Raw genomic sequence first — 144,179 nt, 5'->3', positions numbered from 1 at the left:
AAAAAAGATTCACATGAACATCTCAATACTTCTGGGTGTTCATTCTATCTCTTGCTTAGAATATTCTCTTAAGTACTTTCCACATTGTGCTTGGCATTTTAGATAAACATAAATGAATTCACAAATAAAAACGCAATTGAAACCACACTAACGAAAATGGTCTTCCTGGTGATGGGTGAAGAATCATAATGTGGTTCTTGGGATTCAATTAAAACCCACAGACATTGTCCTTCCTGGAGACATCAACACTTAGCAGTATTGTTTGGAGCTGAGGGTTTCTTGGCTGCTCATTTTTTTTTTCCCAGTTAGTTGGTTTCGGTTCCCTAATGTGCATTTTCTTTGAAATTCTTGCTAAGGGAGGGGGCAAAACATTCTGAAAATTGTGAAATGGCCGATGAGAAGGCATTGTCGCACCTGATGTTGGGTGATGGGTCTGTGGCCATGCTTTGCTTATGTGACTTTCTTGTCTGTGTCCTTTTGTTATGGAGTGCAACAGCCTCCAACCTGGCACAGAGTAGGTGCTCCACAAGTGCTTGTTGGACGAAAGTGCTGGATTCTGGATGATCCAGATAAACTACAGACAGGTGCCTTGTTGACCTGTCCCTCAATTCCTTTCTTGCCATTAATAGTGGCACAAGTTGTACATTTTGCCTAAAATTCCAAGCCAAGGACCCTCAGCTTGAGGGTTATGCGAGGGCACCAAAGAATGTGTGACACTCCTGAAATTATATGTGTGTGTGTGTGTGTGTGTGTGTGTGTGTGTGATTTTTCTGGGCATGGAGACCATAGTTTTCATTACCTTCTTAAAGTGGTCTGTGGCCCAAGAAGGCAAGGGAAGCACCACTAGAGTATGAGAAGGTGCTGGCTGGCTGTCCATTCTGGGCACTTCCAGAGAAGTGAGGCAAAGCAAGAAGATGGCATCCTCTGCACCACCTACTTGACCCCTGCCTGCATTTCCAGTCTACTTGGTTGAAGATTCTTCAGTGAATGATGTGAGCCACTCTCTCTAATAAGTGGCAGGAGAATGAGCAGTTAGAATGAGACCCCATGTCCGGATTTGTTGGGCAGCTTACCCGGAGGCAAAGGGTTCCCAGGTCTCATCAGCAGTCTTTTTGAACACTTTCACGGCCACATTGACAGCAGGGCTGCCTCGGACAGCGTCTAGGACTTTGACCATCAGAGGACACTTGGGTCCACTAGTGCCCTGGGCATAGAGAAGGCCATAAAGAAGTCAACAAAAGTGATAAGAGGGAAAGGATCTATTCTTTTCATTTTTAAAAAATTTTCAGATTTCATTTATTTATTTGACAGAAGGAGGGAGAGCACAACCTGGGGGAGTGACAGGCAGAGGGAGAGGGAGAAACAGGCTTCCCGTGGAGCAGGGAGCCCGATGTGGGACTTGATCTCAAGACCTCAGGACCATGACCCGAGCCGAAGGCAGATGCTTAACCAACTGAGCTATCCAGGTGCCCCTAAAAGGATCTGTTCTTTATGGTGCTAGAAATCTGGAACAAGGTAAAAAGTACATGCCAATTCCATTTCCAGCAATGCAAGAGTTGATAGTTAATGAGCTCCCCTTCTCAGTGTGACCAGACATGATTGCTTCCACAGCAAAGCTGATTTCTGTCTCCAGACACGCTACAATTGACCAGGGACGTGTATAATGAATTTTAAGGGAGAAAGTAGGCCCTTTGAGAAGAGTTGCTTTGTTAAGCCTCACTATTTGAGTGGAATTACTGAAAAGGTATAATGTGCCATAGGACCAAATAGTTAGTTTTTCCCCGAGAGCATTGTAGTCGGCTGTTGCTGTAGTAATTCCCTCTCACTGGCTGCAAAATAATGTCAGGCTGTTTCATGGGCCATTTTATAGTATGAGTTAATTCTTTTAGAGGACTTAAGAATTAGGTATTTGATTAGAACAGTGTCTGCCAAGCCTTGCAAAAATCAATCAATCAATACCTTTAGATTAGCTGAAAAGAAACAAGCTTTATGAAAGGATGCATTTCTGAAAACATAATATCGGTGGCTTCATGAATATCACACCTTTAGTTCTACCATCTCGCTGAGGGAATGGAGTGGAGGAGCCAGGCACTGTAAAGCCAGGGCACCAAAGCAAGAGCAGGGAGCACCCAGGGTCCAAGCCTCAGTTCAGTGAGCTCTGCAGAACTTGATTCAGTCTGAGGTTTGCATCAATGAGATTTAAGAGTTGATGCTGGGTACCCTTGTCCTAGCAACAAAAGCCAGCTGGCAGAGCCAAAAGAAGTCACTTCCACTTCAACTAGTGTACATAAGGATCATACAAAAGGACTTCACAGAATCAAACACTCACCGCAGGGCCGGCCTCAGACACAAGTACCAGTCCAGCGAGGCAGAGGAGGAGCAGACGATGAGAAGCCATCCTGCCAAGAACACCAGGGCCTCTGTGGCAGCCGCCCCCTCTGTGGGGCTTTTATACTCCCTTCTCCCAAGCCATGGGGCTGATCCCTGCCAAGCTAACTCCAAACCTGCTGATTCTGATTATTGACTTAGTCAACAAAGAGAGAATAAGTAACTCACACAAATATGAACCTTGCCTAGAGAGATTAGAGTGTAGGAACATTAGCTCTATGAAATATTCTTATTCTTAACAGGTCATCGACCCGCTAGATTGCCAAGACAAAACAAGACCAAACACAAATATTCTTCTCCCTGCGTGGCTGGAGGCAGCAGCATTCTTGGGGTATATCTCTATGTATTTTCTCCCTTACTGAGTTCTCTGCGTGTTTTTTTCCATTTTCTGTACATTTTGTCTTTCATTTTAGATGCTAGATGCAAGTTGTAATAGTTTATTTCACACAGAATGACATTTGGCCTCACGTGGCTAAATACAGGGCATTAGAGAACATCACTGCACTTGATGTATGTCCAGGAGTCCACAAGAGAAACACTTGACAGTGCTTTATATTTTAAAAAGCCTATGTTTTAGCCAAACTAAGTCATCTGGAAGCCTTGCTTACACAGCAATTTCTCCACCATTTTTGTGTTCTTCCCAGACAAGGCTCATCTCAACCCATGAAATAATGATGTATTTCAAGCTGGCATTAAAGAACCTGAAATACAGAGGACCAGATATTCTTTTTTTGGAAAAAAAAATTATCTGTTTATTTTGGAGAGAGAGACAGTGCAAGCAAAAGGGGCACAGGGAGAGGGAGAGAGAATCTCAAGGAGACTCTGCGCTGAGCGTGGAGCCCAACACCGGCCTCGATCCCATGACCCTGAAATCATGACCCGAGCTAAAACCAAGAGTCAGTTACATAACCTACTGAGCTACCCAGGCACCAAGAGAACTAGATATTATTTACTGCTTCTCTTGCATTGATGTGCAGAAACAAGCCTGCTCACCTGGCTTTTATTTATTTTTTTATTTTTTATTTATTTATTTTTTAATTTATGATAGTCACAGAGAGAGAGAGGCAGAGACATAGGCAGAGGGAGAAGCAGGCCCCATGCACCGGGAGCCCGATGTGGGATTCGATCCTGGGTCTCCAGGATCGCGCCCTGGGCCAAAGGCAGGCGCCAAACCGCTGCGCCACCCAGGGATCCCTCTCACCTGGCTTTTAAATCTCATGAATCATAATCCAGGGCACCTGGCTGACTCAATAGAGCTTGCAACTGTTGGTCTTGAGGTTGTGAGTTTGGGCCACATGTTAGGCTTAGAGCTTTTTTTTTTTTTTTAAAGAATCATAATCCAAATTTCTAGAAGTAGAGATGACTGCGAGAACTAGAAGTTATGATTGACAGTGGATTCCCTCCCTCTTCCCAACATGCATGCCCAGAAATGATCACTCTTTGATGATTCACTGATCAAGCATCAAGTCGGCTGTATGAGAGCGTGCGTATATGTAGCTTTGTTCATAGATTAATCAAAACAGGTTTGTCCTTACAGAGACATGCAGAAGATAGACAAAAATTTGGGACAAGTACATGTCAAGGATAAGACCAGATTGGAGCAGTAAGGGCTAGGAGAGCATTCCTGTCGCTGACAGAATCAGGCTGAAAGAAAGCCGACAAGTGATTGTGAAGGACAAAGGCTTTCAGGGAGCAGTGGAAGGACAGGGAGGCATCTCAGAAATATGGAAATGTGCAGAAGACTTGGGGAGGGTGAGGGACTCACAGGAAACAATGAGCAAATCCATTTCTGATCATAGCTAGAATTGGAATCTTAGAGCTTTAGGGTCTGCCTCTGAAGTGGCATTGGAAAGAATTTTGAGTTTGGAGATAGATAGCTGCAATCACCCAATTCCCACTTCTGCTGTTCCGTTTCCAGGATGACCTCCTCTGAGTTATTTAATACCTCAGATAGTCAGTTTAAGCATTTGTAAAATAGAAATATCTAATATTTTGCTTCAAAGGACCTTCCTAGTTACTTTTTTCAAAAAAATTTTATTTATTTATTCATGAGACACAGAGAGAGGCAGAGACATAGGCAGAGGGAGAAGCAGGCTTTCTGTGGGGAGGCTGATACGGAACTCAATCCCAGAACCCCAGGATCAAAGCCTGAGCCAAAGGCAGACACTCAACCACTGAGGCACCCAGGCGTCCCTCTACTTACTTCTAATATGAGATGATATAAAGGCTCTTTGTAAACTGTAAACCACTGCTCTGGTGTCAAGGATAGTTATAATAATTTGGCTCAACATCTCTGTTATGGAGAAAACCATTTCTCTAACATTTCTTATAATTGTCATCCAATTTTTTCTTGACTTGTTCCCATTGCTCAGAACTTCGATGGGAAGCCTGTGTTCTGACTATGTAAATATTTGAAAATTCTCTCATATCCCAAGTCAATCTTCCATCTTAGCAGTACATTCTGTTGAAACCTAGAAATGTCTTCTGCGGACATTATGAACTGGCACTCCCAGGCTGCCACCAGCTCATAGATATGGAATGTATGGGCTGTGGAATGTTTCTTTAAATATTCTGAAATAGTTGCTAAAAATAAAAGTTGAGACACGTTGCATAAAAATTTGGGTTTCTGGCTTCTCTTGAAAAATCAGAAAAGATGGCAGTTCTAGGCCTACATTCACACATGACAGTCGGCTCTCACTCTCAGATGTCACAACTCACTAGGAATCCCTCCAGCTCTGAAGCTAGGTGACATTTCTAGTGGCACTATGAGGCTCAAGCTTGTTTCCTTATACATGCCCTCCTTTGTCTTATCTATGTTCTTGCCTGGCCTCCTAGAAACTTAGATTAGCCATTGCTGGTCTCCCAATAGCCATTTAGATAGTGAATGACAGCTGGATTTTTTTGTTTTTGTTTCTGTCTTTTATTTTGCCAAACAGACATTCATTTCTTCGAATAATTCGTCTTCAGACACAGTTTCTGGAAACTTATCACCCAGAACTTCTCCTCTGACATATTCCCATGGGACACTGTTTCTCTTCAAATGGGATGCTCTGATGGGAACACATGACCCAGATGGGATCAGGCCAACACACAGGACATTGAGACCATTATTTCCCTTGGCAAAGGCATTACACTGTCAATGGTGCACCCTGAGAGCATTTATACCTTAGTAGCTATGACTGCCCCCCCTTATCATAACACTATACATTGTGACTTGTTGGTCCCTGTGATCTTAAATAATCATATATTATTCATTGCCCTATGCTTTTATCATTTATAAATGCTATTTTATTTGTTTCTTTCAGTTTTATGGAGGTATACTTGAAAAATTTAAGGTATTTAAAATGTATACTGTGGTGATTTGATACATACATCATTGTGGAAGCATTTCCCACCATCTAGTTAATTCATACATCCATCTCCTCACATATTTATCATTTTTAAAAAAAAGATTTTATTTATTTATTTGAGGGAGAGAGAGGGTGCACGGGGGAGGGGTAAAAGGAGAGGGAGAAACAGATTCCCTGCTGAGCATGGAGTGGGATGTGGGGCTTGACATGGGGATTGATGTGGGGGTTGACCGCAAGACCCAGAGATCATGACCTGAGCCAAAGTCAGATGCTTAACTGACTGAGTCACCCAGGTGCCCTTTATCCTTTTTATGTGTGAGAACATTTAAGTTCCACTATTGTATCAAATTTCAGTTCTGTATATACTGTTACCAACAAAAGTCCCATGTTTTACATTAAGTCCTTATACTTTATTCATCTTATAGCTGAAATTTGTACTTTTATCAACATCTTACGTCTCCCACCTCCCAGCCCTGGCAACCACTTTTCTACATTCTGTTTCTGAGTTTGACTTTTTTTTCTTTCCTTTTTTATTTAGATTCTACATATAGGTGATATAACTTAGTGTTTGTCTTTCTCTGTCTGGCTTATTTCACTTGGCATAATGCCCTCAAGTTCAATCTATGTTGTCATAAATGGCAGGATCTCCTTTCTCATGGCTGAATAATAATCCAATGTATTTACATATCAACCTTGCAATGAACATGGGAATGCAGATACTTCTTTGATATCCTATTTTCATATCCTTCAGCTATGTATGCAGAAATGGAATTGCTGGATCATATGGTAATTCTATTTTTAAATTTTTGCGAAACCTCCATACTATTTCCTATAGTACTGAACCAATTTACATTCCACCAACAGTGAACAAGGGTTCTCTTTTCTCCACATTCTGACTAACACTATGTCTTTTCTTTTTGATGATCATCATTCTAACAGGTATGAGAGGCTATCTCAGGTGGTTATCATTTATAAATTTTAACCTAAATATGGGAACCTATATTTATGTCTTATCATTATCATCTCATCCCCCCTCCATCCTATTGAGTTGATCCTTTAATTCACTGCATTAGTGTGCCCTCCAAGCCTTGTTCTTGGCCACTTTGACTTGCTTGCCTTCCAAGCAGTCATTGATCTGGAAATCATTAATAAAATTTGAATATGAACAAGACAAGGAGGTGGACGGAAAGTGGAGTCATTCAGAGTACAAGGAACATCCTGCACTTGATTGTTGAATCTTCGATAAATTTACAGAGATAGAGGTTATTTTTAACAGAAAAAAGAAGAAAATTTTTTGCCGACACCTAAAGATCAAATGCAGATAGTCTAAAGTTAACTTAAGAGAGTTCAAGGGAAGAAACTTACAGCACTCTTTAGGTGAGAGAAGATCAAGTAGGAAGAAGAGAAAAGGAGTGGAAAGGCATTCTTGGTCAAAGGGACACTTGTACAGAACAATGACAAAGGGGATCCCTGGGTGGCGCAGCGGTTTAGCGCCTGCCTTTGGCCCAGGGCGCGATCCTGGAGACCCGGGATCGAATCCCACGTCGGGCTCCCAGTGCATGGAGTCTGCTTCTCCCTCTGCCTGTGTCTCTGCCTCTCTCTCTCTCTCTCTCTGTGACTATCATAAATAAATAAATTAACTTAAAAAAAAAGAACAATGACAAAGGCAAGAAAGGTCCAATATTTCCTGCCTGAGAGGCAATCTATGCTGATGACTGAGAGTCACATGGATAAACACAGACGCTGTAAGATAAGAAGGCCTGCCTTTCCCAGGTTTATATGAGTGTGTAAAGCTCTTCTAGAAAGATGGGGCATGGGATCCATCAAGTGCAATGAATTAAGGTCAAAGGTCACCACATTCCTGGAGTCCTAAGAAACCAGGCTCTAGGGCAAATATTAGCAGCAATAAGGATCCATTGCCAGAAAACAGAAGGTGCGTTATTGAAACATTTATGCTGCAGATCTGTCTTTTCTTAGCCAAATATTGTTTTTCCTCACATTCTGACTATGGGACCATAGCATAGATGTTTAATTGAGGTAAAATACACTAATTTGATGATAACATTCTTCCTCTTCCTACAGAATATGCAGTGGCGGGCACCTGGGTGACTCAGTGGTTGAGTGTCTACCTTCGGCTCAGGGTGTGATCCCAGGGTCCTAGGATCGAGTTCAGCATCAGGATCCCCGTGGGGAACCTGTGCTTCTCCTTCTGCCTATCTCTCTGTCTCTCTGTGTCTCTTATGAATAAATAAATAAAATCTTAAAAAAAAAAGAATATGCAGTGGTTATTAAGCAACTCAGGCCTGTTCTTAATTTAAGAATCTTCTGCTCTCTCCCTTATAATGAACAAACTTATTTATTAATATTTTGAAGTACAATAGGTTAACTCTTTTTTTTCTTCTTTAGTTTCTGAAGGTGCATGTGAACAGCTAGCCAGTGATCTGTTAATCCTGAAATGCTTATTAATATTATTGCAAGTAAGCTGATTAGGTCTAGTGGAGAGTTGGCTGGCCAAGTACTTGGACTGGGTCTCAGGGGAAGGGGTGGGGGTGGGCGGCCCTGGATCTTTGCAGCGTGGAGAATTCAATTCTGTTAGCTCCTCTCAAGATGAATAAGCCCTGTGGGTTTGATTAAAGGTAAACAAATCATAAAAGACTCATTTTAAAACCATAATACCAATTTAATTAATAGTCAGAAGGTTGCTGAGTAAGCAAGGAATTACTGCAAAGGAACTTGACTAATTTTTTGAAAACATTTTTTCTAAACTACTGACAAGCCTGGAAAACTTTCCTTTCTTCGCCATTGAGTATGTTTTTCTTGTGCTCATAATGCTTGTGTCCACCTCATCTGGCATGTCTTTCCTCAGGGATTTGCTGAACAAACACTAAAAAGCCTTTTCCTCTGTCTTCCCTTCTTTCATTGTTTATGTGGACAGTCATGCAGGTAAAGGCAAACTGTAGCTGGGATATGTTCATTAGACCACATTTTATTTTTTATGAATTGTAATTTTAGTTTCATGGTAGAATCTTACTGCCTAGCCTAGTTAGGAAAAATGATTGGGAAGTCTCCAGTATGACTCTTCCACAGCTCTCATCCTGCAGGCTGCCATCTTTGGGGACTACATCAGCAAACATAGCAGCCGTGGCCCCACACCAAGACCCCATCTCTATCTGGGGAATTTTAATTTACATGTTGTTAGTAGCTCAGATGATTCAAAGTCAAGACACCCATGCTTGGATCCACGTCCACATCTGTCTCAGCAATCACACATTTGTTAAGCATTTTATCCATAAGTAGTTATTAGATGGAGCTAGAGTTTTGGTTTCTAGAGCCACTCAGAGTTCACCCAAGCTCCACCTATGATGGGGAGAGGTATAGATAGGAGAGGAGATTCCAGGTCCTTATCTAGCTGGCAGGTTTTCTTTGTGTTTGTCTGTTTTCCTCTGTAGCTTTCATGAAGCTGGTATGGCAAAACAGACCTGAGGTTACATGCCACCTGGACGGGCCTATGTGGCCATATCCTGTGAAAGATAAGCAAAAACTGGGGCATGGCCTGCTGGAAAGGTAGTAGGGAACAGATTACTTTCTTCTCCAAACATGTCTTTGTGATTGCCTGATGGCATAGCTCAGTTCACCAAGAGACTGCCCTGGGGTTTGAGTCAATTGTACCAGGTGGAATTAAAAAAGACTTAGTCAATTGATTTTATATCTTTGCCCATCTCAGCTTAGAATCAGCTTAAAGTCATCATCCAGGATCCATGGGTCAGGATCCATATTTTGGTGACTTGTATATATCTTTCAATTTTGGAAATATGACTAATATAGGGATATTTTGTGTTCATCAACTGAATAAAAAACAAGCAACTGTTGGGCATCTTTTGCATGTGTGCCATGTGCTAGCCATCACCATGAGAAATATCAAGAAGCACATGTTTCAAAGTTGCTTGTAATTCAATTATTTTTATTTTTAAATTTTTTACAAGATTTTATTTATTTATTAATTTGAGAGAGACAGAGAGAGATAGTCGGTGGAGGGGGAGGGGCTGAGAAACAGACTCCCCGCTGAGTGGGGAGCTGGATGTAATCCAGGGCTGGATCCCAGAACCCTGAGATCACGACCTGAGCTGAAGTCAGATGCTTAACTGAACCACCTAGGCACTCCCTCAAAGTTGCTTATAATTTAATTATTAAGAAAATATATTTGTCATTCAATGGGAAATGGCTGATGAAGTAGGTAATTATTCAGAGAAGGAGGAAGTCATTTTCAGGCTCACGGAAAGCTTCTGTAAGAAGTGAGATTTAAGCTTATCATCTAAGATAAATACAATCTAAGTCGGAGAAAAGGAGCAGTATGTGTGATTCCTGGCCCCTACAAGTAAGGAAGCATTTGAGAACCTCAACTGGACGGGGCAGAAGGAGAAGTTAGTAATACATGGAATAGAGGAAAATCTGAAATCCAGGGTTAGGAACCAAGCATAGAGTTTGTTGGAAGCATCAGTTTTAAAGGGCTAGACAGAGACACTAAGAGCAGGAATGAGGCAATGGAACAGTAATGGAGGCAACAGAGCAAGCAGGTTAGGAGGGGTTAGGAGGAATTTCGGAGCCTGGAATCTGATAAAGTCTGGACTGAAGAGGATTCTGGATGCTGTGCTTCACCCAATTTTCCACTCCTGCAAGAACAGCATTTAGGGTAAATGGAAAAGTCTGCTCCATTTGGAGGTGATGAGCCTAGTGAACCCAGCTCCCCAAGCCCTATCTGCCAACTCCAAGGGTAGAGGGGACCATTCCTATGTATCCTGTGTACTCCACCTGTTACACATGGGTTGGGAGTTTCAGCCATGACATATTGATACGTGGCTATAAGTGTTTGGTTATATTTCTTATTGCTATTTCTGATTTTATTGGGCCCTTGGAGCCTAATTTGTGAAGGATAAAGGAGCTGGTCTGAGCACTGAATTGTTAGGACAGAGGGACGTGGAAACCAGGGTGAGCAAAAGTGCACAAGTGGAAGAGTATCAGGTACGGCCTGAGAATGAAGAGGAAGAAGACAGTGTCTACTGTATGGATTGTGGATTATGTAAGCCTAAGGAGATGAGCCAGAAATGCAATTCAGAGTTAGATTGTGCAAGCTCTTCAATGCTTTCTTGAGAAGTTTGAGTTTTACTTATAAGCAAGAACATAAACCTACCTCATAATTTTTGAAAATCTTTATAATGATGCTGTTTCTCATCAAAAGGGCAAATATATTTTCTTAATAACTAAATTATAAGCAACTTTAAAGGCCACCCAGGTCCCCCAAGATGTTCGATTATAGTGAGCCTGGAGCCCTCTGCCTCATGATGTTAGGGAGCTCACGGCCCCTAGGAGGGCTGTTTGAAAGCTCACTGGCCACTGGTCAGGAGTATCATTTCAATGCCATTGACTTCCTTTGTAATCCTCTAATTTTTTATTTTAACTTTTATGCACAATGTGGTTAAGAACCCAGGCAAAGAGACAGAATGAGCCCCAGCTTAGCAACCCTGGGCTGCAATCTAATGGAGTTTACTAGCTTACATAGAGAAAGAGAATGGCAGTCATTCCCAGGATTGGTTAGTAGTGGAAGGAAACTATTGTTGGTTGTTTGGATCGAAGATTTGTAGTTTTATGGACAGGACTCTCCCTGAGGTAAAGAAGAGTGCTATGAAGACCTCCCAAACTGGGTGACTGTTGGGTTTGTTATGGAATATTACTACACTGAAATGTTTATTTATGCTTCAGCGTTTGTGAGTTTGGTCACCAAAAGTCCATCTCTGAGATTTTAGATGAAACAGTGGTTTGGAATGTCCAGAGTTGACTTTGGACATTGGTTGGCCCATGTGAATTGACAGATTCACCCAGGTAATGCCCCTGACGGAGAAGGCCAGCTGGGTTTCACGTGGAAAACTGACCTTCTCCAATGTTACCATAGTAATCGGGCTGTGTGGTGTCACTGGTTTAGAAGGAAGGGACAGTGTTCAACAGAGTGAAGCAGGGGGATGCCAGAGTGACAGGGAGTTGAGGAAGATGGAGAGATAACTTAAGATTAGAGAGTGTCTCTCTGACGGAAAGACAAAAGGCAGTGAATAAGAATACCAGTGTAGTAAACTGAAGGTCTTATTTCTGGACTGAGAGCCTTTGCACATCTAAAGGCAGAGGGCAGAGACAGTTCAAGGTCAACCCTGTTCAGATGGCTCTGCAGCAACATCACTGCTCATCCATTTTCCATAGAATCTTTTCTATAAGCTCCTGCCAAACTAATTTTCTTAATGCATCCCTCTGATTACATCACATTTCTCTTCAAAAGCTTTCTCTCACCCCCCATGGCCAGCCAAATAGAGTTGAATATCCTTTGTGTGGCATTCAGAGATAGCCAAGGCTTAGTTCTTCTCCACCTTTATGTATTGCTGTGGTTCTTCAAGCATCAGCTGAACACTGCAGTTCCTGTGACCTGTCAACCTGTGCCCTTCTACTCCCTCTTTGACCATTCTCCTTCAGACAGCTAACTGCCTGATGGGACAAACAAAGCTCCCAGAGGGTTTTTAGTATATGAAAGAAACCCTGTGTGGAGGGTGAGGCTTGAGGCAGAAGTTTTCTGAGAAGAGGGAGCTTTGGGAGCCTAGCGAAGTGCTGATGAAGGCCACTGTCACAGAGAGAAAAGCCAAAATGAAAGACAGTCATGAAGGTAAAATTAAGAGATTCTGGTGCCATCAGGAGTGGAAAGTGAGTGAGAAGGAAGAGCCAAGGACGACTGGAGGACTTAAGCTTGGGAGGTTATTTAGATGATCAAATTATCCACTGTTACAGCTAGAAATATGAAAGAAGGTGAATCTAGTTGGGGGCACATCAAGTTTAAAGGGTTGGGAGCCAGGCGCCCTTGTCCAGTTAGTAGTTGGGAATAGCCCGGGAGACGGAGCTTGTGCGGAGAGTGGAGGCAGGAATCAGCCTGGTGCTGGAGATTCAGAATCATGAGCATTCGGGTTGGATTCCAGCATTTGGAGGTCACGGATCACCATTAACAACAGTGAGAGGTTCGAGGCTGGAACTCCACAGTCAACTAACATTTGTCAGTGATAAAAGCAACAAAAGCCTGAAACAGAGGTTTTTCCCAGGCAGAAGTTTACTCCTCTCCTTGAAGTGCTTTCTACCTCTCTTAAACATTTACACATTTGTCAGACTTGTTGGTACTTAGTTTCTCTTGCCGGGAACAATAATGCCTTGAAAGAAGAGGCAATGCCCCCTTACTTTTTGCATCTGCAGGCCCTCATGCAGGCCCTGGCTCACAGGAAATACCCAATAAACACTTGTCGAATGATTCCATAAATGGACGAGAGCACTTCCAATTGCAGCTAGGTTTTGCTTCTTTTCTCAGTGAATCAACACTTGCTTGTCTTCTATAGCTGACATTTGGCATTTCTGATCTTGGCTAAACAATCTAACTGCCATTTGTCCATGATCTTGGTTCCAAGGGCCAGCCTGAGCTGGGCTGTCTGAGCTCCTGAATTCCTTCTTGCACCTTTTTTTCCCAGCCTGCTCACCTGGGCATCTCCACCCCAGTGATTTTCCACGGACCTCTATCTGGCTTCTGTATTTGCCTGAGGATTCATTTCTGCATCGTTGATGACAGACTCAACTCCAAAACTCCTTTGCTGTGGTTCAGTCTGATGGGCTGCTCCCCTGACATTGGATTGCTTCGAGAGCATGCACTCTAGAAGATGGTTTCACTTCACTTTTTACTTAGCTCAGAGCAGATTTGGAAACTGGAATAAACTCCTTTATTCTGAGTTGTTAGATAAATCTTTTGTGTCTTTGGGGTCAGAGGAACAACTTCTTCCCTACCACACACCCTAGATCTTTTTTTCTTTTTCTTTTTAATTTTATTTATTTATTTGATGGAGGGCAAAAGTGAGAGAAATCACAGAGAGGGAGAAGCAGACTCGTCGCTAAGCAGAAAGTCCGACTCAAGGCTGGATCCCAACACCCTGAGATCAGACACTTAACCAACTGAGCCACCCAGGCACCCAGTATTTCCTAAAATCGTGTGGCCCCAGACCAAGAGTGGCAACATTCCCTGGGAACTTACTAAAATGTAAATTTTAGGGAATTACCCCGAACATTCTGAATATGAAATTCTGGGGGTGTGGGTGCCCAACCATCTGGTTTCACAAGATCTCCAGGTAGTTATGATGTGCCCTGAAGTTGGTTATAACTCACGTTCAGGAGTGAGGTTGGGCCTTGGAGTCCAGAGTCTGGTTCCTTTAGCAGATCTGCCACCCTCTAGGTGGGTAGACTTGGTGAAGTTACTTAACTTTTCTAGACTTCAGGGTTTTTTCTTTATAAGATACATTTTTTTTTGAGTCAGTTGATCACAAATTGGAGATGTAGTACTCTACGGCTCTTTGCACACCCACAAAGACAACAACACAAATTCTCATGGTGTCAGCTAATGGGGCAGAGCTTCAGGGCTAGCTGGGTATATTAAAAGGGCACGGCTGGCCAGTGACCAGGTGCCTCCTACCTTTAATGACCTCCAACCTTGTTCAGAAACAAATGCATTTGGCCAGGTGTTCATGGGGGCAAATAAGAACCTCTTAGCCAAAGTTCTGTGTTGAGAGAGGTTAAGCAAAGAATCTGGAACATATGGGTTCTATTGAGTCAGAGTCTCTCTCTCTCTCTCTCTCTCTCTCTTTTTTTTTTATTTTTTTAGATTTTATTTAGATTTTTTTTTTTAGATTTTATTTATTTATCCACAAGAGACACACAGAGAGAGGCAGAGACATAGGCAGATGTCAGAGGGAGGAGAAGCAGGCTCCATGCATGGAAGCAGGCTCCATGCAGGGATCCCGATGTGGGACTTGATCTTGGGACTCCAGAATCACGCCCTGAGCCAAAGGCAGACGCTCAACTGCTGAGCCACTCAGGCGTCCCTGAGTCAGAGTCTCTTAACCTATTTAGAAGGAGCTATTTGCAGATATTAGTAACTTAGGGAGACTGGTGCATGAACAATGATCAACCCAGATTCCAACAGGCAAACGAATTTCCCAGATGGTGGCTTAGTGCTGCTTGTCTTTGTGTTTTAGTTACTTATGAATTCAGCAGAGGAGCTTGTCCATTGTGTTCTCAATTTAAAGAGTTTAAACTACAAGGTCACTCTGAAAATGAGTGCTGATTCTTCTAGAGAAGTAAACCATGTCATTAGCTGCCTGTATAGTCAATACAATTCCCTTGGAACACAACTCAACTTCTATTCTTTTAATGCATATTCATGCCAACACTATAATTCTTCCGTTGAGACAAATGTCTGCATAAAAAAACAAAATGAATCTATCCATAGCTTTATCTGAGTCACGGATAACTCCAGTTGGCCTTCTTCCTACTGTTTAGTACTGAGACCTGCCCCAAAGTCCTGATGAAGATAAGTCAGCTGTGGCTGATGAAGGAACCACTATAAGACAACTCTTTTAAACCTGTCTCATTTTTACCCTGAATGCAATCACTGCCATCATAAATTATAGAAGTCCGTCAGAACTTGGAAGGTTAATTAACTTGGTAGTTGCTTCTTGGATTACAACACATGTAGACATGTAAGTAGTTATCAGGGCATTCAAGTAGTGTCCACTTAGTTCAGTGGGGCTCGTTATGCTGGATGGCTGTCACTCCAGATAGTTTGTGGACATAGTGAATCAAGGAAGCCTAGGAGCCCCACTGTTCCTGTTAACGCTGGGAAATATGATGAGGTTTGATGGTCTCCTCCTCCCAGCCATGCAAGGATGGGACTCTGAATAATCATCATTGTGGAGGGACAGAGATTGGAACTGGGCCTTGTTGTTTATTGTAAGCTAAAATAGAACTGTTAAATCGTATTGCTTCAGATTGCAGCTCCCAGCAAATAGGTCAAGGGTGACAATTGCATCAGTAGCATTTAGACTTTGTCCTAGGCTTTGAGCTTCTGTGATTTCAGAAGCTTCTCTTTGGCAGGCTCAAAAAATATCCATTCAAAGGAACTGACTCTGCAGCAGGTTGAGCTCATAAATGGGGAATCTGGACCCTGGGCTCCAGTTAGCAGAATGTTTGCCTGACTAATTGGGGAGCAATCTCAGCATTTGGCATGTGGTTCAGTGATTATAACCTTTTCTTATATGACATAGAAATTCTTTTTTTTTTTCTTTTAGAGTAAAAAAACTTTTCTTGGACTTGAACCTCTCTTTAGGGGGGAAAAGGTCTATGATAAAAAGCTAATAAAAAGGCAGCATTGCGTTGAAAGGGCTTTGTATTCAGTAAATCAAATGTGCATGCATGTGTTTGACAAATGGTAACCTATTTTCTGGATGACATAACAACTTCAGTCACCTTTAGTAGTTTGTGCCAAGGATTGGCAGGTCCTTTGCCCTATCTATGAGACCCATGTTGGTGGTCCTACAGGAGAGAATTCTTGAGGTTTCTTCTGCTAATGCCCCCATCTATGACAGCGCACAGACAGAGGAAGTTCAGTGAACAATGCAGGTCTTGTGGCGAAGCTGCAAAGGAAGTTTCAAGCATAACTTTGCTCTTGAGCATCTAAAACCTCTTTCCAGGAGAGTCTGTTAGGAGCCCGGTCCACACATCTGAAACCAGAAGCAGGTATAAAGAACTCTGCTGGTAGTTCAGACTAAAATTGCCCAATGTGCTTGGGAAAAGGAGAGGAGCTGATGTTGGCTTGCAGCATTGAAGAAGGCTCTGTGGAGGGAGATTTTTGGTGGAGGCGAGAGTAAAAGAGAACATTTGAAGATCCGGAAAAGAAAGAGAATTGAGAGGGAGCTTTCCATGAATCTTTGTTTCTCTAGACCACACCTTCACCTCCTCAATGTTCCCCTCCTACCTCTCCCTTATTATGCCCCCATTTCGTCCATCCTATGAGTTTGGTGTCTCTGTTTTGTGGCTTGCTAGTACTTCTGGCAGAGAATGAGGAGGGTCACTCTTCCACAAAAAGGTATATTGAGTCAAGCCCAATATGCTCCACCCTTAGCAGGGAGGCCAGTTAAGAGGGGATCCTGGGAAGAAGGACCCTGTGGACCATCCAAAGCCTAACGTCCCCAGGCTCACTGTGCAGGATTTAGGAGGGTGCACAGTTGCTCTGAACCCACTCTGGCTTTTCTTGCTGCTTGCTTCCTGGTTTTGCTCTGCAGTTGTGCTAGATGCTTTTCCTGTGCAGCTCTTAGAGCCACATCAGAGATTAAGGTCCAAACCTCTGAGGTAGCCAATCTGCTCTGAGCTGGGCTCACAGGAGGGGGCTGTGTGGTGCTGGCTACTCTTGCCTGAAAGTGGCCTCCTTCCTTCTTCTGAGGCTGTCTGCATACGCTCATGACTTTTTAAAAAAATTAATTTATTTTTAAAGATTTTATTTGAGAGAGATACACACACAGAGAGATAGCAACAGAGAGCATGAGTAGGGAGGAGAGGAGAAGCAGGCTGCCACTGAGTAGGGAGCCCAAGATCCCAGGACCCCGGGATCACCACCTGAGCTGAAGGCAGATGTTTAACCAACTGAGCCCCCCAGGTGCCCCGGTCAGTGACTTTCTGAAGAAGAATGGGCTTGGCAGCTGGGAGCAGCTGGGAGCTGGGGAACAGGGGACATCATTGGAGCCCTGGTACCTCGCGTGGTTGGATTCTTGGCTGAGATTTGATATTCAAAGCCATCAACTTGACTTTGCTTGTTCTTTCAATTTAGAGCTTGAACTTTCTGGGAAAGCAGTATTTTAAAAAAAGGTTTATCCGGGGATTTCCACAACGGTTGATTTCCTTTGAGAAGGATAATCTGGACATGAATGTGTAAGGGTTGCAATTTCAAGTCTACAGGGGGCCAACCTAGGTGAGTGAAAGCGGGAGGGTGGGGGCTACAAGGAAAAATGAGATGTATGCACAAAATGAGGCATGTCTCAGCATAAGAATTCGGGAAAACTATTCTCATCCCAGCTTCCTCCTACCTCTAGGGCTGGAGCTGCTGAATCAGCACGGAATGAGGAGAGAGAGGTGCTTGGCAAAGACCCTCATTTACTCCTATCTTGCTGGGGTGTCATTGTGGCTGTGAACTTGGGGATATTTGTATATTTATTTACTGTAGGGATTTCTCTTATTCATTAGTAGGATTCATTATGTTCTGTTCTTATAGAGAACATCTCCATAGTCAGTCTCATGCTATTGTGAGTTGGTCTTAGAATCTCCATGCCTCCTCCTGCCCCACATGGAAGACAAGCTGAGGTCTCCCAGATGTAGATAAGGATAGCATGGTGTAGAGGAAAGAACTTGAGCTTTGGGTCAGACAGCTCTGTGTTCAAACTCCGCCTTGATTATCTGCTGGGTGAGTGGAGAATTTTCCAGAGAGGGAGAGATAAGAGTGAGGATTAGAGGAAACAAGATGTAGGAAGCACTCATTTAACAAAGAACCAGCTCTTAGGAAGTATCTATCTCTTCCTTTTCTCCCCCACTCACCCACCTTAAATGGCTGCTCATTACACCTAGTTTCAGTTTGTTGCCTTCATTCAGCCAGGTCCTGTTCTTTAGCTGCCCCATTTAGAAACCTAGGATGTCCGGCCTGGAAGGTACCTCAGTAGCCCCTGGTACAACTTTCCACTTTACAGATTAGAAGACTGAGGTCCAGAGAAGTGCAGCAGCTTGCACAGAGTAGTACCCAACAAGCATCAGTGGAGAGCTTGCTATGTACTAAGCAACACACATTTCACCCTTATAATAGTCTTATGATATACTTTTTAATCTGCATTTTATAGGTGACAAATGGAGAAAGATTTGAGGAATTAACCTACACTCTACCAGTTTAGGCCACACAAACCTTCAGCGAGGAAACCACAGTTGTGACTGAAATAGATTCTCTGGGCTCCACTTTCTTCTACTCAAGGATGCCTTTCCAACATCTGAATGGGACAAACTATCTCAAGGTTTTTATGTCTTCTCTGAGATCAAGAAAAGTCCTTAGTTAAAGCTCTGAGAGGATCATCCAGAAAAAAAAAACCTAGAAATTTTTTAAATGTGTTTTTTTAAATGAATAGACTTTATTTTTTTTTAGAGCAGTTTCAGGTTTATAAAAAAAATGAGTGAAGAGTGTAGAGAATTTCCATACACCCCCTCAAATGGCCCACCCCACAATTCATGAGTACGTATACTTGTTCCAATTGATAAGCCAACACTGATATCTTATTATTAACAAAACCCCATAGTTTACATTAGGGTTTATTCTTTGTGATGTATATTCTATGGTTTTGACAAATATCTAATGACATGTGTCACATAGAATGGATTTACTGCCTTAAAAATCGTCCATGCTCCTCCTATTCATGCTGCCCTAGCAACATTGATCTTTTATAGTCTCCATAGTTTCATCTTTTCTAGAATGGCATATAGCGAGAATGATACAATATGTAGCCTTTTCTTCAGATTGCCTTCTTTCATTTAGCAATAGGCATTTAAAGTTCTTCCATGTCATTTTGTGACTTGATAGCTCATTTCCCTTTCTGGCTAAATGATGTTCCATTGTCTGGATGTGTTACACTTTGTTTATCCATTTACCTACTGAAGGACATCTTGGTTCCTTCCAAGTTGTGTGCAGATTTTTGTATAACAGAAATCGGTTCTCAATTGACAGCTAGAATTACTGGCCCAGCTTCAACTTCTCCAATTACATTTACTTATTTCAATCTGATCTGCTTCCCTCATCACACGCAAGGATTCCTCATTTCTTCGAGCACGTGCTCCTTTATTGAGAGAGGAACAATCTATATCATATAACTAACAGACCTCTGGGGCTTGGGAACCTCTCAGGGCCTGAGTTCACACAATGTCCCTTTGGGGCCCTCAGAATTTATTAGATTTGGGGGAACTTACACTCAGAAATAGTTGGCAACCATGGAGTCTTAACCCAGAGAAAAATCTCACATGGAAGATGTTTTTGTTTTTGTTTTTGTTTTTTAAGATTTATTTGTTTGTTTGTTTATTTATTTATTTATTTATTTATTTATTTATTTATTTATGATAGACATAGAGAGAGAGGCAGAGACACAGGCAGAGGGAGCAGCAGGCTCCATGCCGGGAGCCTGACGTGGGACTCGATCCTGGGACTCCAGGATCGCGCCCTGGGCCAAAGGCAGGCGCTAAACCGCTGAGCCACCCAGGGATCCCCACATGGAAGATTTTGACACACTGTGGCCATTTAGGGCACTTTGGGCATAGGCAAGATTCATCATAACTTTCAATCCCATTGTTCCTACTCCTAAAGTTGGCTCAGGAAAGAACAATTTCTCAACAGCTACTGCTCTCCAGAGCTCAGTGCGGAGTGAATGAAGAATGTGAGGTAATGGGGTATGTGGATAAGTATGTGGAGTGATGCAGGTGGAGGGAGGGGGGGGCAGAGGGACATATTCTACATGTAGACCAAGTGGGAAATACCTGAATTTTAATGCTTTGTCACTATTTTGGCAATGGGGCTGTGGAGACTGTCATGTTTCCCAATCACTCTGGAGACTCAGTCCTTCCCTTTCTTTTACTGAGGAGCTGAGACTAGCAGGCTTCTCATGTTCTATTTCCTCCTATTTTTACATGGCCATTTCTCTTCTCACCAAAGATTTAACATTCCTTTGCCTCTGTAAGACAGAACCCTGCTAGGAAAAGCTGCCCTGGCTGGTTGTGCTAGTGATGGCAGTATATTGTGTTTCAGATATTTGTTTTACTAGGCTTCTCATTTTATTATGATTTTATAATCTTCCCAATAAACTTAGTCAACTTTCAATAAAAATAACAATATATTCCTGTGACCTTTTAGGAAGGGTTTTCTTGAGTGATCTAATCAAAATACCCCTTTCTTTAGTTGCTAATATTGGAAACAAGGGAAGAAATTGAGAGAAGACAGAAATGAAAAGAGGCAGACATTTTTTTCTAGTGTCAATGAAAGAGCCCTGGAGACACACAATTTTTAATAAGTCATGTGTAAAAATACACTTATATATGTGTCTACATTGATACGCCTGGGTGGTTTACCATACTTGGAAATGACTACATAAAGGGAGCCCATCAGAGATGGGGTTGTGGGTGGGTCCAAGGGCTCTGGAAGGGGTGGGGGTGGGCCTGGGTGATGGAGCCACACTTACAGCAGCTTAATGTGGATCTCTGGGTGGAACTGTACACCTTGGCAGACCTACCTGTCAAGGCTACCACTGTTCATGAGGGCCAAGTTCAAGAGCCTAGGTAAGGGTGTTGGGATAATTTGCTAGCAAGTGCATCTGATGCCAGGTGGTAGCCAGGACTGAAATCCTCAACCAAGAAGGATGGATGATTTACAAAATTCATGCACCAGGATCCTGCTTACTTCTTATGGTGAAGTATGTGTATGTATAACTCAAAGCCAATTGGATACCTTAATTATAACTCATAAATATTTTTAAATATAATGACTGAATTAGTATTTATCTTTGAAAAAGACAGTGGTAAAATTCCCACCTGTGCCCACAGTGGAAATTCAATCATAATCTCCATATTGATTGATAATGACAGCCTCTAGAGTAGTGGGATAAAAATTATTTGTTGGATGCACTATCCACTGACGGAAGTAGCGCTATAATAATTACCGCAAAAGACCTCCGTACAAACAAATATATAACTAGAATTGATACAGAAGAATGTCCAGGACTCTGAAGAGTTTGATATTATTTCTTCTCTGACAAGTGATTTCTTCTTAGTACACTGTCTGATTTTCAAAGTTCCCCCTTCTAAGGTGTATATACATTCAACTCTAAGGAATTACTTAGGGAAAAGTATATTGTCAATCCAGAAAAAAAAAATCCCATGAGGCTTTACCACATACAATCATATGAAGGAAACTCCATCTGTGTCCATTTTATCCCTTTTTCTGCCCAGAGAAGGAGTGAGTGAGCTGGGTCTGGAGATCCTGAAGTAGGCCCAGCCTGGCAGTTATCTGGGGTATAGGCTAAACTGAGTAGGAAAAGGAAATTCTATTCTGAAGGACAACAAAGGTCAAAATTGTGTTAACACATCCAAGGCCTGATGATCGAGGTAAAAGACCAGGTGGCTGGCACAAGCCAAGTCTTCGGCAAGGTCAAGCAGCCAACAGGAGTGGGGACTCTGACAGGGAGAAGGAGAGTGGCTTGAGCAATCCTGGAGGTCCAGTGCAGACCGGGGTTCTTGTGTGTGGCCACTGAGTAGGTTTGCTCAGATAAGGGACTGTGAAGAGGCAGTGAGTTCCTTGCAAACTTGAGAATATTAATATTGGGTTCAGTGGTTGAGCATATACTTTTGGCTCGGGCGTGATTCTGGGGTCCTGGTATAAAGTCCCACATCAGGCTCCCTTTGGGGAGCCTGATTCTCCTTGTTTCTGTGTCTCTGCCTCTCTCTCTGTGTGTCTCTCATGAATAAGTAAGTAAAATCTTTAAAAAAAAAAAAGATTATTAATATTGTACCAAGCTTAAGTGTGAGTCTCTGTATAATGGAACACCTAGGCCAGACTGGCTTGGGCAACAGGTGCTTAATGAGTATCAGAGCTGTGGGTCCAGCTTCTCTGTGATTCTCCCGGTGTTTCCCACAGGCTTGCAAGGCAGCCACAACAGCTCTCCCCATGTGCCTTTCTCCAGAAGCAGCCTGAGGCCCACGGGCTGCTCTGCTTCCCAAGGAGAAAAATCTTTGCTAGACTTTTCCTCCTGAACCTGTTAGCCAGGATCCAGCCACAGGCCCACATCCTGGCTCCAAGGGAGGGGAATATGAAGCCAGTGCCTGGTATTTTTGACCTTTTAATGTCCTGGGGTCATTAAGGTCTTATTCAGACGATATAAACTTCAACTTCACTGCTGTTTCATATCTCAGCCCACCTTTTGGGTTGTTCTTTATCCTGGTGGGAAGAACAGTTGCAGATGCATCAGAACTAGTCTTGAAAACCCTAAATGTGAGACAGACAGGAAACTGATATTCCCTGTCCCTCTGTTGCCCATATCCTGTCCCTGTTGGTGACGCAACTGGAGATGGCAGGTCACGATGGGGAACTCTGGGCTAAGGAGGAAGGAAGCTTTGGGGGGAAATGTTGGTATCAGTAATGGAATGTGTAGGTCATAAATTGTATTGCTCAACAAAGAATCTGTCCCATGCCTGCTACCGTCTGACAAATATACAAGCTATGAAATGCGTTTTAATATCAGGTCCCACTCTCAGAGTCAACTTCTCCCATGGCTTTCTCTGAATTCAGCTGACTTTGTTTGGCACTGCAATGTGTGCATGTGTCTAATAATAATCCTGTAGCAGAATCAAAATTCATATACAATGTGCTGGATTGTTCCATGTCCAGCTTTGTTACTTGAAAAACTACATGTTCCAAAATGATAACGGTGGTAGTGGGATGGGCAGCCCCCAGCGGGTTCCAGCCTGTCCTCACTGCTGTACCCCTCCATGGTCCAGCTCTTCCTTCTTTTCCTTCCTTCCTTCCTCCCTTCCTTCCTTCCTTTCTTGGAGAGAAAGTGTGAGTGCATGAGCAGGGGGAGGGGTAAAGGGAGAGGAAGAGAGAGAGTCTCCAGCAGACTCCCCACTGAGCTTGGAGTCCAACTCTGGGCTGGATCTCACAACCCTGAGATCATGTTCAACAGTCAGCTGCTTAGCCGACTGAGCCACCCAGTCACCCCTGTCCAGCTCTTCTTTCTGATTGTCGGCCCAGTGGACAGTCCACCAGCAGCCACACGGTTGTGGATCTGCGGTGGCTATAACACCCCATCCTCTTCTCGCCTCCCTCACTAATTAGAGAGTCATTGGCCTCAGTTACTGAATAGCACCTGGCTTTCCTGTTTCCCAGCCAGTTTTAACTGGTTCATGTGGCTAGTGCTTCGGGACGACTAGACGGTGAGTTTTCTCTGATTCTCTTACTTCATCTTCCAGATTTTTCCTTTCCAGACACCTCCCACCATTGTGTCAGGTCTAAGCCCATACAAATCTCATCCCACAGTACTCATGGCAGCTCTCCTTTCCTGAGCACAACATGACTGAGATATACTGTTGCTCAAACATATGGAAAGTTAGCCTTCCAGGAACACCTTCCTGGCTCAGTCAGTTAAGCATCTGCCTTCTGCTCAGGTCATGATTCCAGGGTCCTGGGATCGAGCCCCACATCAGGCTCCCTGCTCAGGGGGAGTCTGCTTCTTCCTCTCCCTTTGCACCACCCCTGCACATGCTTGCTCACATGCTCTCTCTTTCAAATAAATACAATCTTAAAAAAAAGTAAGCCTTCAGTATTTTCTCTAACTCCTATTTTTACCCATGATAAGAAGGGGTGGGATACTATTTAAACTTGACAAAGTAAGGAAATTCTGTCCCTTATACTTTAAAGTCATCATTTCTGGTATAACTGAAAAGGTTTGGCATTCCTCCCCCCCTTCCTCATAGGTGCAGTCTTGGGGGTGTAAGGGAATGTCAGGGGAGATACACCCATGCTGCTGGCAGGACAGCCCTCTCCTGGCATGCCACGCTCTGCTGTGGTGTGGCTGGGCTACCCCGGATGCCCTGTGTTGCTCTCTCTCGAGATGTGGTGACTTCCATGTGGTCCTTTGAGCCCCTATGCTGTGACCTGCTGCTGAATTCCAAGACCCCTGACATTTGCCTCCACTGACCAGGCGACCACTGTCTCTGGCCTCACCTCCCGACCCCACAGTCTCCACTGGCTCACCTGTCTTCCCAGCATCTCCACATCCCTCCACTGGGGCATTCCTGGTTTCCCAAATTCCACCCCAAGGCTCCAGGGGTGGGTTGGGGGGAAAGCAGGGTGCTATGTCAGATTCACTTTGGAGGCTTTTGCAAGATTAGGGGGATCCACAAGCAGGGAGGGAAAGGTTCCTAGAAGTCTCCCGGGTGGTTGAAGAGTAGATGTAGTGGGAATGGAGATGTGCCTTGGAAAGCAGGGAATGGAGGTAGAGGTTAGGGAGGTGGAACAGTCAGTTCCAGGAACTGCCAGGCTCTGGGGCATTCCTGGGGCGTGGGAACATCACAGGGCAGAAAGGGAGTGCAGAGGAGTGTGCTTGGGGGAGGGGTCAAGGACAGCAGCCTGGAATCCCTATGGTTTGGGGAAGAGCAAAAGAAAAACAGAAGAATAAAGTAAATGTGGATTTTTTTTTTTTTTTTTTTTTTTTTTTGGTTGTTGTTAGCCAACCTCTTGAGTTTAAACCTGCATACCTCGGCTCGAAGGTCGATCCTTTCTTGAGCCTTGCTTTCCTCAGGTGCTACTGGGGATGGTGACAGCCCTTCTGCCAGATGATTGCGAAATATTCAGCGTACAGCAGGCACTTGGTGCACGGTGTTCCCTCATGAGGCACATTTGTCATTAGCTGTCAGTTGCTAGAAAGTAAAATAGTTAAAAACGCATCACTGTATTTCCTCAAGATGCCCTGCACTTCCTCTTGGATTTCTAGAATCTGTATATCTCCCATTTTTTTGGCCTTTTTGTTCTCTTACTGAAGCAATGGTGCACCCTATAATTTATGGATGACTCCAATATATTGACTCCAGGAAATCTATTATTTGCTTCCAAGGGGATGAGATACAAGCTTCGTGTTCTTTTTTCATCTCGTTTTGCCACTAGATGGCATGTTTATTCTCCTATTGCTCCCCCTCCCCCCTTGACACTTGAGTGACAAAAATAGAACACTTTGAAATGGAACAATTAGGGTAGTTTTGAACAGGCAATCATCAAACCACCAAGTTTCAAAAATAGAGAAGTCCTGAACTTCACACATCGCACTCTGCTGCCATTATTTCTTTATATATCTGCTTTGCCCCCTGAGACCGTAGGCTCCTTGCAAGGAATGTGTCATGATGATCTTTGTATGGCCAAGGGCCTAGTCTGTCTTGTGTCGGGCCCAGTAAATATCTATCATTCTAGTGAGTGATTTAAAAATTGAACCCAGAGAAGAGAAAGGTCCACAAGAATTCCTGACACATATCAAGTTAATGAAAGATTAAGAAAAAATCTGAAGAAAGATAGATGCCTCTGTCATGAAGAGTACAAGAGGAGGTTAGCTTGAAACCCATAGCTTGAGGTATTAGGGTGAGACTCAAGGAAGAATTTTCTGGCACAGAAGCTGTGAATGGGAGTGGATCACAAAGAACCATAGTGGCCTCCCTCCTTTCATTGGTCAGTAGATGCCCCTGAATGGGAGGCTTGAGCTAGCTTGATACAGCTCTCTCTGAGACTGTCTTTTTTTAGTTGTTTTTTCACCTATTGCAAATCATTGCTGTTTTCTCTACTAGTGAAAGCTAGCCTTGACAATACTTTTTGTAGTCTTCAGAGCATTTCACAGCTGATCTTCGTTATCATGGGTTGATGTGGATGAGAGCAGGAATTCAGAGACTGAGTGACCGGCCTCATCCTAAACTCCAGAATCTGGTCATCTGGTCTCTTTGAAAGACATATATGAGTTTTAGAAACCAAACAATGAAAACTTGTTTTGCGCTAAAGGAAAACCCCAAACCAAAGCAACAGCAACTTTGCCTGGCCTTTAAAATCCCTGTAAGCCTGAGGGCAGTTGGCTGTACCTTGTAAAAACTCTAATCTTTTGACTAAAAAAGAATGCTAATCAGCCTGGCTTTGCCAACCTCCATTTGTTAGTGGTTGCTAAGTGATAGCTAAAGAAGATTAGTGATCATAGATCATAGGTGAATGGAAATTTCTGCCCTGTGCTTTTGTTTGAAGTGATGAAAAATAGTTTAGGGTATTTGAGGGGAAAAAAAATCCTCTTTTGTGTCGTTGGCTCTTGAATTGTTTTTAAAGAGTCCCTCTCTCCCTCAACAAACTCAAAGACTGGAAGAGGCAATATATGATTTTCTGCCTTCCTGAGGCACCTCTCACTCTTGGCTTTTGTCCTGCTTGTTATCATTTCTCTAGCTAGGGCTACGTGTTTGATGGTGTAGAAGACATGAGGTAGATTGTCCAGCTGTGCCTATCACATCCTGCTCTCTCCCTTAGCTTCCTCCTTCATAAAATGGGAGAAAATAATATGATGTATCTCTAAGTTTGCTGTGATAATAGTATGAGAAATGCTTCGTTAGCATAGTGCCTGCCAACAGAAAGTCCCCAGTAAATAACTTGAACCACTATTATTGCCACTACTGTTGTCATATGTCAGTATCTCTGTGTGGCTCCAGAGTATTATTATTCTAAAGTGAAAAGCACACTTAGTTTCCTCTCTTAAAGACTGCCTGCAGTTACAAGTCTAGACCCAAGTGAGAACCACTGAAGAGTGAAGGGCAGTCATCTGAAAGCTTCCTTTGCTGGGTGTGCACATGAGTCTCATGCCTGTGAGTTCCACCTTTGCTTGCTCATCTGAAAAGTGGGTCCGTAAGCCTCCTGTACTGACAACACATGGTTAGAAAGGGCTGTGTAATGGCCAGAAGGTCTGTGCCAGGTTCCCTTGTATCCTTGCAATTTCTGAAAGTAATTTAGAAACAGCTCTGTCTTGTAACTGTAAAATGCCTTCTTAATCCACATGTAGCACTGCATGGGATAGCCTTTTATTTATTTATTTTAATTTTTAAAATTCTTGAACTTTTTTTTTTTACATAGAATTGATTTTTAATGAACTCTGTCAGTCACCTACTGTTTACAATTTTTACACGACAAACAGCACTATGATGAGCATCCTTATACATGCGTCTTGTCATGATTGTAAGATGATGTCTTGAGGTAAAATTTTAGAAGCTGAGCTGCAGAAGCTGATTATCTTTTGATGGGTTATTGGAATTATCATAGGATGCATCTGGTAGCAGATGTTCTTCATCTCCCATTACCAGGGCCATATGAGAGTCGGGGAAAGATCGGGAGAATTTGTTTGCCTCTATGCTCAGAAAGAAAACTTGTTTTAACTTCCTGATTTTTACTAATAGCCAAATATTATTGGAGAGAGAGACTCTATTTCTTTTTATCATTATCTATCTTCATTTTTATTTCATCCTTGCTTTTGACTCTGAACTGGATAGGTAGATCGTTAAGCCATCTTTCTAATTTTTAAGACTAGATCCTGTACTAGTAGCAACATTGTGGATTACACTACTCCTCCTGAGAATGTTCCAGGTTAGGTGAGACTTTTATTTCTCCTCATTTGCAAGGAAAACTCCTGGATGGACAAGCTCATCCCTTGGGAAAGCAAGAATCTCCACCTATCTCTCTTTAACCACCAATTTAGCAGTTCTCAAAGAAATCTGAAGAATGCTTTGTTTGCGTGTCTTGTTCCTTTTGCATTCACCTCTAACTAAATGCCTCTTTCCAGTGTCTCCATTTCAATTATCAGAGAAAGGAATGAACCAGACCAGGTATTCACCATCATTATGTTGTGGGCAGATCTTTGAATATGTCTATTTTTTAGGCCTCTAGGCAGCCTGTAGTAGGCTATTCTTGGGCCAAGCACCCCTCTCTCTAATCCGTTGTGTGTGTGTGTTGTCCTAGTCCATTTGGGCTGCTATAACACAATACCATAGACTAGGTGACTTATAAACAACAGAAATGTATTTCTCAGGGTTCTGGAGGCTATTCTTGAACTTCTGTCCAAGACCAAAGAGCTGGCAGATTCAATGTCTGGTCAGGACTTGCTTCCTGCTTGACAAGGCACTGAGTCTTCACATGGTGTAGAGATGAAGAGCTCTCTAGGGTCTCTTTTGTAAGAGCACCAATCCCATTTTTGAGTGCTTCATCCTCATAACCTAATCACCTCCCAAAAGCTCCCACTTCCTAACATTATCATATTGAAAGCTACGTTTCAGCATGTAGATTTTGTGATGACACATTTAGTCTATAGCAGGTATGCATTGCTTGGAGTGGAAATACCCCACTGATGCTCTGGAATTTTGAGGGTGCTATATAGCATTTAATGGACCTGATGGATACTCTTACTCAAAGATTTCTCTTAGACTATCAAACAGTGCAAGATAAAGCATGGCAAGAACTGCCAAGCATCTGGTAAAAAGAAACTCCTGATAAAATCTAAGCATTTACCCTATGATGAAAGAATTACAATCCTAGTTATTTGCCCAAAGGGGAATGGAAACACATGGTCACAAAGACTTGAATAAGAATATTCATGTAGTTTTCTTCTTGGTAACACAGAATTATAAAACAGTCGAGGTGTTCATCAAAATAAAAGTGGATAAGCAACTATGACATAATTATTCTCTGGAACACTAATGCCAATGAAAAGAAATGCATTACTGATACAACACAGGTGAATCTCAAAAACATTACACTGAGTGAAAGAAGCCTTGTTCCAAAGGGCACATACTATATGACTCCATTTATATGAAGTTCTAGAAGAGGCAAAAACAAAATAGTACAAATATAATAAAAAATTTGTTGCTTCTGTGGGGTGGAAGTGGAGACTGAGCAAAAAAGGCATTAGTATTTTTGGGTGTGATAGTAATATCACCAATACATCTTGAAAGGGATTTGGGTTAGACAGGTATATGCACTTGTCAAAACTTAGCAAACATCCACTTAAAATTGGTGCATTTCATTGTATGCAATTTTTTCTCAGAGAAAAAAATGTAGACAAATCTTGAGCTCTAGTTAAAGATATGGACATGCCATATTTAGAGCAAAGTGTAATTATGGCTATTATGTAATTTGAAATTCATAAAAAATAAGATGAATTGATAGATGAATAGAGAAATGGATAGGTGGATAGATATGTGATAAAGCAAGAATAGTAAAGTGTTTAATGGTGGAATCTAGGTGATGGAATGTGGGTATTCATTAAAATTCGTTCAAATTTTCTGTGAGTGTGAAAAATTTCCTGATAGTATTTTGGGGAAAATGTGGGCCCCCTACATGTCATCTTCCAGATGACATGGTGTGAGATGTGCCTCTGATCCACCTGATTCCTGTTGATTTATCTTCACTTTTCATGAACAGCCCATCTCTCTAAGAAAGCCTCTTAGATATTCCCACCCCAACCTCATAGAGCTACTAATCTCTCCACGCAGTCTTGGAATTATCTCTCTGTCTTTGATGGCTTATTTATTACAAGTTGTCTTGGTTTTCAGAATAAGGAGTGTGTAACCACCACGTCCACTACTGCGTGGGCCCTTGGAGGGCAAGGGCTGAGCCTTACTCATCTTTGGATGAATTTAAAGCCACTAAACAGTGCTCAGCATATAGTGAGAATTCAACAAGTATTGTTAAATTGAGTATCAACATTTATTCTTAAAATTATCCCACACCAGGCTGAGTATATTGTTTATAAATGCACTGGCCAGCATAGTAATTTCCTCCAAAGTGCAATCTTTCTTTCTTTCTTTCTTTCTTTCTTTCTTTCTTTCTTTTTCTTTCTTTCTTTCTTTCTTTCTTTCTTTCTTTCTTTCTTTCTTTCTTTCTTTCTTTCTTTCTTTCTTTTTCTTTCTTTCTTTCTTTCTTTCTTTTCTTTCTTTCTTTCTCTTTCTTTCTTTCTTTCTTCTTCTTCTTCTTCTTCTTCTTCTTCTTCTTCTTCTTCTTCTTCTTCTTTTTTTTATTTTTGATTGATTGATTGATTTTAGAAAGGTGAGGAGGGGCAGATGGAGAGGCAGAGAGAATCCCAAGTGGACTCCTTGCTGAGTGTGCAGCCAGCCCATGGGGGGCTGAATCTCATTACCCCTCAGATCCTGACCTAAGCCAAAACCAAGAGTCCAATGCTTCACCCGCACAGCCACCCAGACACCCCTAAAGTAGCCTTTCTAATAGAACCAAAGGCTCATGACTGACCTTCAGAGAGACGTTTGTATTTTACCACCAAAGGAACCATGTGAGTTCTATTGGGTTCTGTAAGTCTGGGCCTAGTTTCCCAGGCAATCCTGAAGCATATCACACTCTATCTGGGAAGAGCACTGTTAGGAAAGGCATGTATGGGCCTTTGTGAGTTTACAATGCTTATCAACTTATTAAATTGCTCAATTCTTTTTCTTCCAAGTTTTGACGCTGATAAATTTTGCTTCTTTTGCTGCGTGCAGCGTGCCATCTTGTGGCCAAGAAGCATAAACACTCATTTACTCCAAAAGTTCGTGAAGCAATGGCTTTTGGGTGTGCCTAGGCTTAGATGATTGTGTTTCTGTTATTCCATTTGTTTCCGTAGTCCAGAGGGCCTCCAGGTGGAGAAACATGTAAATTATTACTAGGCGAATGTACTCATAGTTTACGGTGAAGCCAACTCAACTTGGGCTTTACCTAGCAGAAATATATTTAGAAGAATTTGGGAAGTTTGTATTTTGTGCACTTCCTCACTTCCTTCATAGTTTTCCTCAAGGGTCATTTTCCCCTCCTCAACCTAGTGTTTTTCCTTTGAGAGAGAGCCATGTAAGACTGGGGCTACAGCACCAGTGGTTCTTGGAGGGGTAGGGAATGACAGATCTCCAGCAGGGTTCACCTTAAGAGGATTGTAAAACCAAACTTTCTGCTAGAAGGAGCAGTAGATGGGGTGAGACAGGATATGTGGGTTTCATCCTAATGTCAGCCTTGGGTGAAAGGGAAGAATAGTAAAACAAATAATACACGGAGTAAAATCTCTGACAGTTCAAGGAATCAGTGCACAGAAAGACACTCTGGAAGAAATATGAGTGTTTGAGCCACTGCAGTTCCATCTGTGTGCTAAAATCTACACACCAAAACCCCTCAAACCCTTCTGAGTCCACCAATTAAGACTTTACAATGAGAGCAAACTTGGGTCTGGGATGCAGCCAATTAAAAGCTTACAAATTAAATGAAGGATGGACTGATGGGACACACATCACTCATCACACACAGGCTCAGGAAATCCATTTTGAAAATTTCGTTGGCTTTTCAAAATTTACTGTTGTCCTGTTTGGGTGTATCATGAGGAGACAAAGACCAAAAGGGCCCATGCCTGCCTTCAGCGATCTCAGTTTCTAGTAGGCAGGGTGATACAAGTAAGGATGAAGCAATTAGAGAAACAGAGAAAATCATTTGTTTTTTCTTCTTTCATCAATATTTTGCTGTTTTCCAAAAAAGTACATGCAATTTGGCAAAATATTTTGATAAAATAGCACTTTAAAAAAATTGGAGCAAAATGAAAAAGGGGTTGAGCCCAGGCAGTACATCTTCCAAGAAAAATAAATAGCCTCATTGCTAATTTTCCTTAGCTATCTTACCATTAAGCAAAAAACAATTTGAAAAAATTTAAATATTGATCATTTCTGTTAGTTAGGGACAGGTAGGGGGTCATACTAGTGGTTTCTTACAAAGCAAGCCAATTCCACAAAATATATAAATATTTATGAGCAGACAGGCACAAAAAGTCAGTTAAGCAGATTTTGTAACTCAGGGCACTTCTAGTCTCTGCCCTAGTCCCTTCTGACCAGTGGTCGATGAAAGGTATGTTCTGAGTTAGATGGAATTGTGTTCAGATGACACCAGCATTGTTGGTTGATCAGATAGCAGCATTCTCCAGGAGGTGGAAGGACTCAGGATGAGACTCTAGACCACAAGTACTTCACAGAAGCTAGTAGCCACATTCTCGTGCCTCATTCATGGAAGTGCAAGGGGAGCTGTACCCAATGCCTCAACAATAGCCAGTTGCAAAACCACTAATTTCACCAAGGAAAAATCACTTCTATCCCTTCTGTTAATTAGCGAACCCTCTGATGGTTGATTTTTTAAGATTTTATTTATTTATTCATGAGAGACAGAGAGAGAGAGAGAGGCAGAGAAACAGGCAGAGGGAGAAGCAGGCTCCATGCAGGGAGCCCAACATGGGACTTGATCCTGGGTCTCCAAGGATCACGCCCTGGGCTAAAGGCAGCGCTAAACCGCTAAGCCACCGGGCTGCCCTGATGGTTGATTTTAGCAATATTTGAAGGACTAAGTAACCACCCCTGGAATTTCAATTTCCGATCAGGATTCTTCAAATCCCACTAGTGTTAAGTGAGAATAAATTAGAATTAATTGGTATAAATGTTTATCACATACCTGATCCTGAAGTATTTTGAAATGAATTACTTCATGGACATGGTAACAGAAGTCATAATGAAGAAGCAGATCAATATATTTTATTTTAAGGTCTTTGTATCAAAATTTTTAAAAAAATTTTTTTAACGATCTATTTTTGTTTATTTATGATAGACATATATTTATAGAGAGAGGCAGAGACAAGGCAGAGGGAGAAGCAGGCTCCATGCAAGGAGCCCGACACGGGACTCGATCCCGGGACCTCAGGATCACTCCCTGGGCCAAAGGCAGGCGCAAAACCGCTGAGCCACCCAGGGATCCCCAACATTTTTTTTTTTTTTAACTAGGAGGAAAGACAGAGAAAGAATAATTTGTACTGACTTAAATTTAGAATATAAGAGAAAACCAGGGAAGGCCACTGTGCTATGTATAGAAGCCTCAGAAGCAAGTAAGAAAAAAAAAATCCTTAGAATGAGTTCCAAGGGAGAGGATCACTATGCTTCCTCTAGCTTACTGAAGAGTCATTGGTGGTACTTATACTACAAATATCTGAGGAAACTGAAAAGCAATGCAAAACACGTGGCCATTGCCACCAAGCTGGGAATGTTAGCTGCTGTCAACAATATTTAGGTCCATGGCTTAGAACAACCGGATTTGCTTTTGCTTTGATTACCTTTGAAGTATCTCTGAAGGCTCAGTAGAGACTCTGCAATCTCCTCATTCAGGCTGCTTTCAACCCAGGTGTAAAACTTTATTACTGTGACAAGCAACTTTTATTAATAATTAACCAAATCGTGGGATGAAGAAATTTGTGCCTTTCATGGGAAAAAATAGTACAGCTTTTCAAGTTAAGCCTGTTTACCAGATCTTACCATCTGAGTTGCATTCCCTCAAAATACATATGTAACACAATACATCCTAAGCACCAATACCTCAGGATGTGACTATTTTTGTAGATAAGGTCTTTACTGAGGTAATTAAGTTAAAAAGAAGTCATCAGGATGGGCCCTAGATCAAGAAGAAGTTAGGACATAGATGTGCTCAGAGGGAAGACCATGTGAAAACACAGGAAGAAGACTGCCATCTACAGGCCAAGGAGTGAGGCCTTGGAAGAAACAGACCCTGCTGACATTTTGATCCGGGACTCCTGGCCTCTAGCATTGTGAGAAAATAAATGTGGTTTAAATCCCTCGGTCTTTGGGGACTTCGTTATGGTAGTCCAAGCAGACTGATACAACAGGATTTTTACTATGTCATTGTGTGTCCCAGGGGGAAGCAGATGGAAGTGAGGAGAGTTTAATGGATTCTATGCAGGTGAGGAAAGCCTCAAGGGATAGTCCAGGGTCCTGAGTCTGACATAGTTGAGGAGGGAGCCATCACCACTAACAGGCCTTGAGGAACAAGGAGAAGGAGTGGGTCCTAGAATCCAGGAAAGGAGTTTCTGTACAGAGAGAGATGCCTGGCAGGTGTTGGCAGAGGAAAAGAAGGGAAGACATGCTCTGACCTTGTATTTTTCTTACTGGCATTTCCAGACATTGCTTCCCACTGACCACGATCAACTTGTAGCCAGAGGGCAAGGATACCCCTTGAAGCATCTAGAAAGGAGAGCTCCTGGGTCTCAGAACAAGGTGAAAATGAAGGATAGAGAGTGGGCATAAAGATGCAAATGGAAAATGTTCAGCCAGGGGCTAAATTTTGGATTTTATCTGAGGCACAACTTCCTCATCTCATTTTCTCTACTTGGTGCATGGGTTGGTGGAAGTTCTGTAATCTGTGTAATCTGTAATAAGAAGTCTATTTCCCATCACTCATGGACTTGATTTCAGAATATTCGTGCCAATAATGCACTATAGCCAATGGGGCAGGTGTATGGGGGAAAGTGTGGGAGACAGGAGACAATGAATGAAGGCCTCTTCATTAGCGTTGAATGTGAAGGTCAGAGATCTAGTGACAAAAAGATCCACAAAGTGAAATTTCAAGGTTTATGTACATTGTGAAGTAGTAGAAGAGTTGAAGGTAGCCTATGATAAATTAAAGATACACACTAAGGGTGCCTGGGTGACTCAGCAGTTGAGCATCTGCCTTCAGCTCAGGGCGTGATCCCAGTGTACTAGGATCGAGTCCCACATCGGGCTCCCCTCTAGGAGCCTGCTTCTCCCTCTTGCCTATGTCTCTTCCTCTCTCTCTGTGTCTCTCATTAGCAAATAAATAAAATCTTTTAAAAAAAGATACATACTCTAAGTTCTAGAGCTGTGCTGCCCCCCCAAAAAAACCTTTCCACAGCTATAGAAATGGTCTAAATTTGTGCTATCCAATTGGTAACCAACCACTTGCCACAAGGAACAGAGCCCTAAGGTGTGGGTAAGGACAAATCTAAGTGAGAAAAATTAAATTTTTCTGGGTACAAAAGGGGACAGACTGTCCCTCCTCTCTCCTCTTTCTCAGAGCATTTACTTTAGAAAACTTATAATTACAAATTCTTTCTCTGCCCTTTTCACGCACTATAGAAATTTTTAAACTAAATGAGCTTTTTGTCAGCTTCACAAGCAGCAATGTCTTTCTCTCGGACTTTAGAGTCATCTCTTTGAACATCAAAGATGAGAACATCAAGGAAGATAACACCTCTACCTCCCCTTCTCCTTGGGTGTCTGCCTCCAGATTGTAACTAGCTCCCTATCATAGATACTACAAGTCTTATTATTTCTTTGGATAAAGGCAATCATCAACACAATGGCTACCTAATTGCCAGGTGAATTTAAGATGATTTGTGTATGACCAATGGTACTGGCAAGTCTTGCTTCAGGATGTTCTCATTATGTTGTGAGCATGCATGTAATGGGTTGTGTTTGCCTGGCTTTATAATAGTGAGATTTCTGTCTTTACAATTCTTTATGAGTTGCTTATAATGCACATGGCATCCTGGTATAGTGCTTATTCAGTAATAAAACTGCTTTCTTTCTCTTCTGCTCTCTTGGAAAGTTTTTTTGGGTTAGCAGATTTTTAAAATTGGATTTCCAAAAGAGCAACCAGTTAAAAGGTCAGTAAAGGAGCTACAGTGGAATCCTAGAACATTTAACACACAAAGGAAGGCAGGAAAGGAACAAAGATGAAAAAACAGATGGGACCAAGAGAAAACAAATACCAAGATGGCAGGTTTACACTCATCAATATAAATTGTGGCATGTAGACTAAAACCATTCATTCAAAGTCAGAAAGTGTTGAAATGGATAAGAGAGCAAGACCTATCTCAATATGTATAAGAAACACATTAGAACTATAAAGTTGAGAGTAAAAAGCACTAAGCATAATAAGCCAGTGTGGAAATATTTATGTCAGGCAGAGCAGATTTCAAGACAAAGAATATAATCACAGACAGAGATTCCATAATGATAAAAGGGTCAATTCTTTGAGGAGGCACAATAATGCTTATGTATTTGTACTCATTAACACAAGTATAACAAGTTTAAAGATAAGGTAGCAAAACTAGAAAACACTAAACAAGTAGGCAGAGCCATAATCAGATGGAGATTTGATTTGAAGATTTTATTTATTCATGAGAGACACAGAGAGGCAGAGACCTAGGCAGAGGGAGAAGCAGGGTCCTTGTGGGGAGCCAGATGCGGGACTTGATTCCAGGACCCCGGGATCATGCCCTGAGCTGAAGGCAGACTCTCAACCACTGAGCCACCCAGGTGGCTCAGCCGGAGATTTTCATATCCCTCTCTCAGCAATTCATAGAAACAGTAGACCAAAAAAAAAAAAAAAAAAAAAAAATCCATAATGATATAGAGGACTTGAACTCCACTATGATTGGGAAGCCAAGAAATTTGGGGAGGTTAAGGAAGTAATTATCTTAACACTGTCTTTTGAAATGCCTCATTTCTAGGTGTTAATTGATAAGCAACATCTTTACTGTATACATTTTGATGTGGTGGTGATTGGAACATGGTCTGTAGAGACCAACCAAAAATTGCTCCCATCTGCCACTTGGGGTGGGAACCCTGAAGTCACACAATACTACATGGTCTTTATGCTTTGGGACGTCTTGATGTGCCAGTGTTGTGAAATATTTACTAACGTGACATTATACTGTAGGCAGAAACTCTGATCTTTTCTCTCGTAAATGTAACAAGTAACTAAAACAGCTTTTTGACACTGATTGAGTGATTTCATCTCTCTGGGCTAGATGTGCAAGCTTTCTTTAGCTGAACCCAACAGCTTCCTCTAATGTGGGCAGAGAGCAAATTCCAGTCCTTTAGGAACAGGGTTGCTAGTTTGGCAAAGTATGGAGTGCCCAGCTAAATTTGAATTTCAGATAAACAACAGATAATTTTTTACTATGGAACATATTTACCCTAAAATATATCTGAAATTAAAATTTAACCAGGACTTTGGGAAAATGAGGCTCTTCCAAGGAGTCTGGCTGAGCCCGATATAAGCAGTTCTAATTTAAATGCCAAAGTCAAGCAAAAACGCCTGCTTTCAGAGAGCTCTCTCCTCTGATGCAAAACGATAGTCCTTGTAAAATATGACAGAGCAATAAAAAGATTATGGAAAGGGGTTGCTCTAAAGGTCATCTTTTTATTTAAATATTTTATGATGATGCATATACAAATATCATTTCCCAAGGAACAAATGTAAAACCTAATACAAATCATCATTTCAGGTACAAAAAAACATTTAAAAAACATGACTCTGCTACATACAAGAGACAGGTTAGGTTTTCTCCAACTGTCCAAGGAGGACAGTTAAAACCAAGTTTGGATTTTTGGAGTATACAGGTCCTATTCACATTTCACACAGTAGTGAAATTCCTGTTTCATACATAGCAAAATATAACTACTACGTATAAAAGAGAAAAGAAAAAGCAACAATTACTAAGTAGAGAGTAAAAAATTTAGATCACGGAAAGGAAGATTGACCTTCATCTTGGCTACACACTTACAATATTTAAAGATACTTGCCTTTTACTCATAGATAGTAAACGCAAAACATACCAATCTCTTGTATAACGTAACTCAAGTCAAAAACATGTCTAAAAAAAGAACTTTTCAAGATTCATTTCCCTAGCAAAATACCTTGAAAAAAAATCACAAAATTACAGTCTTTAAAATTTATGAAAATTATTTTGTTGTAGGAAATATTCACATAAGCTATATCCACATACTGATATGCACATATATTTCAAAACCTTATATGCACTATTTTTTTCAAGGAGTCATAAAAGTACAATATACTTAGAAGCCGAAATATCCAAATAAGTTTTCAAAATGAAAGGCAAGGATGTTGTACAAATTCAGGTCAATTGTTCAACTGAATATTTAATATTCACAAAGTAAGTCATGACTGGACAGTCAGGGACTTTGGGACATAGAATAAAAATCATAATTTCAAAATCACAATTACTGATATTATACGATTTTCTAGTATTCTCTGCAATTGTAAATAAAAGAGGATGATTTCTAAAATTTGGTTTAATTCCACAAATATTTATTTGGCACTCATGTTATGTGCTGAGGATATATAGTGTTGAAACAGGCAAGTTCTTATCACAGTGGAGAATCCAGTCTAGTGGTTAATTAGCTGTACAAAATTAGAGGATGATGTATCCTGAGTTTTAAAAAATACTATATTATTATAAAAAGTAAAGTGATTTTATATTTGTGAATTTTTCCCTGGATTATTCAACTGAATTTGAAGTGTTCCATATCTTCACAACTTTGCAGAGACACAGGGAAGCAATAATGCTATTTTTAAAGTTATACAACACACAAGCTCAGAGAAATACAATGTGTATTCTTTACCATGTCAATGTTCCAAAACTCAATCAACCTAAGACAGATTCAAAAGGCCAGGCTTCTCATCTTAAAGAAAATGAACAAAACAGTTGTCTAGACTGCACGCTTATTTTTGGATAAATGAGGTGTCAGTAATCTGCCAGGCCCAGTATGGTCTAGAATATAGAACGGCAATGGGAAACACCACTGCAGGATGCAAAGGGCCCACTCAGCTTTATGGGTGACTCTACTGGAGAGCTAAGGCGCTGGATACTCTGTGTCCATTTGGTATAAACTCTTACAAGTTGGACTGATTCTCTACTTAACTTGCTTTGTGAATATTGTTTGGTCATAACTCACTAAAAGGCACTTAAGGCACAGCATCGTGACGCAGCCATCAGGGAGCACTGAGCATCTCTGCAGTGCAATCTAGGGCTGGCACAGGGCAACCTGTTGGGCATTAGTGATTGAGAGGAGTTTCAAGCCCAGGGTGTACATCTCTCATGTCTACAGGCTCATCAAAAGACAGGCTCGTTGAAAACACGAAAACCAGGCACTGCCAGCTAAACTCTGGGTCGGGCTGTGGTATGCTGTGGTTTAGGAGTAAGAATGCTGCACGATGCTGTGCTTGGAGACCCTGGTGGAGGATGCGGTTAGCGTAGAATTAGAATGACCGGTTAGCATAGAATTAGAATGACCAGACTCCTCTAAACTGCAATTTGGCAGGGGGCCACGGACTCCAGCTCCAGAAACCTCTGTCTTTCTGGCCATCACAGAGGTTTGGGCAGGAATCCAGTAACTGGAGGCAGGGGTTTGCACCCTTTCTGTCACTGTCATGTTCTGTCCTACAGCTACACCGGGCATGGCCAGGGTGGGCTGTGCACCTGATCTGGGGGCAAGAAAGCTCTCTCTCTCCCTCACCACAACATAACGTCCATCTGGCAGATGCTGCGTACCTTCCAGAGGACCAGGGAAGCCTCCGTTAGGCTGTATTATTGTCTCGGTAACCATGACATTGGTGTCGTTAGCATAGCGCTGCTCTACCAAGGGAGGGGCTGGAGCATACACACGCTCTGTCACAATTAGGGCCTGGGACTGGCCAGGGCCTAGGACCACAGTGCTCGGTGGCATAGTGGAGCCTGTACCATAGGAAGTTTCTGTCACTACAACGTTACCAGAAGCCAGTGGATCAGGGAGCAGCGTAGCTACCTTGTGACCCTGTCTAGAAGATACAGAGCTTTCAGTGACTATTTCCTGAGTTACTTTCTCTGCATTTGCTTCATCCAGAGGTTTTGGAACTTGAAAGCTACTACCAGAGAAGTAAGCATTCTCCGAATTAATATTAGTTTGCTCGCTGAATGAATGTGAAGCTGCTTTCATACTTGACTCTCCCGCATGTTTTTGTCTCTGCTCCATTTCCACATCCATATCTATTTTTTGACCCAAGCAAATTTCAGCTAGTGTCCTGAATTTAAACCCTAAATCATCTAGAAAGCCATCGTCAAGTTCTCCTTCAATAAAACTGCAGCAGCCAATGGAACCATGGAGAGATGCAGTGTCTTCCTGAGAATAAACCAGAAGGCAATCTTTGCCTGTGTGAATGTCATCTTCATCAGTGTAAGAGGCAGCTTTCTAAGATAGAAAACAGAGGCACAGAATTAGTGACACAACTTCACTTAAGAGTAAGACTATATTTCTGGCCCAAATGTATAACCCGAGTCTCCTTATAAGAAAACATCAGAGATCTACAAATGGAAGGACATCCTACAACACGGCTGGCCTGGATTCTTAAAAAAATATTAGTATTGTAAGAGATAAAAAAGACAGGACTCAGGATTGGTTCTGGGATGGGAAAAACAATGGCTACAGAAGATATTACTGCAATAATTGGCAAAATTGAAATATGGAATATGGCACTGTTAAATCTGTTCACTACATTATGTAAGAAAATATGCGTGTGTATACGCATGTGCACACGCATGTATGTGTGTGTGTGAAAGAAAGAGGGCCAGGGGGAGGGAGAGATTAGGAAACCAAATAGCAAATGTGGCAAAGGGTTAATAATTGGGTAATCTGGGTAAAGAATATACAGGTGTTCAAAATTTCTATTGTTCTTGGAAATTCTCTGGTAAGTTTGAAATGATTTCCGAATACAAAATTTCTCACATACACACAACCAAGTCTGACTCAAGCAGGATTAGAGTGGAGAGGGAGAACTATCAAGATGAAACTAATAGGGCACCCCAGGGTAGAGCCTGGCTGTAAGGCAGAAAGGGGATGAGGAGAAATGCTTTTCCTGATACTGATGGCATCATCATCTTCCCCTCACGCAAACTTGGTTGGGCAGATGGTCTCAAAGAAGCGAGGGGGTAGGAGACAGGAAGTGGAAAAGCACTCCAGTAATTTGCTACCATGTAGACAGGAGACAGAAATAAACTGACTTCCTTCTAGGAGCTCATCCCTTCACTGGTCTCAAGGGTCCTTCAGATGCCCAACACTCTGCCCATCCCCGGTGGGCCATGTGGGCCTTGTTCTCAAGAAAGTTAACCAGCCCTGTTTCTTTTTCTTTTCTTTTCTTTTTTTTTTTTTAAAGGTTTTATTTATTTATTCATGAGAGACACAGAGAGAGAGGCAGAGACATAGGCAGAGAGAGAAGCAGACTCCCTATGGAGCCTGATGTGGGACTTGATCCCAGGACCCCAGGATCATGACCTGAGCCAAAGGCAGACGCTCAACCATTGAGCCACCCAGGCGTCCCTCCAGTCGTCTTCTAATTCCTCATTCCAGGCATGAGCTTTCTGAATGCATCCCATCATCCTTCCTACAACCTTCCTCCTGATTTTTTATGAATCGCCTCAATAGTGAAGCCAAGGAGACAAAATTTAAACAGACATCACAGATTGTGATTTTTAGGTCACATATTCTCTCCACTCCTAGCAGGCTCATCCCTAGCAAGTCTGCTCCCACAGATGGACTGGACTTTCTGACCCACTGACATATGGCTTTGACATGTTACTTGTTCTGACCAATGAAATATGAGCACAGAAAAGGCAGCTGCTTTAGGAGTGTGTCATTGGCTGGTTCTGTGTGGCTCTGTTCCCCATTCTCCAGGGATGGCACCTGCCCAGTACCGTCTGCTTTCTCGGCATGTATCTTTGCATGAAGACAACATGGGGAAAAGCAGAGTTGTGTCAACTGACAGAAACAAGAATGTGAGAAGTCAGCTTCTGCAAGAAGTAGGATGGTGGGGTCATTCATTATCACCATGTAATTGGGCTGACCCATCAAATGGGCCACATCTGTCTTTCCTCACTGCCTATATACATTCTCTTAAAAAATGACAAAGTTCTATTTAGGTCCAAGGCAACGATTACCTTAATAATACTACATTCACATATAAATGTCCACCATCACCCCAGCATATATAAATGAATATAAATGAATCCTCACCTCAGTGAAATAACTTTTTAAGAATTCTTCGTTCACTGCCGCAGCAGCCGCTTGAGCTCCAGCCAAGTCTCTGGAAGACCCTGTGGCTTTTGTGATCCTTAGAGCTTCAGCACCTATGTTGGCTCCTGTTGTTCCTGTCACTTGGGTAACTCCACCAGAAATAAGGCTTCTGTGTTCTTCCCATCTTCCATCAATCTCAGACATCTCATGATGGTCTTTGATGAGGGCAGAGCTACTTTCTTTTGTGGTTTCCTTGGTAGTTACCACTCCCAGTCTGATGTCTGCTGCTACACTCTCTCCATGATCTGCTGTTAGGTGCAATGGTACCACCTGAGGGAAAATACAGTTAGAACTGAGAAGGATGGAGGGTCAGTACAGTTGGCAAAGCGATCTGAGCTAAGTGGACATGCGAAAGCAATGAGCTATTTCTGCAGAGGCAAATTAGGAGAAATATTTTGGGTTGAATAACTTGTATTTGAGTCTTCTGAAATCTCTATTCCACTTCTTGTTTTGTGAGCTGATCAGAACCGAAGGAGAAAACAAAAATTATTTAAATATGGTCTCAGCTCATTGTCATTACTGTATTGTCATCAACTTTCCTCTAGGGTTTAATGCCTCCTTCTATATTAAACCATTTTTCTTTTTTTCCTAGCTGGACACATGCTGCTCTAAATAAAGACTATCTATCCAGGCTTCCACTGTTCCTTGGAATAGCTACCTAAGTTCTGGTTAATGTGATTTCAAGCAGAAATGAGGTATGCAGCTTTTGGGAAGTGTTCTTTAAGAGCAGTTCTCCTATCTGCTTGTTGGAATGTGGGCACAGCAACTAGTGTCTGGAGCATTTAGACAGTATGGGAATGGAACTCATCCATGGAGGAACAACGAGAAAGGAGGGGAATCATCATGCTGGTCTTCAATGGCCCACATTCATATTTAGGCCTCTGTTATTCTGAGTTCTCTGACACTTGATGCTAAATAGTATCCTGTTGAACATAGTGCTTATTGTAGATAGTGATGAGAGACCAGGGGTGAAGTTGCAATAGAGAGATAATGGGATCTCCCCCTGTCTATTAAATAGGGAGGAGAGGAGGTTTTGCAGCATTTTACAACTCTCATGGAGGTGGTGGGTTTACCTCTCCTAACCCTATGTATTGAGGTTCGAAACAGAAATGGCGAAACACATCTTTCATTCCCTGTATCATTCTTAACATTTTTAACATTCTCTGTAACATAGAAATTATCATAGGACCTATCACAGCAGAACAAGACCACTTCAACTTGCCCTGGCAGCAAACACAAAATATATTGTCATTTGAACCCTCTGTTTAACAAAGATACGTAAGTGAAATCTATAATGATGACTTTACTCTCTCATGACTTAAAATGCTAAAAACTCTTTCTAAAGGCCCTTTAATGTCAGGAAAGAATTATAAATACCACTGACATCTGATTATCTGACCTTGTCTTCAGGTGGCGCCCCTTCGTTATTCCAAGGATGCAGCATCTCTATAGTGCCAGGAATGGGGGTGAAGCCCTTGGCGCCTTCTCCACAGTGGCACATCAGCAGTAAGAGTGGTACAACTGGACAGAAACAAAATTGAGTCCAGAGAAGGTAAGCCTCAACATATTTCTAAACTTATACTGCATAATTTTAGAATTTGCATTTTGCTTTTTAGAGTTTAATCTTCACTTATTTACAGCCCTATTTTTGCATTTTCTTTTCTTCACTCTGGTTCAACCTCACCAAACTTGTTTTGGTGAATTACACCAAAGCCTAAAGGCAGCATGAGGCAGTCTGCATTCATCACAAAAAGGCTGTATGTGGCTGCCGGATGGAACACGAAGGCTGGATTCGATAGCATACAAATCATCAAAACCAGTTTAAAGACTTAAATCTTTTGTGGTTCTTTTAAGTCACTTTTTTAATATGACAAAATTCACTATCCAAGAAAATACATATATATTTATATATATGCTAAAAAGATCAAAAGCTCCTAGGGGTAGATAAATTTTAATATGTTAAAATATTCTAGAACATTGGAACTTCTAAAATACTTCACCACTTCATCCTGGAGTAGAATTTGGCAAAGGCATGGCAAACTGAGGTTCAAATTAACATCTGAATTACCTGAGTATTATTTTCTAAAATGACTCTACATTAAAAGCCTTTATAATGGGGGATCCCTGGGTGGCTCAGCAGTTAAGCCTCTGCCTTTGGCTCAGGGCGTGATCCTGGAGTCCCAGGATGGAGTCCCACATTGGGCTCCCTGCAGGGAGCCTGCCGCCTCTCTCTCTGCCTGTGTCTCTGCCTCTCTCTCTCTCTCTCTCTGTCTTTCATGAATAAATAAATTAAATCTTAAAAAAAAAGCCTTTAAAATATATGTAATATTTCATCACAAATTTAATAAAATTTCAGAGCTCCCTCCTTAAATTTTATTCTACCTCAGGGAGGAGGGGAAAGCCAATGTTCATCTTCTTGATCAATGCAGTAAAGAATTCACCTGCAAGCTGCCCTTCTCAAATTAGTTTTTATTGCCATTTCTGTTTCACAGCTTCCAATGATCAGTTGACTACTTCCTACAGTCTCTTTTGTGTTAAATAGTTGACAGTTCAGTAAATATAGCCACTGTGGGTAGCTACACTGTGGGTAAAAAGCTGAAATTAGCCAGTGGCAACTCAACAATTTCAACAAATTTAACAAATGCTTATCTAGTGTCTACCATGCGCCAAGCACCATGCTGGGCCCCAGATAGTCTGAGATGAGAAGGTAAGGCGAGTAGTCTCTGGGTAAAAGATAGAGTCCCCGTTCCAGTCCATACCTACAGACTTGGTGAGCTGAAACTAGTCATTTCTCCATGTATGTCTGTATTTTTACCCATAAAACAGAGACAGTGGTATAAAAGTACACCATAAACTGTTGAGTGCTGTGCATTCAATTGTACATTTACTAGCACCTCCTTCATCACTGAAATCACTGAAGGTGCCTCAGAGGTGGTCCTCCACCCTTGTTCAGTGGCCAAGTGGAGTGGTATTCCATAGCTGCAGTACTTTGTTCTTTCATGAAAGGAAACCTGAGGTGTTTGGAGGTCATGCAGGGAAGGCAAGACTGGTTGTCCACTCAGAGGGTCGAGCTGTTGTTGCCCAGGTAAAGGGCCAAGCAAAGCAGAGGGCAGGAGGAGGTTAAGCCCTGACAAGCTGAATGTGCAAAAGCAAGAATTGATGGGAACAAGATGAGTCTGTAAAAACAACTTTGTATCCAGAATCCAAATTCATGCAACAAATCTTTTCTGAGAGCCTACTCTGTGCAAGACATATTCTAAGCACTGGCATGAAATAGGCAACATCCCTTCCTCACAGAGCTTATCACCAACAAGGTTGTCTAGTAACCTTGGTTACTTAATTCGGGAAATTATGTATTTCTCCAAGACAAAAATTCATTTTTCTAAAACAAAATTCTCAAGAGGGCTAGAATCATCTTTGGTGAATTTATCAATGATCACTTATTGTTTCCCTAATCACCCTCAAAGTGTTCTAGTGCGGTTAAAGAATCACTGTACAGAAATCAGTGACTACTAACTACCATAACCAAACACTGGTAGTGCATGGAAATTACTAGATGAGCTAAAGAGTGGCTTTTAAAATACTTACGTAGCAACAGCAGAAGGGCAAAAATTATTAGTGCAATTGCGGCGGGTCCCAGGCCAACATATGTGCCACGCAGAGGTTCTACACAACCACTGCCATCCAGACACTTACAAACTGTGAGCTGAAGCACCTGCTTTTCAGAGCAACTGAAGCCCTGACTATCTGAAATCAGAAACTGAATTTCACTTCGCCCAAGCTTTTGCTCTTTTTGTTGCAGTAGCACACTGGTACCTGCAAGGGTAGGGGGCAAAAGGAAATAAAAATAGGTGATTACCAAGGAAGAGGTGAAGAGAAACATTCTTTAATTGCTGATAGTAGTTAGCTCCAGTTAGAAGCTTTATTATTGCTTAACTTCTCTATTGAATTCACACCGTGTGCTTGCTAAACTTAGTCCAGACTACCCCCAAAAGGCAGGTTAACAGCAAAGGATCAGATTTGGACACATTTTCCTTTTATGATGATTAATTTTAACAAGTATGTGTGATGTCCACCAAATGCTAGGAAATGTTCTATGTATGGGGAATATAGTAACAAATACGTGGTAACTTAAGTGACATTTCCATTAAAAGACCTTTATTTTACCATTTTTTAAAAAACTCTGTTAAAGCCATTTTCAAACAGACAATAATAGAAGGCTGTAGTTAACCCTCATGGTACCTGTCCCCAGTTTTGACAACTTTCAGTATTAGGCCAATCTCATTTCATTTTGTCCCTCCCATTTTGTTCCTGACATTATATCACAATACATTCAAAATTTTGAAAAATTTCAAATCTACAGAAAAACTGTAAGAATATTACAATAAGGGACGCCTGGGTGGCTCAGTGGTTGAGTGTCTGCCTTCAGCTCAGGGTGTGATTCTGGAGTTCTGGGATCAAGTCCTACACTGGGCTCCCTGAGAGAAGCCTGCTTCGCCTTCTGCCTGTCTCTGCCTCTCTCTCTCTGTGTCTCTCATGAATAAATAAATAAAATATTTTTTAAAAAAGAATATTACAATAAATATCAATATACCCTTTATGACTTGTTTACATTTTATTACAATACTTTCTATCCACACACTTTTTTCTGAGATATTTGAAAGTTGTGGATATTATGATACCCATCAGCATATATCTAAGACCAAGGGACATTAGCCCTCTCAAAAAAAATTTAGTATTGATATAACCCATAGTCAAACTTTTCAATTGTTGCAAAAATGCCCTTGATAGTTCTTTGTTTTTTTTTCTTGATCCTGAAGTCTATCAAGAATTATGCATTGCCTTTAGTTGTCACCCTAATCTCTATGGATGATCTAGATCAGTCCCACCTTTTTTTTTTTTTTTCAGCCTTCATGCCCTTGCCATTTTTGAAGGCCGCTTATTTTAAAGGATGCTCTGCAGTTTGAATTTGTCTGATGACTTCCTCATGATTGGATTCAGGTTATACATTTTGGCAAGAACATGACACAAAGCGTTGTATGAATGACCTTTTATCTTATTTTTTTTTAAACGTGACTGACGATTATTTTCAAATTTTTCCTTTACTTTAATAAAAATAATGACCAGTTATACATGAGTAAAAATAACGATCAGTTATTTATCTAAGAGCTTAAAAATTATTCTTACATATTCATAGCATTTATATAAAAATAATAAACTTGCAAGATATGTAAACCTGGATGGATACAAAAATTAAAAGTGAGTGTTTGGGTTTTGTTTTGTTGTTTTATTTATTTTTGGAAGTAGGAAACAGCTTCTTTTCATCTTAAGGTCCAAATTTTATGAGTTTGATCTGCATGGGTAGAATCTACTTATTAAATCATCCTTAAAGCTTTGGAGAAGTGAGAAAAAAGCATCTAATCATTTAAAGGAGTATGAATTCACGAAAAAAAAAATCCATGAAAACATAACCGGGAAGAAGAACATAATTAAATTCATGATTGGCTCGGAGAGGGCAAGTGGAGGAGAGAAAAGGCAAAAAGAGGACTTTTGTATTATCTATTATAAAAAAAAAAAAAAAGAGGTCTCATTCAAATATGAGAACCAGTTAATATTCCTTTAATTCTAAGTGGCAGGTACAAAGATGTCTGCCATATTAGACACTGGGATTTTCTGTGCTTTAAAATTTTCCCAAATAAAAATAGATAGGAGCTATTTATTATCATGACAGTTGACTGATCACCTAATTATGTAACCAAGGAGAAGAGAGCACAGTTTATGGAATCCTCTCTCTTTAAAATGTCTAGATTAAAAAAAAAAAAGTGTCTAGATATATAGAGTATAAATCTCAGTGACTTTCTCTAATAACACTCAACATGCATGTCCTTAAGAGTTTCACGTTCCTAAGACTACAAAAAATTCAGAGACCCATCAAATCCAAACATCTTGATCTTAAGCTAGAAAACTTATCTACATATCTGGAAAGGTGCCTGAGCCAGACTAATTGGGGTCAAATCCTAGTCCCAACTTTTAGCTAGATGTGACCTTGAGAATGTTAAGAGACTCTCTGTACCTTTCTTTCTTCATCTGTAAAATGCTGGTGACAGTAGGGCTAAACTTCTAAGGGGGTAACCATGAGCAAAGTGCTTAGGACAGTGCCTGGCATCTCCCAAACATCATATATTTCTTAGATAGAAAGAAGAGTTGGAAATTCAGTAAGTTCAATGCAAAACACGTTTACACATCTTAGTCAAAGAAAGGCCAGCTCCAATCAAGTATTCAGCCTAGATGGGAATTCCTAGAGTTCTGTGAATACGGAATTAGACTCTGAACAAGGAGACCAACCACTTTTCAAGTTTTGAGGCCTGTGACTTAATTATCCTAAGAGGAATTACCTGGATGTCTACCAGCCAGGGCTCATGCTAGCTAAAACTTGATTGAAAGTAGCCTCCATGAATCAGGTTGGTGACTGTCGTCCTCAGAGCGAGGTAACTTTAGTTAATTGAGAGAATAACTGTCTTCTGCCAGTGAGTACATAAACCCTTAAGAAGATTTAAAATTAGTTTCTTTAAAGCAAATTAAAGACATGGTTTTAATATTTTTGTATCATACAGAAATTGTGTTGTTACTGTGGATCACTTTTAGGAAAATTAGCCCTATTAACATGACAGCTTTGTAACTCCGATTTAAAATGTGTGATTATGTTACTGATTTGGCCTTATAGCTGTAGACTGGAATATCAATGATTTGTTCGGTAGTGGACTACTGAGGAGGATTTCAGGTTCAGTATATTTATGAGTCACATTTATTGGAATTTTAGAGTATAGGGATCATAAGAAGTGAGGTAATGCATTTGACCTGTTAATTCAGATCACTGAAATACATTGGCAAAAACCAAAATATACTAAATTTATAAATGTATTTTGAGATGTTGACAGTATTTGTTTGCTCTGTAGACTGGACCAAATGTGTTATTTAATGCTTCTTAAAATGGCTATAAAAATTTCTTAGATTTAAAAATAACAATAAACTTGTTAACCAAAAAAAGCTGGGTATTATATTTGAAACTTTTCTAAAATGAACACTAATTGTTTAAAACAAAAGAGTCTCCTGGATAGTCTGTGGTATTCAGAACCACCCTGAAGAACACCCAAAAGCTACATTGACAAAGAGAGTACATCTAAAACATGGATATATGCACATGGCCACCTGGGATGGGTGGGGGCTAGAGAGACCTTTCTTCATACTGTGTCCATCACTTACCCACTTTATGACTTTGAACAGCTACTTAATTCTGGTTAAGCTAAGATTCCGCAGCTGTAATCAGGACATAATGTTATAGATGAAAGGATTAAATGAGATAATGCCTACAAAGGGCCAGCAGTGTGCCTCGTACAGAGTAAGTGATCCACAGACATTAATTATTTCAATGGAATTGTTATCATAGCTTAAAATTTTAGAAGCCATCTATTCTGATTGCTGTGCTTAGACAGGAAAGGTACACCTCAGCTAACAAGACAAAACAACTATTTCAAGAGCGATTTAGGGAATACTCAGCTATCTTTACAACATTGGGTTATTTTTCTTCTCTCTTTGGTTACTCCAAATGGGGTATTTACTATAGGCTGATGAAAGACACCATACCTGAGCTTCAGAACCCTATTTTAGAAACTTCCATACAAAATTGTATCAGAAATATAACTTATGGAAAAAAAAAAGCACAGCCATTGATTTTAGATTTCTCTCATGTTTAGTATTGAAAAATGTAGTCCAATGATTTTGCTTACTTTCTTGGTGCACTATTTGCCATTTTTCTGCCATTCCAGCTGGTTTGTCAATGATGGAGAAACTGAAAGGCCCACTGTTTTGGGGTCCATCCAGATCCTCTGCGGTCACATTCACATACTGCTCGTCATCGCAGATATTTTGCACAGGGTCGACCAGTGTGGGACAATTGTCATTGATGTCTTCCACTGTGATAACAACAGTGCCAGTGATGGTTTTTCTTGGATAACCTTAAAAATAAGAAAGAAAAAATATGTATGTATTGCCTCTATTGCTGACAACAGACATCATTTGAATTCTTTTTCCAGTTTGGAAAGGAGAAGGTCCTAACAAACTGTGGCACTTCCTATCCTAGATACGTTTTAATATTCAGATCAAGTCATGTTTTTTAATCTGCTAAATGAGTAGAAATGTGAAGGTTTGCCCATTGGAGAGACTTGGTTTTCCTACAAGAACAAAATGAAGGTCTTGGATGTTACAAAGTAATATTTAGATACATATATCAGTCAAGAAAAAAGTATATTTAATAACTTACTTTCGGATATTGCCAAAATCTTTGCAGTGTATGTACCATTTTGGACATATCTGGATTCAAAATCAGGAATTTTTACAAGTCTAATTTCAGATGTAACAGAATCCACAGAGATCCAGTTGTCTATATCTTCCAATTTGGCATATCTGTTATAAAATAAACATAAAATTAATTTTCATTTATGGATAAGGTGATAATCTCTCATCATCTACAACTCTTTCAAGCTTAATTAATGGTTCATTATCTGTGTTCTTGTTTTAGGCATTAGTTTGAAATGTCTTTAATTTCTTAAAGCTGTCCTAAAAGTTCCCTCTCTTTACTCTTTCTTGCATATCACACTTTTTGGGAACCTTCCGTGTTTCTATAACATACCCAAGATATATGCCAGGGTGACCGTTTCTTGCCTACAAACCCAGAAAGTTTGCAAGTTGCTCTGTTGTCTAGTCTCCCATTTTAAATCTGGGGTAAACCATTGAAGAGGAATTTAATTACCTAACAACTGGTATATGGAAAATTTATTTGCCACTTTCTTACTTCTAATACTCTTTCAGGAAGTAAGACAGGTGTAGACAGAATAAGACAGTAAGTTTCTTTCTGAACTTTATCTTTCTTGTTTTTTTGCTTTCCCTAGCCAGAATTACTTTGAGGTGAAGCACCCCGCCTCTGCCTCACACTCAACTGGTGGAGAGAAGATGGTCTGGGAGGAAATTTCTCCCTGCCTCTCAGTTGCAGGTACAACTCTAGAAAATTTAATCTCCAGACCTTTGGGGGATTACAATGCTGGGAGGAAAGGAATGAAGTATGGAAATTTCATTATGATTTTTTGAAGACAGGCATTTCAAGTAATTTAAAGTAAGGAAATATTTTCACAACTATCTCTTACTTTACACGGGCTTGTTGTCCAGTGTCTTCGTCAAAAACTTGAAATTTTCCAATTATTTGGCTTTGGCTTGATTTATCCATGCTCTCGCTAACATGAACGGAGACAGTGCTACTTTTAAAATGAATACCTTCTTTCACATTTTTCACCTTTATTTTGAAGGGGATGGATGTAGGCTTATATTTATTCTTGACTGATTTGTGAAAAGCTGCTTTGTTAGTGACAACAATGCTGAAATCAAGATTTTTCACTTCTTCATAATCTACTTCCTAGGAAGACAAAAATCAACGGGAATTCTTTCAAAAGAGAAAACAACTAGAACATACATAGAACATACATACACACTCACATTTAGTTTTAATGTTAGATATAACAGTTTAACATATGGGGAAGAGAGTAGCACTCAGTATTCTAACTCCTATCGATACCAAGAAATTAAAAAGTCTGTCAATTTGGATATTCATAAATGTTAAGGATGATTTAGGGAGTATCCCCAATTTTATTTTTTTAAGTCCAAATTATTTAAAATATATTTTATATATACACACACACAAACATATATATTTAATAATCTGAAGTGATTTTTTTTAACTTTACTGGAAAAAGTTAATGGACATACAATATAATATTCCTTAAAATGTGTTCTATGGGTTTGTTCCAGTGAAAAGGGTCACATGCCTAGTGGTAGCACTGCCAGCTGTTTCCCTAGTATTGACTTATACTGCATATTAGCATACCAAAAAGCTGGCTTCCTGGCTTAACTTTCCTAAACCCAGGGTTTGCAAATGTATTTAAACAAAGAACCTACTTCCCACCCTTTTTTAGCATAATGTCTATTAATATCTGGTTTGCTATTAATTCCATAAAATAATAACCTTCCTCCAAATAATCTGTTCTTTGTGAAACTTATAAAGTACATTTGATATAGTCAGTTTATCACTGAATACATACTTTATCTTCCAAGTTGTCCTTTCTTTTTTAAATATTTTATTTATTTATTCATGAGAGACAGACAGAGAGAGAGAGAGAGATAGGCAGAGGGAGAAGCAAGCTCCCTTTGGGGAGCCTGATGCAGGACTCAATCCCAACCCTGGGATCATAACCTGAGATGAAGGCAGATGCTTAACCACTAAGCCACCCAGGCATCCCAGAAAAAATTCTTTATACAAATCAGTCAATTTATAACATTCTCAATCTGCTGTTGTCACTTTAATGCTAATTTTACTATTTTTTGCTATGCTCCCTTTGGTAGAAATAACTATATCCCTTTTTGTGCTACCATGGTACAGTGAGAATACTTTCAGTACTTCTATGCTATGGTTCATCACTAAGTAACTTTCTCCTGGTGTGTTACTGGCTTTTTGTTGTAAGCATCTAGCAAGGTTGTAACTTCTATGAGTAAGAGGATCCCTTACTTCTATATAAGCAGGCAAATCTATTTGTCTCTGATGCCATTATCCACTTCTTGCATAATAATAAATTGTGTCTTCCCTTTAAACTTGAGGTGATCTTATTCTATATTCCTCTGCTTTACAAAGTGGTAGTCTAAGCGCATATAATAGTCTATTAATGCATGGTGCACATAATTATTATCATGAAAGTTCAGGTTAATATTTCTCTATTCTGTTATATATTTATATTATCATTATTCCTCTTCCTATGTTTAGACTTTACCTACTTTGTCATATTTAAGTTTTTGTAAAAGTTTAGAAACTTCTGGAATCAATTTTTGACTGTATATGACTTAATGGGATAGTATTTTGAAAGCTGTAGCTTTAAAAAAAAAGAAAGCTGTAGCTTTGCATTTTATTTCAAAATCTGATAAGGCAATTCTATCATAAGCCATTTATCTATCTATCTATCTATCTATCTATCTATTTATTTATTTATTTATTTATTTATTTATTTATGATTTTATTTATTTATTCATGAGAGACACAGAGAGAGACAGAAAGAGAGAGGCAGAGACACAGGCAGAGGGAGAAGCAGGCTCCATGCAGGGAGCCCGACATAGGACTAGATCCTGGGTCTCCAGGATCAGGCCCTAGGCTGAAGGCAGCGCTAAATCGCTGAGCCACCAGGCTGCCCTATCATACACCATTTAAAAATACATTGATATTTTTCCTTCTTATAATGTTAGATAAAAATTCATCCTATATTTTTGTTTAAAAAATTCTGTGAGGGTAATACATTTCAAATGTATAAGACCCAGATACTTAATAAGATTATTTTCCTTCCATTGGTTCAATTAAGCACAAGAAGTTAGAACACTATGTTTTATTTATTTTTATTTTTTTTTTAATTTTTATTATTATTTTTTTATTTATGATAGTCACACAGAAAGAGAGAGAGAGAGAGGCAGAGACACAGGCAGAGGGAGAAGCAGGCTCCATGCACCGGGAGCCCGACGTGGGACTCAATCCCGGGTCTCCAGGATTGTGTCCTGGGCCAAAGGCAGGCGCTAAACCACTGCGCCACCCAGGGATCCCAGAACACTATGTTTTAAATGTGATCCTCATACTACTTATATTACAGTCACAAGTGGATTTCTGTTATAAAGGCAAGTTCCTGAGCTCTACCCCATTGGATTTGAGGACAGGGCCCAGGAATCTGCATTTGGGACATGTAACTTTACAAAGCGACTCTTATTTAAGTATGAGGACAACTGGATTCAAGCTTTGTCGAGTTATTACAGCTTTTGTTTTTAGATGCTATTAGTGAGGTCTGGCTTTATGTTAAGTTGATCAAATAAGAGATAGTAAATTGGGGATACTTAGTAGATGCAAGAGGTCATGATGTAAGGATGTTTGTCAGGCACAGGATGCAAGAAAGACAGAAAGTATGCTGAACAATAATGTTGCTGGTATCATGTTTTCAGATCAGGATTCGAGTCCCCTGATCTGAAGTTGGACTGTAGTGTGACCATTTACTAACTACAGAACTTGGGCAAATAGGGAAGTCTGCAATCTCAAATAGTTGTGTAGGTTGAGTATGTAAAGCACTTTTAAGCATTTGACGCTCCAAATACAATCACTTCTTCTTCACCAACTTTTCCCATGCCAATTTTGAACATTAAGTACTTACTTTAATAAGGGTGACGATTCCTTCATTAGTTTGAGTATCAGTTTCTATGTGGAAATAACCCATTTCATTTCCTGATACGAATGTAAAATTTGCTAACCAATTATCAGAGCCAATTTCATCTGCATCGAACACCTTTATGCGTATAACTTCTACATTGGCTTGGTTTTCTTCAACCACCCCTTCATTCTGTAAAACATGAAAACCAGATTTTTATTTTAATGTAGCACAAACAAGTGATATTATTTTTAGTTAGTACTAAAATGTGAGTAAATAGATATGTTTGTTATAAAAATAATAGTTACCATTTCATTTTTGACTACAGGTATATTGTCATTGACATCCAAAATACGAATCTGAACTTGAGCTTGTTTTACTGGTTTATCTGTTATTTGTCCATTGCCGTCTCTTGCTTCCACTGTCAAAGTATAGCTGCTGTGTTCCTGCAAGGCAATGAAAAATATCCGTCTGGGGTGAAAATGAGCCACTCCCAAATCTTCTTTTTAGTTCTCTCGATCATCAAGAGAATGAACCACAGGGTATCTTATTCATAAGTAAGTTTTATGATCTGTTATTCATGTGAAGATGCTGTTTATTTGCTGTCTGAGCATTTCTAGAAGGCCAGGAAGGCCTAGAGAAGTTGTCGGTAGTCAAATTCTTAAATATGTCATTGGTAACATTATCAGGAAATGAGTCTCTCATTAAAATAGTCTGTGCACAAAGAAGTGCCCTTCAAAATGTAGTTTGCTCTATATGGAAGTGATGGGGAAGGAGGAGACTATAGGAATTGGTTCTTTCTTCATTTTCAGCCAGAAATTAAGCAAGAAAAACCTAGTCCCCAAGAAAACTTGGCCAGTGAAGACAAAATGTGGTTGATTTTGTCTAGACATTCTGAGAGAAACAATTCTTAAAGAACCTGTCCTAGAGAATGAGGTCTTACATGCTACTCCAAAGTGAGTCCTTATCTTCCACGTGGTCCCCTTATTATGGCTCCATTCGATATAGTTGGAGTTTAAGAAAAAATGGGGGTCAGCCAGTGCCAATGCATGGGGGTCCTATGTGGGACAGAACTGCTCAGTAATAGGTAACTGAGGCTCTGGAGCCAGTTGCTTGGCTTCCAATTCTGTCTTTGTAACTTATTAGCTGTGTTAGATATACACTTAATCCTTTTGACCCTTGTTTTACTTCTGTGTAAAATGGGGATAATAACTAGATCTGCCTCATATAGTTTTTAGTTGGATTAAATGGATTAATCTATGTAAAAGGCTTCCAGTAGCACTTGGCACATGGTAAATGCCAATAAGTGCCAGACATTGTTTATTATTGGCTAAACTTGCCATACTTCATTAGATAGCAGCTTATAAAAAATCAGGATAATTAAAAATAATACTTTTCCATTCTAATTTTATGTGAAAAGGTAGAGTAGAATATTAGGAATAATAATATTCTTTAATTTTACAGAGATCTTGTTAGCAATGTTGGGCACAATCTTCTCCCTTTCTGGGGAAAATGAAATCATTTTCCTAAGTAATACAAAATATAGTCACTGTACCTAGACCATGACTTATGTTTGATGACAATACAGTGTTAAGATCATCAACATTCTACTGGCATTCTACTGTTAAGACCTTCACATATGTAGCATTTAAAAAGTCTTCTATTTCCTGTTTTCATCCAAAATTTTCCCTTTGAGTTAGAAATTAAAAAGTGAATAGCCTTTTGAGAATAGCCTGCCCAGGAAACCTACTGAGATTTTCCTCCAGTTTGGGATTTACAACAATCTTTTATGAACATTTCTATTATCCTAAGTAGGACTCCTACCTCAGTCTTTGTTCTTCCCTATATATCTGTATTAGCAGTCGAGGAGACTCCTGAAGTTTCATTACAGGAGCACAAATCACAGGACATTGCTTTAGGACACTCTAGGAAACAGAATCCTGATTGGAGAGGCCCTAGAACAGTGCTGTCCTTATGTAATTTTAATTTTTCTAACAGTCAACTTTTGAAGTTAAAAAAAAAAAAGAGGTGATGCTACTAATTTTAAATGAATTTTATTTAACCCATGGTATCTAAAATATTACTGTGTCAACATGCAATCAACAGAATATTACTAAGGTGGTATGTTACATTTTTTATTCATGCTAAATCTCTTCAATCTGGGTGACTTTTTTAGATTTATAGCATGTCTCAATTTGGATGAATCACATTTCAAGTGTTCAATGGCTACGTATGGCTAATGGCTGCCATATTGGACTGCACATCATTAGAAGAGGGCATTTTTAGGAGTTATCCTATACATGAGGAATATAAAAGAAAGCAAGAAAATTAGAAAAGAAATAAAGAGAAAGGAAAAGCTAAAAAGATAGAGTTTAAAAAATAAACAACATAAAACACTAATTTACCTCTCTGTCCAATGTGAAACTGGTTGTATAAATCTCGCCTGTGTCTTTATTTAGGTAGAACACTGGTGGATAAGTAGGCTCCTGAGACACAATTCTGTAGGAAATTTTAGAATTCAGGGTATTGGGCTCATCTGCATCTGTGGCACTGATTTTCATCACAAGGGTATCTGGCATTAGAAACAAATATGTCCAAGATGAAACTCAACTTTAAGCACGGTTATGTAAGTTATTATTCTCTCTATAATTTCAGCCTGTTCCCAAAAGGATTTATTTCAAAGGCTTATCAAAATCAGAGTTTATCAAGACCAAAAACTTTAATTGGATTAGAATGTAAGTGTGAATGGAGTGCAGAAATGGGAAAGATAAGAAGAGGGCAAGGCTGACATTAGTACAGATAAGTCTTAGGGTGAAGTCCTGAACGCTTCCTACAGGAAGGCTACAAATTTCATTTAGAATAGGTCTAATAATCAACACAAAGAAAGAAGAAGGAACAAATACATGCTTATTAAAATACAAACAATTCAGGAGAAGCAATAGCTGTATAATATAAAGCAATAGCTCTATAATATAAAGGTATATTATTATCAAAGAAAAATCTTTCCTGTAAGTCTTCACATAGACCACTGCATTGGACCATGTCATCAATAAGCCTGACTACAGAAATAACGTAAATCAAAGGTCAGCAAAGTACTGCCAGTAGGCCAAAGCCAGCCAGCCACCTATTTCTGATAATATTTTATGGGCACACAGCTACACAATCATTTGTTTATATGTTGTCTATGGTTGCTTTCTAGCAACAAGGCAGGATAGTTGCTATGGAGACCTAACCCGTCACATTGATCTGCCATATTTGTTCTGTAGATAAAAAAAGATATCAGGTAAAGTCTTTTGAACTTATCACAGAAAAAGCAGTTCCAAACCTATAGTGATAAGTTTATTACCATTTGTCCTGCAGGTAGTACTTAACGTCCATCAAGATACAGGATTTAGCGTTCAGTTACACAATGGGGTTTACATGACTAGGGGTACTCATTCATAAAATTAAACAACTCTGACCTGCTGCACTCAGTTCTTCAATAGACCCAGCAAAGACATCCTGTGTGAACACTGGCTCATTGTCATTGATATCAAGAACCTTAATGCGGAGTTCTAATGGTTTCTCGAGGTTGTTTCCTTTTTCATCCAAAGCATAACCAATTAGCTGAAATCATGACATAAATAATAGATTAAATGTAAGCTAAGGTAATTAAATTATCACAATATAAAAGCAAAACAATCATAACTATTACCAAAGAAGAACTGCAAACTAATTAACGTAAAACTGTTCTTACCAGAAAACTTGGTGTTTCTTCTCGATCAAGAATCTTGGTAACATTCAATTCTCCTGTGTCTTTATTAAAGACAAACACACCAAAAGGTGGCTCTGTGATCCCTTTTCCAGTGTATTTGTATGTAATCTTTAGTCCTCTTTCTTCTGCCACATCAGAATGTATCTAACATAAAAATAACAGAAGAATGCCCCACATTAAACTCTCTGTAACACATATTTTTAATGGGAGGGTAGGGAGGACACTCAAGAGAAGATGTGCTGATGTTAGCCAACCTGGATTCAAATCTTATCTCAGCCACTTACTGGCTTTACTAAGAGGTACTTAACCACTCTGTGCCTCAGTGTTCCTATCTGTAAAGTAGAGAACTACTACTGCCTACCTCTTAGGGTTGCTATGAAACAAAGATATCATTAGGGGTATATTTTAGGAGGACAGATTTTAAATTTAGCAACCTGAGGAGGGGCACCTGGCTGGCTTAGTCAGTTAAGCATCAGACTCTTGATTCCGGCTCAAGACATGATCTCAGAGTCATGAGATAAAGCCCAATGTCAGGCTCTGTGATGGGCGTGGAGTCTGCTTGAGATTCTTTTCTTCCTTGATCTTCCTTGATCTCTGTCCCTCCCCACCAAACCTCTCTCTAAAAAAATTTTTTTAAAGTTTATAGTTAGCATATGAGGTAAAAATTGGAGAGTCAAAACCACCTTTATAAATCCATTTGATCATTTGGAAAGTAAGACTAAGGCATCCTTCTACAGAAGGATTAAAAAAGTCAAGCACCTTCCTTGGTTGGAATGCCTCAGGAAATTCATGCATCTAACCCATTTCTACTGTCTTTTGTAGTTGTCATCTTTTTCTATAAACAATTTCATTTTGTGTCTGTAATTCTTCATTAGTAAATGTGTTTTTGTGGCCCCCTATTGGTTCCTTAATTTTCTTCAACAGACCTCATAAAGCCCTCAGGGAGCTGACACTCTACTAAGGGAGCCATACAAGTAAGCAATGTATGGCATGTCACACAGTGGAATGCACTATAACCATGCTGAAACAGGAGTAAAGGGATGGGGTGAGGCAGAAAAGGGAATTCTTTTGGGGGATGACACTTGGACAGAGGCTTGATGCCATGAGATATTGCAAGTATCTATGGAGAGGGGATTCTAGGCACAGGGAGCAGCAAGGGCAAAGAGTGAGGAGCTGGAAAGAGTTTGTGTTGACTTAGGGATGTACGAAATGGGAGATGGGGGGTGATAGGAGCTGATGTTAGGGAGGAGGTCTTGTATAAGAGCTCTTATAGGTCAGAGTAAAGAATATTCCTTCCACTGTAGCAGGACACCATTGAAATAATTTCACTAAAGGGATGAATATGCTTTGATTTGTCTTTTTAAAAGATCACTCTGGCTGCTCTCTGGAGAATGGACTGTGGCAGGGTGAGGGATGGCAAGAGCGAAGCAGGCAGACAAGGCAGGCCAGAGATCACGTTGACCTGGATGATACGGGAGAGAAATGAGCAGATCTGGAATATATTCCGGAGGTAGAACTGATAGTGTCTGCTACATTTTTGAAAAACTGGATAGAATTATAGTGCCATTGACTGAAATGGGTAGAACTGATGGAGGACAGCTTTAGGGGAACAATCAAGGGCTCAGGTTGGCACATGCTAAGTCTGAGGTATATACTAGTAGGATTACCATTGAATTTATCAAAAAATATGACACTTTGAGGGTGAAAGGGAGTTATTAATTATTAGGCCAGGACAATGGGTATAAACCAAGGATATATGGTCATCCTCCCTATTAGATACCAGTTCTTTTCACTTTGAAAATTACTTTTTATATATAGGGTGGTAGGATATGCCATCCTCAAATATGTGACGTTGGGGTAGGATTATTTTGAGCTGAAGGCAATTGAAAAGCAGATTTAAGAAAAGTTCTCTGTGCTTCCCCTATGTGTCTAAAAGCAGGACATAAATTTGACTTCCTTCTCTATCAGGCAGGATAGAATTTAATTTAATTTAATAAAGACTTCCTTCTCTATCAGGCAGGATAGAATTTAATCATCAGAGATAACTTTAGACCCTTAGAGATTGCACCAGGCATCCACAAAACAAACTGTATTAACTAGCCTTTTTCTACCACTGGTTTCCCATATATTTGCCTTCCCACAACCTACCATCTCTCGAGATTCAAGGACCTTTTCCTCCATCTTGGCACTTCTCTAAAAGTTTATTATTGCTTTGCTAAGATGCTTTATAAGCCCCAATTCTACTCAAATCTTTGAGTTATTCATCTCTGTGTATTCCCATATGTTATAGGGGCAATACACACATTAATAAACTTGTTTGGTGTTCTCCTGTGGATCTTTTGTCAGTCCAATTTATAGGGCACCAGTCAGTGAACCTAGGGGAGGTATCAAGAAAAATAGTCTTTGGTCCCCTACGTATGATACCTCTTTTGAGTGTTAAAACCCTCTCTTAAACAAAGACTCAACTGATGCTAGATCCCTAACTCTTAGTTGAATTAAAGCCCCAAATTATATAATACACACAGAATACTGGGAAAGACTCACTAAGTACGTTATATTATTTTCCTTAAATTTAAAAATGAACATAAAAGTCTTCTCCTACTATATCTCAATAATATACATGTATTTCCTATTTCTCTGTAGAAGGTACCTTGGCAATTGGATTCCTTTTGGACAGATCCTCTCCTTCCCGAAGAGCCACAGGGGCGGTGATCCAGGCACGCTTTTGCCGCACTAAGTGTCTGTGTTTAGGAAGCAGAGTATTTCCATTTCTTGCGTTTAAGACCTACAACAATAAAATATTGTCAAAAAATTATTAAGTATCCTAAAACATTAGTATGGTAATCTGTAATTTATTAAAACTTTAAAAATAGTTACGCAAATCTTAAGGTATAAAGTTCATTTTTTTAAAAAGATTTTATTTATGTATTCATTCATGAGAGACACACAGAGAGAGGCAGAGAGATAGACAGAGGGAGGCAGGCTCTCATGGGGAGCCTGGTATGGGACTTGACCCCTGGACTGGGATCACACCCTGAGCCAAGGCAGACACTCAACCGGGGAGCCACTCAGGCATCCCAGATTTCATATTTTTAAACAGATGTCATTTTCAAAGAGGAAATACATACACTCTAACAAACTCCATAGGCATTCAAGAAATTGTCTCTAAACCAGCAGAACAGTATAGTTTTGTTTATCAGTAAGAAAGGACTTCCAAGAGTGAAGAGTTACAAAGGCTTATTAAAGTTTCCAGATGAAGACTCAGGATGGAGTCTACTATGCTAAGCCCTGCATCAATAAATTGGAACATAACTAAATTTCTGTTCTTGGCTCTCCCAGAAAAGGAAGGCCTAGGTCAAGCAGTCAGGCATTGCCTGCTCAGGACCTTATCTTATCTGCCCCGGTTCCAAAGTGACTCTGCTTTAACCAATCAGCAAATACTCAGGGTAATTTCCTATTCTTGCTTTGGTCTATTAAACCCTCTTGCTTTGATCAATTGTTAAAGATTCTATTTGAAAAAAAAAAAAAAGATTTTATTTGCTAGACTGGATGCTTCCCTATTCATTAATCATTGAATAAAGCCAACCAGATCTTTTCAAGACTTGTGATCAGTGGATTTGATTGTTCCTTTAGCAGGCTAGGGTAATAGAGTGACCATACAAATTGGCAAATTAAAAAATAATACAGCATGTAAAAAATTATTTTCTTACTGAAAATGAAGTTTCATTTTTCTGTAGTGATATGTAGGTTAAAAATGAATTATTAAATGTTTTAAAACTAAATCTTAGTAACTAACTTGTGGTATCAATTTAACTAAAACCTAGTGAAACTGTCAGTTAATGGATTTATTGTTTTTTTTTTAAGATTTTTATCTATTTATTTATCCATGATAGACACACAGAGAGAGAAGCAGAGACACAGGAGGAGGGAGAAGCAGGCTCCATGCCAGGAGCCCGACGTGGGACTCGATCCCAGGACCCCAGGATTGCGCCCCGGGCCAAAGGCAGGCGCCAAACCGCTGAGCCACCCAGGGATCCCGGATTTATTGTTTAAAGGATGAGGTAAAGGATTAAATTGTCCATCTTTTGTTTTTAGAACCTCAAGTAGAAAGATTTATTCTATATATTTTCAGTTGGGCTTTAATAAACATTTTATGCAAGGAAAACTTCAATACAGTTGACCTAGTATACCAAGATCAGAAATGATTATTGTGCTAGGTTTATCATCTTACTTATTTTGTTGCTCTATATAGCATGTATTTTTTTCATAATACTGGTTATCACTAGGTCACTGATTTTTTTTTTCTAATTGAAAAATATTTCTAGAACTTAAAAAATTAAATTACACAACAAAACAGCAAAATAACATTATAGTTTATAACGTAAAATATAAAACTTTATTCTACTTTTTGTCTTGTACTTCAGAGTCTTCACTGTTAACTGCTTAATAATCTTGTCTTATGTTCATACACATGTTTAAAGCTCTTTTTCCTATAAAAATAGAATTATCCTATACATCTTATTCTGCCCCTTGATTTTTCACTCACTACCTCATCAGGGACATTTTCATGTACCATAAATTGTTTTATCACTCTATCAATGAACATTTAGATTGTCACAAAATGCTGCATTGAACATCTCTGGATTTATGTTCTATGCACTTGGCTGAGTGGGAATGGCTAGGTCTAAGGGAATGTGCATTTTCAATCTGGGAAGGCATAGTCAAAATGCTGTCCATGAAATTAAGCCTCTGAGTCCAAAAGACAGAAATAATCCCCTTGATTCCTTACCTCCAAATGGAGTCCATTTCCAAAGTAAAAGCAGATCTGGAAAATAAAATTATTTATTTGTTGTTTAATATAATTTATCACTCAATTCAGTTTAAATACTTGTTAATAACTTGCCACCTAAAATAGTATAGACATTAAGAAAAAGTTAACCACCACCATTACTTGAATAAATAAATAAAATCTTTAAAAAAAAAAAAAAAAAGGGCAGCCCGGTGGCTCAGTGGTTTAGCGCTGCCTTCAGCCCAGGGCGTGATCCTGGAGACCTGGGATCGAGTCCCATGTCAGGCTCCCTGCGTGGAGCCTGCTTCTCCCTCTGCCTGAGTCTCTCTCTCTCTCTCTCTCTCTCTCTCTCTGTGTCTCTCATGAATAAATTTAAAAAATCTTAAAAAAAACAAAAACAAAAACAAAAACACCACCATTACTATTATCCTCTTTTCTCAAAAATAAGCAAATTTAAATTTTCCCCTTTTTCCCCCTGTCATGACCAGGGCCAGAGACAGGAATCTACATTCTCCTGGATTCACACTGTCTCCTCCAGGTAACTCAGAACACAACTAATATCTGAAAAACAAAAACTCTCCATCTCATGTTCTCAGGGACCCACATAACTTTCCTCAAGGCTTTGATGTGAAATGCACCCTTCATCCCTGACTCTGCTAACTCCCATCATTCCCAGGGCCACCCACACAACTACTGATATTTAGACATTACACGTAAGTCCCACCAACTCTTTTCTTTGGTTCTTATCAAGGACTGTCACACTTTGGGTTTCATCATCACACAGAACTAAATACAGTTATGTTTACTCTAAAATCTGCATAATAGGGGTGCCTGGGTGGCTCAGTGGGTTAAGTGGCTGACTCTTGATTTTGGCTCAGGTCATGATTCCACAATTGTAAGATCCAGCCCCACCCCGGCTGAGCGTGGAGCCTGCTTAAGATTCTCTTTCTCCCTCTCTCTCTGCCCCTCCTCCACCTTGTGTGCTCTCTAAAATAAATAAATAAATAATCAAACAAACAAACAAACTGCACAATATAATCTTATCCTGGTCTTTGACTTTTGCTGCCCTTTCTTTACAGTGCATTAATTGCTTCGTTTCACTTTCCCTTGGCTTAATCTAGACCAGTTTTCTTCTTTCTTTCTTTCTTTCTTTTTCTTTCTTTCTTTCTTTCTTTCTTTCTTTTCTTTCTTTCTCTTTCTTTCTTTCCTTCTTCTTTTCTTTTTTTTTTTTTAAAGATTTTATTTATTTATTTGAGAGAAAGACAGAGAGCAAGAGCAGAGGGAGGGGCAGAGGGAGAGGCAGAAACAGATGCTCTGCCTGCTGAGTGGGGACCCTATTGTGGGGCCTGACCCAGGACTCCGAGATCATGACTTCAGCCCAAGTCAGATGCTTAGCCAACTCAGCCACCCAAGCGCCCCTAAACCTCTTCTTTCTAACATGGTAGCCACATGTGGCTATTTACACTTAAATTTTTTTAAATTAATAATTCATTTGCTCACTATCCACATGAGGCAAGTGGCTTGAGAACACTTCCAACATTGTAGACGACTCCCTATTAGACAAAGCTAGTAGATTATTGCCAGCCATTCTAAAGACAGTGGCTCCAGGACCCCTCATTCTCTTGACTTTCTAATATTCCTGCCTCACTTTTTCCCTGTCTGTAAGCCTATTACTCTCTTTGATTCTGACCCTGTACTGGCAACACTGCTACCCAGGGCCATAGAGGCTGAATGAACCTACCATATCTATTCATTCCCTAATAGCTGCTCCCTCCACAAGGGAGTGGCTCCTTTCCTAGGGTGACCACGTTGTTTATTTTTGCCCAGGAGAATCTGGATGACGCCTGCTGTACAGACACAGCATCCTGTTATAATCTGTTCATTTGCAAAAAAGTGTGCTCATTCAGACCATAAATTATAGAGTTGTCTTATCTTTGTATAGTAGCCCTATCACACCATTCCACACTTAGGAGACTATCCCAATCACACGGACCACACCTCTGAACCCACTACTCTTAGATTACCCCACTTTTTATCTGAGATTGTATCTTCGATCCTCCTCTCCTTCCCTGCCTTCTCCAAGACAGAGGTGTCCTGATTCCCTTCCAAAGTTAACCATCATCTGTACGCTTTATCTTCATCTTTCTATTTATTGTCCTACGTTTACTTTCTCAAGAACTTTGTTCCTTCCACTAGCCTTTTATCTTCACTCACCACTGGCTAATTAAACATGTTTATTTCCTTCCCATTGGCTAACTAAATACATTTAAGATCATCCTTACCTTAAAAACAAGCAAACCTTTCTCCTGTTTCTGCTAACATTTAATCTGTTACATATTTTTTATTTTACTATGATTCTAAACTGAAATTGTCTATATTTATTGCCTTCATTTTCCCACCTTCCATTTGTATATTAATTCATTATAATTCACCTTAAATTTAGATTTTCTCAGTTTGCCTTTTATCAACATCCCAAGTTCTAAGAAGCCCTTGTTGATAAATCATGGAAAATAAGGCTTTCTCTGAAATTTCTAAGTCTCTTTCACTTATTCATATCTCTTTGAAGACTTCTTGCAGGGTGTGTTCTACATGTGATTCTTCACCTTACTCTTTCCTCTATCTTGTACATGTTCTTATCTCTACACCTGCAAGGAGAAACTCAAGGATAGTGGGTGTGATGTTCAGTCTTTAGTCTGAGCCTCTCTGGGGCAGACAAACGACCATGGCTAATTATCTATTGTATGGACAGATACATTATTTCTTTCGCACTTCATCCTATTATTGGCTAAAAAAGCCAGAGATATCTTCAATCAAAGTTGTGCTCCCCAGATTCATGTATTTTCAAAGATGGCATGGTATAAAAAAAAAAAGTGAAAGCAACGATGAATGGATTATTTCTCTCTGAATGTCTCTCTAGTGGGAATTTTTGAAAGGAAAGAGTATTAACTAGATCCAACATTCCTCAGTGTCACACCATCAGGATAAATACTCATAATATATTAAGTATAATTAAGTAATATATTTCTTGCCTATTTCTTTACCTTGTACTGGCCATATTGAGGAATTGGCTAGATTGAATATTTACCACTTTTATTCTTCCCTAAAATTTTACTTGGCCTAGGAAAAAAGGTATAATAATTATACAATCTTAAAAATTTTATTTTATTTATTCATGAGAGACACAGAGACACAGGCAGAGGGAGAAGCAGGGTGCATGCAGGGAGCCCGATGTGGGACTCGATCCCAGGACTGTGGGATCATGCCCTGAGCCAAAGGCAGATGCTCAACCTCTGAGCCACCCAGGCATCCCTACATGATATTTTATTAAATGTTATCATCCTGACTAAACACCATGTTTCATTAGTACATAAATAAAAGGAGGCAATTTATAGCTCCCTGTTCAAATGCAAATTCCTCATAGGAGTATCTCCATTGATTTTTTTTCCTGGAATGTCCTTTCTAGATGTTATTTGTTAGAAACGCAGACAATCATATGGTTACAAACAGTGCTTCTTAAACTTAAATGTGCATTTTGCTCATTTGGATTTTGTTAAAATGAAGATTTCAATTCAGTAGCTGTGCAGTTTAGCCTTATACTCTGCTTTCCTAAACAGCTCTTGGGTGATGCTGACATGGCCGGTTCTTAAATAGCAAGGTTGTAGAATGTGATAGGAATATCAGTTGTTCATTTAGGGTTAAAGACAATGAAGTTCACCTTATTCATTACTGTTTCAGTACTTAACGTGGAAACTTTGTCATTCTTGATTACTAATATCTTGAAAGCAGAGAATCTTGTATTTCATGAATTTAACATTAAAAAATTTTAACTACAAATTTATTCAAAAGTAGAGTAGTACAATGAACACCTACAAAAGAAGACCTAGTTTCAATGATCTAGCACACATTTTCTTTAAAAATAGATTTTTTTAGGAGTACCTGGCTGGCTCAGTAGGTTAAGTGCCCAACTCCTGATCTTAGCTCAGGTCTTATCTCAGGGTTGTGAGCTCGAGCCCCACATTGGGCTCCACACTGGGTATGGTGCTTACTTAAAAAATAAACAAACAAACCCAAATCCCCTGACAACTGTAAAAAAATTTAAAAAAAGATTTTTTGAAATTTAGGAATAACTTTAGATTTATATAAATGTTGCAAAGATAGTGCAGAGTTCCATTACCTATTTCCCCCAGTGACATCTTAAATAACTATTGTACACTTGGCAAAATTAAGATAATGATATATTTATATAATACAGAGTTAGCTAAATTCAGACTTTATTCAGATTTTATCATTTTTTCCATTAATGTCCTTTTTCTGTTCCAGCATCTATCTAGGATATTCTCTGGTCTGATTGTTTTTCAGTCTGTCCTTGTTTATGATCCTGACAGTTTTAATATTGGTCAAGTATCCTGTAAAATGTTCTTCAGTTTGGTTTTATCTGTTGGTTTATTTCATGATTACACCAGGGTTATATGTTTTTGGAAAGAACGCCATGGAGCTCTGAAGTGCCCTTTTCATGATATGGAAAGGGCACTTTTCATATTATATCAGAGGTAAATGCCTTTTCATATATTAGAGGAAAATGATATTCATATGACATTATTGATTAAGGTATCCTTTGCAGGTTTCTCCACTGTAAAGTTACTACTTTTCCCTTTCCCTACTCTATTCTCCACAAGAGAGTCACTAAGTCTAGCTCTCCCTTGAGTTAGGGACTGGGGGAGGAGACAGATTAAACTTCATTTCCTATGACAGAAGCATGTATGCATATTACTTGGAATTCTTTGGCAAGAAAGCTTCATCTCTTCATCCCTCATGTCTTTATTTATTTAATCATTTACATCAGTATGGACTCATGCATATTTATTTTATTCTGTGGGTTATAAACCAATACTATTTTATTAATTTTGTTCCAATAGTTTCAGCTTTGAGCACTGGAAGATCTTTCAGGTTAGATTCTGTTCCTATGTTCCCATTTTTGTTTTTTGAGCTCCTCCTTACTGTCTAGCATAACGAGATGCTCCAGGGTCATCTTATACTTCTCCCATCCCAGCTTTATAATGAGCCATTTCTCCAAGAAGTCCTGATTTCTAATATTGGAGGATGGTATTAAGAAGCCAAGATCTGGATATAGATGTAGCACATACACTACAACATTGTTCCCAGTCTCCTCTGCCACTTTTTCAGGGTAAGCACAAAGATACAGCTTTTCTTAAATTTGTTATTACAAAAGAGACTCTGTTTTGATTATCTTTGAGAAGCAGTATCACCTGGTGGAAAGTGCATGACTTTGGAAATAGTCTTACCTAGATTAAAATCCTGATTCTGCTCAATAAACTGCTTTAATTTTTTCTTTATCTGTAACATAATATATCTGTGGCACACATATTCAATTGTATAGCTAATTGCCATTTCTCTCATTTTAGAGAACAGAACCCCATTTTGTTCAGATAGCGAGTAGACCCTGCCTAGCTGATGGAGCTGAGTAATGATTGATATATGCCAGCATCACAGTCTCATTCACTTTGATGGTTACTAGTTTAGGCATAAATGTCTGTATTAGTCAGCTAAGGTTGCCATATATAGATTGGGTGGCTTAAACAACAGAAATTTGTATCTTATAGTAATGCAGGCTGGGAACTCCAAGAGGGTTCCCTTTTGGCTTGCAGACAGCAGCCTCCCTTCTATGTCCTCACACAAGGAGAACAGCTTGTACTTGAGCCCTCTGGTGTCTTCTTATAAGGGCACTAGTCCCATCACCTTGGGAGTTAGGGCATCAACATGAGAATCTGGGTGGGGTGGAGAGGGGAGGCAAGCATTCAACCTATAACAATGTATAATAAACTTTTGGCCAATGAGATATCTATAAAGAGTCTGGAAGAAGACTTTATTCATCAATAGGAAGAAGTATATGAACATTCTCTCTTTTTGCCTGCTTCTGGAGATTGTTGAGCAATCTCATGACATTTGGAGTGGAGCCATCTGTGACCACATGGAGAGAGCTAATAAAATGACAGAGAAACCAAACTGAAACCATAACATCTTTGAGGTACAAAATTGTTCAAAACTGAAACTGCCCCATCTCTGGACCATTTTCTTTGAGATATTAAATATTCTTTTTGTTTAATCTACTTTCAGTTGGGTTTTGTTACTTGAATCGGAAAGCAACATGATATACCCAGGTTGCAGGGTTACAGTGCATATTAAAAGAAATAATACATAACTGTAATTATTGCAGTGACTGGCACATAGCAGGCACTCAATAGAACTATAATGGTATTTCCTTAATTCTTTTTTTAAAGATTTTATTTATTTATTCATGAGAGAGGCAGAGTATTTCTGTAATTTTATAACTTGCATTTTCCTCATCTAAAGATTTCTGAAATTTGGATTCATTTATGCCTTCAACTTCCTGAGCTCCTGCAATAGGCTAATAGAATTCTTATCCTCTTGGATTCTTACGCGTTGGAGAGAGAGACAAAAATAGGTTGTGATAGCTGAAAAGAAAATTAAAGCAGGGACAGGGTGGTGGAGAGTGGTTTAGGACTGTGAGGAAGCTCTCAGAAGAGGTTTTATCTTCATAGAGACTGGAATGGAATGGGAGAGCAAATTAGGCAGACTTTCCTGCAAAGGAAAGAAACAGCCAGGCATGAGGTGGAAATGGTATCAGAGATCAAGGTTGGTGCTGTAAGAGGAGAGTGAGTCAGTGGATATGATGTCAAGGCTTTTGGGGGTGCTGGTAATCTTGTTTCTTGATCTGGTTGCTAGTCACATGCTGTGTTCAGTTTATGAAAATTCAGCAATTAGTACACTTGTGATATGCACACTTTTCCACGTGTTACACTAACAAGTTATAAAAATTGATGTACTTCTTAAAGCCAAGGGTATCATGGTCTAGCTCTACAAATATCTGTGCTATCTGCATTTTTATAACACCTACAGCAGCAGTGGCCCGTTCTTAGACACTTAAAGTATGATGGACCAAATATGTGCTCCACACTTGTACAAAAAACCCCAAGAGAACTGTACAAACATTTAACAAGTGTGGAACTATTTGTTTATTTGATTATAGAAATAGTTAAGATCTTAACTATTCCTTTCTACTTACTCCAAGAAAATAATCTGGATGTTTCCTTGGGACTCTGTATCTCACAGAGCACTTTCTTAATTTATATTTAATTTATATGGGGGAGATTTCATGTACAACTTCCTTCTCCACCCTTGGGCCCGTTGGGATATTTGGTAACGTTTAGAGACATTTTTGGTTTTGAAACCTGTGTGGAGGGCAGGGAGGTTGTCAAACTGGGGTGAGGTGCTACTGGCATTTAGTGGGTAGAGACCAGAGATGTAGCTAAACATTCTATATGCACAGGACAGCCTCCCACAACAAAGCATTATCTAGCTTCAAAGGACAAAGTGCTGAGGTTGAGAAATCCTGACTTAGATGTGTATCTTTGATTGGAAGCTACCATAATAACTAGAGTCAAGAAAGTCATACGAATTTCAGAGGACCATGGATTTACGTAAACTTCCAAATTAGAGCATGTTGCAGACAATGTAAGTGGAATAACGGACTCTGAATTCTGTCTTCCATTCCCACTCCTTCCCACTTCCCTTCAAACATATCCAGCTCTGTAAGTATGAGTGACGTCCTGTGGGGATGTTGTAAAAGGGTTTCAAATACTGGAAGAATGTCTGGACAAGATGAGCTATTAGTTTCTCCCGACTGAAATCTATGGCTTTTTTTCCTCATAGGAACTTGGTGAGAGAAAAGTGTCATGTGCAATATGCCTTTAAGACTGACAAGGAAAAATAAACTTCTAGTCTCTCTACCCCAAAAGTAGTGTTTTTAGATGAAACAGAAAAATCCTTTAAAAGCTTTCCAATTTACTGAAGTTAAAAAGCAAGTTTTCATTTTTACCATTGAATCCTATGCATCTTGTCAAAACTGGCCTTCCTGGTAACTGGCAAGAAAATAATTTTTCTTTTGGCAGAGGCATTAGGGAAAGTCAAACATCACCGCAAAAATACTACCAATCAATGTACTGTTTGTTCTCAAGGTCAGCACTTTTAGCAAAGATTTCCTGTTCTGAAGTCACCTTGATGATTTAATAAGCAGAATCCAGGAGAACTTATGAGTCACTGGATGACAGCTCCTCCTGACTGATATGTTTTTGATCTGGAGTAGATAATCTTGAAACTTTCTCCCACGTTTCTAAGTCCATGGTGAGGTGATCACTTAAACTTTAATAACTCAGACTTATAAATATCTTATTACAAATGAAATGTGGAGGGATGTAAAGTAGTCTAAAAACTGTTTCAACTTTGAGGCATACTAATGGCTTATTATTTCCACTCAGCCAGAATTAACTTTACAGAGGTCAGTAGCGTGGTCAACAGACAATCTTTAGGACTCAAATATAGATGATCTAGCACGCACCCGCTGTTGTTCTTTAAACTCATGTCCACCCTGGGATAATCCCAGAAATACCTCTATTATTTATTTCCTTTTCTTACCCACCCTTCCAAAGAAGCAGAATGTTTTAAAATTCTTTGTTTCTCCATTTTACTGTGTGGAAGGCAAAATCAAAACTGCCCTAAGGATCCTTGGTTTATTCCCAATCCATTCCTAAAGTGTTTTTAGTTTTGACTAAAATAATCCAGAGATAAAAATGAGGTAAGGGCCATGGATGCCACTTGTTTATTTCCATGGATCATATATCCTGACTTTTCTATTTGTATAAACTAGAGCTAGAGGTCTAGTTCATAGTAGCCAATGTAGCCGCAAGAAAGTCGTGGAAGAACCTCTGTAATGGCAGAAACGTATACATTCAGAAGAGTTCAAGTGATGCAGTGCAGTAAGAGTGGGCCAGTGATTTTGGTGAGCTTCTCTGAACAACCTGATGCTGGTTAGATTTAGGTTAGAATTTCACCTATCATATTCTTTCTCTTAATATTCTTTTTCTAAATTTTTTTTTCTTAAGGGAGGAGAGGTAGTCTTTATAAAATTTCTTTTTTTATGGCTAAACATTATAACTTATTTTGAAAATCCCAGCTTGAAAATTTATGTAATATATATTTGATGATATTTTATCCATATTATGACCCGTACATAAGTACAATTCCTAAAGTGCTTTTGCTCAAAAACTAACTTAAATATACAATTATATCTGTTTTCACATTTGGTACTTAAAAAAACCTCAATAGCCAAGAATAGCAGTATTTTGAACTTAACTTTTCAATGCTGAATTTGAATTTTAGATAGTAAAGCTACATACTTTTTTTTTTTTTTTAAAGCTACATACTTTAAGTCTGGAAGTAATAAATTCTATCATTTGTCATAACCTTTCACCTGGTCTTCCAATGTTTGGGCTAATCTTAATGTAATTAATAGGGTTTAGAGTGAGTCATATTGAAGCTACCTTTAAAGAGGAAGATATTTTCTTTGGCAACATTTAATGCCTCAAAAAATTTTAAAACATGGATTTGGCAATGCTATACTACCCTTGAGTTGTTAGATCACATTGTGAGTTCTTATTTCAAGCTGAGTTTTGTGTAATCATAGATAGCTATTTCTTCCTTAATTCAGACAAATAAAATGAAGGTCCAGAAAAATCAATGTTATTTTATTTAGTGTAAATTTCTTTGGCCTTTAAATATATATATAAATAAAAGATCAAGACTCTAGCTGAGATTAGAGTTGGACGCTTAACTGACTGAGGCACCCATGTACCCTGGCCCTTAAAATATTTTTTAAAAAGTCAGAGTTGCTAACAAGTGATCAAATATAACCTTTTAAAATATTTAATCTTTTCTCTTCTTATTTTCTAATAGGGATGTTAGCAGTGCTTCTCAAGCTTGAGTGGCATCAGAATCACCTTATTAAAACACAGACTGCTGGGCTCCACCAGTTTCCAGTCTGGGAGTCAGGGGGCATAAGAATTTGTATTCTAACAAGTTTCCTGGTTATGCTGATGCTGCAGGTCTGGGATCATACTTTTGAAAACTACTGTATAAAAGCAGAGCAGTAAAAGAAAAGGAAGAGAGCTTGGATAATTCATAAACTAGATAATAAATCCTCAATTACAAAGATGTGTGAAACAACAAGTTCTAATTTAAGAAATTCAGTAACTGAATGATTTCTATCATAAGATTTGTCACTTTAGAAGTAATAACCAATATAATAGGATTACTTGAAACAGGGTTTTCCCCTACTTTACACCTTTTGTAATTTAAGTTTTACTGATGCTGAACATTTATTATTTTTGAAATATTTTACCATTTTATTGATATGTGTTTTCTACAACTGCTATGAGTGCTGCTTTTCGAATCAAGCAAAATATTAGTAAATAATAATGCATCTCACATAATTTGATATACAAAAATTACAGGTTGCTTCCACCTTTTCCTGCAATATAGTCCTGCAAATTATACTAAAAAAATGAAGAAAATCAGATTCCCACCCACTCTCCTCAGAAGTTTAAGAAAACCAAGAGCTTCAGGTTGTCCCTTTTCACCATTGGATGGCACTGGTCTGTCAGTAAGGCAACAGTTGACTCCAAGGTTCAAAGTGGAAAGTAGGCATTTTCAATTTGCCTCAAATAAGTGGAGGCAAAATTTTAGAAAGTGAAAATCAAGTGCTTTGGAAAGTTGTATGAATCTTTTTGGAGGATTATTATCTGTGAAATTAGGGAAATCTTAACTTGCATTTCCACTCTCTTTCTTCCCTTTTTAAAAATAATTCTAAACTTGTAATGAAACTAAATCAATTATCTAGACATTCAGGCCAGACTAATGACTAACTGGACAGTAAATATTTATTTTAAACAAATGAAATTCAGGTTATTATTCCAGCTTTCCCAAACATAGGAAGAACTTTGACTCTTGGGTTTTTAAAGAATACTTCTGTGTCCCAGACAATTAGCTAGTATATAGACAAGGGTCATGTAAATCCTGCTCTGAAGCTTAGGTTAGTAGAAGAGATAAAGAGTATATAGATTACTATAACGTAAGGTAGAAAAATTTAATTGTGGGAATGACAGCTGCAAAAAAGGCTCTGGGGACCTGGGCAGCTCAGAAAAGACAGAAATCACTTTCTGCTAGGGAAATCAGGAGAGATTTAGGGCAGGAAGTGGCACTGGGCCTTCTCTGGCCTTGAGAGGGAGAAGAATCTCTGTGCAGATTGGAAACAGAAGGAAATGACCCATATCAAAGGCATCATGTGCCAGAACATGGACATTGAAGGCAATGAACAAGAAGTTTGGCAGTTTAGTACCTAGACTATATTATGGTGGCAAGGAGGAAAAAAGGACAAAAAGTTGTGCTAAAATTCTGACAGCTTCTGATCAGGGATGCTCTAACACTAGAGCTCCAGGAAAGTTTTCTGCAATATTGTGTAAGATGAAAGGCAGGTGATGGTTTGAACATTAAAGTAATAAGCCAGAGGAGATGGAATGAGGACCAGCACAGGGTAACGGCATGAGGATACATGGGTGAAGGAGGTCTATGAGGATACAACTAATCACTGGCAATGTCCTGTGTGGGGAGGACAGGAGAAGGGGTCAGAAGATACTGAAGTTCTAAGTCCGAATGGCTAGAGGTATGCAATTCTCAAAGCACAGCTTGTAGACATGTTAGGCTTGGATCCTGGGGAGAGATATTAGACAATAAAGAGTAGGGTGCTGTGGCTCAAAGGGAGGCAGGGGTTACACACACTCTGTCCTAAAGGCAGTACTCTCCCAGCCACAGCTGTCACCAACCACTTGTACTGCCTCTGCCTCCCACTCATATCCAGTATGTCTCCCGGTGATGTGTGTACAGCATAGGCCCCTACTGTGCTAGATCAGAAAAAGGAGATGAGAACTCTTGTAGCTTCCTAGAGGTGAAAGAACTCCTAGTAGAGTACTATGGAAGCACAGGAAAGAGATATTTGAAAGGAGAGATGATTAACAGTATTAAAATATGATGATTGACCTGGATGTCTTGCCCATTTTCTCAGCTAGCACTTTTGGGGTGTAAGGAGAGTAGATCTCTGAGACAGTGGGTAAGAGCAATTTAATTTAATGTGATATTTTTAAGTTTTTAACTAATTTATTTTTCATTGAAGAATAATGGATATATAATATTGCATTAGTTTCAGGTGTACAACACAGTTATTTGATATTTATATATATTATGAAATGGTCATCACAAATCTAGACAGTAAGGAGCTCTCATACAAGTTGTTACAGTATTATTGACTATATTCTCTATGTACAACATAGTCTTATATATTTTATAACTGGGAGATTGTATCTCTTAATCCCCTTTGCCTATTTCATCTAACCTCCCAGCCCCCTCTGGCAACCATCAGTCTTTGTCTATATCTAAGAGGTGCTTCTGTTTTGTGTTTTAGATTCCACATATAAAGGAGACTGTATGGTATTTGTCTTTATCTGTCTAACTTATTCGACTTAGCATTATATCCTCTAGGTCCACCCATGTTGTTGCAAATGGCAAGATTTCATTCTTTTTTGTGGCTGAGTAATATTTCATTACACACACACATACACACACACCACATCCATTTATTGATGGATATTTAGGTTGCCTCCATACCTTGGCTTGCAATAAACACAGGGGTGCCTATGTATTCTTGGATAAATACCTAGAAGAGGAATTGAAGGATTATATGGTAATTCTATTTTTAATTTTTTGAGGAAACTCCATACTGTTTTCCATAGTGGCTGCACCAATTTATGTTGTCTTGGAAGACTGTACGTTTCCAGGAATTTATCCATTTCCCCTAGGTTGTCAATTTGTTAGCATATGAATTGTTCATAGTAGTCTCATGATGATTTGTATTTCTGTGGTATTTTTTTTTTTGTGGTATTGGTTTTTTTTTTAAAAAGATTTATTTATTTATGATAGACAGAGAGAGAGAGAGAGAGAGAGAGAGAAGCAGAGACACAGGAGGAGGGAGAAGCAGGCTCCATGCTGGGAGCCCGACGCGGGACTCGATCCCAGGACTCCAGGATCACGCCCTGGGCCAAAGGCAGGCGCTAAACCACTGAGCCACCCAGAGATCCCCTGTGGTATTGGTTTTAACTTCTCTTTCATTTCTGATTCTATTTGAGCCCTTTTTCTATTTTTCTTGATGAGTCTGGCTGAAACTTATAAGAATTTTATCTTTTTAAAGAATCAGCTCTTAGTTTCTTTTCTATTTTTTTTTTTAATCTCTATTTCATTTGTTTCTGCTCTGATCTTTATTTCCTTCCTTCTATTAACTTTGGGCCCTGTTCTTTATCTAGCTCCTTTTTCTTATTTTTTTTTTTAGATTTATTTATTTATTTGAGGAGGGGGCAGACGAAGAGAGAGAATCTCAAGCTGACTCCATGCCCAGCTCGGAGCCTGACGTGAGGCTCAATCTCTCGACCCTGAGATCATGAGCTGAGTGGAAATCAAGAGTCACATGGCTTATCCAACTGAGCCACCCAGGTGCCCCTCTTTTTCTGCTTCCTTTAGGTATATGGTTAAATTGTCTATTTGAAATTTCTCTTGTTTCTTGAGATGGGTTTCTATTGTTATAAAACTCGCTCTTAGAACTGCTTTTGTTGCATCTCATCTCACAGATTTTGGAACATTGTGTTTTCATTTTCTTTTGCTTTCCTCTTTGATTTCTTCATTGGCCCAATGGTTGTTTAGTAACATGTTTTAGTCTCTGTATTTGCATTTTTTCCCAGTTTTCTTGCAGTTGATTTCTAGTTCCATCCCACTGTGGTAAGAAAAAAATGCCTGATATGATTTCAACCTTAAATTTACTGAGAATTGTTTTGTGGCCTAACATGTGAGCTACCCTGGAGAATATACCATGTGCACTTGAGAAGAATGTGTATTCTACTGTTTCTGGATGGAATGATCTGTAAAAATCTATTAAGCCCATCTGATCTAATGTGTCATTCAAGGTCAATGTTTCCTTACTAATTTTGGGTCTAGATATCTATCCATTGATGTAACTGGGGTGTTAAAGTCCCCTACAATTATTGAATTACTGTCAGTTTCTCCCTTTGTGTCTGCTAATATTTGCGTTATATATTTAGGTTGGGTGCATAAATATTTACAAGTGGTATATCTTCTTGTTGAATCAACCTGTTTATCATTATGTAATGCTCTTGTCTCTTGTTATACCATTTGTTTTAAAGTATTTTTGTTGGTATAAGTACCCCAGCCTTCTTTCTGCTTCCATTTACATGGAATATGTTTTTCTATCTCTTCACTTTCAGTCTGTGTGTCTTTAGATCCGAAGTGAGTCACTTGTAGGCAGCATATAGGCAGATCTTGGTATTTTTTATCCATTTAGCCATTCCATGTCTTTGGATTGGAGCAGTTAGTCTATTTACATTTAAAGTAATTATTGATAGTATGTATTTATTGCCATTTTATTCATTGTTTTCTCATTGTTTTTGTAGTTCTTTGTTCCTTTCTACTTTTCTTGCTCTCTTGTGATTTGTGACTTTCTTTAGTGTTATTTGGAATCCTTTCACTTTTTTATTTTTTTAAGCATTTTTTAATAAATTTATTTTTTATTGGTGTTCAATTTGCCAACATATAGAATAACACCCAGTGCTCATCCCATCAAATGCCCCCTCAGTGCCCGCCACCCAGTAACCCCCACCCCCCGCCCACCTCCCCTAGTTCATTTCCCAGAGTTAGGAGTCTTCCATGTTCTGTCTCCCTTTCTGATATTTCCCACTCATTTTTTCTCCTTTCCCCTTTATTCCCTTTCACTATTTTTTATATTCCCCAAATGAATGAGGCCGTATAATGTTTGTCCTTCTCCGATTGACTTTTTTCACTCAACATAATTCCCTCCAGGTCCATCAACGTCAAGGCAAATGGTGGGTATTTGTCGTTTCCAATGGCTGAGTAATATTCCATTGTATACATAAACCACATCCTCTTTATCCATTCATCTTTTGATGGACACCGAGGCTCCTTCCAGTTTGGCTATTGTGGACATTGCTGCTATAAACATCAGGGTGCAGGTGTCCCGGCATTTCATTGCTTCTGTATCTTTGGGGTAAATCCCCAGCAGTGCAATTGCTGGGTCATAGGGCAGATCTATTTTTAACTCTTTGAGGAACCTCCATACAGTTTTCCAGAGTGGCTGCACCAGTTCACATTCCCACCAACAGTGCAAGAGGGTTCCCCTTTCTACACATCCTCTCCAACATTTGTGGTTTCCTGCCTTGTTAATTTTCCCCATTCTCACTGGTGTGAGGTGGTATCTCATTGTGGTTTTGATTTGTATTTCCCTGATGGCAAGTGATGAGGAGCATTTCCTCATGTGCTTGTTGGCCATGTCTATGTCTTCCTCTGTGAGATTTCTGTTCATGTCTTTTGCCCATTTCATGATTGGATTGTTTCTTTGCTGCTGATAAGTTTAATAAGTTCTTTATAGATCTTGGAAACTAGCCCTTTATCTGATACGTCATTTGCAAATATCTTCTCCCATTCTGTAGGTTGTCTTTGAGTTTTGTTGACTGTATCTTTTGCTGTGCAAAAGCTTCACTTTATTTTTTGTGCATCTATTACATTTTTGGTTTGTGGTTACTATGAAGTTCATATATAACAACCTATGCATATAGCCATTTATTTTAACTAGGTAGTCACTTAAGTTTGAATGCTTTCTAAAAGCATTACATTTTTGACCCTGCCCCTTATGTTTAATGTTTTTGATGTGATATTTATATGTCTTATTTTGTGCCTTCTTTAACTAATTATTATAGAAATGGTTGATTTTACTACTGTTGTTCTCTTCTACCTATCTTTTGCTGTCCCTTTTTGTGGAAGCTCAGTTGACCTAATTTCTAGGTCCCCTTCACAGGGAATTATTTCATATATAGTTATAGATTTGTTGTGCCTGTGGGAGGAGGTGAGATCAGCATCTTCCTACACTGCCATTTGAACCCTCCTCCTAATTCTATTTTATTTATTTTGGTTTGCATTGTAGGGAACTTGAAAGGATAATGGGATGGAGGTAGTCTAGAAGAGAGGGAATTTGAACTCTCTTCTCATCTCATCTCTACCCAAATCTACCCTCTCATTCTCTAACCAGCCAGGCAGCATCCACTTGACTGATGAAAATAATTCCCATGAAGGGGTGAGACCTAGAAGTGTTTGGCATAGAGTAGGTGTTCAATAATATTTGTCGAATGAATGAATGAATGCATCAAGGCTCAATCAACTAGAGAGATATTTGCATTTTCAAAAGAGAATAGAGATAAGTAAGATGAATCCCTAATTAGAACTTCTCACTATTTGTCTATTACCATTTCTCAATGTGGGTGCTATTGGCATTTCCAATAAGAAAAATATTCATGAGTGGCCAATTCTTCTTGAAGGTCCTGAAGAATGCTGGAGGTTTAGCAACCCTGGATTTGAGGTATTATATATCAGTATAATCCTAGGCCTTGTGACGACCAAAATACACCTTCCAAACCCCTCAACATTTTCTTGAGACCCATTGCTCCCAGACCAACGCTCCTGCCAGGCAGCACTCTCCCTCCACTTTACTCTCTGTACTTTTCTCCCTGTCTTTGATCACAACATCCCAAATTTTGGAAGATCTCCGTTTTTTAAAAAAAATGAGGAAAAACTATTCCTAATCGGTCACCTACTATCACTTCTTTCTTGACCCTTTCTTGACCAAATCCACCAAGATTCATCTTTTTATTTTCTTAATGATTTGAACACCTCCCTAAAGAATGTTTACTTGTTAATTATTAGCCTTTTGTGGCTTCCCTTGGTATCAAGAAGCCTGCACTCATCTTTCTGAATGGGTTTTGTCTCACATTGTATGTTCCAGCTACAATGAACTCCTTTACTTTTTTTCCCAAAGAACCACGTACCTTTGTCTTCAGGCCTTTGCATATACTCATCTCTACTTAGAACATTCTTCTCCCTCCTTCTCTTCATATCTTCTTTTCACTAATTTATAATTATCCTCAGATCTTGGCTGGGATGTTTAGTGCTGGAGCTCCTTCTGTAGGCTCTATAGTATTATCTGTTCTTTTGTCATTACTCTTCTTACTATAACCCGGTTGGAATTTAGCCATTTACTTGTTTACTAGACTATAAGCACCATGAGGGAAGAACATATCTGTTTTTTTCATGGTTTCCCAATGTCCAGTATGTTGTTTAAAACTGATCAAAGCATTTCTAAACAGTGGTCGTATATGGTTAGTGTCTACAGTTTCTTTTCTTGTGAGCATTATCATATTACCATTAGACTATGATACAAATTCTGATGTTCTAGTTTCTTTTACTCTAATCCCTAACCTTCACATATAATAAAAATTTCAATAATTTTTAATAATTTGAAATAAACAAAAATAGTACATTATCTATGGTATACATTTGATACTTTAAGATAACCTTAACTAAGAAAGCAATCTCTTATCATATATGGACTATATGTTTGAAAAGTATTATTTAGCTCTTAAAATTTGTGGTACTTTGAAAAACGGGAAAAAAAAAGCTGTGATTAAAATATACTCAAATTGATCTAAAGCTCATTTATTATTTCAATAAAGGTTTTTTGACTTTTCCTACATTTGGCAGTTTAAAAAATACCAATCCCTATTCAATGTGTAATTTTTTCCCTATAAATATTTGTATGCTTCCTTCATGAATAAACTGTTTTGTAAAATATAGACCAGTAATTCTCACTCTTATACCTGTCTGATAATTAGATTAACTGCAAAGTTTCTATCATACATATATCTGGGCCTCAACAGTGGGGATTTTAATTTAGCTCATCAGGAATGTCTAGTGACTGGGGAGAATTTAGCCCAAATGAATGTGCATACCTTTTTGTATGATACTTCCTTCTAAGTGTATTATTAAAGAAACTTCTGTTAACAGTTGATATTTCCCCATAACCTATTAATTTTTAGAAATAAAAACGAATGTGAAAGCATATATTTCTAAAATCCCTGGATATAACTGATTTTTCTTATAGGCTTCAATATTTATCATCACCTAATTTATACTTGAATTTACTCTAAATTCTATTATCCAGTTATATATTACAACTCAAGCATAACTCCAATGTTACTGATAATTTATAGACAGTTTAACCTATTTATTATGGGTTGAACTGTGTCTCTCAAAAAAAGGCATGATGAAGTCCTAACCCTCAATGTCTCAGAATGTTACCTTATTTGGAAACAGGGTCTTTGTGGATTTAACCAAGCTGAGGTCATCAGTGTGAGCCCTAATACATTACAACCCATATCTTTATAAAAAGGGGCAATTGGGACATAGACTCAGACATGTGCAGAAGTAAGATGATAAGAAGAGATATAGGAAGAATGTCATGTGAAGTTGGAGGATAGCAGCGAGGCATCTAAAAGGCAAGGAATGCCAGAGATAGTTAGCAAACCACCAAACACTAGGAAGAGGCAAGAAAGAAAATCTACAGATTTCAGAGGGAACAGGGCCTTGCTGACATCTTGATTTCAGACTACTAACATGTAGAACTGTGAGACAATAAATTTCTGCTGTTTTAAGCTACCCAATTTTCAGTACTTTGTTTCAGCAGCCCCAGCAAATACAAATACACCAGTAGATATTAACTGTTCATAATATGATTTGTTATCACTGAATCCTTAAAATGTAGTTTGGTTTTTTAAAGCAAGCTTAATTAGTCAAAGGCCAAATGGAGGCAACCATCAGAAAATCTGTAACTGGAGTGCCCTCTTTAGCAGTCTGGTGAAGTCTATGGATCCCTTCTCAGAATAATATTCTGAAATCTGTAAAATTAAAAAAAACTCTGGATTTTGAATGGAATTCCATTCCAACATTGAAGTGGTTGTCAGAATTTAAGAAACACCAATTTGTGACGCAGTGATATAATGCACTTCATTATCGACCCATTAATAATAAAATCTAGAAGTCTATTAGTGATGGGAACAAATGATATTTTCAGATAACTGTAGTATGATGTGACAATATTTGTGAAAAAGTCACAAGTATTGCTAAAGCTGACGCAGTATCTTTCTTACACTCATAATTTAAAGAAATGCTAAGTTTCAGATAGAGATGAATAAACACAGATATGTAATTTATTCCCAGCTATGTCTAAGGACCCTTTGAATTCTATCTGTGGAGTACTTGGTAGCTGGTGAATCCCAGGTAAAAACAAAAAACAAAAAACCCAAAACAACAACAACAACAACAAACTCTTGAAGAGCAAAGACTGTCAGGAAATTGTTTCTATTTCCATTTTGATAGAATTGGCCTAGAGGACTCTGTGATAGTTGTGTGGGTGCCACTCAGTATCTCCTTTCTTGTGTGTCTCCCTGAACTGCAGAGGAAAGCTAAAGATCACAGGTCATAGACTCCCTTGCAGCTAATGTTCTAAGCATGATTTAAGTTCAATCAATCAGCATTTATATGAGATCTGAAAGAAGGAAGTGAAGTAGAAGCTGTATGTATGCTGTTTTTGCTGGCAAGCCTAGTATGTAGGATGCAGTTGGGGTTTATTACTATTCTAGTGTCTATCACTCGATAGTGGAGGCCAAGAGGCAGGGTCCTGGCACATTTAGTTGGCCATGCATCCTAGTAAATGTGGCATGGTTCTGAACCTGGCAGCAAAAGTAGCATCCAGATCATGGCACTTTCTGCACTGTGGGATTGGCTGTATGGCTTGGAAGTCCTTACTGACAACAAAATGAAGTCTGTTTCCTCAATCTTTCTTATACTTATGCCCTTTCTTTTCTTATCAAATTAATTCCCTGAAATACATCCCTTTTGCTTTAATTCTGTTATCTGAACTCCGACCCATACAGAATACAATTTACATTCCCTTCTATAAAAGACCCATTTCCTCAAGAACTCTGACAGAGGAGGTGTTTTCCATTCTTTACCAAAAAGTATACTTTCAACTTCAAACATCCTGAGGGCAAAATGCTGAATTGCCCACTTTTCTTTGACCAAAAACAATTTTTTCAAATTTATATCACAAAAGCATAATAGAAAATACAAAGAATAGTCCAGAATTTGTTCCAATTCAGCTAGTTACAATCACGTCATAAAGAACTATTGCCTAATAGAGTAAAAATACAGGATTGCTAAAACAGAAAATATACATAAATTATTAGCTATTTCTCCATAAACATACATGACTTGGCCTAATTGTCATACCATTTGAGAATTAAAGCAATTCTTTTCCTATGTGAAAGGAATTTAGGGCAGCCTGGGTGGCTCAGTGGTTTAGCACCGCCTTCAGCCCAGGGCATGATCCTTGAGTCCCCAGATAGAGTCCCATGTCAGGCTCCCTGCATGGAGCCTGCTTCTCCCTCTGCCTGTGTCTCTGCCTCTCTCTCTCTCTCTCATGAATAAATTTAAAAAATCTTAAAAAAAAAAAAAAAGAAAGGAATTTAATATTTAACCCTCAAAGTAAGCTACGTGCTATGTTAGCTTGGTATTCTACTTAGCCAGGAGGTATCACAATGAGGTAAAGTTACTCTAATTCTGGAGGCCAAAATGAAAATCCTAAATTATCATAGAGAAGTTTTATTAACAAAATGAACTTGACTAGGCAGCCAGGGTGGCTCGGCGGTTTAGCGCCGCCTTGGGCCCAGGACCTGATCCTGGAGACCCGGGATCAAGTACGGAGTCGGGCTCCCTGCGTGGAGCCTGCTTCTCCCTCTGCCTGTGTCTCTGCCTCTGTGTCTCTCATGAATATATAAATAAAATCTTTAAAAAAATGAACTTGACTGAAAATTACCTCAATGACTTCGGCAAAATGAAATGGATGAACACAGCAGGAAAATGAATTGGTGTGCCAAAGGTCTGGAGGTCTTACATAGTATGTTCATTCCAAGTGAGATTTCACTGAAATCCCTAGATTGGGTTAGTCATGTTTTTTTTTTTTTTTTTTGCTTTGTTTTTCTGTGATATACACACAGACACAAAACAGGGAAAATGCATATTAGTATAATTAACTAATATTAATAATATGTAGACATATTACTATAAAAATAAATATATTGTATTTGTCCCTCCATTACAATTCTGGGAGAAAGAGAAGGTAATCTTTTGGAAGTTAGAACTTTATTTTTTTTTTAAGATTTTATTTATTTATTTGAGAGAGAGAATAAGAAAGAGCGAGGGAGCAGGGGAAGGGGCTGGGGGGCGAGGCAGACTCCCTGCTGAGCAGGAAGCCAGATGCGGGTGGGACTGCACCCCAGGAAGCTGGGATCAGGACCTGAGCCAAAGACAGACCCTCAACGCACTGGGGCCACTCAGGCACCTGGGAAGTTAGAACTTTATTTAATATAAAGCATGAACTTGTGTGTTTCTTTTTTTAAAAAAATCTTAACCATTACGTAAGAAAACGGGAGTATGACATTTTATCTAATCTCTCATGACACAAATATTTAAGTCTCTGTAAGGTGAACCCGCACTTACACTAGGACTGTCACTTTATCAAAACCCAGTTAACAAAACCCCATAAATCAGATACATTTCTTAATCGTGTATAATTCCTTTACTAAACAGAAGGCAAATATATCTAAAATCCAATTTGAGGGCAGCCCGGGTGGCTCAGCGGTTTAGCGCCTGCCTTCGGCCCAGGGCGTGACCCTGGAGTCCCAGGATCGAGTCCACGTCGGGCTCCCTGCATGGAGCCTGCTTCTCCCTCTGCCTGTGTCTCCGCCTCTCTCTCTCTCTCTCTCTCTGTGTCTCTCATGAATAAATAAATAAAATCTTAAAAAAAAAAAAAACCAATTTGAGCACAGAAACCAAGCATAAGAAGCGTAGCTCTAGTGGGCCAACATTATCTTCCAGAGGTTCAAGCCCTTTTCGTTAAGAACTTTTGAAAAGCCAGTTTGAGGCTCGGCACTTCGATTTTGTCACCTTTAAAAAAAAAAAAAAAAAAAAGAACCTTCACGCTATTACGTAGGCCTATCATCTTTAACACCCGGAAACAGCTTCAGAACACCAAACTTTGTGAGCCTGAAGTTAAAACGGTCTTCGGGTGCGTGGTTTTCACAGTAACGTGGATTCAACAGAAATCAAACCCGCTTAAGTGCATTTTTTGCGAAGCCGTATTTGGAGCCCCTGCGTTCGTTGCCCTCCAGGAATAAAGAAAGGCGTTTCTCCGGCTTCCCCGGCTCCCGGCTCCCGGCGGGCGCACTACCTGCCCGAGCCCGCCTCCATGTTGCCCGTGGGAGGGAGAGGACCGCGGACAAAGCCGCGGCTCGGGCAGCGCCGCTCGGAGCTCGCCGGCCCCCGCCCCCGCCCCCGCCCCCGCCCGTCACAGCCCCGAGAGCGCCAGGGCCGCAGCGAGGCAGAGCGTCCGGCAGGTTCCCACACGCCCGCGGAGACCCAGCGGCTTCCCGAGGCCTCGGGCCCGAGCTCGCCGCAGCCTGCCCGCCTCCCTGCACGCCCGGGCGCAGACAAGGAGCGCGGGGCGCCGGCTCCGCTCAGGCGGAGGGAGGCGGGCAGGTCCGGGCGCGACTCCGGCGCCCGCCCGCGCCCTCCCGCGCACCCCGCCCGCGCCCCGGCGCCCCCGCGGGCCGCACTCACCAGGACGAGCAGCGCGGCGCCCTCCGCGCTCCGCGCCATCGCGCCCGCGCCCTCACCCTCGCCCTCGCCTCGGGCCGCTCGCGCTGCTGGCGCCGCCCGCTCCCCCGCTGCCCGCCAGCGCGCCCGCAGCACCCGCCCCGAGGGCCGCTCGCCGCCGCCCCGCCCCGCCCCGCCCCGCCCGGGGCGCGGTGCCAGGTGCGGCCGCCGCGGGAGAAGCGGAACCGGGAGGCCGCCCGAGCCGCCGGCGCTGAGGTGGGGATTCCTCGGAGGAGGGGGAGGCGCAAGGTGCACGCCCGCCCCTCGTCGCACACGCACCTGGGACCGTGACGTGCCCGGGCCGGGGACTGTGGGTGGCAGGCCCCGCCCCCTCCTCTCAGGAGAGCGGCGGGCACCGGGAGGCTCGGCCCCGGCCTGAGGGCGGCCAGACCTGGCTCGCCGCCGCCGCCGCCGCCGCCGCCCCGGGTCCAGCGCTTGGTGAGCGCGCGCCGGCCCGGGCGTCCGTGACCCGCTGCGCCGGGGAGGGCGGTCGGGAGCTGAGGGTCTCCAGCGGCGTTGAGGTGACTGGCTCGCTCTGGGACGGCTTCTTGCCCCTCCCCGGCGCCCCTTCAGTGCTTCCAACAGGTTTGCAGTTTATCCGGTGAAGGGAGAAACAGAAAAGTCACCGATGATCCAAACGGACACTCCTTTGACTTGTTGACTGGACACAGCCGGGAAAACATGCTATAGGGGCGCTGAGGCAAAGACACACTCTTCGATATGATTCACAAAATCTCTTACACGAAGCGCAACCGGAATCCCCGCACCGGTAGTTACTGGTGGTGAGACCTGGCCTTACCTCTCTTTGTTCTTGTGTACAGAGATCCCACAGCTGTGAAATGGGTTAATAGCGCCCGACACGTAGGGCCTTTGTGAAGCTTAAACCAGAAAATCCACGTGAAGCCTTCTGTGGTGTTTAGCACCTCAGGTTCCATAAATGTAGTTGTTAGTAGTATAATTATTTGCTGCAAGTGTAAATGTGAATGAAGTTGAATTTGAAAAAACAGAGACGCGGGAATCTGCACCAGGTTAGGACACCTCTAAGCAAGATTAACAGTCGTTGGAGTAGTGGAAGAGCCTGGGAGACTATGAAGGGTTGGTTGGCATGCCGCCAGGAAGGGAAGTTTGGCCTTCAAGGTGAACAAAATAGCAGAGCTCCTTCTGTGGTCAAAAGTGCCCTTTTGTTCTTCTCCGGTTTATCCTGCCCTTTTCTCCCCAGCTCTGATCTTGCCAGTTTTTCGGATCCAGTACAGTTGGCCTCTCCTCTTTAGTCACTTTCTTCCCTGGCCTCCAAGGACCACTTCCTCTTTGAATGGAGAGAACCACATTCTCCTCTGTTTGATTTAGGGCTTAACTGCTGAGTGACTTTTCTCAAAGTACTATTTACGTGTTAGCAATTAAGTTAGCAGAGGACTTAGTATCTAGGAAGGGCATCTCTTTAGTTTTCCACTGTTTCCGGTGCCTAGAACAGTGTTGAGTACCAGGGAGACTCTTAAGCATTGGATGCATGATTAAATCAGGAGGGAAGTATGTCTTCTAGTTTCCATTCCTTTTTCTTGAGCTTAGACGTGGGTGGTAGCACCTTGGTGATAATTCTCATTCCCCATCACTATGGGAAAACTCCTAAATAAGCAAGACAGGCTTTACCAAAAGCCTTTACTTTCACAAATCAGCCCTGGAGACTATATATAAATCCTATCTAAAATTAGTGCTCTTGCACCTGAGTCCTATAGGCAAGTATTTATGTCTCATTATTAAAAGTTTGGTTTCTGTTTAGTGATGAAGATAATTGTAGTTTCCAGAGTGAGAAATAGGCAATGCAACGTTTATTTCTGTTGGATTGTTCGTCTCTCCCGGAGGCTGACAAAGTCAGTTTCAGTACTGAAGTATTCTATAAAACATGTATTCCAAGGCTTTGAGAGAAGGTGTCAGTGCATGCGCTATCCAGTGCCATTGTATGTCATCCTTGAAGTAGTTCTCCTTTAAAATTTCTGAAGCTTATGACTCAGTGAGTTGAGGGCAGTTGTTGAAAGTCAGATGAAACACAGCTCTAGCTCCTGACTTCTTTCTCCTGGCATGAGAGTAAATCTATTTTATAAATCTCTGTACATAGGAACAAATACCATTACCAACAAAGCACTTGATTGCTTTAAAAAAAAGAAGATTTTATGTATTTATTCATGAGAGACAGAGAGAGAGAGAGGCAGAGAGGCAGAGGGAGAAGCAGGCTCCTTGTGGGAAGCCCGATATGGAACTTCACCCAGGACCCTGGGATCATGACTTGAGCCAAAGGCAGATGCTCAACCAGTGAACCACCCAGGTGCCCCTGATTTCTGATTTCTAAATCATAATGTATGGCCTTTATAACAACAAAAAGTGGCCATTGTGGTCAAGAGGCTTACTTATAGAATGTCTATTGATAAAGCATATGTAGATAAAAAATACGAAATACCTTTCACATAATGTGAAAAGGGCAATAAAAGGAGGAATCTCTTTTCTGGTTTAGCTCCACTCATTTACTCCTTCATGTACTCCTTCACAAACGTTTAGTTTGTCCCTACTCACCAAACATTTCATTTGCATTTTATTGGAAATACAAAGATAAATATTTCTTCATCCCAAGAAACAAAAATAGATACTTATGAAATAACTACAGAACTTACAATCTATTATAAACACAGTGGTAAAAACATATGCAGGGTATAATGCAAACCTAGGGAAGAGGGTCTTAATTCACAGTGAGGACATGATATTAGAGAAAGCTTTCGGTGGGGACTATGGGGTGGTGTGGTGAGCTGATTCTTAAAGGATGAATAATTGTGAAGGAGACACTGAATCTGGCAGGACAGAGTAACTCAAAACATAGACACTGTTAGTGGAGAGTCAGGAGCTTCAGATTTCTGTGAAGAAAGCATTCTTTTAATCACATTAACACAAACAAGGGAGTCAGAGGTAAAAGCTTTTTTTTTTCCCCCAGTGAGATGTTAGAGCAATATCCAATTAGAAAAGTCTAGCAAGTAGTTTGAAATGAGAAGGAAAACATAATTTCAGGTGGATTTAGGAGGTAGAAACAGTCACCTAATTTTCTTTCTTTCTCCATCCATTTCTTATTGTCCACCACCCTGTTAAATATTTATGCCTTTTGAGTTCTCTCCTTTCCTTCTTTTCTTCTTCCTTGGTACTGAGTATGATCTATAGGCATTCTCTTTGTGCAAACCTGTTACAGCTTTCTCTCCTAAGCTTCAAACATGGGAATACTACCGTTTGGATATTTCATGGGGATCTCAAAGTACCATAATCATTTTGGATAACAAACTAACATACTGACAGAAAAGATTTCTGCAGTCCCTGTACACCTCTCCAATTCAAGCTTGCAACTTCCTCATATGCCTCTCACACACCTTGTCAATTTGGCCACCCAAGCCAAGAACATGAGAGTCATTCTCAATTCTCCTTGTTCCATGCTCTCCACCTCCAGTTAGTTACCTTTCCCTTCATTCTCTGTGGTTCTTTTTGAAATGATTCATACAACCTTTGTAGCAGCAATCACATTGTGGCTAATGGTGATTTCATCCATGTCTGCTACTCCACCCATTTCTCTCTCTCGAGACTGTTAGTACTTAGAAAGCTGAGGCCATATCATATTCATAGTGGCCCAGCCCCTCGTAGCCAGCAAATATTTGGTGATTGATAAAGAATTGTTGAACTTAGCCCACATACTAGAAGGAACTAATTAGAAGTAAAAAAAACAAAACAAAACAAAACAAAAAACCCACAGTATTAAAAAGGAACATGTTTGAAATGTACACTGTGAATGAATTAATGGTGGATCTAGTCAGAAAATGTTGGTCTGTTGGTTTGTGTATGTGTGTTTTCCCCAACCATACTGCAGCTCAAGAACAGAAGGACAGCAGACGGTGATGTGGGTTAGGGTTGCAGGGTGGCCTGGCTGATATTTAAGAGATATGTCAGTGTATATATGAAACTGAATGTGGCACGAGGGGATGAGCAGGAACCAAGCTGGTGGAGTCTAGGGGCCAGTTGAGAAGATAGTGTATTAGATTTACATTGAGTATGGAAGAATAAGAGAGGATCACTTTTCCTTTTAATCCTGGGGAAAGAACTATGGTCCTTTTCCACAGATGCCCAGGCATGAGTGACATCACAGATACTAGAGTCAGAATGTTGAGATTCTCATGGACTTTCCAGTTAGATGGATCAAGAGCCACCTTCAACTTGGGCATTGAAAAAGGAGAACTGGCTGACTTGGGGTAGAGGATGACTTTATTGTCTTTCTGAGCTAGAATTTACAGACCAATAATCAAAGCCTACCAGACTGCAAGCCTTGTGGTCTAGCACAGAGAAGCCAGCACATCCCTAATGAACAGTCACCACGTTCTGGGGCAGGAGCAATCAGCCCTGAGACCACAGGTGAGACACCAACACCCTGAAAGAGTGAGAGAGCCCCATGCAGTGAGTCACAGTGTCTAACTGAGCTATTGCCCACAGGCTCCTCCTTGTGAGTCAATATATGAGGACTGGCTATTTGGATGCAAACTCCCTGAACCAAATGGCTGAAGGAAATCCTTATCCTTGTTCACAGGGTGGAGGAGAATTAGTGGAGGGTGCTACAATTTCAAAATAGTATTTGGCTCAGCCAAAAAACCAAAATTGTTGACTCTTGGGTCTAAGTAGTAACTGATGACATCTTAAGAGATTTTTTTTTTTTAAATAAATCACACTAGTTTTAAAATGTGATAGGACTATAATAATGCTGGATCCCAGTATGCACAAAGCAGCAGTTCAGGTGTCTAGGAAACCTCAGTAAGGCTCTGGGGTCCCGTCAGATGCTCTGTCTCCCCAGTTACGGACATCTGGAATCCTTGAGCTGAATGTTCTCTTGGCTGTTCCACGCATTGTACAGGGAAGGCGGCATGTTAATCTCTTTCAGTCATTTACACCATAGCAGATACCACAGATAGACCAGGCATGCTCCACCTTGGAGCCTTTGTGCTCTCCATCCCTTTTCCCTAGAAGGTTCTGTCCTGACATGTACAATGTTTTACCCCCTCACTTTTCACTTTTTGCACATCTCAAATATTACCTAATCGGTGAGGCCTTCTCCGAACACTCATTAACAAATCAAATTACTCCCACCCCTAGAGATCCCCATGCCCCTTCCCTGCTTCATTTTTCTTCCTGGCACATCACAATCTAAAAGACTGTGCATGTATGAATTATCTGTTGCCATTTACTAGAATGTAAGCTCCATGAGGATGGGGTGTTTTCTCTGTGAACTGCTGCATATTCAGCACCTAGAATGTTGCCTGAGCCTTTGTAGATCTTCAGTAAATATTAGTTGAATGTGTAAATGAATAAATAAGTGAATACATCTTTGAGGTTATTTTGGAGGCTAGAAGGTATGTACGAACATCCGCGTGTGAGTGTGCCTTTAAAGTGAGAGTAAAGGGAAAGAACAAGAGACAACTATATTCCTGGAAGGATGTGAGTAAATGTCCTCAAACTAAGGTGGGAAGGCTGGTTCACTGTGGACGAAATCCCTCTCCCTCACCATTTTATCAAGAATGGGTCTTGCCTAAGGCTGCCTGAAGAGTGTAAAGTGAAGAAGTTCAGAGGCCAATGGAGAACATTTCTGCATTCTTTAAGACTCCCTTCCTTGCCCAAGGGACAAAGTGCAAAACCATAAACAATATGGAAAATCTCTTTCCTTCTGGAGGTGAAAAAAGCAAGCGTTCATTAACAGAAGCCTGACACTTGAGAACGTTGATTTTATCTACCCAACTATGTTTTCTTTTCTTTATTTTTTTTATCTAAGTTTTTTGTTTTAAGATTTTATTTATTTATTCATGAGAGACAGAGAGAGAGAGAGAGAGAGGCAGAGACACAGGCAGAGAGAGAAGCAGGCTCCATGCAGGGAGCCCGACATGGGACTCGATCCTGGGTCTCCAGAATCACACCCTGGGCCGAAGGTGGCGCTAAATCGCTGAGCCACCGGGGCTGCCCCTTTTCTTTATTTTTTAAATAGGCTCCACACCCAATGTGGGGCTTGAACTCAGAACCTTGAAATCAAGAGTTGCATACTCTGTTGACTGAGCTAGCCAGACACCCCCAAACTACAGTTTCTAGAAAAAAAAAAATTTTTTTTTTCCAGAATAAGTTTCTGGCTTTAGTTTTACCCCAGGATTTGTTTATGGGAATTCTTGGAAAGATAAGGGAAATAGCACTGGCTGGGGGAGATAGGGGGAAAACATTTGGTTGTTAGCAGCAGCTCTGGACTGGAATCCATCCCCAGCACGACAGGACTTGCAGGGCTTACCAGGCAGGCATGGGAGTGTTTACTGAGGGTGTCAGGCGAGAGCCATCACACTGACTCAATGTGACTAATGAGCCTATGGAGATACACAGAAAAAAAAACCCTCAGAAGACAGAAAAGAATATTGATTTCATTCATTTGCACGTAGACAAGGGATATTCATATGTGTAAAGAAAAAGTGAAAGAAGCAATTCAGTGGTTTTGGAGAGTGAACTTGGAAGTGCAACACTGATTGTTAAAGATCTTTGAAAATAATCTGGAATGATAATTATAAATACTTGAGTAGAGAGGAGCAGAATCTTAAAAATAGTTAACAATGTTCATTTTAAAGAAAAACCAGGATTTGAGGAAATGAAATCACTCATTCTAGTTACTTTTCAGAATTCATCTTGATGAGTGGTGGGTTTTTTTTTTTTTTCAGTACCATGCCAGTGGATGTAGTAATTTGTTAATAATCAAGCTCTGTAATTTGTGAATGATTTACTTGTTAAAATGATTAGAGCACATTTAAAGTTATTCAATAATGATGTTACTTACTTGCATTTTGACTTCCATCTCTGGTGAGAGTTGATTCCAGCTGGGAAGGCCAGCACAGCCTCAAGGTGATCTTGTGCACAGGATGATGTGAGCTTGCAAATGTCATCTGTCACACATGTCATGGAGAAAAAAAAATATGGGGAACCACTGCTTTGGAGGACATGTTTACATGAGCTGTGCTGACTAAAAGTTATGATGGTGTTCCTGAAACCCCCGGTTAGATATTGTGAGTGGCAGATATGTCTGTGCAGTAACTTCATTTTTGTAACAAAAGTAATTGAAAATCTCTTGATATGATGAATAATAATTTAATTAACTCAGTTACATCTATATACATCAGGGAGTTGGAGATTTGAAGCAGTCTTTCAGATATAAGAAGAGAGATTCAAAATGTTTCTAGTGCCTGAGCACTTTAGGAAGATGTTTGTTTTTAAACCTGTTTTGTTTGAGTTGGACAAATTTTTTTTCTTTTTTTTTTTTGCTTAACGTTTTTGTTTTGGCAGTGGACCTAATTTGAATTTCATCTCCCTCTCTAGTTCCCACTTAGAAATTTTATTAGACAGAAATATGTTCAAATGCTAAGCAAACCAGCTTAGCAAAACGTTGATACAAAAAAGGCAATGGGAAAAATTGCTCTTGATAATTTAGCTTTAAATATTGCAGTGATATTTAGCTTCTCTAAGGACATTTGTGGTTAACGATTTTTTTTTAATTCATAATGGTCGTTATGAACATTACTATATGCCTTGAAAGTAGACCTCCTGTTTGGGCAATTGTCTGCTAATTTAGTATGACATTTTTTTTTCCAGGTGGACCGTTCTTAACTTTTACTGAAAACAATATCTGAATGATGTCATACCTTTGGGGAGAGTCACACCCATTTCATGTAGAATCAGCTACATGATTACCTTACAGAGGTAAGTCAGTTAACAAAGACTTCTTGTGACTAATTCTTCTATGGGTATGAAAGAGGAAGAGAGTGTATCATCATATTTCTTAATTTTAGGATTAGAGCATTCATCTGAAGTAATCAGGGCATTTGATGACAAGTCAACAAATTAAGCAGAGCAATATTACAGGGAAGACTTAGAGGTGAACAAAGTAAAACCCATGTGAAAGCTCATGTAAAGAATTGCTTTATGGTTCATAAAAGTGCCATTGTGAGTTTCCATTGTTTGGCACTGTGGGAGAATCAGTCTATACCTTGAAATTTTCAATTGTTGGAATCTTAAGTCTACAGAGTATGGTTTATTGTTCTTTATACCTTGGATTTCACTTCAAAAGTATGGATAATCCATCTGCAAAAAAACAGCAGAGGAAGATTGTGGCTTCTAGGTTTTCAGGAATAATAAGTTGGTGGGACTTCTATGGAATATTTTATTTACTTTTATTTCTTAGAGACTAGATACATTAGGTCAGTTGATCAGAATGTGAAATCTGAGTCCCAGGTGTGCTCTGTGGTCATATGGACAGACGTCAAATAGGTGATTTGAGGGACACTAGAAAGTGTCTGTGCTTAAAACACCTCACCTCCTGACCTATGACTTAATGATAATAGAATATCACTTTGTTTTCTAAGTGAACAGATATTCTAAGTATTAAAGATATATGCTTGAAGGAGAAATAATGAAGTGCTTCTGTGATTTATACTTTATTGTGAATTAACTTATAAAACAATTTAAAAACCTATCAACTAGTTATGGTCAGCTTTTTAAAGGAAGCAGGAGGTAGTGATTATCGAAACATTGGGCATATCATGTTCTAGAAATAAGGTAAAAAAAAAAAAACATGCCAAAGAAAAGACAAATTTCATTTCCTTCCATGTTATGTTGGGTCAACTAGCTTCTGCACATAAAACTCTTTTCCACTTGGCCAGTAACTTGGCAGCATATATTAGGTAGAGACTGAACATAAAGTGTGGTCTCCTTTGTGTGTGGAGTTATTGCTATTCTATTAGTGATACCTAACATATAAATATTACTGGAGGCTGGGTTAAGAGCACCATTCCTTTCATGCTAATTTTCAAGTAACATTTTTTCCCTCAAAGCCACCTGGCTGCCCTATTCTACTTGGTGGAAATGATGTAATTAGAACTCTTGGGGCAGCCCGGGTGGCTCAGCGGTTTAGTGCCGCCTTCCACCCCAGAGTGTGATCCTGGAGACCTGGGATTGAGTCCCATGTCAGGCTCCCTTCATGGAGCCTGCTTCTCCCTCTGCCTGTGTCTCTGCCTGTCTCTCTTTCTGTGTCTCTCATGAATAAATAAAATCTTAAAAAAAAAAAAAAAAAAAGAACTCTTAGGGGGCGCCTGAGTGGCTCAGTTGGTTAAGTGTCCAACTCTTAATCTCATCTCGGGTTTTGAACTCAGGGTCCTGAGTTCAAGCTCCACATTGGGCTCCATGCTGGGTGTGGTGACTACTTAAAAAAAAAAAAAAAAGAACTCAAAGGGAAATAAGAGCTCTCCACTCTGCCCTTTTCCAAGGAAGCTCAACTGAAAAGTTATAATAATCTGGTGATCCTCATCATTTTGGCCATATAAGATAATAGTTTTTTTCAAATGTTTATTTATTTATTCATGAGAGACACACAGAGAGAGGCAGAGACATAGGCAGAGGGAGAAGCAGGCTCCTTGCTGGGAGGAACCTGATGCGGGACTCAATCCCAGGACCCAGGGATCATACCTTGAGCCAAAGGCAGACGCTCAACCACTGAGCCACCCAGGTGTCCCAAGATAATAATTTGATATGAATTGAATTCTTGTCTCTCTTTGCTTGTGTTCAGAGGAGTTTCCAGTGCAGAGTGGCCTAAACAGGCCAACCTTGTGAATGAGGCAAAAGATTAGTGAACAAGAAATATTACAGTGGCAGTTTGGAGTTGCAGAAAGAGAATTAACCTGATCAATTCCTAACTCTACCTTTGATCAACAAGTTCCTTTTCAGCCAGTTTGACCATCTGTAAAACAAGGCTTTGGATCAGATAATACAAATGTTTGGAGTTTGCATGGTTTCAGAGTTTGTATGTCAGTACTCTTTGAGTGAGTTCATTTTGAAGATTTAAATTATAATAATAAAAACAATAAAAAATAACAATCTTCATGAGCACTTACTGTGTCCTAGGTGCATTCTCATAACTTCTTTACAGAAACCTTATTATGTAGGGACTGTTATTTCCAAAATAGCCCAGAGAGGTACAAAGAGGTTAAGTAACTTGCCCAAAGACACACAGCTAGTAAATGGTAAAGCTGGGTTTGAACTCAACTAGTTGTCTCCAAAGATTAAACTTTTAACTGTTAATTTAAACCACACAATTAAAAAAACAAACATTAAAAAATTCAAATTTATCTTTTCTTAATCATTAAAACATAATACAGTTATTTTGACTAATAGATGGAATGACATTTTATAATTTTCTCGTAGGCCTTTGAGTGTTAGCTTTAATTTTGTGCAAAGTTGAGCAGATTTTCTTTCCCCGACAGCTCAGTGTTTCCTATCAAAATATTCAGTAACATCTCCTGACTTGTTTTTTCAGTAGAGACATCCTTTCCTAGCAAGAATTGGCAGAAGCAGCCATAAGCATGCGTTGGCTTGTTCTGGAGGCTCTGGTGTGAAATAGGGTTGCACAGAGTAGAAGAGCTTCTATCATCTTGGCGACAAATGCCTTTGTTGTTGATTTGCCTCTTTGAAAGAATTTCCAAAGACCAGCACAAAAGAGGATGTTTCAGGATCCGAGAAAGTGTAAAGAGGAAGAGTGGCAAGTTAGAAAATCAACTTATCTTTCAACTGTAGCAGTCATAACTTGTGGAGAAAAATTCAGAGCAATTTATAACAGCTGAGAGGAAGAGGGAAGATTCAGAAAGAAATATTGTCAGAACTTATGAGACTATGTGTTTATTACATGTTAAATTTTTTGTTAAACAAGAAATCGTACATAATTAATGTGTATAACTTGATGTGTTTGGAGGTAAGTATACACCCATGAAACCATCACCACAGTCTATGCCACGAACCTATTCATCCCCTCCAAAAGTTTTCTCCCTCTTATTTATTATTATTATCATCATCATCATCATCATCATCAGTGCCAAGAACACTTAACATAAGATTTACCCTCTTAGCAAAATTTAAGTATATAATACAGTGTTGCTAACTATAGGTTCTGTGCTGTATAGTAGATCTCTAGGACTTATTCATCTTGTCTAAATGAAACTTTATGCCCTTTGACTAATACTTGCATTTCCTGTGACACAGTTTTCCACTAAAGTTGTGGATATTGGCCCTGAATGAGAATAATTAAGAGTTTGGTAAAACAAGGTCTTTTCATTATGCCTTACCTAAAGAAAATTAGGTGGAAAATCAAAGTGGTTCTTTTCTTTTTACTAGTAAATCTAGAGAGCAGACTCTGCATGTAGAAACTTTGTATCTGCAACACAAACCAGCCATGCCTGGTCCGTGGATCTGGTGATGGAAAGACACCGGTGCATGGAGCCTGCTTCTCCCTCTGCCTGTGTCTCTGCGCCTCTCTCTCTCTCTCTGTGACTATCATAAATAAATAAAAATTTAAAAAAAAAATTAAAAAAAAAAAAAAAGGAAAGACACTGCTTCAATCAGCTACACCAAGCTACTTGCTTATCTGAGGCGTGTGTGTATGGGTGTGTGTGTGTTTTACCTCCAGGTTAGGGCCACATAAATCTTACTGTCAACATAGTTCATTGGACATGGAAAGACATGACTCACATTTTGTGTTTAAATACTCATTTTTGGCTTAGTGACAATGCCTTTTTGCAGGAGTGGAAACCATGTCATTATCCCATTTATATAAATACAAGATTACCTGATTCTGTGCTACTTTATAATTAACAGAATTCTTTGCAATCCTCTCTTGATTATGAAAGAATATAAATACTTCCCTTGCCTTCTGAGGCAATGAGGACATACATATTCTTTCAATATCAGTGTTTCTCTTATATTAGAATTTGACGCTCTGTGTTTTCACACATCATTTACTGTTTGCTAATTTAATAACAAATTCAGGATGCAGAAAACATCAGACGTTGCAAGGCATAAATTTTAAAATATAATACTACTTCATGGAATAAAGGTGGAGAGGGAGATAGTGTTGAAGAGTAAAATAGTTGTAGCTGTTCAAATGTGTTTTTCACAAATCACAGAAACACTGAGGTTGAAGGACCCATTTAAAGTTATCATTTAAAAAAAGTGAAATAGAATAAAACACAAATCACGGTCTTAGATATGGAGAACAGATTGGTGATTGCCAAAGGTAGGGCACGGGATGTGTAGAAAATGGGTGAAAGAGGTCAAAAGGTAGAAACTTAGAGTTATAAATAAGTCATGGGGATATAATATACAGCAGGGTCACTATAGTTAATTTCTGAATTGCATATTTGCAAGTTGTGAAGAGGGTAGATCTTACAAGTTCTTATAACAAGAAAAAAATTTTTTGTAACTATGTATGGTGATGGATGTTACTTAGATGTACTGTGGTGGTCATTTCATAATATATATTAATACTGAATCAAAATCGGTACATGTAAAATTATTTTTATACCTAGCTATGTGTCACACATAACCTCTTCTAAATTGGGTGCTATCAAAGTAATTCTTGGGCAACCTGGGTGGCTCAGTGGTTTAGTGCTGCCTTCAGCCCAGGTGTGATCCTGGAGACCCGGGATTGAGTCCCACGTCAGGCTCCCTGCATGAAGCCTACTTCTCCTTCTGCCTGTGTCTCTGCCTCTCTCTCTCTCTGTCTCTCATGAATAAAGTCTTAAAAAAAAAAAAAAAAAGTAATTCTTAAGGAGTTTACCAAAAAAGAGTTTCTATGACTTTTGGATAGTTTGTTTTATTTTTTGTTTGTTTGTTTTTTTTTGTTTTTTGGGGTAGCTTGTTTTCCTTATTAAATGTGGAAGAGATGTCATTGTGTCCTGAAATATAACCCCACGTATACTTCAGTATAGCAGCAAACCATATATTTGCATTCTATCTATTCCCCTGTTTCTTCCTTTTTGTCTCTCTCTGTCTCTCAGTCTTAGATATATATAGAAATATACAGATTGCTCTGTCCTGTATTCCCAAATAGATATATTTGCCCCCAGTGTACTGCTTCTTTAATCTTTAGAATTGTACCTAGATTTCTAGTCCGTTAAAAAATCATTTTGATTGTTTTCTTTGTATTCTTAACAATTTTTAATGCTCTACTCAAGTCTCAGAGCAGAAAGCAAGCAGCTTATTTTGACAGAGTAATAATTATGTATTATTATTACTGAATAACTATAGATAAACCTTTGCATTTATGTCACTTTATTGAGTGACCTTGAGGAAGTAATTTGCTTCTCTGGGTCTCTCTTTTCCTGACTATAATCAGGGTTACTGTAAGAATTAAATTAGAATATGTACCTCTTTGTCTTGGCCACCTGGTAGGGCTTATCAATGTCCTCTTTCTTCCTGCTCTGGTAACGGTATCCATTTGCACTTGTTCTTTTAGACCATCATTCTCTTGAGTTTTAACTATATCTGCATTGTGTTTAGATTTTTTCTGTTATGCATTTGTTAAAAAGAAAGTCTATGCATAAAAGAAAAAGAAATTAAGACACCAACCTAGAATGTCCCATGTTTTGTCAGAGCGCAGCAGAAGGGATCTCAGTATTTGCTATGGAAAATGTGTTGTTTCTGGCACCTGGAATTCAAACAATTATCGTCCTTTCTTAACAATTAGCCCCCTTACTTAAAAATGATTTCAGACTGTGTTGTTGAACAAATATTAAGCCATATAATCTCTGATTCAGAGTCACTCCTTGTAGACCCAGTAAAGGAGTGAGAAGATGCTGAATTGCCAATTACAAGAAGGAAGGGACCTTAACATTTACTTGTTTCTTAATTGTTAGTGGCATTGAAGCTTGTCAGTTGTGTTTTTTTCACAGTCTTACTTGATTTTTGAAAGTTAAGGTGAACTGATCTTGCTGTTTTTATTCTTCAAATTTTCTATAAATAGGAAGATCAGGGGATATTTTTGGAACTTACGTACATGGCCTTCATTTTCCTGGGGTTGATTTGGAACATCTGAGTCAAGCCATCCACTTTTCTTCACTCAATATCCATTCCCATCCAGCGTCTGCTCCTCATACACCAGATCCAAGTTGAACTGTGTGAATTAAAGAATGAGGAAGGTCAGCCAAGGCAAGATCTAAAGTTCCAAAGGGACTTACTTGTGACATCCCTTTAAAGGGAGACATAAAAATAACAAGCACTTACTGGGAAACAAACGTGGGCTGCTGAGTCTCTGATAGCTGTCACCAGAGCCATGGTACATTTTTCATCATGGTAGGTAGGTTTTCACCTGGCCTTCTCTTTAGCGTGTCAGAATTTCTGCCTGAAAGACCATTCCAAATTGCCAAACAAATACTAAATGAGTTAAAGCATCCAGTTAATAAAAGTCTGCCCTGACCTCACCCAGCACCTCATCTAGGACTATTTCCACCTGAAGAAGAGATCTTAAGTCCCCAGGTATTTCCTTCCTGCCTAGGAGGACGGAAAAAAGGTATGGGCTAGAAAAAAATGTGAAATACTGATAAAAATACATATGTAAGTTAGTTTCTTAACTTCTATTTCTTAGTAACTATTAATTACAAAGAGTAGTTCACCTTTTACGAAATGGCAAAGGAAGTACTCATAAGTGTGTTCCCAAACTATTTTATTATAACAGTGTTACACTGTTAAAGTTTTAGTATATACTGTTTAAAATTTATAATACATCAAGTAAAAAGACAGTTTTACACATTTTTTTCTTTTGCTTAAAACGATTTTTATTTCTGGTGGAAAAATACAGATATATTTTTGCTTTGAATTTACTTTTACATGGCAAATCAATCTGAGGTCCTCCTAGACAAGATTAATCTATTTTTATTTAAAAACACATTTAATTTCAATTTTGCTTTACAGAGCCTTTACTACTATGACATAGTTTCCTCTGCATTTGGCAATGTAGCAAAATTCCCATTTCATGATAAGTTGGGTTTTCAGAGGCAATGCTAAAATACTTGGAGGATCCTGAAAACACTTTTGAACTTGAAGTAAGGCCTATTATGATTATTAATTCTCATGCATAAAAGAGGCACAAATCAACCATGTGTGATCTAGACCCGAGAGCAAGTTTCCATTAACAGGTCCCAGTGGTAATAGCGAGGCAACTTCTTTGGGACCTGGCAGCTGCTTCGTAGGGTCTGGTTCCCCTCAACTCAAGATGGACACACTGCAGGTGTTGTTGAAACAGCAGGCTTGTCTTGAAAGAACAGATTGCCTGTACTTCTTGGTTATCCTGGCACATACCTTCCTTGTAGTCATGGCACCAGGGAGAGGGAAGAATGTTAGGTGTAGCGACATTTAGGAGATGTCTTTCCCCCAGGTATCCTTAGGACTGGATCCTTCTGTGTTAAAACACACTTTAGTACTCTGCATTCCATCTCAAAAAACAAATATTTTGAATATGGCAACAAAACAAAATAGAGTATTTTGTATACAATTAGAGATAATGGAGCTGGACGATGATTGTGTAAAGACGCAGCTAAGACAAGAATGTTGATAAGAAGGTAGGGTATTCTCTTTATGGGCTAAAGGCTGAAGATCTTGAATGACCAGAAATGATTTGAAGAACTGCATTGCTAACATGGCAACATGTATGAAGTAATAAATTCCAAATCTTCATTGTTATGCCAGAGAATTAAGTTGCTGTAGCTGTTTGAAGGGAGTAAGGCTTAATAAAATAGAGGGTACTGATGATCCCTTTCCATATCCCTTTTTGACTTGAAATGATGTTTATAATACACATTCAAAAATTCCACTATATGTTAACCTAGTCAGAGGCCTCTTTTTTCTTATGAGCAAAACCATAAAGTCTGTAGACATTGTTAATGTCATAAACTTCATTATATATCATATGCAAGTTCCATCTACCCACTGACATTTAAAAAAATAGAGTCATTTTCAAGAACTATTAACACAGGATTTGTGCTGAGAAGTGTGTAGGAAGGAGATCAGTGTAAAATATTTTCTTTGGATAGATCCTTTCAAAGTAATGTAGAAAAACACAAAATATTTATTTATACCATACTAAACTTTCCTAAATTTTCTGTGATAGTTCTGTTTCAAAATAGTCTTATTTTGAGCATTGAGGAATATAGATACAGCAAGTTTGATGCATAAGCCAATAGCCCTTAGCTTGAGCAAAAGATGCATTTAGGGTCTCCCAACACCAAGAAGATGGCAAAAACTCAACTGCAGCTACTTCCTTTTTCCAAGCAGTTCAAAATGCTTTAGCAAAGACTTTAGGACTCTTACATAATTGTTAGTGACATAACAAAAGGTGACAGACAAGAACTGAGGCTCTTGACTCCCAAGTGCTTAATCCACTAAAACACGCTGCATTTTATTTAAAGTGGCAAATACCTTCTTTGGCACTACAAAAATAGAAGTTTAAAAATTGTTAATTATCAGTTGAAAATTTCCCACTGAACATGATCTTAAAGTTTTTTTTTTTTAAAACATCAAGATTTACTACTACTTGAATGGTATTTGAGAAGTAAGAGTGACAACATGTCCAGTTTGGGGATATTTACTAGAAAATTTAATCAAGCTTAGTTTAGGAGAGTACCAAATAAGTGTCCAATTAGACCAATACTGTGAGCTTTGCTATGCTACTTTGAGCAATTTGGTCCAAATATTTATATTCGGTCAATATATTATACTATTTCATTTTGGTCATATCAGACGGGAACAAGGATCTTCTGTACAGATCATATTACGTGACCCCCGTAGCTCCATCGGAGTTTGTAGGTTGCCAGAAACATTGGAAATGGGACAAATCACTCTTTCTGTCACTGTCACATTTTGCGTGAGTAGTGGCTCAAGGACTGTAGTGGTAGGTTGCACGAGAGAACCAGAGGCTGAGTAAGTCTCTGTTACCATATAGCTACCATGTTGCACAGGGTTGGGAATGGAAGTGGCTGATTGGAGAACAGAGCTGGAAGCAGACAAAGTGGAAGCTCCTTGACTGCCTAACAAAGTCTGGCCCCTAACAGATTCTGGCTGTTGGACTTCTAGGGAATAGCCACAGGATTCCATCCCAGAAAGGCTGGCTTTGGAAAGTGGCTGAGATTGTTTGGCTTCGTCATCGATCCCGAGGCTTATCTCTGCAAGTTTTTTGAATTTGGGGCCGAGTGAGTCCAAGAAACTGTCATCCAGCTCATCAGCAATAAAACTGCAACAACCCAAGGATCCCACGGGAGAACTGGGGGCACCCATTCCTTCATTATCATAGATCAGCAAGCAGTCATTTGCTTCCTGGACATCATCTTCCTCTGCACAGGCAAATGCTTTCTAAAGATAGAGAAAAATGGAAAAAAAATGAATTTTAAAAGAATCTTAATTGAAGAATATAATACTATTCATAGAATCCAAGGTTTGATCATGAATGCATAATTTTAGATAATCCATTGAAGTAACGACATACTCTGAATATCAACAGTCTTGTTACAGAAATTTCTGGTGTTTGAGGAACAATGTAGTTGACATTCCTTCAAAATTGAGTCTGGGGATCCCTGGGTGGCACAGCGGTTTGGCGCCTGCCTTTAGCCCAGGGCGCGATCCTGGAGACCCGGGATCAAATCCCACGTTGGGCTCCCAGTGCATGGAGCCTGCTTCTCCCTCTGCCTATGTCTCTGCCTCTCTCTCTCTGTGACTATCATAAATAAATAAAAATTGAAAAAAAATTAAAAAATAATTGAGTCTGTCCTAGGATTATGTTTTGATTCTAGGTTTAGAAGGCACTGACATGGATTTAGGTGTACAAAACTAATGTGTTCAAAACCTGGAGGTAATTCACTGGGCTTCTGTTAATGCATATCTTTGTGTTTGGGGATGGGGGATAGGCATCTTACTTGCACCATCTAAGCCAGCTCTCAGCCAGACTGGGCCTTTGCTTAGACTCCCCAACCTATGTAGGAGCCTGACCCAAAAGTAAGGCTCACATCACACCTCAGAATGTCCCAAGAGTCCTTGTCCCAAACAAGATCTCCCTGTCAGCCAGTGTCAGGCTCCATCTTCTCAGCAATAGGCTAGATCCTAGAACTTCCAGCTCTGTTACCAAAACTCTGTGTGAAATCTGTTCTAATGATGCACAAACCTGCCTCTTAAACTCTTACCTGTTCTTAAACCCTTGTTCTTTCAGTTCTATACTTCCTGACACTTCATCTGATCTTTGATCACATCCCTTTTTCTCACTTTTATTTTTGGGTCAATAATTCTTTGGTTCCTCAACTTTTTTGGGCATGGACTCCTTTGAAAATGTGGAGAATACTATAACCCTACCTCAGAAAAATACACACATGTATTCTGATGTGCTTTATGGTACAGGAAACACAAAATAAGTTGCTTTGTATTCCTCAAGAGGATGCTGCTGATCCTGACATGCAAAAGATTTTACTCTCCATTGTTATTTCAGTCAGAGGGAGGAGGTTCTACTTGCTATATTATCTCTCTTTGTGTCTATTTACTGTTTTTTCCTTTTGACTAGTAGCCTAATTTTGGCAGCCACCTTAGGTTATCTATATTATTTTGACAAAGAACCCTGTTTTCTTCTCACATTTTAACAAGCTATAAGTAAAACAACAACAAATTGCAAAACTGAAATACAGTCAAGTATGAAGATCTCTGATATAAGATAGAGTTTTCCACCAAATTACCTGAGAAAAATAGGAATCCAGGAAATTCATGCTTATTGCTCCTTCACCATAGTCTTTATTGGTTCCTCCTGTGGAATGCCTTGTTCTCATAGTTCCAGACTGTCCTGCAGAACCAATACCCAGTCCAGTGGCTGCTCCAAATCCTGCAGTTGCTCCAAATCCTGCAGCCGCTCCAGATCCTGTAGCTGCTCCAAGCTTGGTGGTCAGTTCCATTCCCGAGGCTCCTTCCACCACTGTCCCTCCAGCATATGTATTTGTACAAACTTCTAAAAAGGGGGAGAAAATTCTGTAGCATCTTATGCTGTATTTTTCTTTTCTTTTTCTTTTTCTTTCTTTTTTTTTTTTTTTTTTACTGCTTTTTGATACCCAAGGGTGGACACCAAGTAAAGCAAATAAGTGGGAGAAATTACAACTATATGACTAGAGGTGATAATATCCAATGGTCTATTTAATGTGATAGTAATAGAGTAGGTAAGGCTGTAACGAGGAAGTGAAGCTGTACAGAGGACCTTCACAGATGGAATAGCTCTGGAAGCATACTAATTAAAAAATATACACAGGAAATAGATTTTCAGTGACAACAGCCAGAAATAGAGAAGTAAAAACAGAGTATTCAGCACATGGAAAGCTTATAATGCAATGCTTATTTGTTTTCAGGAAAAAAGAAAATTAAGCTGTCGTATTGCTTCAATATGGAAACCAAAGAGGAAATGTATATAATATAATCATGCAAATTAGCAGATGCTAATTTAGTGTCTTGGTGTGTAAAGAAAATTTAAAGAGCTATGACTATTCTCCCTATTACCTTTACATTACACTTTTATGGAAAGTTATTTGTTTCCTAGAGAATTCTGATTATGGTTTTTGATATGTGATTATAATGGGAGAAGCAGATGAGGATTGGGGTAGCTGATAAAGCCAGACATTTTGAGGTGATCTTATGCAGATTTTATAGGCTAGACATTTAAAAACAATCTATTGCTAAGTATGGAGTTAAGAAAAATTTTAATATTCAGCATTAGGTCTCATTGTTCCTATAGTTTATGCCTTAATTGTGGCATTGAGATAGTATGAATAAAATAGTCATTTGGTAGACCAAAGAAATAAATAATTTCACCTAAATGAGAACAAACGATCTTGTCCCATTATGACTGAATATAAAATTGGTAATTTAACTCAAAACAGGGTATTGTTAGTTCTGGGAAAAAGAAGGGCAATAAGATCGAAGTTTAACTGCAAGTATTACCAATGTTAAGAATAGTCAATGTTGAATGGTAGATATATAGGGTTTGCTGTATCTTCCTTTACATTTTTCTACATGTGTGAAATCTTTTCTAATTAAAAAAATTAGTAATTGGCCGTTCAGTTTATTAAAGTTTGGAAAATGTATAACAAATCTTTGGACATTAAAAATGGTGACACTGGGGCTCTTGGGTGACTCAGTAGGTTAGGCATCTGCCTTTGGCTCAGGTCATGACCTTAGGGTCCTGGGATCAAGCCCCACATTGGGCTCCCTGCTCAGCCAGGAGCCTGCTTCTCTCTCTCCCTCTGCCCCTCCCCTGCTTGTATTCTCTTTCCCTCACTCTCTCAAATAAATAAATACAATCTTTAAAAAAAAAATGATGATATCAGTAGACAATGAATTTCAATGAACTTATTCAAACCCAAGCTTGATCCTGAATGACTAATATACTAATAGTAAATCATTTCATTGAAACCCTGTTTCAGTGGTAACATCTCCCAGCATATGTTCATATTTGAAAATTATTAAGAAAATGATTTAGAGGGGATCCCTGGGTGGCTCGGCAGTTTAGTGCCTGCCTTTGGCCCAGGGCATGATCCTGGAGTCCCAGGATCAAGTCCCACATCAGGCTTCCTGCATGGAGCCTCTGCTACCTGTGTCTCTACCTCTCTCTCTGTCTCTCATGAATAAATAAATAAAATTAAAAAAAAGGAAATGATTTAGAACACATTATTTTTTCAATGTTTCTTATTTAACCCAGTATTGCCTTCAAAAATCAATTTGATGTTCACTTACCAGAATTTTCCATGAAATCGGCTCCACTGGTAGTTATAGGTGGCACACAAATATTTGTGATTTCCTGCAAACCATGTTCAAAAAAAATCAGTACATTTAAAAATGAACCAGATTTCATGACACAATGGGTGAAATGTGGCTCTTTGCAAAAGGTGACTTTAGAAGAAGTCCAAATTCTTGCAGGAGTAACCATTTTTGGGATTAGATATCTGAAGAGCTACAATTCTAAATGGCTCCATTCATTTCAGCACTGATTCCCAAAAGTCTTTAAAGGTCAAGGAGTGTCTTATTTTTTGTGCCCCACTATCCCTTTTCTTATCTGAATATAAATCTAATTTTGTTCTATGTGATTAAAATAAACGTTTTAGAAACTGGGTCCTTACCTTGTCTTCAGGTTGGGCTCCTTCGATTCCCCACTGATGAATTGTTCCTTCTGAACCATCAGGAACTGGGATAAATCCTCCTGTCACTCCCCCAATAGGACCCACCCCATAGTCACAGGTCAGCAGCAGAAGGGGGGCCACTAATAAAGTAAACAAAATATCAGAACATTTATATCATTTGGAAACAATGCGACATGACAATTGTCTGAAACATTAGAAAGAATATATGATATCAGTACTTGTGGAAAATTTAATAGAAAGCAAAACTAGTTTCTACAAAATAAAATGTAAACTAAGCATCCTAAAATTTCATATGATTATTAAACTGGAGGAGACAGATCTGATTGTTCTTGTAATAGGTATATTTTCCTTAAAATAGGCACTGTTTGGTGAATGGTAAAGGATTTTAGGTGCACAGGGTAATGTTTGTAATTTGGACTCTACTGATCTCTTAGTAAACTGCATTTAACCAGCAAACTCCCTCAGCAACTGGAGTGATGAGCTAATACCATTGGACTCTTAATTGTGATTTAAGAATCCCTAGCTTGGAGAGGCTTTTCTGTCAGGATAGCTTTCATTCTTTATTTGCATATCTGTCACATCTCAGCAATAAAGATTAACATCATTCTCATGCTAATAGAGGAAAATACTAAACTCTGTCTTGAAAGCTAGGTAGTCAGTGACCCCACCTCCACCTCTGGTGGTTAAAGTCTATTGAATCCTTAAGTTTGAATTCTATCCACTTAAAGGTAGTTTAGTGAGGGGTGGTAGGGTTTGAATTCTGGCTCTCTTACCAGCTGGGTATGTTATATCATCTTTTCTTGCCTCTAGTAATTCATCCAGAGAATAGAAGAAAAAGTATCTACATCACAGATTGTTGTGAGGATTAAATGAGTTAGCAGTATAAGTAAAGGACAATAGTGAATGCTATGAGGATTTGCTAGTGTTGTCCAGATGGGCTACATCAGTTATTCAAATGAGGTCAGTCCTATATAATATTTTATATAAAATGGAAAATGTTAGGCCAAGTATATAAATAAGTTAGACATATTTGATGTATTTTCTTAAAATCTAATATAATGTTCACATAAATGATACTTCTACAGCCTTTTTTAATTTATTGCCATTTTCAATTCTATGACTTTGTTAAGTGTGTGGGAAGGATTGGATATTGTGAGCTGACAAATTAGTTTTTAAGGTGATGAATGTACACCTGTATGGTGAGTATTTTTAGGTGGGCATAAATAATCTTTTAGAGATCTTGCTTATCATTGTATCTGCATATATATTTGGTTTTTATATATGTATCCAGGAAAAGTTTTTCAAAGTGTTGAGTGCATTTCTACAGACTAAAAAATGTATGTTTTGTCCTACATAAAAATCAAAACATGGCATTTTTTTCAAATGGTAAGAACACAGGAAGTAAATATAATTGGGAATAGCACAATGTACTTTCTCTGATTGCCATCCTGAGCCACAATCCCAAATGTACAATGGCTTGCCTGTAGGATATATTTACACCCTAAAAGTCAGCATTTCAAAATTAAACTCACTAACACCATATGTATCTTTGCTTCATCTGATATTTTCTATTTCATTTAATGGTTTAAGCAACAACTGACTTCAGTGGTTCATCTGGATTTTTTTGTCCACTCTTCATATTCATTATCTCCAAATCTTCTCCAAGTAATGCCTCACACACACAACCTTTCCTTTCCAGTCTCATATCTAAATCTGGCTTCTGGCTCCATAGCTCAGTGGTTAGAGCACTGGTCTTGTAAATTGGCTTCTATCATCTCTTCTAAACTGGTAGAGTAACCTCCTGTTATTTCCTTCCTACACAGCGCTGCCAATGTTATTTTTTTAAAACACAAATATGAAATGCTAGGCTTTTATTCAGATACTTTCATCAACTCTTTTTTTCTCATAGCTTTAAGTACCATAACCTATGCACATAAGCCCTTTCACATTGGTACCAGTGGATTCTCCAGTTTCATTTGCTTTACTGTCCACAATTTCCCCATGCATTGGCCTACCAAGGTGTAATTCTTAAAACATGCAAAGCATTTTTTGGCTTTGATCCATGCTGTTACCCTTTGGGAACAATTTTCCCTCTTTTTTTTCTTTTTTAAAGATTTATTTATTTATTCATGAGAGACACAGAGAGAAACAGAGAGGCAGAGACACAGGCAGAGGGAGAGGCAGGCTCCACACAGGGAGCCTGATGTGGACTTGATCCCGGGTCTTATTATGCCCTGGGCTGAAGGCAGACGCTAAACCGCTGAGCCACCCAGGGATCCCAATTTTCCCTCTTTTTGTACTTGTTATATCCTACTCATTTTCCAACGCTCAAATAGACAATTCTCCTATTCCACAAAGCCTCTATAATACCCCTTTGTATTCATTTCTATTATAGCTACATCATAGTATAGTTTTTTTTTTCCATAGAATTAGACATGCATAAATCCGTGAACTATATGAAAACCAGAATCAGGTACCCTTTTCAGCTGGCTGCTTGCATCAAGGCTCACATATATGTACTTGAAAAAACTTTGGTTTTGAAATTGGCTAATATGATATTGAAAAACTGAAAAAAAGTTGAAACAGTTTCAACTGTTAAATGGAACGATGCATGTTAACTGCAGAATAGTAAACACTTTTGGGGAACACAGAGGAAGAATATATGGCATGTATGGGAGGCCACTAGATGTATGGATAACAACTTCTTTCTTTTTTTATAAAAAGAGATCTGATGGGATCCCTGGGTGGCTCAGCGGTTTGACACCTGCCTTCAGCCTAGGGAGTGATTCTGGAGTCCTGGGATCGAGTCCCACATCGGGCTCCCTGCGTGGAGCCTGCTTCTCCCTCTGCCTGTGTCTCTGCCTCTCTGTCTCTCATGAATAAATAAATAAAATCTTAAAAAAAAAAAGAGAGAGATCTGAACAGATATGGCATATATTAAGATCTGTTAAATCTGAGTGATGGCTATTTGTGTGCTTTTCATGTAATTTTTCTGCACTTCTTTGTGGTTTAAACATTTCATAAATTTAAAAAATTTTAGTTGAAGGGGTTGGAGTGGACTTGATTACTTGATTATCATGAATAATTATTTTAATTCTAAAAACCTACAATTCTGTAATAAATTTGAGACATGAATGTGAATTTATCAAGGATTTTTCTTATTTATATAAGAATTTGCCATGAAGTCTTTTCAATAGAGATCTATTACATTAAAAATACTGTTTGATTCATGAAATTTTGATTTGAATGAAATTTTTTAGAAACCTATCCATTGACTGAATAAATTTTATCTTTATTTGTGGGACCCAGGAAATTTAACAAAAATCCCCTACCCCTGGACAAGCAGAGCAGGACTCACTCCATTTTGTGCTACACCTTCCACCTCCTGTATGACCCCCACATAACCTGCTTATTGCTTAAGGCGCTGCCCCACCCTAGTCAAGCCGCTGGGCACACCCTAATCGGAAATCGGCTCATAACAACGTAACCCTGCTTTGTGCCCGCCAAAACTGCGCCGCCAATTCTGACCAAAGTAATAGGCCAGCTCAAATGGATACTATAGGGTAAGATGTAATTCAATTGGCCACCTGCGTGTGGACCGACATGACTGTGCAACTTTCTGTGTATCCCACTGACCACTGGTCCCTATAAAGCTGCTACGCCTCTTAGTCTCGGGGTCCAAGTCCCTGCTCCGCTGTGTCGGGTACACTTGGACCCAAGCTCAAGCTTGTATATAAACCCTCGTGTTTTTGCATCGGTGTCAGCTACTCGGTGGTTTCTCGGGTTCGCGATCTTGGGCACAACATTATTGAAAAATAAAACGTGTATAGTTTCCCTAAATGTGTTCAATAAATGTAAGCTTATTAAGTGAAAGCCTTTAAGAGGGTGTATATATATATAGGTGGTAAGCTGTTTTCAGGAAGTGCTGGATTAAGAAATAACTTTTCAGAGTCTGTGATGTATTAATGCTCATTATCAAGCTCAAATATAATATCCTTTGTATTTTTCCCTAGATTTATATGGCAAGAATTCTTTTTCTATTTTGTGTCTGTGGAGAAGACATTTTAGAAAGTGCATTGTGCATAAAGGCATTATTTTGATTATGAACATTACTGGCAGTATGTAGAAAGTGTTCATGCTTTGATTTTTTCTTCTTGATTCTCTTATGCTGTTTTCTAAATGTCTGACATATATGACTTGCTTTGTTGTATTATGAATATAGATTGTTGGCAAGTGACATGTTAACTTTAAATATTTCTGGTTCTTTCTGAAAATGTTACCCCCATCTTTGCCTATAATGCAGCTGAGGAATGGTTCTGCATTTCAAAGATGGCATTGCCCATGTATCCTGAAGACCTCTGCAAAGGCTGATTCCCTATCAAAAACAGAATTTAGGTTTGGCATACTCACATAGCAACAGCAAAAGACCAAGGAGTAGCAGGCCAATGGCTGCAGACCCCAGCCTCCCTGATGGCCTCTTTCCATCTAGACGTTCATAGTCTTTGTTCCCATTAGAAGATCTACAGATGTCCCTGTTGTCACACTGGCAGACTTCCAGGGTCAGGCTCTCCGGTGTCTCACACTGTCTATCCTGACTGTCAGTAACTGTGAGGGAGATGGTGTACTCTCCAGGAGATAGCTGCTGCTGGGCATTTAGGAGTGCAGAAGTAGCTAAAGACAGACAATCACACAAATCAACAGCAGGACAAGGTGTCTTGCTCTTAAAACTAATTATTCTTGTTAACAGAACTGGGGTTGCCTTAAACATCATTATCACAAATAGGCTGAGAGTAAGGTGAGGTTTGAGCAGTTCTGAGAGTGATAAGGAGTTCAGTTGGGTAAATTAGCCTGTACTTCCTCCTTGTCCTTTTTTCTGCCCCAGATGGGCCTGTTATTTCCCATGAAGACTCAGTCCTACCTTAATTTTCCCCCTGAAAGATGATGGGAGGTAGGCAACATTTCAATATCAACCCCCCCTCTCCTAGGCTTAACCAATCTCCTGAATGTCTGTACCAACCCCCTGGACTTGCATGTGACCCTCTGGACGTATGCCTTCCCTCAGAGTCCATGTTTTTGTGCCTGACTTATCAAGACTGAGTTTCTGCTTTGGATTCCACTACCTCAGCTGTTCCTGATAGTTTTCATCCCACGTGCCCAAATGCCAGTTGTATGAGATTCTCTGAGGTGAGGGCCTGTTGCCCATCTGACTCATGAACATTGATCATTCTCCAATCTCCAGTCCTATGTTGTCCCTTTCTAAGTAGGCTCCAATAGCAGCTCTTGTAAGTTGCAGTGTTGTGTCAACTGAATCACTTGACCCTACCGTGCCCTTTGATATTATGCCTATCCAACCACTGTCACCTTGTCGATCCTCATCCAAGCAGGTATGTCTAGTGCTGGGTCTTGTCTCTCTCTGATGTTTCTTTTGGAGCCTTTTCACCGACCATGTGCTGGTAAACCCATTTGAAGCCCAAAGCTATATGAATACTTTGGAACTAGGGAATTACTCTAAGATCAGTAAGGTCCTAGGAAAGAAGGCCATTGAGAACAAGATCCCTTTGGTGACTGTAGCAATGGCTGATACCTATGACTAAGAACCCGTGGAGCAATTCATAGAGGGAAGCAAGGTTGGTTCAGCAAAAGCTAGAGAAAAGTGAGAAGATTCTTATTATGTCCAATGGCTATTTCTATGAGACTCTTAGAAAACATAGAAAATGCAAAATTAGCATGATAAAAAGTTAGAAGAAAAGGAAGGATGGATGAACTCTTTCCCACTCACTGGCTAATGGACTAATGGGAGTTTCAGTCTGCCATGCTATCAAGATTCCTGACTAGTGACAGACTAAGTAGCACTTCCTATGAGCTTTGAACAGGCGATGCCTCCAGTGCTTCATGTCTGTTCACAGTCTGCTCATTTAGGAAAAGTTTTATATTTAGAAATTTAAACAGCTCTGCAATAAAACAGATACCCGGCTCTATTCTCTTTATGGTGTCCTATGGAAGTAGAAATAAGACATTAAAAATATAAAACAAAAAAAAATAAAAAAAATAAAAATATAAAACAATTAGATTGTACATGAAAAACAAAACATTAAAAAGCATTAATATATATCATTCCTCTTCTAAAGAGAGAAGAAATTTGCGAGACTAGGACTATATCTTCCCTGCAGAAATTTTTTTCAATTATTCTTGGAAAAGACTTGCTCCTAATTTAGCTCTTTTATCCCTCTTGAAATATAAAGAAGTGGCAACTTTCATTTATGGGAGCAAGTTTACTACTACTTACCATTGAGTGTTGTGATACTCCACACAACTGGCAGTTTTAGAGATTGTTCCTCCAGGGAAAATGTGTAGGGGCCAGTATATTTATTGTCTGGTACTCTAGCTGAGACAACCACAGAACGTAGTGAACTACAAATTGCTTTCTTTTCAAGGACAACTGTTGGACAATTTTCATTAAAACCAGGTACTTCAACATATATGGTGCCTGTAGCAGTTTTACCTGTGTTTTCTGTAAGAACAACATTTTAGAGTTAAAGAAATATCCAGAATAAGTTGTACCCCCAAAACCTTTTAAATGTCTCCTGCATGTAGCCAACTTAGTATGTCTTCTCATGAAGAATTATATTGGTTATTCTTACAAGTAAAAAGCCACATCTTATAAAAAGCAAATTTATCAACTTGGCTGGTGTCTCTAATTTATTAACATTGTCTCTTAATTTAATATGCTTGGAACCAAGACCTGTAAGGTGATGAATTCACTGATTACAAATGAAATCAACATAAAAACAATAGTTTTCTTAAGTGTATCCTACTGTGTGAACCCAGCACTGTGTGAAAGATTTTTACTTCTAAAGCTTGTGTTAAAGTATTTGGAATAAGCAAAGACTTATTTTTACTATACAAGATATAAAAGTTTATTGAAGAAAATTTTTTCAGTATTGGCAATCAAAAACAATAAAGTAAAAATTTCTCAGTGGTAAGACTATGAATAATTTCTGTTGTTTCCCTTAGGGTTTTCTGCTCTTTTCCTAGGTGATTTGATCTTTGGTGTTATTCTTCTGTTATATTTTCTTATGTTTGCATACTGCCTGAGCACAAATTATACTTGATGAAACACAGAACGCCCAATGAAACAATAAAACATTCCAGGGATCCCTGGGTGGCGCAGCGGTTTGGTGCCTGCCTTTGGCCCAGGGCGCGATCCTGGAGATCTGGGATCGAATCCCACGTCGGGCTCCCAGTGCATGGAGCCTGCTTCTCCCTCTGCCTATGTCCCTGCCTCTCTCTCTCTCTCTCTCTCTCTGTGACTATCATAAATAAATAAATTAATTAATTAAAAAAAAAAACATTCCAGAAGTTTTCATTGTTCAATGATCTGGTCACATGAGGTCTCTGTAAGATAACTCACTTTATAAGTAACTCACAAAGGCACCTCACATTTGAGTTGAGCTTTCCTGACATGCCCTCTGTATCAATTTTTATCCCTCCATGTCTCAAACCCAGAAATTTCTTTGGATCTAAAAATTTCTGCCTCAACACAGCAGACCACAGGGACTGAACATAGAATTTGATGGTACTACAAACTCCACTGAGTAGTTGGAATACTCAGCCTTCTAGATTCAGGTGCCTCAGATTTGAGACCCAAGGCCCCTAAGATAAGTAACATTATTTAGTGGTAAAAGTAATATGTTAAATAATTGGAATCATCTATTCATAAAGAAATGCCAATTAGAGTGCGATTTCTTTAAAAAAAAGATTGCAGTATATATTTTTAAGATTTTTATTTATTTTTAAAGATTTTATTTATTCATGAGAGATAGAGAGAGAAAGAGAGAGAGGCAGAGACACAGGCAGAGGGAGAAGCAGGCTCTATGCAGGGAGCCCAATGTGGGACTCAATCCCAATCTCCAGGATCTGACCCTGGGCTGACAGGGGCGCTAAACTGCTGAGCCACCCGAGCTGCCCAAGATTTTTATTTTTTAAGTAAAGTCTACACCCAATGTGGGGTTCAAACTCATGGCCCCAAGATCAAAGAGTTGCATGTTCTACTGACCAAGCCAGCCAGGCGCCCCATTTTGAAATATTTTTCTTACCATCAATGGCCAGAACCTCAGCTGTGATTGTCTTGTTAACTATGAAAGTAGAATCCCGATCAATGTTTCTGACAAATTTGATTTGAGCAGTTTTTGGATCAATGAATAGTAAACCACCATCATTACGTCCCATGACATACCTGTTTTATGACAGAAAAATATAGTTTTCTTTCAAATATGAAATGTTGCCTATTTAATGAAAAGAACTCATTTTATATTTAATGTATTTATATGTAATTTAAGATACTGAAATACATTCTTCCAAACAGTGGCAGAAAATTAGTATATTAACACAAGCAGTATTTCATAATCCTTAAGTATTAGCCTGGTTTTTCAATTTTCTACTCTGTGCAATAAAGTAATTGTGTTCTTGCTCTTACAGCAACTACTTTGCATGATGTTCTTATATTTGGGGCATATATGTTTTGTACATGCTGTTTCATTTGATTGCACCATGATCTTCTGGTGAACTACTCTTTTTAAAGACTCAATTGAAAGTTTCTGTGAAATATTTTCCTGATTTCTCTCCAAAGGCTAAGGTATTCTTTTCTTCATTTCCACTTTAACTTAGGCTTGTTATCTTTGCTCATAGCATGGTATGTTCCAATGATTTGGCTATATGTCTCTTCTTGAATTAGCCAGTTTCTTGAGTTGACCACTTTGTATCTCATTTTATTTTTGGCATATAATAGTTTAGGTATTTTTTTGTAGTAGCTTATAAATTAAAACTACATCAAGAAATATGTCAAAACAGTCTTACTTGACATAAGAGGCAGCTTTGTTAGTGTCTTCATCAATGGCTTGATATGTTCCCAGGACATAATTGACCAGTTTTTTACTACTTATGCCTTTCCGCACAGTGAATGTCTTGGAAGCAGGATGGAATGCAATTCCTTCTTTCACATTGACTACTTGAATCGTGACTGGTGTTGACTTCACTTGATACTGAGAAATTACTGATTGGTGAAATTCAGCTTTGTTTTTGACAGCAATACTAAATTGTACACTTTGTAGTTGTTCATAATCTAGAGCCTAGAACAAAAAATAAAAATTAGAAGGAAAGAAGTATCACAGAGATACAATCCAGCAAACCCAGAAAAGGACAAGAGAACTCTATGTTCTATGTTATGAATTACTCTTTTTATTTCTATATAGCAAGATCGCTTCAGAAATCATTGTAATGTTGAAATGGAGAAATCATTAATATTCTTAACTGACAAAAAATATTCTTAACTCATAAGATCTCATAACCAATATTTGCAAAATAGGATACCTCTTTTTAGACTACTAAAACATCATTAAATTTCTTTCAGCTATGTGGTGCAATGGAAAGAATCCCAAATTTGCTGTGGTAGCATGGTTTGAGTCCTGGTTCTGCTGCCTAATAGCTGTGTGATTCATGGCACAATATTTAATTTCTCTGATTCTCAAATTTTCACTTCTGAAAAAAACCCCAAAACTTTATCTCATCAGATCGTGGTGAGGACTGCACAAATTTAGTCCCATAATACATTCCTACAAATGACACTTATAGCCATTCCCAGATTAGCTACTGAATTCATGTGTAATAGTATCTTTCCCAACTGGAAATTCCTAGGTGGCAAAGGCAAATTGTTGTAATAAATTTGGTTGACAAATATGTCTCTGCAAAGCAGTGGGGAGTGATCCACCAACTCTTTGTAGAACCATTTTCAGATGTTCTTACATGATAACTATTTGTTTGACCCTCTAATTGAGGAGGCCCAAATCAAGGCCTGAGAAATTCCAGGAGAACTCTTTTCTTTAACTAATATATTTTTTGAAAGTGATAAGGAAATGTTCATTTGGGTTATATTTATATCTTACTGAAAATAATTAAAGTAAGAGATCTGGATTTGAGTTTTAGGTTTGCAATGACTAGTTTTGTGGGCCCAAGCGTTCCTCAGTGGAGTGGAAGAGAAAGAGTAAGTGAATGAAGAAGTATAAACAAGTAATTATAATAGAAGCGGTAAGTGACAGAAGAAATTAGAGTCTACGTGCAAAAATGAGTCAATACTTGTACTGGGGACAGTTAGGACACCTGAGAGGTTTCAGGTGAGCTGAGTGTTGAAGGATGAAAAGTATGCAGGCAAAGGTGAAATATTTGCAAATGCCCAGAGTTGTAGAAGGTGACAGAGAGCTGGTTGCAGATGGTGAGTGAGGGCTTGTATATAATTCTGAGGAGTCTGGAGGTCATTTTCAAGCCCAGCAGCTGGTCATCAATCCTGGCTGCAGTTAGAGTTCTCTGCAGAACCTTTAAGACCTGCCACTGCCTGGGCTACCCCACAGTTCCTACATTTCCACTGGCAAGGAAAATTTGCCGGTGATACAAGTGAATAGTAAGAGTTGAGGGCTACTTCCACAGCTGATGGAGAACAAGGAAAAGTTTTAAAGAACAGAGTAATCCACATAGGTTTTAAGAAAAACATGGCAATAGATTGGTGGTAGTAGAAGAATGAAGCAGAGTAGAAGCAGAAGGTAAGGACATCTATCAGGAGAGATTACAGTCATCTGAGAATAAGGAGACAAGACTAGATAGATTGTAGGTCATAGGAAGGAAGACCAGGGCCAGACTTTAAGGACAATTTCTAGGGCAGAATTGGATGACTGGCTGTTGTGCCAGTGTTATGACTGAAGGGTAAGGCCCAAGTTGCTGGTTTGAACAACTAGATGACTCCAAGACAGGAGAGAGAGAAGACACCATCTTCAGGGATTGCTGAAAGTTTATAACAAACCCTTGCAAGTGATGGTTATAGCCCTCTTTCTGAAAAGCAGAGTAATAGGAACTGTTTGCATAGCTTCCAGTACTCAGGGACTCCAGCAATTTCTTTGTTAAGGGGATATTATGGGCTTGTCACTCTATTCGACTCAAGGAAATAAAGAAAGAAGGTCCCCTATAGTCCAGTGCCTTGTGCCAAGGAATGTCTTTAAATAGTGGTTATTTTTTCTAGTCTATACAGTGTCCAGGCAGAAATATCCTTACGTTATTCCAGATTGGGTTCTGTGTGTGTGTGGGGGGGGGGGGGGGGGGGTGTCTGTTAATAGGCAGGCATGTTAAGTGGAAAGTTTACTCAATTTTTATTTTTTATCTTGCAGATTTAATTATACATTCCCATTTCCCCAAAAGTTGCCCTTTCCCCCACCTTATGACTGTAATAATCTACTTAAAGCAATTTGACAAATTCACAAACCACAATATCATGTATTCTTATGTTTTCCTAACTTCAGTTGTAGAGATTAATGAGATTAAGTCAAGAAATGTGTTTTGTGTTCTTGTGCTTAAAGCAACCACATCTATAAATATATGCATATTAGTGTATTTGTGTTTATTATAGAAAGTATGGTGGCTTGGAAGGAAATAAATCAACATGTTTTTAAAAAGCTGTCCTTAAGTAGTAGGGCTATGTGTGTGTCTTTAAAAAATTCTATCTACTTTTATGTGTTTTCTAAGTTTTCTATAAAGTAGTGGTATTACTATTAATATGTGAATAAAGTTTGTTTGTAGAAATGATAGTTTGGACTAATATGGAATATTTTTTACCACTGAAGGGAAACAGATGTTATTACCTTAACCACCTTCAGAATGCCTTCATTAGTTCTGGGATCAGTTTGTATTTCAAACCAATTCCCTTCATTTCCAGAAGTAAAGAAATACACTGCAAGCCAATTATCTGTGAATTCTTCATCCCAATCTATAACTTGAAATCGAAGCAACTCAGAAGTTAAAGTATTTTCCTTAATATGTGCTGAATACTAAAAATGAGAGAAGCAGAATTTAAGAGTTAGTGTCAGGTTTTACCTAAAAATGTTATATTTATTCTGAATAGCATTAATCATTAATTCTCAAATTATGTGTTGTCTCTTGCTGGTTACTAAATTCTTGTATTTTACATAAGCTTATTTTTTAAGAAAAGTGCAGAGAACTTAAATAGAAGCCAGTAAGCAAATACCGAATTAGAATGGCAAAACATGAAATAAAAAGATGCATTTAAATTATTCTTTAAGGAGGGCAAGGTATACCTGAGATTCTTTGAACATTGGGAAATTATCATTAACATCTTTCACTTTGATACTACATTCACATTGAGTTGATAGTCCTTCTCCATCTTTGTCTGCACCACTCACAACCAGACGATAGCTGCTAACTTGCTAAATTTGGAGAAAAATAAAGAAAAATAATTAATCTCCAGTGCCAAGAATACAAATAACTATCTGCTTGTTGTGTGTAAAGAGGTGGAAGTATTCGAGCTCATGGTTTTATTCTCTAGAATAATCACATGAGTTGTTCATTGTCCATCATAGAGGAGGCATATGGGGCTCTGGATAGTTGTTTTTTATGGGGCCAGAACAGGTTTCTCTTTTGTGAGCTTCTTAGGGCAAGAAAGTACACTTGAAGCAAAATGGGCAGCTTATTTGAGAGAAGTTCACTTATGGAACTTTCCTATTGGTCTATTTGGAGAATCATTTGCATAGAAGTAATATAAAGTCTGACGGTATTGTGTGGTGATAAAGATGATGGTGGTGGTGATGGTAATTATGGTGGTAGGGCGATGGGAAAGAGAGAAAGAGGATTCTTTAGTGTTCTGGGAGCAGGGTCAAATTAAATCTAGTCAGAAGAAAAAGTGTAATATCAGAGAAGGCTTTATTCCAGAAAGAAATTTCTTCTGTCATCTGAAAAATTTATTTTTCCTCCACCATATAAGGAATCTGTCAATGTATGCCAACACGTGATGCCTCCTTTTACTCTCCAGTTTACCTCCCACTGATATGCTAATACTTGTTTGTTTAGTGTACAATTGATTATACGGTTCTGAGGTTCACATCTCACCCCATCAGAATCCTATTGAAATGCAAACAGTTTCCCTAGACTGGCCCGGGTGAATTTAGAGAAACTCTTTTCCTTTATCCTTTCATTTGCAGGTAAAATGGGGTCAACTTTCTGGGCTTTCTTACAATCACTTTTTTTTTTTTTTTTTTAACTATTGAATGTTCCCAAATGCCTTGCTTTACCTCTCTATCAAGAGAATTGGTCAAAGTACGGACTTCCCCAGTGTGTCTGCTTAGGAGGAACATGGGTGTGCCTGCAGGTTCCTGAGAGACAATTTTGAAGGCAATTTTAGAATTCAGGTGGTTTGGTTCATCTGCGTCTGTGGCATTTAATATCATCACCAGTGAGTCTAGAAATTCAGAAAAAGCTCATTAAAACATATGTAAGAATTGACATTCTTTTCACATTAAATATTCAACACAATTTCAAATTGACCTTTGTTTTTTAAAATCTTACATATATCTGTGTGCTCAAAAATGAATTACATGTATTTGCAATATCTCTTATTGTCTCTCTTGATCAGATGGAACTGTTCTGCCTTCCATAGAATCTTCCTGCTGCCCTTAAGCCATGGTTGTGTTGGAGTGGAGACTATTTTCTCTTTATTTCTTCCTTGGATGGATGGCATTGTCATTCTCCCCTTTCCACAAATAATCTAAGTAATTGTATCTCTGTCCTTTATAATCTAAAAAAATCTAGCTGATGCATCCAGGCTGCTTAAGGCCACCCCCTTTAGCTTTATGACAACCAGGTACACATGTGATACACACACACACACACACACACACAATAAGATACTATTGACTCGATAACAGGGCCGCAACCTAGAAATATGGTGGCAGTGGATAATGGATAATTATCTCAGGAAGGAAGGAAGACCCAGGTTATTTTGATGAATTTTAGAAAAGAAGACCCAAGTTATATTGATGAATTTTTTCTGCAAAGCTACTGAGGAAACTAAGAGAATAAATTAGCTTATAAAAATGATATACTAGAGTGAGTCCCATATTTTAAAATAAAAAAATAGAAGTCGTAGATACTGTAAAAAGACTTACTTGAAGCACTATTTTCTTCAATTTCACCCATGAATATACTTTGTGAAAATACTGGAGCATTGTCATTGACATCTAAAATTTTAACTGTTAATATAAGTGGTTTCTCTACATCTTGTCCTAGGATATTTAGAGCATGACACGTAATCTAGAAAAAAGAGGAAAATGTTACTTATTTACTCTATAAACTCAGTTTGCATACTACTAAAATTTGTAGAAATGAGGCCTCTATTGGCATGTATAGACCTTTTGTGCACAGAAGAAAATGGTTCCCCAAAAAGTAGACAAAAGGAAGAAAAGATGGCCACACTGGGCAGGCCAGTTAGGCAAGCTGTCCTTTCTTCCAGACTGGTACTGTCTTATGGCAAGGTGAAGATCTTTTGCAGGATGCATGTTGGATTTTAGTACCTACCCATGCACCCTCCTGATATAGTCATTCGGGGCACAACCATAAGTGAAGTCTCTTTATAAAAGGGATGAACATTGTTATTTGTTGGTGGATTGATTCATGCACTGATCTCTCTTCTAAATTAACCAGTAGAAGAGTATCACATTCTAAAGTCACCAGCCATGAAGGTAAGGGTGCTGAATATTGAGGACACAAACTTACCTGGAAGCTTGGAGTTTCCTCACGATCAACTATGGCTGTTATGTTTATTTCTCCAGTGTTTTTGTCAACAACAAAGATTCCAAAAGGGGGTTGATCAATTCCCATTCCAGAAATTCGATAGGTAATTTTCTGAGTTGCTTGGAAATCTGAAGTAATCTGCAGCCCCAAATACCCAAAATGTGAATGTGATCATTAATCAGACCTTTTCCTTCCCCTTTTCTCCACCTTCATAGTCTTTTTTTTTTTCTTTAAAGATCTTATTTATTTATTCATGAGAGGCACAGAGAGAGAGAGAGAGGAAAAGACCCAGGCAGGGGGAGAAGCAGGCTCCCTGTGGGGAGCCTGATACAGGACTAGATCTCAGAACCCCGGGATTAGACTTGAGCCAAAGGCAGACGCTCAACCACTGAGCCACCAAGGTGCCCCTCCACCTTCACAGTCTTAAGTTTTCTGTTTATTTTATGTACTGTTTCTGACACTATGGTGCTTACTCTTTGCTTTGAGGAATACTAGGAATGTGAAATATTTCACACTGTATTGACCAACCAGTATGGACCAATATGCATTAATCATTTTGGCTTTGGAATGTTTGCTCAGATTGTGGCCACCATGGTGATGTGAAAAGGTGGAGAGAAAGTCATGGATACTTAATATTGACAAGACTACTTCTAAATGCTCCTTTCTTTAACAAAGAATATTTTTTTTAAAAAAGACATTTATTTTAGTTTAAATAGGGGGAGCTGGAGAGAAACAGAAAGAGGGATTATACAGTAAGTGTTAAAATATGTATTAAAATAAATTGCTTATTATTAATTATTTTATTATTATAATTTTAAGCTTTTTAATATGGACAATTTCAAATATATGTAAAGTTAGAATAGTATAATGAACCTGATATATCTCATCACCCAGTTTTAATAATTATGAATACATGGACCCCTGCAACCGTTTATCTTATTGTCTTATCCATATATTTTTTTCTATTTGTTTGCTAGAATCCAAATCTAAATAAGGATTGAAATTGGTCCACATATCTCTTAATTATTTTTTATTACTCTGGAAGCCATAGTGCCTTCATTTCACTCTATATTATTATTATTGTATTTTTTTGGTTGAACATATCAGGTCATTTGTTCTATGGACTCCCCAGGATACATTTTGATAAATGGAGTTACCATATCATTTTAATTTATATTTATTATGTTTATTCCAAAACCTCACATTGCCCTTGTGATTTGACTTACTTTGGCAATTGGATTTCTTCTGGAATTGTCTTCCCTTTCTCTGCAGGGTTTCGCAAATTTCACCCATTCACGTTTGTATCTCCTTCTGCCTTGTATTGCAGTCTCATCTTCTCCATGTTGACCCTTTGTCTTATGTAAAAGGGCATCTCATTTTATTATGCACATTGTTGGAAATTTTTGCTTCAAGTATTGCTTATCAACACCTAGGTTGAGGAGCCCCCTGTGTTTCATGGTATCTAGGACTATTGAATGTCTATTTTGATTGGCCTCATACTTCATCAAGCAAAGAAGAAAAACATTAAATATCTAAAACAATTACAGAATCATCTGATATTTAATATTGGCATTTAATTGTATTTTATATTTCCTTTATATATTCCACAATATCTCACTGCCCTGGGCCCTAGGACCTGCTTACTTAAAACTTGTTGATTTGTTTAAAATAAGAAGAAAGAATGCATGAGATAAAGTACAATAATGATATTTATACATTCTTGGTATTTAAAATTGGGTTAATTTTAATTTTATTTTCACAATTACTTAATAGTTTTAAACATTAAATATTTATTTTTCCCCAATACAATTTTAATTTTTTGAACTTAACTATTATTTTAGTTACAGAAAACTTTTTCATACTTTACCTCTATTCTCAATTCTCCATGAACCAGTATGAGCACCTGTAGACATTTAAATAAGTCAAGTTAAGTGTGAATTCTTCAAATAAGTAACTGTATAAGATAATTCTGTTCATACTGTAGTTTGTTTCTATTTAAAAAGAAGTGGATTTGGAGAAGTATTCAAAGGGTAAAATCTTCCCAGGAAAAAAAAAATACTCTCAATATAAGCAAGTTCTTTCAATTTTTAAAATCTGACTCAGAATTTTAATGATATACAAAAGAATCTATTGAATTCTGCAAAACTGTACCTAACAGCCAATTGCAGCTGCTAGATATTTCTTACCTGGCTATTCTATAAAGACTTCCCAGAAACTACGGGAGATAACTACTTTCAGAAACAGTGGTGAGCTTCATTGTGATAAGCTATTAGTTAGCTGCACTTTCTTAGTTGTTTGACACTGGAGAGGATGAAACAGAACTAGTGAGATTTAGAGAGTGGAACACAAATGATGGGGAGATGCTATTCCAATCACAAGTACTGTTTACTGTGGGATGCGGACCTGCTAATCTCTGCCCTATTTTTTTTTTAAGATTTTATTTATTTATTCATGACAGAGGGGGAGAGAGAGAGAGAGAGAGGCAGAGACAGGCAGAGGGAGGGAGAAGCAGGCTCCATGCAGGGAGCCCGAAATGAGACTTGATCCCGGGTCTCCAGGATCACACCCTGGGCTGAAGGCGGCGCTAAACCGGGGAACCACCCAGGCTGCCCTATTATTTCAACTTACATGTTGAGCTTAATTTTTACACTGATCTGAAAAAATTAAATCAGGATAAAATGAAGTTAGGCCATCTACGGTCTTTACTTTCTCAAGAACATATGGGACCTTCATTTGTGTTGCTTTCCACCTTGTTTTCTACCTGGAGTACATTTTTTTTTTTTTTTTTTACTATAGTTGACATACAGTGTTATATTAGTTTCAACTGAGTGATTTGACAAGTGTATACATTATGCTATGTTCGCCACAAGCACAGCTGCCATCTGTCTTGTTATATTGCTCTTACGATATTATTGACTATTGACTATTATTGACTATTCTTTATGCTGTGCCTTTTATGTCTGTAACTGATTCATTCCATACCTGGAAGCCTATATTATCTCCCACCCACTTTCACTCATTTTGCTTAACCCCTTACTATTCTCCCCTCTGGCAACCATCAGTTTGTATTGATAGGTCTGATTCCACTTTTTGTTCTTTTCTTTTCTTTTCTTTTCTTTTCTTTTCTTTTCTTTTCTTTTCTTTTCTTTCTTTTCTTTTCTTTTCTTTTTTCTTTTCTTTTCTTTCTTTTCTTTTCTTTTCTTTCTTTTCTTTTCTTTTTCTTTTGGATTCCACTTATGAGTGGAATTGTAAGGTATTGGGCTTTCTCAGTCTGACTTATTTCACTTAGCATAATACCCTCTAGGTCCATCTGTGTTGTCTCAGATAGCATGAGCCCATCCTTTTTCATGGATGTGTAATATTCCATTACATTGTCCTTAACCATTCATTTATTGATGGACACTTAAGTTGACTCGATATGTTGGTTATTATAAATGATGCTGAAATAAGCATGGGGATGCATATATCTTTATGACTAAGTGTTTTTGAGTAGATATCCAATAGTAGAATTATTGGATCATATGGTAATTCTATTTTTAATTTTTTGAGGAACCTCCATGCTGTTTTCCACAGAGGCTGTACCGATTTCAACTCACACCACCAGTATACAAGGGTTTTTTCCCCACACATCCTTGTAAACACTTTTTATTTCTTGTCATTTTGAGTTTAGCCATTCAAACTGGTAAGTTGATACCTCCCCTTTACCCACTTAAATATTTCTCATTTTTTAAGATCAGTTCAAGTTCCAACAATTGCCATGAAGCTGTCCTTACTCGTCTTTTTTTTTCCATTTTTTTTTATTTTTTAAAGATTTTATTTTTTAAAATTTATTCATGAGAGACACAGAGGGAGAGAGAGAGAGGCAGAGACACAGGCAGAGGGAGAAGCAGGCCCCATGCAGGGAGCCCGATGTGGGACTCGATCCCAGGTCTCCAGGATCATGCCCTGGGCTGCAGGCAGTGCTAAACCACTGTGCCACCGGGGCTGCCCCTTACTCGTCTTCTTTTCTGAGTTTTTTCAACACATATTTTGTACCATGCAGTTTAACCCATAAAGGTTTGCCACAGTTTACTATTTCTTATTGTTTTATATGCATTATGATGTTAAGCCAAGAGAATTGTAAGCTTTCCAAATCAGTATGTCTATGTTATTTGTTTCTTGTAATTGGTATAACCTTTTCCTCAGCAGATATTTAACCAATATTTGCTGACCTACTGATTATCTGATGTGAGGAGAATCTGGTAGGGAAAAGATTGTGAAAAATAAATCAGAAGAAAAAGAATTAGAGTAATATTAGTAGCTAAAGTTTATTATGATTTTTGTATCAGTTGCTGTTTATAGACCTTTAAATTTATTATCTCATTTAATACTTATAGTACCTATCTGTTGGAGATACTACTATTATAGACTATTCTATGGATGAAGAAATGGAAGCCAGGGATAGACTCTAAGATTATGCATGAGATCCACGGAAGTAGTGCTAGCTAGTCTAGGGTAGCTCTTTTTCATCTCTAGAATGGGATAGGAGTAGATCACATCCACTCCCTTCTGGGAAATTTGTAAAGTGAATTAGGTGATTCAAAGATATCATTATAAGTTTTAAAGATGATTTTTATTAACTATTTTTGGAAAACAATATATATAAAAATGAGTGATTTGTCTGTTATGGTATCTCATAGCATATATGTATGTATATGTAGTTTCTCTCTCTATATATATACATACACATATATATAACAGGCTTTTTAAAATTAAAATGTAAAATCCCCAAAACATTCTAATAAGCTTTATATTTCAGGACAAATTCCTTTATTGAACCAAAATGATATATATTTAATTACTTAGAAATTACTATTTAATTTTGGACAATCCAATTTTCAATAACTGATTTAAGAGTAAACTCAATTAATTCAGAAAGTTAAGCCTCATATCATGATAGAAATGCTAAGGAAAACAAATACTAGATATTCTCAACAAATTGGGTATTCTGAAATGTAAATGCCTATTTTAAATTTAAATGCTGTGTAGGATATAGTCAAATGTAGTAATTCAGAATTGGATACCAGATCTTAAATCCCAGTCCCACCACTTACTGGTTGTATAATTTAGGAACATTACTTAATCTTTCAATTTCCCAATCTGTAAAACAGGGATAATAATTCTACTTACCTTATAGGTTTGTTGTGAAGACTAAATGAATTAATAGGTCTAAAGCACATAGATGAACACTAGTTCACAGTAAGTGCTTAATAAGTGTTAATCACTTCTGTCACGAAACTTTCGTGTATGTGCTTCCAAAGTGAGCCCTGTCACCAAACTTTAAAAAAAGATATGAGAGTCACTTTAATATGAAGTGACCTTTTATTATTATTATTCACATCAAGGCACATCAGAAAGAGTCAAGAACCAGCATTCTACTGTACAGTTGTGTGGGTTCCTCCGTGCACAACTTAAGGGGGGTACTGTTGACATTGTAGTTTATGTGAATGTATCTTCTGGAGTTTTGCAGTATTTAACAGCCTCATCAGCTGTGCAGTGGCCGTGTAAGAAAAATGTGCATATTAGGTGGGTTCAATTATTCATAGTATAATTATGGACAATAACCAGTTATCCATATAATTTTCTTGTGATGAACTTCCCAAAACAAGTCCTTACCTTAGGCTATCAGCCTGACTCTTAACTGGAAATGAAGAGCCAAAGGCTAGGAGGTTTATGAGAAACCACATGGGACACTAAATGTTCTGGCTCCAAATGAAAACCGGTTTCAGGTATTAAGCAATTGGGAGTGGTAATTGGAAGATGTAATTATATCTTTCCTGACATTTGCCCAATCAGGCAAGACTGGCCAGAATTGCTTGTCAAGTTTATTCTGAATTTAGAATCTTAACATTTGGAGAATTTCAGGAGCACGTTTATTTTCACATATTTATTAGCCCTGGAAACTGAATTGTTTCATCAATCAAGAGAAGGAAAGATACTGCAAAGATTTTCCTTCTATTAATAATTTGGGCCATTTACATTTTTCACAGAACTAGAACAAAGAATCTTGAAATTTTTGTGAAACCTCACAAGACCCCAAATAGCCAAAGCAATCTTGAAAAAGAACAAACCTGGAGGTATCACATTCCCTGACTTCAAACTGTACTACCAAACTATAGTAAACAGTATAGTAATGGCATAAAAATAGACACATAGATCAATCGAATAGAGCCCAGAAACAAACCCACACATATATGGTCAGTGAATCCATAATGAAGGAGGCAAGAAAGACAGTCTCTTTCACAAATGGTATGGGAAAAATTGGACAGCTACATGAAAAATAATGAAACTGGACCACCAACTTACACCATATGCAAAAATAAATTCGAATGGATTAAAGACTTGAATGTGAGAACTGAAAACGCAAAACTCCCAGAAGAAAACATAGGCAGTGAGCTCTTGACATTTATCTCAGCAATATTTTTTTGGAGCAGTCTCCTCAGGCCAAGGGAACAAAAACTAAAAAAAACAGATGGGACTACATCAAACTAAAAAGCTTATGCACAGTGAAGGAAACCACCAATGAAATAAAAAGTCAGCCTATTGAATGGAGGAAGATATTTGCAAGTCATGTGTCTGATAAGGGATTAATACCCAATACATTATAAAGAACCTACACAACTTTGTATAAACAAAACCCCAATTAAAAAACAGGCAGAAGATTTGAATAGGCATTTCCAGAGAAGACATCCAGATAGCCAACAGGCATGAAAAGATGCTCAGTATCACTAATCATCAGGGAAATGCAGGCGATATCATCTCACACCTCACACATATCACATTGGCTATAACCAAAAAGATAAAAAATGACACGAGTTGGCAAGGATGTGGGGAAAAGGAAACCCCCAGTTTGGCGGGAATATAAATTGATATGGCCACTATGGAAAACAGTATAGACGTTTCTCAAAAAATTAAAAATAGAAGTACTATATAATTCAGCAATTCCATTTCTGTGTATTTATCTAAGGAAAATGAAAACATCAATTCAAAGAGATAAATGTACCCCTATATTCACTGCAGCATTATTTGCAATAGCCAAGATATAGAATCAACCTAAGTGTCCATCAATAGATGAATGGATATAGAAGGTGTAATATATACATATATATTACATATACATTACACACACATACATGCATGCTCATGCAATGAAATATTACTCAGCCATAAAAAGGAATGAAATCTTGCTATTTGTGACAACACAGATGGACCTAGAAGGTATTATGCTAAGTGAAATAAGTCAAACAGAGAAAAACAAGTACCATGTGATTTACTTATATATGGAATCTAAAAAGCAAAACAAATAAACAGACAAAATAAAACAGACAGAGACTTATAGATACAGAAAATAACCTTTTGGTTACCAGCGAGAGGAGGGATTAGGGGACAGGTAATATAGGCAAAGGATATTTAGAGGTATAGGCTTCTGGTTATAAAATGAGTAAGTTATGGGAATGTAATGTACAGCATAAGGAATATAGTCAATGATATTGTAGCAACTGTATGGTATTGGACTAATCATGAGGATAATTTTGTAATGCATAAAAATATCGAATCACTATGAGGTACACCTGAAACTAATAGGATATCATACATCAATTACACTTCAGTTAAAAAAATTGGACCATTTACTTACAATTCTTTATCAAAAATTTTCCTTTTTGTATGTTCTATAGAAGAAGGTGGTTGGAAATAGTTCTACTATGTTTAGAAAACATTCTAACACAGAACTTGATATTTAAACTACTCTTTTTTTCCCCAGCACTAAACCAACACTACTAATTTCCTTAAAACTTTGTGCTTTAAAAATCTTTGGATTTCAAGTATCACTATTAGTTTTGTAGTAAGTAAACTTTTACATAATATAGTAACATGAAATGAAATAGCTCATTGTCCATATGCTAATAGAAGTGTTATATGACAAACTTGAGGATTTTGTGGACTGTAAAACATTGAACAATGATCTCCTTTGAGGATAGACATTTTTAAAAGGTTAAACCTCCGAAGATAAATATTTTTCCTTTTTTAAGATTTTATTTATTTGAGAGAGAGAGAGAGCGCACAAGCAGAAGGAACAGAACAGGGGAGAAGGAGAAGCAGGCCCCCTGCTGAGCAGGGAGCACCACATGAGTCTCGATCCTAAGACCTTGGGATCATGACCTGAGCTGGAGACAAACTCTGCCCAGATGCCCTGATAAGTATTTTTCAATCACAAATTTTTCCCCAAAATGTTTATTTTTTAATGTGTGAAATGGATCAAATATGCACAGGACACTGGTCACTATTACATTTTTTTTAATTTTTTTTTACTATATGTAGGTGTTCCCCATGACTTCATCTTTCAAGTAATTGGACAAAACAGTTGAAATTTTGAGTAATGCTCCAAGTTTGAAAGTGTTATTTTCTCACACCCACTATTATGCAAATGTAAGATATAGTTTGATATGCTCTTTCACTCAAGAAAAAATATAGATCCTCTCTTGACTTATTGAAACTGGTGGTGGTGGTTACTTAAAATAGTAAGGTAGAATTTTAAGAAGTTACCAAGAATAACCTGTATTACTAATGTAAATACTGCAAATGATAGGAGTCTTAGAAAACACTTTATATTTTCCAGAGCACTTGTTTGCACATGTTGCTGCTTTTTTTTTTTTTTAAAAGATGTATTTATTTCTTTATTTGAGAGAGAGAGAGAAAGAGAATGTAAGCAGGAGGAGAGGGAGAAGGAGAGAAGCAGACTCCTCACTGAGTGGAGATCCCAATGTAAGGCTTGATTTCAGGTACCTGAGCTGAAACCAAGAGTCAGCTCAAGTTGGCTTAACCAACTGAGCCACCCAGGCGTCTCAACACACATGTTGCTTCTTTATTCTTACTGTGGCAGAAGGCTGTGATTATTGTCATTTGATAGTTCAGAAAATAAGGCCTGGAGTCAGTCATACAGGCATAGATTGAAGCCTGTGACTTTGCTGTCATAACTAGCTTCTCTAGGCAACCCTTCTATGGTCATAGGATGATGGAATTCCAATTCAGCACCTCTAAATATGTCTTCCAACTTTCAGACCTCACCCTTCGACAACAAAAGATGTACATTCCCACTCCACAATGCTTTTAAAAACATTGATTTTTTTCCCCTTACCACACTATTTCAAAACTTGGGGTGAATCCCCACTTCTAAAGGAATTTCATTAGCCTTCACAGAATGTACTTTTCAATCTGTCATCTACCTTTCCAACTCATGTCCAATGCAAACTGTCATTCTAGCCAAACCAGTATGTCCATTGCCCCTAGGCAAATGCTGTAATTGTGCTTTCCTTTGCTCATGCTGGTCTGACAACTGAGGATATCCCCCTTTGGCCCGTTCATGCTAATCAAAAAACAGCTAAAATCTCACCTAGTCCATGGAGCCTTGTTTGTCAACCTCACTCTTAACTGATACTACATTACACAAACAGCATTAATGATAGACAAGCACTGTCCCATAGAAATAACAATACCTGTGAGCCAAATACGTAATTTTAAATGTTCTAGTATTCATCTATTTAAAAAGCTTAAAGAGGTGAAATTAATTTTAACAACATATCTTTTATCCAATATATTCAAAATACTATCATTTTGTAGTCAACATAACTACATTGTAGTCAACATAACTACACTGACATTTTACATTCTTTTTTTCATACAAAGTCTTCAAAATATGATGTATATTTTACATTTAACAACACATTTCATCTCAGACCAACCACATTTTAAGTGGCTATTAGCCACATGTGGCCTGTGGCTGCCATACTGGACAGAACGGGTCTAGACCATTCAGTTTAATTAATTATGTATGAAGTTATATTGTTGTTTAAATAGCTTGTGTGTGTGTAAAATTTTTCCAAGGGGAGGAAAATGTCTTCCTTTTCATACTTTCCTTCATGAGTAGCATTATAGAGACACTATGGGAGGTTATAGTATAGAGAGGCTTCATCTATCTATTTTTTAAACAATTGTGTGTCCACTGTAAGAGAGAGAGATCATAGGAAGCATTAGGGATATGAAGATGGATGAAACAGCCCTTAGTAAAATGATGTAATGGTCACTCTAGAACCAGAGAGGTTCTTGAGAATGATCTGTGTCGAAGCAGAGAAGAGAGCTCCCCTAAGCTTGTGGTGGTCCAATTCTGTGTTCTTTTTTTTTTTTAATTTTTATTTATTTATTTATGATAGTCACACAGAGAGAGAGAAAGAGAGAGGTAGAGACACAGACAGAGGGAGAAGCAGGCTCCATGCACCGGGAGCCCGACGTGGGACTCAATCTCGGGTCTCCAGGATCGCGCCCTGGGCCAAAGGCAGGCGCCAAACCTCTGCGCCACCCAGGGATCCCCAATTCTGTGTTCTTATGACACCTTCTGATAACCCCGCCACCCTTGCCATAGCTTTCCAAGTTGGTCATTGGTTTGGACATGTGGATTATCAGGTTCTCTGAGATTTAGTCCTAGAAATTACCATCTGGAAAGGTGGGAATGTCATACAACTGTCTCATTTCTCTTTGGAATGTTTTTAGCTCAAATAAAGTCATTAGACAACCAAAACAATTAGTTACATTGTTATGATGAAAATAGACTCTAACAGAAGGGAAGATAACAATTTTCTGCTTAAATGTTGTCCTGAGAGGGCAACCTGGGAAACTCTGGCTCATGAGGCAGCCTATTCTAATTTTAGACACCTTTAATTTTTAGAAAGTTCTCTCTGAAGATCTATCTCCCTGCAACTTCTTGAAGTCCAATTATCATTTCAACTTTTTAGATGAGGAGATGAGGGAAACTGGTGCCTAGGTCAACTCAGTTTATTATGAAGTGGGAATTAGTATTAGGATTTTAAAAAAATTCACTTATGGTATATATCACTATTTTATATCCTAATGTAACTGATAAAGTTGTGGCTTTTTTTTTTCTTCACAAAACAACATAGTTAAGGAACAAACCAGTCAGCTCCTCAGATTTCACTTCTCTTTTAGATAACAGTATGTAATTTTCTCCTTTTTAGAAAAGATTTTATTTATTTATTTGTGAGAGAGAGAGAGAACACAAGTAGGGATAGTGGCAGGCACGGGGAAAGGATAAAGCAGGCTCTCCGCTGAGCGGGGAGTCAGATGTGGGACTTGATCCCAGGACTCTGGGATCATGACCTGAGCTGAAGGCAGACGCTTAACCCACTGAACCACGCAGGTGCCCCTCAATGAACAGAAGTGTTATTCTCCTGAAAATAAAATGGCCTCTAAAATGTTGTATGTCTTTTTTCCCCCAAAGTTGGGATATTTTTTAACGTAATGGCTGACCATAGTTTTCCTAATAATCCTGTCAACTTCCCTACAGTCAAACATTGCTTTGATTTTAATTCAATGGTCTATTTTAAAAACATGTCCGGTATCAAGACCAGGCATGTACACTTCTTAGCCACATGCTTAAGAGATATGTAACCTTGGAAAATAGACCTGGTTCTCTTTCATGTGTTTTAGTTCGTGTTTTGGAAAGATGAATAAAAGCATTATGTTGAAGAAAGTGAAGGCCTTGTGGAAAATAGATCTAAGACCAGGATTATTTAGTTCATTAACTAAAGAAATGCTAAATACTGACTTTCAAATTCTACTTCTCTCTGGTTTATTTTTCTGTGTAAAATACAACATTAAAAAAACAGCAAAAGGAGGAGGTTGATAATCTTTATGATTTTATTCTAATATTTATTTCCACTGCAGTCCTTTTAGAACATATAATACGGATTCAGCAATCAAATATAGTATGATCAAACAAGGAAGGAAACAGAGAAAGTTGTGATGATTTGAAAAAAAAAAAAATTGGACTTACCATTAAAATGGCCAGAGCCCCTGATGTTCTGAACAGGAGCCAAGTCATTTTCTCTGATTTCCCTGCTGGACGAATCCAAGGAAGCTGCTGCTTGGATCCTTCCAACTGTCTGCATATGTCTAAGAAAAGCCCTTTGCTAGAGACTCTGCCTCTTGGAGTCTATAGATGGTCTGTTATGCGACTCCTCCCCACCCTAAACCAAGGATTGGTCTCACCAGAAACGCTTGCATCACTTTTGCTCCCAGGTAAAAACTTAGACACACCTCAATTCCAAAAGCAATGAAATCCTTTGTTGGAGGCTGAAAGAAAAGTTCACAGGCTGAAGACAAAGTTTAATAGGAAGGTCCCAGATGAATAATAAATTAATCATGGTATGGAAGTACAAAAGCCAGTCCTGACCACACTGAAAAAGAATCCAGTTGGCTTTTCTTCAGGGTTGCAATTAAAACTGAAAAGCAAAATGAAACACAAAAATCCCCTGAAAACTAACTTCTAGAAGAGCATTTATTTTTAGCCTGCATATATGTGGGTAGATTGAACTAAGTGAAATGTTGGTGTTAAGTAATAATATATTTTATTGAAAGTAATACACATCTAAAGAAGAAAACCATCAAGATAAGCAACTATTAAGAATAGTTAAGAATACAGTTAAAAATAATTGAAATACAATCAAAAAAATAATTAGAAATAATTGAAAATAATTAGGAATAAAATTAACGTAAACAGTTATAGGGTGCCTTGGATATTTGAAATATATAAATAATGCATTGCAAGACCACATCCCTGATAATAATCAGACGACATCGTTCCTCTTGTATTCCTTTTCATTTATAAGTTTTTGAAAAGGTAGGTTGCTTAGTGAAGAAGATAAACTTTGTGCGCTTTTAATTACTCAAAACATTTCCTCTGGAGTAGTCAACTTTCTTGCTGCTGTGTATTTATGCACTTCTAAATATGTGCACACCACCCAAGTTAGGGGATAGGGGAAAAAATCTACTAAACCACTTTAGTTTGCTTATAACATTCAAGTTAAAAGCACTTTAAACATTTCAAAACGTTTAAAGAAAGTTTCAGTAGAACAATTTTATCTTTGTAAATATCTATGCACCAGATTGTAGAAGCTTTTTAGTTTCAGGAAAACCATTTCATCAGAGTATTGTAGGCAAAAAGGATTTTCTTTGTCGAAAAGTCAGGGAAGGGGGCAGCCCTGGTGGCGCAGCGGTTTGGCGCCGCCTGCAGCCCGGGGTGTGATCCTGGGGACTCGGGATCGAGTCCCACATCGGACTCCCTGCATGGAGCCTGCTTTTCCCTCTGCCTGTGTCTCTGCCTCTCTCTCTCTCTGAATAAATAAATAAATAAAAATATTTAAAAAAAAATAAATAAAAGTTAGGGAAGGGGCACCTGGGTGGCACAGTGGTTGAGCATCTGCCTTTGGCTCAGGTTGTGATCCCAGGGTCCTGGAATTGAGTCCCGCATTGGGCTCCCCACAGGGAACCTACTTCTCCCTCCGCCTACGTCTCTGCCTCTCTTTCTCTCTCATGAATCTCATGAATAAAGAAACAAAATCTTTAAAAAATGTTAGGAAAAAAAAGCACCTTGTGGACAACATCTTGTGGGTTTTTTAAAAAAATTGTGGCAAAATACGCATAACAAAATTTATTATTTAAAAATTTTTAAGTGTAAAGCTGAGTGGCATTAAGTATACTCACATTGCTGTGCAATCATCACCACCATCCATATCCAGAAAAATGTTGTTTTTGTAATAAAACTTTTGTAAATAAAGTTTCATTGGAACATAGACATGGCCATTTGTTTATATATTATGAATGACTGCCTTTGTAGTATAGTTGAGCAGAGCCTTTTTTAATAACATTCTAAGCTTTGGGGCAAGAAAGAAGAGAAAAATATAGTTAACTTTCAATTCTTTCCTGTCCCATGATTTAATATCTTGTAATTCTTCAAAGTCTGTACTAAAGACAAAAGAGATGATAGCAGTGAATTATGATATTTCTAGGCATATCTGCAGGTTGCACTGAATCTAAATTCTAGATATGGCTTACTTGTTCTCATTTACCTTTTCTAAAATTACAGTTCCTTGACAACTTTAGGGCTTAAATATGTAAATTATCATTCCACACTTTCCTTACCTGAATATAGGTAAAGAAGTATTTTATTTTTGTATTTAAAAATACTAGTTACAGATTCTTAACCAAGTGGTATATAAAAGCTGTGGGCACCCATGTAGGAAAATAACACACCAGACTTGGCCTACTGCAGCCTGGCTCCATCTACGTGTCCCTCAAGGAGGATTGTAGAAATCCATTACAAATCCCGTTGTGCATTCTACAGGCAGGCAGTGCTCTCTGATCTTCTATGTGCTATTGACAGTGCTTTAAGCCAACACTTCCTCTTATTTGAAGGATTTGGGACCTCAGTAAGGTTGCGGCCTGATTTGCATGGTGACAGGAAGGTAGGTAGTGGAGGTTACTTCAGCTGAGGAGTGCATTTGCATAACATCTTTGGACTAAGCAATGTTTTCACTTGCCATTTCATTTGTTAGTGATAAGGAAAGAAGGGAGCATTTTCCAGTGGTTTCTATTGAATACTTAGGTTATTACTCTTTGAATAATGGCTTTGGAAACCTAAGCCCAACTTGAAACTGGCTCTGACTCAGGAGGCTGAAATAAAAATGAGGATCATAACAATAATAATTATAATCATTAGAAGGGAGCTTCATTGCATGTGTATATTGTGGTTCAACTGATGCACAATATTGACTATATAACAGTTGGACAGTAGGACACATCTTAGGTTTGAAAAGCTAAAGAAACCATTCATCAATTTGCTAAAAATTGAACCATGGCATAAGGAGTGAAGTAATAAGGATGAATATTTATTCAAGTGGGCAGCAGTTCTGAAGTGTCCATGATGTTTCTAACACTTGTTATCTATACTAGTTCTATTATTCACAAAGTAGAGACTGTTAATGAGACTTTGCCTTCACTGGCAAGTCTTCGCCAGTTTTTGGTTTTTTTGACTGGAAACATGTATGTTATATATTTTATATGCCAGATGTTACTAGTTTTTGATATTTAATTGTTCTTGAATATCCACAAAATAATGAATTAAGGTATTAATTTCACGAATCATATGTTAACAGAATTATACATACATTTTGAAGTGGCCTGCAAAAGTTGTGATCCGTCATCCTTGGTCTTTGAAGGTGATAGAAATCAGATGACTTCCATTATAATCATACCTGAAGGCATGCAGAAATGTCAGAGAATACAATAACTGTGCATCAGCAGAAAATAGTCTACACTTTAATCATTAGTGAAAATAGAGCTGTTAATCTAATTTTCTATTAGATGGTGTATAACATGGTTCACCATGTTTCTGTGATTCCTGGAATTACGTCTTTAAAAAGATTTGTATAATTTTTATGATATATTGACTGTAGTCCAAACTTCAGAAGGGTAATTATGGGTGACTCCATATCTAAAAAATTTTTACATAAGGTATGGACCGGGGTCAACATCTTTTTGCTTTGATTTAAACTGATTAATCAAGTGCTTATTTGTGAGAGTATTTTTGTCAGGTAATTAGCATGAAGGAGGAATATTTAAAATGCACGTCATGCTCACTCAAACAAAGAGTTTCCTTAGGAATAGCTTTTATTTGGTTCTGTGGTTTACTGGAGATCAAATTGTATAGGTGGGATCTCTTTGCAAAATGTATTCAGAATTCATATAGTTCCATCTTCTATGGGCTTCTGCACTAGCCAGATTCTTAACATCTCTCATGTAGCCCAGGCAGTGGGAGGATGACAAGCTCTTGTTCCTATCTTCTCTCTCGCCCACTCCACCACTCACTCTGCTCCCTGACTGCTGCTTGTAAAAGGATCATGACTTCCAGCGTACTTGGAACAGAAGCAACACTGCCTGGCAAGGCCTACAAGGAGCTGCCCCATGGACTCTGACTTCCTTTCCAACCACATCCCACACTTCATCCCCTCACATGTGTCTTTTGTTCTCCAAAAACCCTCAGCTCTTTTCCTGCCTTAGGCCGTTACTTAGTTTCTTTCTCTCCTGACTAGCTTCTTCTCACTCATCAGGTAGTAGCTAATATGACCTTCTCGGAGAGGTCTTTACTTCCTACTCCCTACACTTGGACACTCTTTTTGTCATTATCTTTATATCAGTCATCACGGTCAGGCTTAGTACCATGTGTAAACTGCTTTTTCTTAGTCAAATTGCTTATATTGTCTTTCTCCACCACTTGACTATGAGCTCTATCAGGGACCAATCATGTCTGTTTCATTTAAGAGCATATTCCCAGGACTTTGCAGGGTGAACAAATGAACATATCTTTAAAAATTTTGTGCAAGTGTATCTGCTAGATCAAAGGACACAGAAAGTTTCAATTCTTAATAGATGGTCATCCAAAAGGTTGTACCAATTTGCACTCCCAGGTATAGTGTAAGAAAATGCCAGTTTTTCCTCCCTGCCAGGCATAAAGTTTGTCACAGGTAATTCCTTTCTGGTTCTTTTATGAGAAAATAGTACTCCTGTGGGGGAAAAAAATTTTTTTAGCTCTGTTAAGAGATTTAAATATTGTTTGTTTAGATGTTAATACTTTATTAGATTATAATAAATTAAAGTTAAGATTTTGAGCATAGCAATATAATGTATTGGACCTAGACCTAAGTAAGTTCTGGATTTTGATTAGATCCTAAGGGCCTAGCATCCTTCCTGGATCTAACATCATCCTGGCCTTTTCACCGTTTCAGGTGATATAATGATAGGATAGAAAAAATATGAGAAAACAAATACACAATCAAATAGTAATTTCCTATATTCTGTTGCTATTGTTATGATCCCTTTATTTATACATTTTAATCTTCATTTTGATGATATGTAGTACATTTCACATATGTCCTCAAGTATTTTTAGGTTTAATGGGAGCTATATGTTCTGTTTTTCTAGTAATCAAATTGTACTGGTATTGTTGGTAATGCCTAAGGAGGAAAAAAAAATTGTGATTGTTTTAATTTAAATTTCAACCCACTACTCCACCCATGGGAAGAAATATGTGGAATGATCCACCAGCTTCTTAAACCACATGCCACACACAGGGTGTGACTGCCAGTGGTAACAGATACACTGCATCTATGCTCCCAGTCATGCCAAAGACACCAATCTGCAGAAAGATGGAATCTTAAAACACCAGGGACACTTAAAAAAAATAATCTCCAAGGATTTCAGAGAAGATTGCTAGCTGTCCTATGGTAAGGAAGGCAGATGCTTCTAAAAATAAGCAGCTTGTCGTTTTTTACTCTTCAGGGGCTGTGCATTTCTCTACCAGGCTCACGTGTTTTACCCTAGTGAGGCATCATGTATCTATCCTTTTATGATTAATAAGTTCCAAGTAAGTTTGGTAAGCCTTAAAACTTGTACAACTCTGTGCATTTTATAATTTGTGTGCTGATGAGGGGCCACAAAACCTCTGAAAAGATTAATTAAAGAGAATAGAAATTTCAAGATTATTTTCTTGCTGCCACTTTTCTGGGGCAGAGTAGCTTTCATATCATGTGGATCAGATTTGTATTCAGTACTTTGGGAAGCACTGAACTTTCAGTTCAAACACATGAACATGTTTTTCCTTCAGTTTTGGGCATGTCTAATTGGCCTTCCTTTGGATAAACACCATTATTCTATTCACTGACATTAAGAAGAGGATCAGAATCCATTACCTACCTGAATTAGTCATAAATACATGCCTTCCAGAAAAACGTTTAGCCTATAGAATTTTTTCTATTTTTTTAAAATTGTATATCACATTAACTTTTTTGAACATCATTTCAATTTACTTTCCTTTAGTGAAACTTCTGAATATTCCTATGGGTTCATTTAGGCTGAATGTTTCTCAAAGCACAATCTTTGCAGTGTGAATTTATGTTCTTTGATCCAGTGCTGGCACAGCCGCAACATATTTGGCTTATTTCTAGAAGGCTACACCTAAAGAGAGATTAAAGGCAGAGAAGCTATTCTCCTTGTTAGCACAGCACATTCATGAGTCACTTTGGGCTTCATTTTTGATGTGTGAAACACAAGGCCAATTTCATGGATATTTGTGCATGCCGATTAACTTGTGCAACATGGTGATTTAACGTTAATCTCCAATTCTCCATGTGAAGGCAGGATTGACAGATTCTTGAAACACCTTTTTCATTCCTTTAGACTTTGAAGTGGTGCAATTTCTAATAAGTTGTGTTGTTTAGCCTACACTTGAAGGAAATTATTTGAGTTTATGAAATTTGTCTTCAGTTACTCCACATTTTATTCTACTAAAGCGCCTCAATATTGAGTTGGTCTGTTGAGGTTTTCCATTTTGGGGGAGGTATGTTTTATTAATTTACGTTTTGAGAGGAAATTATATCATCCGGTGTTTTCAAATTTATTACCACACATTTTCACATGGTTCTTTCTTTCTTTCTTTCTTTCTTTCTTTCTTTCTTTCTTTCTTTCTTTCTTTCTTTCTTTTCTTTTTTTTTAGAAACTTTAAGGTGGATTTTTTTAGAATAAATCAGTAACTATTCTTTACCTTAATGATAAGGATCTACAAAGTGAAATGAGATAAGAATCCATTCAGTCTCAGTTAAAAACTCCAAAATATGTGGAAATCACTTTCTTAAGAATGCACAGAATATTAATGAAGGACATAAAATAACATCTAAGAAAATAAAAAGATATTATTATGTTCCTGGATGAAAAGACTTACTAGTATAAAATGTAGCTTTCTCGAAGAAAAAAATCTGAATGTAGTTCTCAAACTTGACCCTTGGTTTCTGCAAGGGATAGAAACAGAGGAGGTTACAAAAAATATTAAAGTCTATATATGGAAGAAAATATGCCCTCAACAGCCAATAAAAGAATGATTAAGAAGGATATTGTAGGGTCTTTCTTGTCTTACTAGATATCAAAAATCACTCTAATGCTGCTTTTATTACAAGAGCAACTCAGCTACAGCTGTTGCTTCTGGATTCATGTTTTTATGTGAGGGAGATTCAGCTACAAGAAACCTGACTTTATTCCCTATCTCTTCTGTGCTCCTTTTTGTGGATGGAGGACAAACAGTCTGATTAATGAACTTGGGAAAAGGAATTAAAGACAGTGGGTTCAGCGTACTGCTCCCTCCTACCACTAACTTTCCAGGCAGGATTTTTCTCTTTCGGAGCCAGCCTGCTGACAAGACACATTTTCCATTTCTTCTAGCTGTAAGCTCACAGGAGCAGGCTCCATCCTTTGGTCCTGGTGGAGGGGAGTTGTTTGTGACTGAGTGAATAAGTTTAATTCTGGAATGAATCTTAGGATGCTCATCATGACTGCCCATCTCAACCACATCATCCACATACATTTTGTCACTAATAGTAAAACTGATATTTATTTATTTCTCCTATGCCTTATTTCTCAATTATTTCGGATATGAGGAAGTGACAATATAAGGTACTGATCTAGGAATAGATAAAGTACAAAAAGTAGAATATTCTGCTGATGATAAAAATAATTAATTAAAGATATACCAATTGACTTAGAGATATTTGTATGAGGTACTATTGAGTAAAAGAGAAAGATATAGAATAGTATGTATAACATTCACGTATGTGTGTGTGTCTGTGTGGATGTGTATGTATATATGTATTACTATAAATGAATACTTGAACATAGAGAAAAGCCTGAAGGACAATGCTACACTGTGAGAATCGGTTTTCAGGAAAGAGAATACTATTACTATGTGTTCAGGAGTAGGAGGGGTAGGAGTAGGAGGGGTAATTAAGCTGAGGAGGAAATGTGAAAACCAATTAATTGCACTGAAAATGTATCCTGATAGCACATTTGTTAATTTATGTCAAATTAAACATATATATAACTTACAAGTTAAAAATATTTTAATTATATGTTTAATATTTTTCCTTTCAAAGCCTTAGCTATTAAGAAAATAGAGATTTTACAATTCTATGTTTAAAAACATTTAGAAAAAGATAAACCTGGCCAGAAACATGAGGAATTATGTATAATTATTATTTTAGGGCTTTGTCTAGTAACAAAATAAGCATAAAATACTGAGGTATCGAATTCCCTTGAGTCATGTGTTTTGCTCTAAATGAGAATAATGTGATCTGAAAACACATGGATCAGGTGTGTACATGCTGCTGAAGGTTTTGACATAGTGATCAATTGTATGCATTATTTTCTGGTATGACTGGTAAAAAATGTACACTGAATTAAGAGGACAAAAATCAGGAAAAACATTATTTTTCATAACAATTTGAAATGAAAATCCCGAAGAGAATATTTTACTATTTTATATATAACATTCTTAATGCTGAAGATAGAGGCAGACAATTGCTGTTCTGGCAATGAGGATTAATCAAAAAGTGATGTTACTAGGTACACTTGGATTTATTGGCAATTTCTAGAAGCATGAAAGATTTAAAAAAGTGATCCCTGTTGTCCTGGTGGGAGGGCCTTGCCTGTAGTAGGTAGATGACTTCAGCATGTGAGAGTGGGATGAGTTGCCCTCATCACCAAGTCCAAGGGGACTCTCTTGGAGAGTCTAGTCAGCTGTGAGGTAGCATCTCCATTCAGTGGTTCATGAGGGCAGATGGTGGGGCCCCTAGGCAGTTACTTCAGGTTAGTGACTCCATTATAAATCAAGGCAGTCCTGAATTAATACAAGCAATGCAGGAAACAACACATAGCTCACCTGCTTCATAAGATCTAGACCACAAGCTTTGAGAGAGCAGGGGCCATTTCTCATCTGGTGTACCATTTGGCTCCCAACAGCCACTTGTTGAGTAAATAAGTGAATGGATGAATGATTGGATGGGGAGTTAGAGATGAAGAGAATTGGACTATGGTTTTTAGTTGGGTTCCAGACTGAGCTGGAAAGCCAAATAATAGTTTGGAGCAAGATGTAGAACAGAGGACCTGGTAGGTGAATGAATGGCACAGAGCTTCCCTAAGGAAGCTGGAGCCCCAAGCTCATTAAACTCTTGAACACACTTTCATTTCAGGCAGCAGCAAACTGATATTTATTGAGTACTCCCTATGTACTTAATTGTGGCACAAAGTCTTTTCTTTACATCATTTATTTAATTATTTATTTTCCCCCAAACACTCTGCAAGGAAGATGTTATTAACCCCATTTTACAGATGAGACAACCAAGGTTCAGTAGTTTTTTTCAAGATCATCATACTGGTAAGTGCTATAGGTGGGATTTGAACCAGATCTGTGTGACTCAAAGTTTATGCTCTTCACTCAACCCCAGTGACTCTAAAAAGAGGGACATAGAAGATATGGCTTTGCAGAAATTGAAAAATACTGTACTTGCCTATTTTGTCTTCATTTTCTTCTTAATTAAGGAAAAAACACCCTAGGTTTTGATTATTACATAAGTAGTAAACATATATTGTAGAAAGTTAGAGAATACAAGCAAGCAAAAGGAAAATAAAGCCATCAAATTTCAACCACCCAGAGATTAATTCCATTAACACCTTTCAAATACATGTCTCTGGAAAATGAGGCTAATATCATTTTCTTTGCAGGGTATTTGGGAGAATTAAATACATGATGTAAAGAAAATTCCCAGCATAACATATAAGTACCTAGAAGGTAAATATAATTTTCTTTTCCTGCTTGAAATTCTTCAACTCATTTTTTAAATTATTTTATTTATTTATTCATGAGAGACAGAGAGAGAGGCAGAGACATAGGCAGAGAGAGAAATAGGCTCCATTCAGGGAGCCTGATCCTGGGACTCTAGGATCACACCCTGGGCCTAAGGCAGACATTCAACCGCTGAGCCACCCATGTGTCCCTTCAACTCATTTTTCTATTTAGATATATGTGATTTTTTGGTTTAGCTAAATGGAGATTCTGCTGTATGTGCTCTCTTGTCACTTACTTTTCTCCTATGTGTTCTCTCCTTGTCCATGAAAGTAAACATTTATCTCTTCTAATATTCAATCCACATTCAAATTTCCTCAGGTGATCCAAAAAATGGCTTTTGCAGGTGAGATTTCCAAATTAGGATCTAACTCAGGACTGTACCTCCACCTTAAATTTATTTTGCTCACACAGCCCCTGCTCCTTTTCAAAATGACACTGACTTGTTGAAGAGCCTGAGCCAGTTATTTTATAAAACATCCCACTTTTGGATTGGTCTTGTGTTAAACTTGTCCCCTATCCTTGTATTTCTAATCCCTTGTATTCTGTATTTAAAGGTTTGTCAGATTCAAGTCAAACATTTTTGTCCAGAATCCATTCTATGTACTTCAAGTACCATCTCTGATCTCCCAGACTAGGTGGGGCATGTCTGCAAGCCTGTACGTAGCATCTTGGGTTGAGCTTTCTGAAAGATTATACTGAAGTATTTGCTTCAAGAGTTGATCCCTCTTACTATTCTGTAATGTCCCCAAGGGTGGAACTGTGTCTTATTCCTCTTTGTTCACGTCAGATACTCAACACATATTTGTTGAAATAAAATGAAATTAGTGGATTGAAGTCAGCAAAATGTGGATTGGGAATCATGCCTCTGTTACATTGAAAGAATGGATCAGAGAGTCCTGGGGGGAATCCAGGATTGGGTTCAGAGTTTCCAGACCAGGCTGTAGGTTGCAGGCAAGCTTAAGTGTCTGGAAAAGTTCTTGTTATGTTAGCAGTCAGAAATCCAAGTTAGGTATGAGGGAGAAGCAGTCTGATAAAAGTTGAGTTTGGCATTTAGGATTAGCATGAGGACAACAACAACAACGAGAATGGGATACAAATTAGGAATAAGAATCAGAATAGGCAACTAGTCCGTTCACCCAGGTCCAAACCAGGAAATGACTGTCTATCCTAGAACAAGAACTGTCTCTGCTCTGCCTTATGCCGGCTTCCTGGTGAGGTCAGAGATCAGGTTGGGCAGGTGTGGCTGGTTCCAGAGTGCAGCAGGCATTTTAGGACTAGTGAGTCCAGTACAGGCTCTGAACTCCTTTTCTGCTATGGCCCTCCTCCAGCCTGTCTCTATGGGTGCAACTCACTCTCTCCATTCCTGTTCCTCTCCTTACCTCTCATCGTTCTCCTTCTTGCTTCTTCAGGCCCCCTTCCCATCCATTCTTTCTTTTCTTTCTATTGTTTTTTCCTTTTTTCTTTTCCCT

General features: G+C 38.8%; 3 protein-coding genes and 1 long non-coding RNA gene across 5 annotated transcripts in view; 1 reads left to right on the top strand and 3 right to left on the bottom strand.

Annotated features, from left to right (window-relative positions):
- TTR (transthyretin) overlaps positions 1 to 2,489 on the bottom strand; it is a 6,760-nt gene extending 4,271 nt beyond the window's left edge. Inside the window, exons 1-2 of the mRNA XM_077900353.1 lie at positions 2,330 to 2,489; positions 1,074 to 1,204 (exon numbers count right to left, since the gene is read on the bottom strand). Coding sequence (XP_077756479.1) covers positions 1,074 to 1,204; positions 2,330 to 2,398 — 200 coding nt within the window. The 5' untranslated portion in view covers positions 2,399 to 2,489. The remainder of the gene's footprint in view (positions 1 to 1,073; positions 1,205 to 2,329) is intronic.
- Positions 2,490 to 37,261: 34,772 nt separating this feature from the next.
- Positions 37,262 to 85,498, bottom strand: DSG2 (desmoglein 2). Its single transcript, XM_077900350.1, has 15 exons — positions 85,378 to 85,498; positions 62,806 to 62,841; positions 60,667 to 60,801; positions 57,999 to 58,160; positions 57,724 to 57,868; positions 56,668 to 56,834; positions 54,571 to 54,708; positions 54,269 to 54,454; positions 51,188 to 51,453; positions 50,308 to 50,450; positions 49,775 to 50,002; positions 45,576 to 45,803; positions 43,387 to 43,508; positions 41,928 to 42,257; positions 37,262 to 40,109 (listed from the first exon to the last, which is right to left on the bottom strand). Exons 1-15 carry the CDS (start codon positions 85,414 to 85,416, stop codon positions 39,075 to 39,077), a joined length of 3,360 nt encoding a protein of 1,119 aa, XP_077756476.1. The 5' UTR covers positions 85,417 to 85,498; the 3' UTR covers positions 37,262 to 39,074.
- A 359-nt stretch (positions 85,499 to 85,857) lies between these two features.
- On the top strand, positions 85,858 to 98,891 carry LOC144315602 (uncharacterized). Its single transcript, XR_013381326.1, has 4 exons — positions 85,858 to 86,195; positions 89,556 to 89,844; positions 93,094 to 93,201; positions 95,810 to 98,891. It is a non-coding gene; the product is annotated as an uncharacterized LOC144315602 (long non-coding RNA).
- Positions 98,892 to 100,071: 1,180 nt separating this feature from the next.
- DSG3 (desmoglein 3) lies at positions 100,072 to 133,169 on the bottom strand. Of its 2 annotated transcripts, XM_077900351.1 has the most exons (16): positions 132,979 to 133,168; positions 122,962 to 122,997; positions 122,321 to 122,449; positions 121,077 to 121,232; positions 120,470 to 120,614; positions 119,597 to 119,763; positions 118,607 to 118,735; positions 118,154 to 118,339; positions 115,329 to 115,600; positions 114,569 to 114,708; positions 112,759 to 112,983; positions 110,883 to 111,143; positions 106,452 to 106,591; positions 106,069 to 106,132; positions 104,031 to 104,296; positions 100,072 to 102,666 (listed from the first exon to the last, which is right to left on the bottom strand). In XM_077900351.1, exons 1-16 carry the CDS (start codon positions 133,024 to 133,026, stop codon positions 102,049 to 102,051), a joined length of 2,982 nt encoding a protein of 993 aa, XP_077756477.1. In that variant the 5' UTR covers positions 133,027 to 133,168; the 3' UTR covers positions 100,072 to 102,048. The 2 variants fall into 2 exon arrangements, with proteins under 2 accessions (XP_077756477.1, XP_077756478.1); XM_077900352.1 differs by lacking the exon at positions 110,883 to 111,143 and having other exon boundaries at positions 132,979 to 133,169.
- Positions 133,170 to 144,179: the final 11,010 nt, after the last annotated feature.

This window comes from Canis aureus, chromosome 6, assembly GCF_053574225.1.
Source record: "Canis aureus isolate CA01 chromosome 6, VMU_Caureus_v.1.0, whole genome shotgun sequence".
Classification (NCBI taxonomy): Eukaryota; Metazoa; Chordata; class Mammalia; order Carnivora; family Canidae; genus Canis; species Canis aureus.
The sequence above is the reverse complement of the archived record's forward strand: the minus strand, read 5'-3'. Positions and strand labels throughout refer to the sequence as shown.

Bases quoted from the DNA above. Each gene is read 5' to 3' on its own strand.
- DSG2 (XM_077900350.1), bottom strand. From the start codon at position 85,416: ATGGCGCGGAGCGCGGAGGGCGCCGCGCTGCTCGTCCTG. The intron at 60,802-62,805 runs GTAAGGAATCAA...TTATTGTTGTAG, and splicing joins GAAATGGACTCCATTTGGAG to GTCTTAAACGCAAGAAATGG. The intron at 50,451-51,187 runs GTAAGAGATAGT...ATTTTATAACAG, and splicing joins GGACAACAAGCCCGTGTAAA to ATATGCCAAATTGGAAGATA.
- DSG3 (XM_077900351.1), bottom strand. From the start codon at position 133,026: ATGACTTGGCTCCTGTTCAGAACATCAGGGGCTCTGGCCATTTTAATG. The intron at 122,450-122,961 runs GTAAAGTATGAA...CTTTTACATAAG, and splicing joins ATGGAGAATTGAGAATAGAG to ACAAAGGGTCAACATGGAGA. The intron at 118,736-119,596 runs GTAAAGCAAGGC...CTCCAAATTTAG, and splicing joins CCAATTCTCTTGATAGAGAG to CAAGTTAGCAGCTATCGTCT.